The 121896-nt window shown below is 42.6% G+C and overlaps 3 protein-coding genes and 1 long non-coding RNA gene across 11 annotated transcripts in view; 2 read left to right on the forward strand and 2 right to left on the reverse strand.

The window, feature by feature from the left end:
* Nucleotides 1-17494, forward strand: part of frmd4a (FERM domain containing 4A) — a 392307-nt gene extending 374813 nt beyond the window's left edge. For all 3 annotated transcript variants that reach the window (XM_078552939.1, XM_078552938.1, XM_078552940.1), the window contains 2 exons: nucleotides 12096-12195; nucleotides 17262-17494. In XM_078552939.1, the coding sequence (XP_078409065.1) occupies nucleotides 12096-12195; nucleotides 17262-17364 (203 nt within the window). In that variant the 3' untranslated portion in view covers nucleotides 17365-17494. The remainder of the gene's footprint in view (nucleotides 1-12095; nucleotides 12196-17261) is intronic.
* Nucleotides 17495-18912: 1418 nt separating this feature from the next.
* LOC144687190 (uncharacterized) lies at nucleotides 18913-22063 on the reverse strand. The gene is made up of 2 exons (XR_013578092.1): nucleotides 21773-22063; nucleotides 18913-20557 (listed from the first exon to the last, which is right to left on the reverse strand). It is a non-coding gene; the product is annotated as an uncharacterized LOC144687190 (long non-coding RNA).
* Nucleotides 22064-42943: 20880 nt separating this feature from the next.
* On the reverse strand, nucleotides 42944-66276 carry prpf18 (PRP18 pre-mRNA processing factor 18 homolog (yeast)). Of its 3 annotated transcripts, none has more exons than XM_078552948.1 (10): nucleotides 66142-66275; nucleotides 62628-62705; nucleotides 59123-59224; nucleotides 57272-57385; nucleotides 55984-56130; nucleotides 52512-52580; nucleotides 49314-49454; nucleotides 47591-47662; nucleotides 45136-45291; nucleotides 42944-44007 (listed from the first exon to the last, which is right to left on the reverse strand). In XM_078552948.1, exons 1-10 carry the CDS (start codon nucleotides 66220-66222, stop codon nucleotides 43927-43929), a joined length of 1041 nt encoding a protein of 346 aa, XP_078409074.1. In that variant the 5' UTR covers nucleotides 66223-66275; the 3' UTR covers nucleotides 42944-43926. The 3 variants fall into 3 exon arrangements, with proteins under 3 accessions (XP_078409074.1, XP_078409076.1, XP_078409075.1); XM_078552950.1 differs by lacking the exon at nucleotides 66142-66275 and adding an exon at nucleotides 64585-64601 and having other exon boundaries at nucleotides 62628-62704; XM_078552949.1 differs by lacking the exon at nucleotides 52512-52580 and having other exon boundaries at nucleotides 66142-66276.
* A 4-nt stretch (nucleotides 66277-66280) lies between these two features.
* Nucleotides 66281-116371, forward strand: bend7 (BEN domain containing 7). Of its 4 annotated transcripts, none has more exons than XM_078552942.1 (10): nucleotides 66281-66528; nucleotides 72238-72310; nucleotides 74026-74100; nucleotides 85127-85468; nucleotides 88547-88663; nucleotides 90266-90555; nucleotides 103976-104201; nucleotides 107046-107165; nucleotides 111066-111122; nucleotides 114904-116371. In XM_078552942.1, exons 2-10 carry the CDS (start codon nucleotides 72250-72252, stop codon nucleotides 114975-114977), a joined length of 1362 nt encoding a protein of 453 aa, XP_078409068.1. In that variant the 5' UTR covers nucleotides 66281-66528; nucleotides 72238-72249; the 3' UTR covers nucleotides 114978-116371. The 4 variants fall into 4 exon arrangements, with proteins under 4 accessions (XP_078409068.1, XP_078409071.1, XP_078409069.1 ...); XM_078552944.1 differs by lacking the exon at nucleotides 66281-66528 and adding an exon at nucleotides 84742-84854 and having other exon boundaries at nucleotides 72289-72310; XM_078552945.1 differs by lacking the exons at nucleotides 72238-72310; nucleotides 74026-74100.
* Nucleotides 116372-121896: the final 5525 nt, after the last annotated feature.

A 121896-nucleotide genomic window follows, 5' to 3' on the forward strand; every position in this document is an offset into this window, starting at 1 on the left:
AGAATCTATCCAGCTCTGCCTTAAATATATTCAAAGACTCTGCTTCCACCGCCTTTTGAGGAAGAGAGTTCCAAAGGCTCACAACCCTCAGAGAAAAAAATTCTCCTCATCTCTGTCTTAAATGAGTGACCCCTTATTTTTAAACAGTGACCCCTAGTTCTAGATTCTCCCACAAGAGAAAACATCCTCTCCACATCCACCCTGTCAAGACCCCTCAGGATCTTAAAGGTTTCAATTAAGTCACCTCTTACTCTTCTAAACTCCAGTGGATACAAGCCTAACCTGTCCAGCCTTTCCTCATAAGACAACCCGCTCATTCCTGGTATTAGTCTCGTAAACCTTCTCCGAACCGCTTCTAATGCATTTACATCTTCCTATAAATAAGGCGACCAACATTGTACACAATACTCCAGATATGGTCTCACCAATGCCCTGTACAAGTGAAGCATAACCTCCCTATTTTTGTAATCAATTGCCCTCACAATGAATGATAACATTCTATTAGCTTTCCTAATTACTTGCTGTACCTGCATACTAACCTTTTGTGATTCATGCACTAGGACACCCAGATCCCTCTGAATCTCAGAGCTCTGCAACCTCTCACCATTTAGATAATATGCCTCTCTTTTTACTCTTCCTGCCAAAATGAACGATTCCACATTTGCCCACATTATACTCCATTTGCCAGATCTTTGCCCACTCACTTAACCTATCTATGTCACTTTGTAGCCTCCTTGCATCCTTTTCACAATTTACTTTCCTATCTACCTTTGTGTCATCGGCAAATTTAGCCACCATTCCTTCCGTCCCTTCATCCAAGTCATTAGTATAAATTGTAAAAAGTTGAGGCCCCAGCACTGATCCCTGTGGCACACCACTCGTCACATCCTGCCAACCAGAAAAAGACCCATTTATGCCAACTCTCAGCTTCCTGTTAGCTAGCCAATCTTCTATCCATGCCAGCATGTTACCCCCTTGTTATGGCATAACTGATGGTAAATGCTGAGCTGCTCAAATCCCAAAGGGAAACTTGAAACAACTGCCACAACTGTTTTGCAATTTGTAAATTTATTTCAAGATGCGTGCCTTGAATTCAGTAGTAATAAGTCCACCAAGTCTCAGAGGGTTTTTGGAAAGCTAAATTAAACATTTGTTAATGACAAAAATAATTTTAAGCACATAGATAGGTCTACAAATTACTACTATGATAACTCCTAGCTCCCTGATTAATCTAACTCCTAGTTATACCTCCATTAAGGCAACAGTAAAACACACAGATTTAAACCCCAGACAAAGTAACACGATACCCTGAGCAGTCAAATTCAAAGTGAGTTTTCTTAACTTCAGTTCCTTGTAGACAGCAGCTTGAGACTTAGTTGCTGGAGGCTTTTCACACTTGTGTTAGATCTTAAAATGCCTGCCCTTACACACAGCCTTCTCTCCTTTATACATATTTTTCCTTTTGAATGCAAATTCCCATTGTTTCACTATGTCTTTGGACTTTACCTCTCTAATAATAAAAATCTGTCATAGTACCAATTTTGCCAGTAATATTTGAGAAAAATAAATACACTGTTTCTTAACTTCTCCTGGCAAGGTGTAACATTTCACCCCCTTTTTTGAATTCAAGCCACTCTGGTTTATTTAAAAATGCAAATGTTCCCTTTACACCTCACATTCTAAAACTTCACCCATGTTTACCTATTTAACATTTCAAACCTAGCTTCTCTCCTTACATCAAAGCCTTCAGACAAGCTGTCTTTAATTCAGTTAAGTCCCACACACATAGATGCACACACACATACACAGACACAGACCCCACTCTTACTCTAATTAAAATAAATTCCAAATAACATTATGAAAATTATTAGATCTTCCTGACACCCTACACCATGAGCTTTTATTTTCTGCAATAACCTTTGATGTGGCACTTTATCAAATGCCATCTGGAAACCTAAGTACATCTGCAGCTCATGTGACTCCTTCAAGGAACTCCAATGAATTGGTTAAACATGAGCCATGTTGACTCTGCCTGATTGCCTTGAATTTTTCTAAGTGCCCTGTGAGAACATCTTTAATAATAACTTCTAACATTTTCCCTGTGACAGATGTTAGGCTAACTGGCCTATAGTTTGCTGCTTTCTGTCTCCCTTTTTGAATAAAGGAGTTGTATTTGCTATTTTCCAATCTAATGCAACCTTCCCCAAATCTAGGGAAGTTTGGAAAATTAAAACCAGTGCATCAACTGTCTCGCTCATCATTTCTTCTAAGGCCTTAGGGTGAAGTCCATCCGGATCTGGGGATTTGTCAGCCCGCAGCCCCAACAATTTGTTCAATCCCACTTCCCTGGTGATTGTAATTTTCCCGAGTTCCTCCCTCCCTTCCATTTCCTGATTTACAGCTATTTCCTGGAGGTTACTATAGTGAAGACCAAAGCAAAATACCTGTTTAATTCATCCGCCTTCTCCCTACTTTCCATTATCAATTCCCCAGACGCGCTCTCTATAACACCAACGCTCACTTTGTCAACTCTTTTCTTATTTAAATATCTATAGAACTCTTACTATCTTAACAGTGAAACTCAGAGGATGTAATGTAAAGTCAGATTGAGTTTACACACCGCTCCGCTCAAGGAAGTGTTTCACTAGGGGACCAGGAGGCAGTTTAAGAAGGAGGGGAAATGAAGACATTTTTAGAGGCTTTTGAAGGAATGGAGATAGAGAATAAAAAGCAACTACAAAAGAACTGCTCAGCAAATTGACATTTCCCCAGTCCACGCAATAAACCCAAAAGACCGACGGTGTCGATGCCCAGCATGAAGCAGAAATGAAAGCACAGCTTGAAAATTATAACTTCTCCTGGTTTCATTTTTAAGAAAATATCATTTGATCCACTAAACTCATTTCCTCTGCAGCCACATCCTGCAGGCTCTCATAGACTCTATTCACCAGATTTAATTTCCTGAGGGAAGTGATTTACAATAGGCAAAACTTCCTAAAAGAAGATAAAAATAAAATTTGGTGCCATTCCTTTCTGACCCCCCCCCCCCAACAAAGATAATCTAACAAACTCACAACATCTCAGTTTAATAATGTAAGTTAGACAGCTCAGGCTAGGTACATTCCACAGATGGTACTTTTGATTGAACAATCTGTGAATTATTTGTTGTTGATGTTCCTTATCCTCATTTGTCCCAAATATTTTATGTGGTAGACTGTAGTGTGGGTTGTAACAACAGCAACTTATACCTATAAAGCATCATCAATGAAATAAAACATTTACAGGCACTTTATAAATCAAAGTGTGACATCAGGACAAATAGGGAGATATTAGGGCAGATGACCAAAAGCTTGGTCAAAGAGATAGGCTTTAAGAAGTGTCTTATATGAGAATAGAGAGGTGGAGAGGTTTAGGGAGGGTATTTGAGAGCTTATAGCCTTGGCAACTGAAGGTGCAGCTACCATTAGTGGAGTAATTGAAATTGGGGATCATCAAATGGCCAGAATTAGATGAACACAGATATCTCTGAGGGTTGTGGGGTTGGAGGAGGTTACAGAGATAGAGAGGGTCGATTACATGGAAGGTTTTGAAAATATGGATGAGAAATTTAAAATCAAGGCATTGTTTAATCAGGAGCCAATGTAGGTCAACGAGCGCAAGGGTGATAGGGAAAAAGGACTTGCTGCGAGTTAAGGCATGGACAGCAGAGGTTTGGATGACCTCAAGTTTATGGAGAGTAGGATGTGGGAGACCAACCAGGAGTGCATTAGAATAGTCAGGTCTAGAGGACATGAATCAAGGGGCTGGATTTCACTGGGTGCTGTATTCCTCAGGCCCCCCACCCCCACCGACTGAAAAGTCATCTGTCAGCCCATCCACCAAAAACCCGGCTGCCCCACAATAATATACACTGAGAGCAGCCTTAATTGTTTCAGATTGGGACTTCCGCCCCCATCTGGGAGGAATTCCCACCCTAGAGAGCCGTTGACCACTCTGATTGGCTGGCAGCTCTGTAGTCTTAACAGTGCCATGGTCGTGCAGTGGCCAGTGCTGGGACTACAGGCAGTCCCTGAGGAAGAAGAGTCATGGAATCTGGACCAGAGGTAAATCTTGAATTTTGGACAGGCCTAGCTGGGAGACCCTAGCAACTAAGGCCATGGGGCTGGTCTTAAGAAGCCAAGGGTTGGGTTAAAGGTGGGGGGCATACCATCTTGGGAGGGCGTGCTTCTGATGGGCACTGGAGACCACCCAAAGAGGTATCCCCCTTCCTGCCCAACGGCCCGCACAGTGAAAGGTGTTGGGCTACCATCTTGCCTCTACCTTCCCCTGCCACATGTAAAATAGCAGCAGAGGCAGAATGAGGCCCTTAAGTGCCCATTAATTGGCCTCAGGCCTAAGGGTAGTCAGGCTGCCTGCCGTAATATGGGAGACAAGTCGGGGTTGGACACGAAGGGAGTGGAAATGTCAACTGCTTAATTTTACTAGCCCCTCCCCACCTTCAAACATGGCAGCATGGGGGCCGAAATATTAAGTCAAACGTTTCGGCAGGAGGTTTAGAGCAGTGATATTCTGTGAATTTCTGTAGTTACTGTATTTAGTGTGTCTGAAGTAGTCATTTAGCAGGATTCAGAATTGATCTAAATGATAAAATGTCACTCGCTTTAACTTAGAAACTTGTCTCAAACCCAGAATAAAGTATCATATTAGTGACACTACTGCAACTAAGCTAATGTCACAATGGAAAGTTCCAAGCAATTTGTTAGAACAATCAGTGTTGTCTTTTCAAAGCTGAAATCGAATGTTTCTCCCAGTGTTGCTGTTGCTTTGTATTTCCTTGTTGGTCGTTGGGTATATAAGTCCGATAATTACACAGGGGTTCTCTCGTTCTCCTACTGGAATTCCATGTAAACAGTCAGTGACAAAATGAAACAGTTTATGACACCTTCCCCGTGTTGATCGCATCAGTGGGATATTTGTGTCACACAAGTACCAGACAATGACCATGTCCCAACAAGAGAGAATCTAACCATCTCCCCTTTTACATTCAATTAGCAGTATCATCGCTGAATCTCCCGCCATCAACATCCTGGGGGGTTACCATTGACCAGAAACTGAACTGGACTAGCCATATGAATACTGTGGCTATCAGAGCAGGCCTGAGGCTGGGTAATAGTACAAGAGTAGGTGAAAAGCCGACACTATGGAGTCAGAGCTTCATAAAATGGAACAAAGTCTGCAGCTTCTCATCACAACTTTTGTTTAAAAAAAGTAAACCTTTGTACTTCTCGAAAGAATGAACAATTCAACAATGGAATGGATTTTTAGGCTTCCTCGGGCTAACTTTTCAACGTCACAGGTTCCTGGTGGGGAGCGTACAGATCTGAGATCTCCACCATTTGCTGCCCATATATTTTTGACTGTCATTATAATTACAAAGTTAAGCAGCACCGTAACCCAACAGTTTGGTTACATGCTCTGATTGGATGAAGTCCACTGCCAACTTGGAAAATTAGCTCTTACGTACAAAATGCTAATTTATTATAATTATCAAGTGCAGCCCGAAAGTTACCATTTTAATATAAAGTAAGATGCTAAGGATTATGTAACACAGTATATTTCAGTATTGCTGAAAAAAGAGACATGCCATTGAAGCTTTTTGCCTTGCACTCATCAGGACAGATGCAAGAATGCCAAATTTCAGAGGCAGCAACAATTTATACTGCATGAGAAAAGGGGTGCTGATTGGTTGGCAACAGCTCGACCAGTCGACTTGCAAAAGCGAATTGAATAATTAGCTGCAGAGAAAATATTTGCGGGGTTACGGGGCAAAGGTGGGGGGGGCGTGGGTGGGACTAGCTGAGTCGCTCTGGTAGAGAGCCAGTATGGACACGACGACGAATGGCCCCCTTCTCCTCTGTAACCATCCTTTGCTTCATTCTATGACTACATAAGAGTTAAATTCAACCATTGGCAGTGGGTTTGCAAATGAACTGACCATTTGATTGACGGTGGGGTCAGCACTGGAGAACATTAGTGAAACACCCCAGAGGCCGTAAATGGCCCAGTGATTGTTTGGCGCTGTTGTGTTTGCTGTGGGGAAAGAATGTAAGAAAAGGCCAGACATTCCGCAGTCCTGACAAGGTTGGAGTGATGTTTCCTGTATGAAGTATGAAGAACAATGCCTCTAACCGAGCTTTGTTAAAAAGGCAACAATCATTTTTTACAGAGTGTATCAGGCAATTAATCCCAAGGATACCAAGCCACAGAGTCCAAACTGAGCACCTGTACTGTTTGTGTCACTGCATTCGGCACTATTAGATGGGTTGTAAATGTTCCATTCAGCACTATTTTCTTTCCTGTTGAATATTGTTGGCAAAATTATCATTGTGAGAATGAAACAAGGAAACCAATGTTTTAATCAACATTAATCAACAGAATGCCCTGTTGTGTCTAGCACTAGTAGACATACTCTGCTTGCAATTATGTTTTTTTACTAATCGATCTTGCTGGTAGACATTTTATCAAAGTTGACTGGCAGCAACTTGGCAGAAAAGTCTATCCGTCTCGTCAAGTCAAAATGGCGAATGCATTACTTTCACTTTTAAAAAAATGTAACCTGTGTATTTTTTTTTTTCTGTTAGCTGTAACATAGGACAGAATGGTCCCAGATTTGCTCTAAGTGCAGCAGCGGGCGGGTAAAATGGTGTTTTTCCCGCCGGCCGCAATGGCGGCTTCTCACGCCGTATCATCCCAAACCCGCCACATTCATTATGCGTTCCTGGGAAACACGCCATTTCCATGTCAGGCCGGCTCCAATTCACCTGCCACGTCTTCACCTCGCCGCTTCATCACGCCAGGCACTATATTTACAGTCCAGCCGTGTGCACACCTCTCTGTGCTTCCAGCCCACCACTGCTGCAAAAAAGAAATGGCTCTGCAAGGCAAAAAGACTCCAGCAACCCCCCAGGTTCAATGACATGTCCCTCGAGCGCCTTTTGGACACAGTGGAGGCCGCCCGTGATGTCCTCTACCCCCACTCTGACCGCAGGATGGGCAGCAACCTCACTAATCTGGCTGGGGAGGCGATGGCAGTGGTGGCCAGTCCTACGCCCTTCAAAAGATCACTTTAATCGCTTGTACGTACTATTCACTATTGTCAATAAACTCCCAAGAATGTCTCCCTGCCAATGGCTCCTTGTTCTAATGAGCAGTATTTGTGTCACTCAGATGTGAAACCTTTTTGCACAAGATAAAGGCAGGTGTCTCAGTCCAGGGCCTCTTCCCTGTGCTCTGTGCAGCCTTCAGACCAAAGTGATGGTCCAGCCTCACACTCAATGGACACATTACTGATGCCTGCACCTCGATGGTGCTGGTCATTGCTGCCAGAATTTTGTGGGCAGGCGTTACAGAGTTCCGTCATTCTCTCTCTGTGCTCTCAGCACCTTTGAGGTGGGGCTGGTCCCCATCTCTTCAGCAACTGTGACCAGTGACACTGTGCTCCTGAAGGGGGTGGGTGCTGAAGGCGGACAAAGGATCAGATGCTTTTAAAGTTTCATGGCTACTTCTCTATGATATGACTCTGATCACAGAGTGCAAGCGAGCTGCCCTTGGCCAGACAGGAGTCAGACATTCTCAGAGGCTGTGTGAGGATATATGGAGTGTCCTCACTGCATATTGTCATCCTCCTACAATCGAGCAACTATTAGTGCTTTCACTGCGTCTCCATGACAGGAGCATTCTCACAGAGGGTATTCACACTGCCGTAAGCCAGACTGGAGTCAAACGTTCACAGATACGATGTGAGGAACTATGGGGTCACCTCTCTGCATGTCGTCATCATCCTCCACAAATCTAGCTGCTATGAGGGCTTCCCGAGCACGCCTGCGTCATCGGGCTAGTGTGAGGGCCTCATCCCATTATCATCACCTTTGACCCTCACCCTCATTCTCATCAGCGCCCTCCTCATCGGAGCAGACCTCCAGTTCCTCCATCTCCTCCTCAGCCAGCTCCTCTCCCTGCAGCACCAGGTTGTAAAGGGCACAGCAGACAACGATGATGTGTGACATCCTCTGTCGACTATATTGCAGGGCTCCACCAGACCAGTCCAGGCATCAGAACCTCATTTTCATCATCCCGATTGTCTGCTCCACCAAGTTGCGAGTTGCAGCATGAGCCTCATTATAGCGTCGTTCTGCTGCAGTCTGAGGCCGCCGCACGGGTGTCATCAGCCACGTCCTCTGTGGGTAGCCCTTGTCCCCGAGGAGCCAACCCTGCAGCTTCTGTGGACCCTGGGAGACTTCAGGGATCTGTGACCGACGAGAATGTAGGCGTCCTGGACACTCCCTGGAAACCGTGCGCACACCTGTAGGAAGCGTTTTGGAATCCCTTGCGGTTGATATAGTTGACCCTGTGGTGCGATGGAGATCTGAGCATCACATGAGTGCAGTCGATCACACCCTGCACCTGTGGGAAAGCCGAATCTGGGCAAATCTAATCACTTTTGCACCCTGGCTGTCCTGGTCCCGGGTGAAATGCACTGTGTTGTGTACCCTCGCAAAGATGGCATCTGTGACCTCATGGATGCATTTGTGGGTGGCGGATTGTGATATCTCACAGAGGTCACCTGTGGAGTCCTGAAAGGAGCCACTGGTGTAGAAATTGAGCACCGCAGTCACTTTCACAGCCACTGGCAGTGGATGCCCTCCATGTCCCCGTGGCGCCAAATCCTGCAGTAGTTGGCAGATGTGACTGCCCAGTTCCCTAGACATGCACAGTCTTCGGAAAGACTGGTTCTCAGTCATCTGCAGGAATGAAAGGCGGCGTCTATAGACTCTGGGTGTCGCTAGGCACCGGCCTGCGAAGGTTCCCTGTGGGTCTTGGGCAGCGTGTGTGGGAGCCCCAGCCGCCCCTTCTTCCTGAGGGTGCTGCTCCTGCCTCTGTGCAGCCAGGAGCCTCTGTCACTCTCTTCTCAGTCGCCTTCGCTCTCTGTAGGTCACGAGGCATACAGCTGGTTCACCAGGCTCCATGTTCCTGATGTACTCCTCCTGCAGGATGAAAGAGAGAGACGTGTGGGTTAGCATGGGTGTACTAAGAACCTGTCCTGGTTAAGTCTGAAGGCCCCTTAACGCATCCTGGAAAGCACTGGCCACCACTTGGATGGCCAGAGTTTAGTGAACTGCTTGGCTGCCCGAAAACCCACAACCGTCCGCCCACCCTACCTGACCGATTGGCAGCAGCTTTGCCCATTGGACTGCAGGCTGTGCTCTCAGCTCAGGCACAGGCATTCCCCTAACCCACACTGCAAGGCTGCACTGTTAGCTTGAACCATGGGGGAGACTGGTCCAGGCCAGGATGATGGCATTGCAAGGGGCTGTGAGCACCTCCACCGGTGACTGCCCCATGGCCAGTTTTAGCGAGGAGATTGTACAATGTGCCCAGTCGTCCAACTATTCAACAGTCTATTAAAACGCTCATTAGTTTGCTGTCTGTGCCCGAGGGGTGAAAAGCTCTGGAGCACTTGGTGACATTTTGATGCCTCTGTGTTGCTTGAGTGGGCAGAGAAGCTAGAGGCCCGACTCCAATCACATCAATGTGGCTGCACCTGAACTGTCTCAGCTGCAGTGGAATGGTCACTTTATACAGGGTTTCCCTAATGTGTGGCTGCTTCCCTCACCCACCCCCCAACAAACCACCCCCAACCCCCCTAAACCCTGCACGTGCTTATGCATTACCTTCAACCACAGGGTAGTCCTTGCCCCTACCCCCACAAGTTGCCTCAACCACAGGGCAACCCTTACCACACCCCCCCACCCCCACCCCGGCAAAGCGCCTCAACCTTGAAGTCCAACAGGCAAGGCCTCCACAATGTTACTGTGTACTCACCTCCGAATTCCCCTCAAAGTGCAGCCCGCCAAATGCACGCCTGTTGTGTGCTGTTGTGAAAGGCGTCAGCGTGAAACCACGCCGACGTGGGCAAGCGATACAGCTGGAGCGGATGGTTCCGGCAGGCTGGGCTTATAATGAAGGTGTATTACAAAGAGGTTCCCAATGTCCAATGGCGGAGTGGACAATCACAAACTGGCTTCATGATGTCATGGAAACCGATTTTTGGCCTTCTCACCATATTTTCCACTCATGCCACCGGACACACCTGACGCCAGCAGACACACCCGATGCCAGCAGACACACCCGATGTCAGTGGGCACGGACGATTCCGCCCATAGGAACAGGAGGGGGCCATTTAATCCCTAGAGCCTGATCCACAATTCAGTAGGCTCATGGTTGATTTTGGAATTCACTGTTAGTCTCATTAATAATTATCATGATCAGATCATGGTACAAAATGGCATCTGCTTCATGTCCTTCAGGCCACCCTGACCTGGTCCAGCCAATGTGTGACTCCAGACCCACAGCAATGTGGTTGACTCTTAAGTGCCCTAGGCAACAGCCCAGAAAGCCACTCAGTTGCATCAAACAACTACAGAGAAAAGCACAGTGGGACTGGAGCAGTTCAAGAAGGAGACTCACCACCACCTTCTCAAGGGCAGTAAGGGATTAGCAACAAATGCTGGCCTTGTCAGAGAGACACACATCCCACGAATGAATTTTTTAAAAAGTTGTGATCTAAATCCATATATTCACCTTCATCCCTATCCCTTAATACATTTAGATAACAAAGACCTAAGGACCTCAGACTTCAAATTAACAGATTGTGTGCGTTTTTGAAAACAGGATTGTCAAACCTATCTCAAATTGTGATGTGGGGCAGTTAAAGAACATAAGAACTTATAGGAACAGGAGTAAGTATTTCATTTGTTCTGCATGCAGGCAAAAGATTAGTAAGTGTTAGATTTGTAAAATCGCAAGATGCTGCCTACAGTACAGAACTTTACCTGTAACAATTAACAAAGTATTCTTTGTATGTCTGGCGAAGAATTACTCTCCTTGAAGATGCAAAGAAGCTCTCTGAAGTTTGATCTCAAACTGCACTGTTCTAAGATGTGGTGGATTGAGTTGCTGTTGTGTGCTTACCACCATGTCTCTAATTATCTGTGGTTTGTTTAAGAGGTAGCAGCCAGTAGGTGACCAGGCTGTGATCTGCTTGAATTTATTTGGATGATCCTCTCGCACCGTGTGTTGGAGTGCCAAATGGTTACAATGTGCAGCAGTAGGATGTGTTACTAATCTCACCTGTGCTATTGTTGGGAGTCACAGGTTAGTCACCAAGCACCTGCTGACAAGAATGGAAAGTTGCCCCAGAACCCTCTTGCACCCTTCTCCCCACCATCCACCCGTACATGGATTATACATTATCACATTACTGTTTGTGGGAGTTTGCTGTGTGCTAATTGGCTGATGTGTTTCCTACAATGCAACAGTAACAGCATTTCAGGAAAGCCTGTCATTGGCTGTAAAGCATGTTGTGATGTACTGAGGTTGTGAAAGGTGTGATAAAAATGCAAGTCTTTCTTTTTTTCTCTATAGAGGAGCCTGATTCTAGTTTCGTTGTCGGTCCTCTTAGTGAGCATGACAGGAACACAAAACCTTAAAGATGAGAAGTGGAAAATAATTCATGAAGGAAACGTGTTTGTACAAATAATATGACAGCAAGAGCCATATAAGCTAATTAATGGTTTGTGGGTGTATCCTTAATTATTTTATTAATAAGGATCACATTGTTGGACAACAATTGCAAACATTTCAGAATGTCTTCAGAATCTTTGAATAAAAATGTGCAACACAAGAGCAGGAAGCCAAAACAAAAAAAAAAGGACAGGAAGAAATTACATTTCAGTAGCAGAAATAGTTTCACATGTTCCTGAGAGGTAAGGACCAGTTTCCAGGAGATGGATGTAGGGTACTCAGTTTGACCCCAGCCTAACACCCTATGAATCTGGTCTCACTCAAAACAATGGCATTGCATTTGGAAAAGCATTACTACAGCATAGTTTGCATCTTCCTTTGTAAGGCTAATGCTGAATCTAATACTTTAATCCTAAAAATATTCCATTTACTTCATTTGCTGTCTCCAGTGAAGTTACTCTTTGCGTTGGTGTAGTCTGTCTGACCTTTATTGTCTCCTTTTTCCTTTCCAGCTGCCTCACCTCGCAGTAAAAGGAGCACAACGCAGTCTGCCGAATCAGTAGTTTCTTCTCCATCAAGCAGTCCACACCACATTGTGTCCTGGCAGAGTGGGTGAGTCATGCAGTCTGGGGGCGGGAGGTGGGGGTGGTGCGGGGACAAAGCTTATTGTCCTTGTTCATTATCAAAGCTCCCACTCTCAGACCACGAAACTGTCCACACCCGGATTCCTAAAGCACAGTTGGAAGAGCAATTTGATCGCAAAAAAAAATCGTCTTCAAAAATTATCACATCAGAGGTGTTCGGCCTGGCAAAGTTTTTTTTTACAGTTTGCTAACTTGACAGTAGCTGATAGATGAGCAGATGGGTGCATAGTAACTGCTCTCCTGCAATACATCGGTTCAGTTGTACGGTGAGCTGGTAAAACTCCCAGATTATTAGCTATTCTGTGCAAATTGGAACTGTTACATTTATGTAGGGCTAGTTGACAGAATTAAATGCTAGAAAGTGAAAGCAGAAAACATTGGAAATGCACAGCATGTCCAGCAGTCTGTGACAGAATAAAAATGCATGTCTGATACATCGAGCTTGACTCAGTCGTAACGCAAGTAAGTCTCCTAGGAAAGATGAAAAATGATGTTTTTAAAAGCCCTAAACCAACCCAAGAGGGGCAAAAGATTCAGGGATATTCCTTTCAGACTCTTAAAGGCAATTAAGATCTGGTAGATCACAGTGACCATGAGGTACAGATCTTTAACCTTTAGCAGGTTTAAAAAATGTGATGGGACCGTTCGTCAGAAAGGCTAGTCTTCATTCCTCTTTCAAATTCTGACATACCTGCTGTACATTTCCAGTATTTTCTGGTTTTACATTGCCTTCACTATATGTGTTATTCTCATCTCCAGAAGTTAAACATTTTTCCACTTCTGTCGCTCTCATTTTCTCTTTTATCCTGCAGCTCCTAAAACTTTTTAAGTTAAAAATAATCTTTTCTCTGTATGAAAGGAGTAAAATAACTTTTTAAGTAGTGCACTCCGGACCACAGAGCACGTGAATTTTGTTTTGGAACGGTTTAAGCGACCTATATTTTAAAGTTGCAAAATTCATTTTCTTAAATCCCAATGAAGAAAAACTGTCCTAATAAATTAAATATTTATTACATTTAAAGTGTTTCACCTCCTACAGCAGACCTTCAACAGGATCAGATGAACAGTGCTGTCCTTTCACAAGTTAAATTGCCACTGATTAATCCCACAGACTCTTTTCTGGGTTGTGATGTGACTGTGGAGAGACTATGTTTGGTTTGTTCTCTCTGTGCGATACAAACACCATTCCGGGCCAAGTAAATACTCGGGCAATGTGCTTCTGGTTTTTTGTCTCTGCTGTTCTGTAGTGGGTCAGTACAGAGCACACAAGAGGCGCCAGAACAATGTCTTCACTTTTCTTGGGGGAATGTGTCTGGGCTTATTTTGATTTTTGAGTAATAGTGCAAAACTGGTGGCACTATTGACTGCAGTGCAAATATGGGTTGGTGTAAAACAGGCAGCCAATTCACTATCGCCTAGTTTACACTTTCACCACCTTATTGAAATAACGCTAAATCCTGGTCTCATTGTGCCTCAGTTAAGGAAGATGTTGTATTTCAGTGACCGAGCTTTAAGTTAAATAGTGTCATTCAACTATCTCTTTCCTGTCTACATTCTGCATACAAAATGACTATTCCAGGGAAGAATTTCCACCAAACTGAGGTGGTTCTCCATAGAGAAGAGAAGATTAAAAGGAAATTTGATAGAGGTATTCAAAGTCATTAAGGGTCTAGACAGAGTAGATAAAATTGATAAAAGCAAAATACTGCGGATACTGGATGTCTGAAACGATAACAGAAAATGCTGGAAAAACTCAGCAGGTCTGGCAGCGCCTGTGAAGCGAGAGACAGAGTTAACGTTTTGAGCCCGTAGAGCTCAGAGCTCTGAAGGAGAGTCATACAGACTCGAAATGAGAACTCCGTTCCTCTCTCCACAGATGCTGCCAGAGCCGCTGAGTTTTTCCAGTATTTTCTGTACGTATGGACGGAGACTTCCATTGGGAGAAGGGTCAAGAACCGGAGAGTGCCGATTTAATGCAGCAAGCGGCTCGGATCTGCAATGCACTGCCTGAGAGGGCGGGGAATGCAATCATGGCTTTCGAAAGGGAATGGAATAAGCACCTGAAAAGAGAAAATTTGCAGGGCTACAGCGAAAGGGCACAGGAGTGGGACTAGCTGAGTCACTCTTGTAGAGAGCCAGCATGGATACTATGGGCTGAATGGCCTCCTACTGTGCCTTAACCTTTCTGCGATTTGATGGAAAAAAGGCTCGGAATTTTGATTTTAACATCAAATTGTGATAATTACCAATGAACATCAGAGTTAGGGATGAAGAGTTTGTACGAGAAATGTGGCAGCACACTGCATCTTGTGTCAAGTAATCTTCTTGTAGTCTATGTATTCACTGTTCAATGTCTTCAGAACTTGCATGGAAGTTAAAATCTAAACAGAATGTAAAAAAGTCTACCTACAGTGTAAGGCTAAAGTAGTTTCAATGTTACAATCCTAATTCTTTACCATTTTAACAATCAAAAAAAATTAAATCACCGACAATAAGTTTCTTACTAATTTTCTAACCACTAATTCTAACTAACATTTTCCTCGCTTTCTTCTTTTTACTAATATTCAGTCTTATCTGCTCCTCTTTTCACCTGCCTTTCTATAGAGGTACAACAGAAACAAGCACACCTCATGACGAACAGACCCAATCGCCAACTCACCAAAGCCCTGTAAAATAGAGGTACAGTAATAATCGGTTATAACGCCCCTCACTGTCTGTCTCTGTGCTGTTTATCTGTTTGTATTATGGTTGTGGTATTTTTAGCTTCTTTCTCATTACTAAAAACAAAGCTCGATTTAAATCGTGCCTTTTTGACAGAAGTAAAACTGAGACAGCAATCCAGTGTTTTATTTCAGGGAAAACCTATTTTCCCAGCCCCTCCAATGGCTTTAGCGAGTAAGTGCATTCTGTGGTTTAGCATTAGGTTATAGGAACCAGAAGATCCCAACTTCATTTTCTAGCCAGTGCTATATCATCTGCTGCCTTCTGTTTAGCATTTGAGGTCTTCTGGTTTGCTTAGAGTTATCATGCTCTTGATTGCTCTCCACTTATTCTATATCTGAAAGTGGGCATGTGTGGATATTGACCTGAAAGGTAATGTCCATTGTGATGCTGTCAAACCACTTGGGAAAACTGGTGACTGACCTTAAACCATACCCATACCCTGGGAGTACAGTAAAATAGTGGTTATGTTACTGGACTAGTGATCCAGAAGCCTGGACTAATAATCTGAAGATATGAGTTAAAATCACACCACAAGCAGCTGGGGAATTAAAATTTGGTTAATGAAATAAATCTGTACTAAAAAGTTAGTATCAGTGCCCGAACTCTTGTAAAAACCCATCTGGTTCCCTTTTGAGAAGGAAATGTGCCGTCCTTACCCAGTCTGGCCTACACGTGACTCTGAGTCACAGGATTGTGGTTGACTCTTGACTGCCCTCTGCAATGACCTAGCAAGTCACTCAAATTATATCAAGAACACGATGAAAATCTGTAAGGCAACACTCTCGGAGTGTCTTCACCCCAAGGACGGCAGCGGGTGAAGAAGGCTGTTCATCAGAACCTTCTCAAATTAATGAGGGATGGATAATAAAATGCCCACATCTCATGAATGAATAAAAAAATAAGAGTCCACGCCTAGAAAGCTGAAGCTTTTTTTTATTTTAAATGCACTGAAAAGAATAAAGGGTTGAACTGATTTGTTTTCCTTAAATAAAAATCAGGTGCTTTCTATTAAACTCCAGTGGATTATGAAGGGTTAGAATTAATCCTTTTGGAAAGCGTTAGTTTGTTAGTTTCACATCAATACCTTCATACTGAGCTGCTGAATTCTATAGTTTATTTTCTATCCGTCTCCTGAGGTGATTTTATAGATTGACGTTTATGTGGTTAAAATAAAGCCTTTACAGAGTATCTTCTCCCTCTCATTAACATTGAAAACCTGCTCTGCCTGCCCTCATGTGCTATACAAAAAGCCAAAAGGGTTCAGCCTTGAGGAAGTTTGAGTGGAGCGCTTGTTCTGCTGTTGAACGTTGGTTGCGAATGTTATTCTGGCAGAACACTGATGGTCAAGCTATTGAGACAAAGTGAAGGATTTTCATTGGCAACCTGTTGAAAAGTTGGCACACTTTAAATGTGCGTTTGTGCGCAAAGGCACTGCCTGAGGGTGCTCACTCACGTCGTGCCATTGGGGTTTACAGTGGAGCTGACGCCACAAGCCACACACAAGGGGAATTTTGCGAATTCTCCGCCACCCTACCGGTTAAAATTTATAACTCTTCATCTGCTCAGGGAAAGGGAAGTTTAGGTCTTGATTTCAACCTGATGTGGAAAAAAAACAATCCTGGAAAAGTTTCCCTCCTTTTTCTTGACTTCTTCAAACAAGGTGGCTTTGTGTTTGAAATTACAGAATTTCAATTGATTCCCTGGTTTTCATCAAGCTCGGTTGATAACTGATATGAGCTTAGCTGCACAGCAGAAAACTTGGCCGGACTTACAGTGTTCCAGCTGTTTTATAAGATGGAACTTATAGGATTTCAAAGCTGCCAGTCAACACAGCTTAGGGGTTAGGGTTAAGTGTTTAGGCGGCTCTGACACTTAAGCCTGCCAATCTCAGCTGTGATGGATTGTGTCAGTTCCCTACACGGGACTGAGCCATCTCACCTTGTGAGAATGAATATTTTGAAGCTCGCCCTCGGAACTGGCTTGTCCTGCCAGTAGTAGTAGCAGCAGCAGCAGTGATCTTGGAGTAATGGGACCTTTGGTTTGGGCCCACCTAGCTGTCTCAGTAGAGCATGGTTTTACGCATCAGGAATCTGCAGTAAACAATTCATGCTTTGTTTTCTTGGAACCAGAAGTAGCAAAATACGAGACTGTCCAAGCAGTGTGGTGCCATGGTTAGAGCATAGTCCTGATCTGGTTCATTCAGGTGCTTCGCAAGACGCAGACTATGTTTTAATGACTTTTCACTGAAAGTAAGAATTTACTGAATAGTAAGCCAAAGCACTGCCTGAATTTAGTCTTTTCTCTTTGTAGGCCCTACCAAGACACTTGCTACATGGACTCCCCACTCTATTCAGAATTGGCAGATGTTCAGTGGTACGGAAGTGACAATGCCAAGCCTGGAACTCTTGTCTGACACCGGACCTCAGATCAAAGTACAAACATCGACACCCTTCAGTGATCACCTCACTGTCCCTTGTCACTGCCTTACTCTACGCACGGTCATTAACCAGCAACTGCAGCTCCAAGCACTTTCACAAAAGAAATCAATCAGCAAAGCCGAAATGAAGCCTAATTAAAGTACCACAGACTGTGCTGTCACTCAGGTAACCACTGGTCAACAATAATAAGGTCTTTATGAATAAAATGCGACACTGCTTTTAAACTGTGAATCGTATACACCAGACCTCCTGTGCTTGAAGGCTGTGTGTATGGTTTTGTTTTATTCCCTTGTACAAAGTAATACTGACAGTGTAATAATGAAGTACTTCAGAATTTAACCAAGCATTATGTTTACTTGAATATTACCAAAGACCAACTTAAAGCTGAAGAGGGAAATTTGGATGTACGTTGCCCGCTGGTTACCTGATAAATAAGTTCTCAATCTCTTGTTTCATTAATGGTTCTGGCAGATAATAACGTGTGAAAGATATTAAAAAATGCATTCTTCACATTCAAAAATGCCGGAGTGCAGGCAAGATTGTTTTCCCATCTTAAAAGCAACACAATTTTGAAATATATTTGTGGATGGCTTATATGGAGGCTGGGTGAGCAGTTCTTGATGCTCAGACGTGTGGTCTAGTAGCTAATACGTTGATTATATCAGAAAAGCACACGGTTAGCATAATCCGCGTATTTCTAGACTGCACAAATATTGCATTATGTACAATGCCAGTCTTAGTTTAAGCTTTGAATCAGCTCGCTGGTCGTATATTCTCTTCAAGGACTTTAGCTGATTTATTGGACAAGACCTTGGAGAGTTGTCAACCCTTAGAAGGCCTCACAAATTTTTTTAAAATATTTTCCCATGAAGTACTCATCAGAAATAATTTAGTGGCTGGCATGGAAAGTTCGCAAAGTCTGTAGCACAGATTTCTCAGCAAGGTGACTGTTGCAGCAGGACATTGATCTTGCCAAAAAAAAAAGGGAGCATTTTTTTTTCTCTCCTTCTGAATATTTGATGGTTTCCTGTTGGAGTCGGGATTGGGGTTGGGGGTGGGGGTGGGGGGGCTGCGGTGAAAGGGGGTGGTGGGGAGGGTGGGGGGAGGTGGTTGGCGGGGGGGGGGGGGGGGGGGGAGTGTGCAGAGGGGGAGGGGAGACAGCAACAAGGATGCCTGCCTAGAAAGGCTGCTTAGTAAGCTGAAGCAGAACCATTGTGTGTGGTCCATGGACAAGAAAGGATTGCTTCAGCAAGCGGCAGAAAACCAGACAGCACTGTTTGTCTTTGTGAGAGGACCAGGAAGGATTCGTGTTGAGTTAAAAAGAGAGGCTAACATTCACAGACGCAACCATGCATTTGTTGTGAGGCAGATTTTTCTAATTACAGTTTCAGTTACCATTGTGCAAAATGTTAAAATTCCAATATGTTTTATAAATCAGTATTAGTTTTAGTTTGGACATAGCAAACCAGATTCAGGTGCTACCCAACAAACAGTTACCACTAGAATAGTTGTAGAGTTTTACATCTATAAATGTCAATAGTTTTATTACAAGTTGTGTAAATTAAAGCAATGTAGTTACAATGAATTCAGTAGATTGCTCCCTGAAAATGGCTGTTGATCTTAAAAGAGCATGTAAAATGTCTTTACTTCTCCACCCCACCTCCTCTGGTTTCTGTTCTATTTTAATCAAAGAAGACCATGTATGGTGTAGAAAATGCAGAATTGTGAAATTCTGCTATTAATTTATTCTTTTTGTATTAAGAATTTGTATAGTACCTTTACATTTTGCAGAACAGTGTTGTCAACAATTCCTAAATGAAGCGTTTTCAAGATAATGAATTTGGTTGTTCTTGAAATTAACAAAATAAATTATTACTGAATGTTACACGAATTTGACTGTGGTTATTTGTCTCGGTAAACAGACTTGTCGAACACACTTCAGCCACCTCGTAGTTAGACGCGAGTGTCAGTTTGCACTGGCAGCCCATTCACCTCTTCAGCCAGAGAAAGTTGGGGCTTCAAGCCACACTGGGTGAAACGCTGCCTTATCAGAGGCACCATCTTTCTGATGAGACACTAAAAGAAAGCTCCTGTGCTGGTGGACGAGAGAAAAATATCCCCCGGCACCATTTGAAGAAATGCAGGGAGGCTCTTCCAATGCCCTGTCCAACATTAATCCCTCAAACAAGCGCCAGCAAGACAGATTAATGGGTCATTTATCTCGTGGCTGTCTGTGGGAACTCGCTCTGGGAAAAATGGCTCTTGTGTTGAACTACGCAACTCCGAGTAAACTTCAAAAAAAATGATTCGTTGGCTGAGAAGCACTCTTGCGGGATGTGCAAGGCGTTATATAAATACAAGTTCTTTTCTTCCCCAGTCATGCTGCCATGGGGTAGATAGTCATTCTGCAGACTGAGAGACATGATCTATGTGCCTCTTAGGGCTGATTTAAAAGCATCATTCATAGCATTCTGGGGCCAGGGCAACATCTCATCTGTAAACAGTGCATACATAGTAAGAGGGGGGCAGGGGTGAGGGTGAAAGTACTTCACAAAAAATACTTGTGTGTTAATTCCTGTAAAAATAACTGATTTTGAGTAAAGATTTACCACATCTTTCTCATATTTTTATCGTTTTTGTTTGAAGGGGGGGTAGCTTTGATATACGAGTAAGAATACTGACCACAGAGAGTTAGACGGGAAGCCTCAGAGGTGATTGAAGGGCCTTAAACCTCCTGTGATATGACTGTTCCGGTTTGGAAACACTCAAACAATGAGTTAAACCATTGTCATGTGCAAGAAACACATGAAATTACATTTGAAGATCAAACATCACCTGGATCTCATTATTTCGGAAAGACAGTTGTCAAAGAATTGTCCGTAATATATATATATTTTTGGCTTTTACTTCTGCTCCTGGGAATCTAATCTGGTGCTGTCAGTAAATCAGCTTCACACAAGGTTTAACTGTACATAGAATTCAAAAATGAGAAGTTTAAAAGGTTTTTAGGCCCGCAGCTATGCTGGTTCTGGAAGTTATCTGTCATATATAATTAATAACATACCAATACCTCAGCTTCACTGTATTCGGCTGTCAACAAAACGTCACTTGATGCAATTTTCAAGGTAGATTCTTTCCCACTGGATTCTGTAAGCGTTATTTTCCAATCTAGAAAGCAACATATGTGTGGTGACAAATCAGCGATGATTAAAAAAAGTGCAAAGCTGTGATGGAAGAATATAATGAATAAGTTTTATGGTAAATGTTTCACCTTTGATCCCCGGCTAAATTCTATCAAATGTATGAAACTAGAAACATAAGGAACCCAGCACTGGTGGATAAAGCTGTCAGTAAATATCCAACCTGAAGAACAGAGCAACGTTGAATAAAAAGACTTGCATATATAGCACACATTTCGCAACCACCGGACATCTCAAAGCGCTTTATAACCACTGAAGTAATTTTTTTGAATTGGGTTGGCTATACAAAGACCAGGGTGATTGCTCTCTTTTACATAGATTAAAGTACACATAAAAATGAGACTAAAAATATGGAAATAAAGCAAAGTGCGGGAGAGAAAGAAGAAGCAATATCTTCAAACAGGAGTTTGGTCTGTGTAACATTTTTCAAGTTACAAGAGTCTCTACTGGGATCAGCATCGCCTCTTCTGATAAACACCAAAGTAAGTGGCTCTTGAGTCTAAGACTATGTTAAAATAACGTGTGCTTAAAAGCATCTCACCCACCGACAGCAGGATCGAGTCCTAAATTCATAAAGCATTCATATGCCCACACTGCTGCCAACAATGGGCTGCATTATCTACTCGCAGGTGTTCATCAGAGGAAGCCAAGTCTAACAAGGGACCAGCATTCCCAGTGAGTATTTCTCTCTCCATCTGCAATGTGCGGTGCTTTTTGACAAATGTACCTTTGTTGGACTTAGGTCTGTTATTTCACATGTTTTTACTTTTAATTTTCCTGGCTTAGCAGAAAAGGACAGGCAAAGTGGCAAGAACGATCCATCATAAAACCTCTTTCCACATATATTATGCCTCTCAAAGAAGTAAGCATTTTATTCCCTGCCCCCACTACCGTGGTTTTGGTGACATCCGTATGCTGTGCAAACTCTTTCCACATAAAAGGCTGTGCATCTCACATTAGACCCCAATAAAATATTATTAATGGGAACAGAGACCTCAACTGCAAGCGGTAATATACTCTTTATTACCAAGAATATTTTTTAAAGACTGACAATAGAATCTAAAGCGTAGTCTGAGCGAGACAATCAATACTTAGTGCACTAAGCAGCATAGACCTGCTTATCGAATGAGGAATGGTTGCTATTGTGACTCCTGTTTGTTGGTTTATCAAATTGTTTACTTACCCAGGGGTGTGCATTGTTCCTTTTTGGAGGCAAGTTTAATTTGGAACAGGCAATGCGCACTTTCCATTGGGGAAATTTATTTGCGGCAGCTGCCACTTGGCTGAAGCTCAGTCCTTTCTTTTACATGTTATGCAATTTAATCGAGGAATACAAAGTCTGAGAACCAAGACCCATTTGCTATTTTAAAATTCTCATCCTTGTTTTCAAAGTCCTCCATGGCCTCGCCCCTTCCTATCTATTCTTAGGCAGTCCCTCCGGATTGAGGATGACTTGCTTCCACTCCAGTTCAATGGGTTCCGAAATGGTTGATAAGTCCCACTGCGCGATCTGCAGACTGCCACGAGGGGAAGGGTTGGGTAGATAGGTTTTTTTGGAGGTTTATGTGCTCCCTCCGACGTCTTGACTGCTCTGCATGTTCCCACTGAAGTCTCTCGGTGTGTTTGGTGCCTTCCCCAAATGAACGTTCTCCATTTTGGTCGGTCACAAGCCAGGGTCTCCTGTGAGTCGGCGGGTGTGTTTGACCTCTTCAGGAATGCTTTGAGGACATCCCTAAAACGTTGCCACTGTCCTCCTGGGAGTCCCCTGCCATAGCTGAGTTCTGAGTGGAGCAGTTGCTCTGGGAGTCTGGTGTCAGGAATATGAGCTTACATGATATCTGCACTCCTCCAATCCTGGCCTCTTGAGCATCCGCAATCTTTATCCTCTCCACCACTGGCGGTTATGCTTTCAGCAGCTGAGGCCCTAGGCTCTGGAATTCCATCCCTCAACCCCGCTGCCATACCATCTCTCCCTCTTCTTCTAAGACACTTCTTAAAACCTACCTCTTTGACAAATCTTTCCTCACTTGTCCTAAGATCCCCATACGTAGTTCAGTCAGTGTCAAACTAAGACTCCAGTGAAGTGCCTTGGGACATTTGGTTGCATTAAAGGCACTTTATAAATGCAAATTGTTATTGTTGTGCTAGGCTACACAATACATAACTGCCTGAGTAAATTGTAAGTGTTAAGCATATACGATAAATCTAATTTTTTTTTTTGCAATGCTGAATTTACTATATTGTTAGCATTTCGAATCTACCAAGGCTTTGAGCACAGGGATTTGATGCTCACATGTTGTACTTCTGACCAAGAGCAGAACCAAAGAAACAGCCCAGGGCTGAGCGAGTGGTAAAACCCACAACAAACTTACCTGAATTTCAATGGGAAGTACACAAGTTGCCCATTAAACGTTAAATTTCTCCTCAAAGCACGACAGAGGGCATTGCTGGGCTGGTATCGAATGAATCCAATAAAGCACCAAAAATTAGACATCGTGGCAGCTTTTGTTGGTTGCAAAGAAACACTTCTCCAAACAAAGGGTGGTAAAAGTTTGGAACCCTCTCCCATCAACTGCAATTGAAGCTATATCAACTGTTAATTTTAAATCTGAGATTGATAGGTTTTTGTTAAAAAAGGTATAAAGGGATATGGGGCAACAGTGAGTGAAGTCACAGATCAGCCATGATCTCATTGGATGATGGAAGAGACTTGAAGGGCTGAATGGCCTCTTCCTGTTCCTATGTTCTAAAGTTCTATGAGAGAGAGGAACATAAGAAATAGGAGCAGTAGCCCATTCGGCCCATCAAGTCTGCTCTGCCGTTCAATACAATCATGGCTGATCTTTGGCCTTAGCCCCACTTTCCCGCCCATTTCCCAATCTCTGGATTCTCTGAGAAACCAAAAATCTATCTCAGCTTTAAATATATTCAACGATGGTGCATCCACAACCCACTGGGGTACTGAATCCCAAGGGTTTACAACCCTCCAGGTGAAGAAATTTCTCCTCATCTCAGTCCCTAATGACCAGTTCCTTATCCTGGGACTGTGCCCCCGTGTTATAGATTCACAAGCCGGGGAAAACAACCTCCCAGAGTCTACCCCGTCAACTCCCTTCAGAGTCTTGTATGTTTCAATGAGATCACCTCTCATTCTTCTAAACTCCGACGAGTATAGGTCCAAGTTACCCAGTTGCAGAACCCTGGTGAAATTGGCAGTGGCTGCAGCCTGGTCTCAGCTTCTCCAGATATTGAGTAGCCCACTGGTCCTTAAAGAGGCTGCTGGCAGTTGATCAGAGAAGTTTTGTGTTGCTTTTTGAAATTAAGGTTTTGTGCCTGCCCATTCTCACCCACCAAATCCAGCCCACCTACCCTCTCCCTCAGGAGCCACACCTCCCAATTGCTATTGGCCATCCAGAAGCCGGTGAACTTCCTGCCAGATCAAGCCAGCAAGCTGGAGAACCACGCTCGTAGGATGCCTGTATTTCACTGGTAATGAGGCTTCAACTTAAAAATGGCTCTGGTTTTCTGGCTGAGATCTTGGATGGGCTCCAAAAGATATTGCCCGTGTTCTCGAAACTATAACTGATCTACCAGATTGGCATGTGTCACGCCATATTCCTTAATGTCTCTTCTTGATGTCATGGCCAAGATTAGAAAATTGTTGAGCGATCACACATACACAATGGAGAAGCACTTCCTTCCCAGACTTCATCTGAATCAGTTACGTCTCTTTTTATGTCTCCACTTGCAGTTGACATGTTCAGTGGAGAAGGCTAGAAGAAAATAATACAATGGTGCGAAGAAATGAGAGGCACAGAAAAAGGAACAAAATTTACATGCAGTTTTAGGTCTTGGGTCTAGGAGTTCACGAGTCGAGTAAACTCGGATCGCACGCCTTCATATACAATAACGGAGAGAGACCGACATAAGAACAAACTGTGGTTGTTTCTTGCAACAGAGCACAGAGCACTAAATCCTTGCGTGCTCCCACAACCACCTCCAGCTCTCGACTTATAGTTACCCAGTAGCCCATGCTGTACATTGATTGGTCAGTACTGTCACATGGTTAGTCCGCTTGCATTCTCTTAAAGGTACATGGTACTCCACTTTACCACATGCAGGGAGATTACAGAGAATAAAACTGCTGAAAAGTGGAAAAAGCGCTCTCTGAACTTCACTACAAAACTCTCGAGTCTACGCCCGAATTGCCACTATTTCTTGTTACAATCACATGAAAGCAAATGTGTAATGGAACTAAGGAGAAAAGAACCATACGGCAAATAAGATATAGAACAAGTAGAGGACAAGACAGCCCAATCCCCTACTTTATAGAACTCACTTCCACTTGTGGAGTGTGTGCTTGTTGTCTAATACTTGGCCCCAGTTATACATAATTAAAGGAGAACAGCTTTCTGTGGTGAAAGCATTTTTAAAATCCAGAACTTCAGTGCTAAGACTTGTTAATCACGGATGTGAACAGAACAAAGATACTGGCATGACACTGACTTTGTGTAACAGAAATTGTAGGATTAGTGCCATAAATGGAAGTGATATTATTAACTGCGACAAAAGAATGAAGGTTGAGTCATTGTGCTGTGAGACAGGATCATCGGCTGTGGTAGCTCCACCACACACGCTGGAGGATTTTTCAAATTTCCTTCTTCCTTTCACAATACTGAGTCACAAATGATTATTTTATGGTAAGCAGGCTACTTAAGATCTTCACTTCTGTCAAAACTGTTCTGAAATATAACAGTATAAGAAATAGGAACAAGAGTGGTTTATACAGATCATTGAGTCTGCTGTGCCACTCAATAAGACCATAGCTGAATTGTTATATCAGTTCTACTTTCCCACACTACAGCCTTATTCCTTGATTCCTTCAGTGCCCAAAAACCCATCAATTTCAGAATCTCAGATTAGATGAATCTCTGAACACCTCTTGGGGTAGAGGACTCCAAAGATTCACAACTCTCTGAATCAAGAGATTTCTCCTTATCATGGTCCTAAATGATTGACCCCTTATCCTGAGACTATATGACCCCTAGTTCTAGACTTCCCAGCCAAGGCAAACATCCTCCCAGCAGTTGTGTTGAAGGGTCGTGAGGACTCGAAACGTCATCTCTTTTATTCTCCGCCGATGCTGCCAGACCTACTGAGTTTTTCCAGGTAATTTTGTTTTTGTTTTGGATTTCCAGCATCCGCAGTAGTTTTTTGTTTTTATCCCCCCAGCACCTACCCTGTTAATCCCTCAAAGAATTTTATAGATTTCAATGAGGTCATTTCTCATTCTTCTAAACTCCAGAGAATATAGGTCCACTCTGCTTGATCTCACCGCATGAGACAACCCTCTCATCTAAGGAATCAATCTAGTGAACCTTCCTTTCATGACACTTTCCATTATTTTATTGATGATTGAAAGTAAACTGATGGGGTGGTAACTGGGCAGATTGGCATTTTCCTCCTTTTTGTGGATAGGACATACCTGGGCAAGTTTCCACTTTGCTGGGCAGATGCATTGTTGTAACTGCACTGCTTGGATAGGGGCATGGCCAGTTCTGCAGGACAAGTCTTCAGCAATACAGCCAGGATGTTGTCAGGACTCATAATCTTTGCTGTATCTAGTGTGCTCAGCTGTTTCTTGACATCACATGGAGTGACTTCCACCTGCTGAAGGCTATTGGCTGTGATGGTGGGGACCTCAGGAGACAGTTAGAGAAAGGAAATGGAAATGGTATATAATGCAGTGTTTAAATCAGCATTGATCAGTAAGCAAGTGGAATGCTTGTTGGAATTTTGCTAACTGTGGCTTATGCAGTAGGGACACCCTCCCTCTATAATTTGTGCCAATTACACTTCCCACACTTCAGTGGAAGTGCAAGAAAACATGAGAGAAGAAACGTTTTTTTCAATAATAATCTTGAAACACAAGCTCCCTCTAGTGCTTAAATTAAATTCTGGATTGTTATGTATTCAGGCTTTCAGATATTACACAATCAGTTTCGTTGTTTCAAACCACAGGTGCCTTAGAGTGCATAAGCCCTACAATATTGTACAATATCGATTTGCACTTTGAGAAAAACAGTGCAATTTATTAACCGTTTTCCCGTCACTGTGTTATTTGTCTTTCGCCTGGCTGACAATGTGATGGACAACCTGCGTCTAGAATTTGCCCAGTGCCATTCGAAAACCAGTGAAGTCTACAAGAGCACGTCCTAGGCTGAATGACCTGTGATTCTCTTACCTTTCTTGTGGGAAAAATGCTTCAATTTTCTTTTGTGTCTCCCCAGATGGCATGATCAAAAATAGAAAAACTTGCATGTGGAGAACCAGAGGAGTAAATCTGAATTATGTTATTGCATGGCATATATTCTGCTCTGCAAGGCCACCTAAAATAGTACAATCAATAATTACCACACGCAATTTCCAATTCATTCTGCCAGCAATGTCAAATACTGAATACAAGTGTTTGATTTAAATTTGTTTCTCATCTTTATCAGGTCACGTGTTAGTTTGAATGTCTTGAGAAGTTACTTTGATTGTCGAAGCAGAAAAATTATCAGACCTGTACAACTTCTAAAGCAGCTTAGTACCATCATGGATTAATTACTTCTACACCAGCGCAATCATATCACCAATTATACAGCTGTGCCTGTTCAAGTGAAGATTATTTATAAACCTGATAAATACTTTGCTTTAATCCACAATTTAAGTCAAAATTCACAAATACTAGAATCCCACGGCTATAAGTGTCCAACTAAACCAAGGGAAATTAGCATTTTGGGATAATTATGAACATAAAATTAATGTTAAGGTATAGTTAATTGCTGACATTCATTTATTTTAACAGCAAGCCAGTAAAGGTTTGTTCAGAAGCAGTGTGGGAGGGCCTTCATTTAAATGAGACACAAAGGATAGAGATAGGCTGTAAGTGGGTATGATTATATCTATGGGGTTATATATTTAAATGAAAGATGAATGGAAAATACATCAGGTGGAGAAATAAATAGTTTGATTCACTATCGCCTGGTTTGCATTTTCACTATAAGCCAATATCATCCAAAATATTTCTATATTACAAAGCTATTAATGCAATAACATAACTATGCAAAAGACAAGAATGCCCCGTACCAAAGTAGAAACTGCAAACTAATATTGTGTGGAACTTAAGATGCATTACACAATTGCCTGCACTAACTCATTCTTTTAGAGTTCCTTAAAATGGTGGACCTCTTTACCTATACAATCGTAGATGTTTACATCATAGGATGTTACAAGTATGAGGTTTATAAGGTTGTTAAGTTTTGGGTCCAAAAATTTTAGGACAAAAATGAAGGGGATCATGTGATCTGTTCTGAAATCTGCTTGACAACAGGCCTGGGTGTTGTGGCTGTTAAAGATTAAAGGGAGGCCTGGGTTGTTTTGCTGGAAAGAAGGATTAAAGTGCTCTCACTTGGAGACAATGGCAACAGCACCTGTATTTACAGTCGTTAGACTGCTAGTCTCCAAAATCCTAGGAAGGTAATGTCAGGTTGTAAACAGTTATGCTTTAAACTATCCATTTATTTCCAAGTTAAAGAGAGCTGGGTTCTAGAGAATAGCTAATCAGCAATTCTACTTGGATACAAGGAAACAGTTAAGACTGGGATTGACAGATTTTTGGTCTTTCAAGGAATCAAAGGATATGGAGAGGGGGCGGGAAAGTGGAGTTGAAGCCCAAGATCAGCCGTGATCATATTGAATGGATGAGCAGGCTCAACAGGCCCCATGGTCTACTCCTGCTCCAATTTCTTGTGTTCATGTGATTCACTTTGCCACGGAGACAGGCTTTGAGAGGGGATGGGTTTCCCAGATATCCCTGAAACTCTCAGGCACAGGGAGCCTGCCAGGATCCAGGAGAGGGGGAGCAGCTAGAGGCTGAAGGTCTCAGTGGTTTACCATGCCGGAATGTGGGTGGGACCTCACGCTCAGGTTGAAAAGACCAAATTTGTGAGGATTTGAAATGAGGCTGGATGATTCACCAAGCTTATGCCAGAGGGAGAATCTCCAGGATAAACCCTGGTTACAAGTCACCAGGAAAAGAAAGGAACAGGCGTAAACCCTCGGGAGCTAAGAATCACTTTGGGCTGGGTCCGGGAAAATCAAATGACTATTTAACGGCCAGCGTAAGGTATACCCGTGAAATGGGTTTTTTGGTTGTGTTAAAAGTAAAAGGAGAACATTCTGTTCTGTGGTTAAAAGTATAAATTGCCTACAACGGTAATGTTTAGTCAATAGTGCTTTTAATCTATTTGTTACAGCAAAAGACGTGAAACATGAAATCTTGTTGTGTCATCCTTTCATCTATCAGCTGGAAGTTTAAATTTCCTTATTTTATAAAGTTATCAGTCTCTACAGGGATCATAACAGGAGGCCACACAATTGATTATATCTGTCAACCCTTTGATAGAACAATGCAGAAGTAATTCTACTCCCTGGCACTACAGAACTTTCAGCCTTCACCTAGCATTCTCAGTCAAACAAGATAGCTTTCCCTTAGGACAACAGTTTATATACCTAATTACAATAGCGAGACAAGACTGTTTTAAATGTGACCCAAAACTCATATCTGGAATAAAAAAATCTGTGCCTATTTGCTGTCAACCTCTCCACTATAAACTCCTATTCACATTTATAATGGAAATTGCCTATGTAAACTGCTTACTCTGGCTAGAAGGCTAGTCATAGCATGATCACCTGGAGCACTGTGCACAGTTTTGGTCTCTATACGTAAGGAAGAATGTATTTCCTTGAGAGGTGGTGCAGTGAAGGTTCACTAGATTGTTTCCTGGGATTAGAGGATTGGGGCTTATTCAGTCTCAGGATAAGGGGTCAGTCATTTTGGACTGAAATGGGGAATTTCTTCAATCACAGAATTGTGGATCTTTGCAATTCTCTGCCTCAGAGGGTTGTGGATGCTCAGCCGTTGAGTATATCGGACTCTAAGGGGATCGAGAGATATTGAGATCGAGCGGGCAATTGGAGCTGAGGTTCAAGAGCAGCCATGGTCTCATTGACTGGTGGAGCAGGCTCGAGGGTCAGTATGGTCGACTCCTGCGCCTATTTCTTATGTTCTTATGACAAGCTTACATAGAAAGTTTTCATTAAAAATGAGGACATGAGAAATTTATAATGGAAATAAGAACAAAATCTATGATTTTAAAATAGGGCTCAGCACCCTTGTGCAATTATTCCCCACCTACAAACCCCATTTCACTTGCAGCCTATATTCTGTCTTACCTGTCCGAGTGGAATGCCACATGAGATGGACTAGTATCTAATAGATTCAGTGAAATTATCAATTTGGTATTATACTACCAATTACGTTTCTTTATTTGATTCTTAATATAAAAACTCATGCGGGAACGCTTGGGTGAACAATGGTTTGAGGAAACCTGATCCGTGCGAGGGTGCGAGAATTTCTTCGCTATTTTGGCATTTGGAAAAAAAAAACTATTATCTATTTGCTTGATAATGAAGCATTTGGTGACCCACAGGTGGTATCACAATGGCCAGAGAACAATACAAGGCATTTCTAGCCTCTTATTTCAGTCTACACTGAATAAACTCTTACCTTGAGTTAGAGAAGTGACCGTAAGTATGGCAAAATAAACCTTCAACTTTGTAACAGATTCCTGATCGCTTTTTCAATCCTCTGCTTAACCTCTCAATGACAACCATAATTTGTAACTCATACAAACCACCCCATCTGAAATCACCTCGAGGCATTCAGATCATTTTAATTACCTAAACAAAAAGTATTGTTGAAAATAGACACTTTGTCGAAGCTTTTTGTCTTGCACTCATCAGGACAATTGTAAGAATACCAATGTCTTTCTCAGCAATACTTAAATTCTGTACAACCAAATGACTATTTGTAGCCAAAAAGTGAAATTAAAGTGTCCACATAAGCTTGCTAAACTTAGGTAAACATTACTTCCAACTATTTCTCTAACATATTTTTCTTCTTAACAACTCATAAGAAAATCTAGTAATTAAACCTCAGCAAGGAAGGGGAGATTGAAAACAGCGCGAGAGGAGAGACAGTCGGGAGATTGAAAACAGCGCAAGAGAGACAGTTGGGAGATTGGAAACGGCGTGAGAGGAGAGTCAGTCGGGAGATTGAAAACAGCGCGAGATTCAGTCAGGAGATTGAAAACAACGCGAGAGGAGAGGCAGTCGGGAGATTGAAAACAGCGCGAGAGGAGAGTCAGTCGGGAGATTGAAAACAGCGCGAGAGGAGAGACAGTTGGGAGATTGAAAACAGCGCGAGAGGAGAGGTGATTGGGAGATTGAAAACAGCGCGAGAGGAGAGTCAGTTGGGAGATTGAAAACAGCGCGAGAGGAGAGGTGATTGGGAGATTGAAAACAGCGCGAGAGGAGAGGCAGTTGGGAGATTGAAAACAGCGCGAGAGGAGAGGTGATTGGGAGATTGAAAACAGCGCGAGAGGAGAGACAGTCGGGAGATTGAAAACAGCGCGAGAGGAGAGACAGTCGGGAGATTGAAAACAGCACGAGAGGAGAGGTGATTGGGAGATTGAAAACAGCGCGAGTGGAGAGGCAGTCGGGAGATTGAAAACAGCGCGAGAGGAGAGGTGATTGGGAGATTGGAAACAGCGCGAGAGGAGAGGTGATTGGGAGATTGAAAACAGCGCGAGAGGAGAGGTGATTGGGAGATTGAAAATAAAAGGAGGGGAAGCTGAAGAGGAGCGGCCAGCGTGTGAGCGGCCCAGTGAAGGAGTGGAGCTTTGAGGCTTTGGCTCGAGAGGCTTCAGCGAGCAGAGGCTGAGGCCGAGCTTGCTCCCAGTGGGGTAAGGCCAGGTAAGTTCCTTTAACTAAATTAGGAGTAGGTAATGGAGGCAGCAGTTAGGGCAGTCGAGTGCTCCGAATGCAGCATGTGGGAAGTCTGGGACAGCACAATTGTCCCTGGTGACTACACCTGCAAAAGGTGCATCCAGCTGCAGCTCCTGAGAAGCCGAGTTAGGGAACTGGAGCTGGAGCTGGATGAACTTTGGATCATTCGGGAGGCAGAGGCAGTAATAGACAGGAGATTCAGGGAGACAGTCACCCCTAAAAGTCAGGAGGCAGGAAGCTGGATGACTGTCAGGAGAGGGAAGGGGAATAGACAGAAAGAGCAGAGCACCCCTGTGGCCGTTCCCATCAACAATAGGTATACCGATTTGGATACTGTTGGTGGGGACAACCTAACAGGAACAAGTTGTAGTGGCCGTGTCTCTGGCACCGAGACTGGACCCTCAGCTCAGAAAGGAGGGAGGGAAAAGAGGAGAGCAGTAGTGATAGGGGATTCGATAGTTAGGGGGACAGATAAGAGGTTCTGTGGGAGAGATCGAGAATCCCGGATGGTCTGTTGCCTCCCTGGTGCCAGGGTCCGCGATATCTCGGATCGAGTTCTCAGTATTCTCAGGAGGGAGGGTGAGCAGCCAGATGTCGTGGTCCATGTAGGGACCAATGACGTGGATAGGAAGGAGGAGGAGGTCCTGCAAAGAGAGTTTAGGGAGTTAGGTGCAAAGTTGGAGGACAGCACCTCCAGGGTTGCGATCTCAGGAGTGCTACCCGTGCCACGTGCTAGTGAGGCTAGAAATAGGAAGATAATGCAGCTAAATATGTGGCTAAGGAGATGGTGCAGGAGGGAGGGCTTCATGTTTCTGGACAATTGGGCTCTGTTCCAGGGAAGGTGGGACCTGTTCCGACGGGACGGTTTGCACCTGAACTGGAGGGGGACTAACATCCTTGCGGGTAGGTTTGCTAGTGCTGCTCCGGGGCGTTTAAACTAGATTTGCAGGGGGAGGGGAACCAGAGTGTTAGAGCAGATCGTGAGGTGGAGGAGGATAAAGGTCAAGCGAGGAATGCATGTATAGACATCAAGGGTTTGTACGTGATAGAAATGTTCTCAGATGCATCTATTTCAATGCAAGGAGTATTGTCGGAAAGGCAGATGAGCTTAGGGCGTGGATTGGCACGTGGGATTGCGACATTATTGCTATTAATGAGACTTGGTTGCAGGAGGGGCAGGACTAGCAGCTCAGTGTTCCGGGGTTCCGTTGTTTCAGACGTGATAGAGGGGGAGGGATGAAAGGGGGAGGAGTGGCATTACTAGTCAGGGAAAATATCACAGCTGTGCATAGACAGGAGGGCTCGTCTACAGAGGCCATATGGGTGGAGCTGAGGAACGGGAAAGGTTGACCACACTAATAGGGTTGTATTATAGACCGCCCAATAGTCAAAGAGAATTGGAGGACCAAATCTGTAGAGAGATAGCAGACCGATGTAAGAAACAGAAAGTTGTGATAGTAGGAGATTTTAACTTTCCATGTATTGACTGGGACTCCCGTACTGTAAAAGGGCTGGATGGCTTGGGGTTTGTCAAATGTGTTCAGGAAAGTTTTCTAAATCAATATATAGAGGTACCAACGAGAGAGGATGCAATACTTGATCTCCTATTAGGGAACCAGACAGGTCAGGTGACAGAAGTATGTGTAGGCGAACATTTTGGGTCCAGTGACCACAATGTCATTAGTTTTAAGTTAATTATGGATAAGGATAGGTCTGGTCCTCGAGTTGAGATTCTAAATTGGAGAAAGGCCAATTTTGTGGAAATGAGAAAGGATCTAGGAAGAGTGGATTGGCATAAGTTGTTTTCTGGCAAGGATGTGTTCAGTAAGTGGAAGGCATTCAAAAGGGAAATTTTGAGAGTGCAGAGTTTGCATGATCCTGTCAGGATTAAAGGCAAAGTTAACAGGCATAGGGAACCTTGGTTTTCAAGGGATATTGGCGATCTGGTTAAGAAGAAGAGGTGTATAGCAGGAATAGGCAACAAGGAGCAAATGAGGTACTTGTAGAGTATAGAAAATGTAAGAAAATACTAAAGAAGGAAATCAGGAAGGCAAAAAGAAGACATGAGGTTGCTTTGGCAGATAATGTGAAGGTAAACCCGAAGGGTTTCTACAAGTATATTAAGAGTAAAAGGATAGTAAGAGACACAATTGGTCCCCTTGAAGATCAGAGTGGTCGTCTATGTGTGGAGCCTCACGAGATGGGGAGATCTTAAACAGTTTTTTTGCATCAGTATTTACTCAGGAAACTGGCATAGTGTATAAGGAAGGAAGGGAAACAAGCAGTAGTGTCATGGAACATATAAAGATTAAAGAGGAGGAGGTGCTTGCTGCCTTACAGCGAATAAAGGTAGATAAATCCCCCGGGCCTGACATGATATTCCCTCGGACCTTGAGGGAGACTAGTGTAGAAATTGCAGGGGCCCTGGCAGAAATATTTTAAATGTCCTTAGCCATGGGTGAGGTGCAGGAGGTTTGGAGGGTAGCTCATGTTGTTCCGTTGTTTAAAAAAGGCTCCAAAAGTAAACCAGGTAATTACAGGCCAGTAAGCCTGACGTCAGTAGTAGGTAAATTATTGGAAGGTGTTCTGAGAGATCGGATATACAATTATTTGGACAACCAAGGGCTGATTAAGGATAGTCAGCATGGCTTTGTGTGTGGTAGGTCGTGTTTAATGAACCTTGTAGAGTTTTTCGAGGAGGTTACCAAGAAAGTAGATGAAGGAAAGGCTGTGGATGTCGTCTACATGGACTTTAGTAAGGCCTTTGACAAGGTCCCACATGGGAGGTTAGTTCAGAAGGTTCAAACACTTGGTATCCATGGAGAGGTTGTAAACTGGATTCGAAATTGGCTGTGTGGGAGAAGACAGAGAGTGATAGTGGATGATTGCTTCTCAGACTGGAGGCCTGTGACTAGTGGTGTGCCTCAGGGATCTGTGCTGGGACCATTGTTGTTTGTTGTCCATATCAATGATCTGGATGATAATGTGGTAAATTGGATCAGCAAGTTTGCTGATGACACTAAGATTGGAGGCGTTGTGGACAGCGAGGAAGGCTTTCAAAGCTTGCAGAGGGATCTGGACCAACTGGAAAAATGGGCCAGAAAATGGCAGATGGAATTTAATGCAGAAAAGTGTGAGGTGTTGCATTTTGGAAGGACAAACCAAGGTAGGACATATACAGTAAATGGTAGGGCACTGAGGAGTGTGGAGGAACAAAGGGATCTGGGAGTTCAGATACATAATTCCCTGAAAGTGGCATCACAGGTAGACAAGGTTGTAAAGAAAGCTTTTGGCATACTGGCCTTAATAAATCAAAGTATTGAGTATAGGAGTTGGGATGTTATGGTGAGGTTGTATAAGACATTGGTGAGGCCAACTTTGGAGTATTGTGTGCAGTTCTGGTCGCCTAACTACAGGAAGGATATCAGTAAAATTGAAAGAGTGCAGAGAAGATTTACTAGGATGTTGCCTTGTCTTCAGGAGTTGAGTTACAGGGAAAGATTAAACAGGTTAGGACTTTATTCCTTGGAGCGTAGAAGAATGAGGGGAGATTTGATAGAAGTTTACAAAATTATGAGGGGTATAGACAGAGTAAATGCGAGTAGGCTCTTTCCACTTAGATTAGGAGAGATAAACACGAGAGGACATGGCTTTAGGGTGAAAGGGGAAAGGTTTAGGGGGAACATTAGAGGGAACTTCTTCACTCAGAGAGTGGTGAGAGTGTGGAACGAGCTGCCATCTGACGTGGTAAATGCGGGCTCACTCTTAAGTTTTAAGAATAAATTGGATAGATACATGGATGGGAGAGGTCTGGAGGGTTATGGACTGGGTGCAGGTCAATGGGACTAGCAGAATAATATTTCGGCACAGAATTGAAGGGCCGAATGGCCTGTTTTTTCTGTGCTGTAGTGTTCTATGGTTCTAAGGAAGAAACTGACTGCCTTTTACTTATACCAAATTAATTCACCCTTTAAACAACGACCGTCTACATTCAGAAACAGAAAGGTGGGATGTTTATGCTGATGAGCAGAAATTAAATAGAACTTGTTCAGTGTTGTTTAGCTTTAATTGAAGTGTCAGTTCGAACAATAAATTTGTGAAGAAACTGGATTCATGATAAAAAGCAGCTATCATAATAGAGTTTACATGGAGACAATCTAGAGTCTGCTGTTGGCTTCAAATACAACAGGCAGCTGGAAATTGTTACGTAAAAATGTTGTGAGAACATTTTTTCAGCCTATACTTGTTCTTAATGTCTTCATTCCATGAATTGCTATAGTATAGTGTTATTGTCACTGGGGACAGTTTTAATGATAAATTAACTCGTTTATCAGAGGTTAATCTAGTTACACCACTTATTTTCTGCAATATCATTAAAAAAATCTTTGCATGTATTGCATTTGGAATTCTCACAGACTTCTAAATATAACATCATTAAATTAATTTATATATATAAAAAGAACATTAAAAATAAATCTTGGATTAGATTAGGATAACTGGATCTGCATTAATTTCAAATGCTGAGTTCATGATATCAACGAAGCAGTAAGGGTAAGGCACTTCTCCACCAGCTAGAGGTAGATATGATTGTGTCTGCCAAGGTAGCTTTATCCATCTCCCAGTGACTCTCAGGAATAACCTTGGATGAAATGTGGGAGCAGCTCACCTGCCCTTTTTGTCAAGAAATGAGACAAGATGAGTAAACACCTGGGTAGAAAGAAATAGGTCTACATATAGTTACTTTCCATGGCTAACACATGTAAAATAAATTGAAAAAGTTATTTTCCTCTTTGACTGAAATTACATTTTCTCTTGCATTTATATATACATATATATATTTATATGTATATATATATATTGAGTATATCGAACTCTAAGGGGATCGAGAGATATTGAGATCGAGCAGGAAAGTGGAGCTGAGGGTCAAGAGCAGCCATGGTCTTATTGACTGGTGGAGCAGGCTCGAGGGTCAGTATGGTCGACTCCTGCGCCTATTTCTTATGTTCTTATGACAAGCTTACATAGAAAGTTTTCATTAAAAATGAGGACATGAGAAATGTATAATGGAAATAAGAACAAAATCTATGATTTTAAAATAGGACTCAGCACCCTTGTGCAATTATTCCCCACCTACAAACCCCATTTCCTAAGAAGTTAGGCTTCAGTTAAATTAATCTGAAATTCAATAAAAAAAAGATAACATCAGTAATGGTGATTGTGAAGTTACTAAAACCCATCTAATTTGCCAATATTCTTTGAGAGAGGGAACCTGCCATCCTTAGTCTGGCCTATCTGTGACTCCAGACCCAAAGTAATGTGGAAGCTATTCAGTTGTATTCAAGGTGGCTCACCACTACCTTCTCAAGGGCGATTAGGGATGGCCAGCAATGCCCACATCCCATGAATGAACATTTAAAAAAAAAGCAAACCTTACTAGCCCATTTAATATACTTAACATGAAATTGTTTACTATTAGATAGGGAGTCCTTTACTTTAGGTATAATCAAAAGTGGCATTTATTTGGGAGTTCATTGTTTTCTTGTAATTTGTGAGATCCCCCCTCACTGTGAATGAAAGTTTTACAACAGGTGTCACTGCGTGATGTCAATTGGTGCTGGCATTTTTGACATGTCAGAGCACAAGGACTAATTAGATGTCTCATTATGTGTACGACTAGCCAGAATTCATATTTCTGAGCCAAAATATTTTCTTTGTAGTGCTTATTTGGCAACTACTTCTTTCAACATTCGTGGGTAGCAACGCTGTGTATCATTATTAATAAAAAACAGAAAATTCTAGAAATATTCAGCAGGTCGGGCAGGATCTGTGGAGAGAGAAACCAAGTTAACGTTTCAGGTGGATGATCTTTCATCGCCTGTATGTCATTGCTCATTCAATTAACTGCCGACAGACATCACTAGTCCCACACGCGGAGAATTTTGTTTAATAATCCTCCTGTGAAATGCTTAAAGATGTTTTGTTACATTGAAGGCGCTATATAAATACCAGTTGTTACTGTTGTGGTGGTAAAATCAGTGTAGCGTCAGTGTAAAGAAACTTTCCTTCCAAGGATATGTTTAAGCTTCCTGTTCAGTTTTTCATTCTGCATTAGCACTAATAACTAAAACAAAAAATTGTAGGAGAGATGGGAAGGCTAAAATTCTGGAAGGATGAGGTTTCAGCTGACGGATGTTATTCATCCGAGCCGATCTTCTGATCTTCGTTCCACGAGTTAGAACTGATCCTATTAACTGACACCGAATCATACAACCATCCTTTTTTCTTGGCTTGATTTTTTTTTATCATCCATTTGGCTGTTACTCTAAACGTTCACTTCCACCTCACTTTTTCATATTTGAAAGTCTTCTGCAAATAACCATTTCCAAAAGACGGAGACAATTAAATGACAAGAACAGTGTCAAAAAATGTTTGCTAAATAAAGTTATGATACAACCCTGCACCGGAAAGCGTTTGAAGCATGCTGAAACCGATGAGTGGAACGAATCAAGAATGACAGCAGTCAGCGAGTCCAGAGATATCGCTACTATTTCTGCACCAGGCAATGCAGTCAAATTTCACCTGGGGCAGCTGCTCATCTAAGCAGGCAAACACTTTAATGCAGGATATTATTGAAGCATTTTCTGTAGCCTTGAGCAATCGTAACATTTCTAGGCAAATCAGGATTCAGTTCCGATTATGCGGGAAATGCAAACTCTACTTAAATAGTGACTAATAGACTATTTTCAAACAAAAAAGTTTTAAGTGTCTGCTGGGATACAATTGTCAGGAGTGATGGACTGAACAGGCTGGGGTTCTTTTCTCTAGAAAAGGCTGAGGGGTGACCTAATAGAGGTATTTAAAATTATGAAGGGGTTTCAATAGGGCACATTTTGGAAGGAAGATGCTTACACTCGGGCAAAAGTTGGGTGCCAGTGGGAGGTAAAAGCGCCGTGCACTGAGGTTACAACATCTGTCATTGCAAACATTCCACTGTTGACTGTATATTGAATTCAGCATCCAACATGGTTTCCTATTGATTATGGAAGGAGGAGCACATCCTGATCTGGGTGCCAGACATGCACATCAACAGCGTAATTACTTATGTCCTTGTTCTTCCTTTCACCTTCACTGGAGCACACCCGGACTGGGGAGGCAGAGGGACCACCACTGATACCTGAGGGTCCTGAAGATATACGCGCACCAGCATCACACCATCTCAGCCAGGGAGCCACCAGCACCTTGGTGGGGATAAGGTCGTTGGCTAGTGTCCAGGGGCACAGTGGTGAGGGTACTTCACACTTGCTTGAGGTGCAGGCGGAGACAGAATGTGTCCAGGGCGCCGGCAGTCGGAGGAACGCTGGGGACCAGGACGTTACTCAGTCGGTGGCTGATGATGAGCCTCTGGAGTCGTCCCTGAGGCAGCAGATGCTGGAAGTCCAGCCGGGTGTGCGGGAGGATCTGGCGGGGGTACATGAGGGAATGCGTGCCATGGTCTCCGTGATGGAGGAGTCCATGTGGAGCATGAGCAATGCAATGACCCTCATGGGCGAGTGCACTGCCTGCTCCATGGAGAGAGTGGCGACTCTCGTGGAGAGACTCCTCCAGGAGAACAATCAGGGCTTTCTGGTGATGCGCTCGGACCTGCAGCCCTCACAGCAGCATTGGCCTCAGCTGGTCAGTGTCAGTGTGGGAGATGGATTGGGCACCCAGTATCCCAGCTAGGTACCCGTCCATCAATGGTGAGCAGGGAGGTCCGAAGCGACCTCACATTGGTGCACGAGCTGCCTGTTGTCTCTGCGGACTCCTCTCAGGGCGCTCCGGATGAGGGCAGCAGCTCCTCCGCGCCTCTGCCAGTGACCGTGGCATCCGATGAGACTGGGAAGTTGCTAGCCGTGCCACTGGCCGCTCTCTCCCTGTCGGAGCCAGCACAGGCTCCACAGGTCAGTGGACGCCTGCCAAGGTCATCAAGGCCAACAGGACAGCAGAGTGAGCAGGCCGTCTCCAATACCAGCGCCAGCGAGGTGGGAGCACCTAGGCGTAGCATGCAAAAACATTAACAAATCACCTTAGACACAACATGGGCTTATTACTGGTGGTTTTCTGTTGCCCCCGTATTAGTTGTTTCTCATTCGGTGTGCAGCTCAACACCTTTTAATGCACTTTCATTTCTGTTCTGTAGTATGAAATCATTAAATGTCTTAGTTCTCAACAAGCCTCTTCATTACTTCTGCAGGTGTACGGGAACCCATGATGTTGAGTGACTTATTTGTCATTGAGCTTTATTGAAATGGCACATAGTTCATGTTCCTAACCAGCCAATGTTGCTCTCAGGTATCGAGTATGGAGCCTGCAGCCCTGGCATGTATTGGAGGTCCATCTTTGGCAGGCTAGCTGAAGGATCGTTGGATCAAAGCCTCCCGGGTGTCCCTGCCTCCCTGGTGGTTGCCCGGGTCGGCATCTGTCCCCTCAGCGTTCTCCTGAGCGTGCTCGTCCTCAGACTCACTACTGGACTCGTGTGCAGCCAGAGCATCTGCGTCTACATCGTCTATCTCCACAGCATCGCCCCTTTCCAGCACCAGATTGTGTAGAGCGCAGCATGCAACCACTATCAGTGACACACGATCTGGGGGTTATTGGAGTGCGCCCCATGAATAGTCCAGGCATCGGAAGCGCATCTTGAGAAGACCGATGGTTCTCTCTACCATGGCCCTCGTGGAGGCGTGACTCCTGTTGTACTGCGGTCAGGCTCTGTTCTTCGATAGCAGAGAGGCTTCATGAGCCACCTTTTGAGGGGATAGCCCTTGTCACCCAGCAGCCATCCATCCAGCCAGGCTGGAGCACTGAAGAACCTCGGCACCTGGGAATGTCTCAGGATGTAGGCACCATGGGAGCTGCCTGGGGGTACCTTGCACAGACTTGCAGAATTTGCATCCTATGGTCACACAATTTCTGCATGCTCATGGAGTGGAATCTCTTCCTGTTGATGAAGGCACCAGGCTCACCCGCTCTGGCGCCTTGATGGCCACGTGTGCAGTCAATTGCACCCTGGGCGCAGGGGAGCCCAACAATTGCTGCGAAGCCTCTGGCTCGTTCCGCCTGGCTGGCTTCGTCCAAGAAGTAGTGAACGAAAGTCAATGCGCGCCTGAACAGCGCGTCTGTCAACAGCTTGACACAACTGTGGACAGCTGCTGGGAGACTCCACAAAGATCACCCACCAAGCCCTGGAAAGAGCCGGAGGCATAGAAGTTGAGGGCAGCCGTGACCTTCAGCACCACTGGCAAGGGGTGTCCACCCACACAGTCAGAGCTGACCTCAGGGCCAATCGTCTGACAGATGGAGGTCATTGTCTCCCTTGAGAGACGGAGCCTCCTTCGGCACTGCACCTCAGACATATTGAGGTAGCTACATCGCCACCTATAAACCCTGGCACAGGATAATGGCATCTTCTGTGGCCCTGTCCACATTGCACTTCTTGTTGGCCCTGCCCTTATTCTCCCAAAGGTAGCTCTCCTGGAGGTTGAATATGGACTCCTGGCCTCCTCCCCCTTCTGGCTCTCTCTTCCTCCTCAGAGGAGGTGCCTCCAGTGGAGAGCACAACCCCCATTCCCAGGCTATGGGACGGCTGCCTGAAACCTGCAAGGCCCCAAGAATGACGATTACACCAGAGTCCTGACCTGAAGCCTGTTATTCCTGTAAAAGCAGCTCTGAAGATATTTGAAGTTCTCCTGTTCACACAAGCAAGTAGCAGTAAGTTTCTAAAGTAAATGCCCAACAACTCGCATTCGCAAGCCCACTCAGCCCTCTTATCCTGCCTGTGGTTGAGGTTTTTAAAAATGTGGCCTACCAGCTGCCCATGTGATGCTCTGAAAATCGCACGGTCTCTGAAAAATCGCGGTGTATTACTGCCTCAAGGGCCTTAAGTGGCCTGTTAATTAATGACGGGCGCACCTCAGAACTGATAGCGCACCTGCTCACCAAAATATTACGATGGCGCGCGGTGACATCAGGATGCACGCCCAAGGTCATCGTGTACCATTTTACGCGTCGGTGTGTCAAGCCTGCCCCCGCACGCCAATATCAAAACTCTGCCCACTATTAGTGTTCCCCTCTTCAGCCCATGACAGCTGTAGTTCAAATGTCTAATTTAACTTGTTTCCCTTAGTATCCTTTTCCCTTGTTGAAATGGGCCTTGGTGTGATTCCCAAACCCCGGTTTATGAGGTCCAATGTTAAAAACAACCAAATGGGTTTTTACGACAATCGACAATAGTTTCATGGTCATCATTGGACTTTTAATTCCAGATTTTTATTGAATTCAAATCCGCCATCTGCTGTGGTGGGATTTGAACCCAGGTTCCCAGAGCCTTACCCTGGGTCTCTGGGTTACTAGTCCAGTGACAATACCACACCATCACCTCCCCCATTTCTAGGTGGAATTTGTTGTGGTGCATGGTTAGAGTTCCTGGTATACCAGTGAAATGATGGCTATGGACACAAGCCATAAAATTTCCACTCAGATTTGCTTCCATTAATGCTAGCCCAACCCTGTAAGAGTACTCTTGCTTCTGAGCCAGAAGAGGTTGGCAGTTCAATCCTCACTCCAGGGAGCGGAACACATGATCTGAGCTGATACTTCAGTAATGCATTGTTGGAGTGCTGCCTTTCAACCCATGCCTTGCCTGCAACATTGGCAGAAGAGGAAAGGAGTTGTGTTGGCCAACCTTTAGCCCTCATTCAGCACCACCACAAACAACATTAAATGGCAATTCATTTTTCTATTTGTGGAACCTTACATGTGCAAATTTGTTGCAGTGTGTACCTACAAAACAATGACTATACCTCAAAAAACAATTCATTAGCTGTGAAGGCCTTTGAGACATCCTAAGGGTGTCTACAGAAATGCTTAATGCATTGTACGAATTTATCCACCAAAATTTCACCCATACTCAGGATATTTCATGAGTCAAAAGATCTGCATACAAATTATGTTTGGTTTATTAATTTTGGTTGTAGTTAAATTTCATTGCAGAGCAGAAGCTCATCCAGTATTATCCAACAAGCAGATAATAGATAGTTGGCTGTTTTCTCCCCCTCTGTCTAAAACAGCACAAGATTCTGGGGAGGAAACTGCTTGGCCTTGTGTGATTGAGCCAGCTTGAACGAACATTTCCTCAGAGGTGGTGTGCATTATATGTTCCAACACATACTATATTAATGTGGAGCACCCACTATCAGCTGTGCTATTAGATGAGGTACTGAATAATTTACCAGACATGCCTTCCAAAAGTAAAAACGGAGGAAAGGAAGAGAAATGTGGTTATTAATAGAAATATATTAAAACTGTTGCTGAAGATTACTCTTCTACATATGTAGCAATAGGATCAGTGCAGGGCTGCTGGAGGTCAGCTGCTCACTCCTTCATGCCAGCAAGTGATGTGAAACCCAGGAGAGAAAGAGCCAAAAAATAACAAGAGCCTTTATCACAAGTCAAAAAATTTCAGCTATATACAGTGCTCACATGAGACATCAGAAGCAGATATTTTAGAGAATATTTACAGCACCAGGTTTCATTCAGATCCATTTACACCAGTATTTTTACAAAACCAAAACTGCTCTGGAACTGCCAACAAAATAGTTCAGCAACATAAAAGGGGAAGAAAAGTTTTGTAAATGGAAAGAACAAAAAGATTTACATTATAGCATCCAGGATAGACATTCAGGATAATTTGGAATACCAGCAACTTTTAAGCATTTTCAAAATGCCAATTTACACTTAGAAAGTGGGCAGTCTGCATCAAAATCTATTTCACTGTAACATGGACTAGCAGACAACACTGATGCACAGTGACTGCGGGTCGATAGTGGCTTCAACTGCCAAAGAAAATGTAACCGTTTGCTGGTCACATGAGAATGACAAGTATCTGGGCAAAACACATGATGCAATTTCCAGGGACTCGTGGCCTGAAAGCATTAGAATGAGAAATAGCTGAAACAACATTTAGCTCACATCTCGGATTTCAATAATTTACAGGTGATTCAGTCAAAACCAACAGAGCAACGATGGAAAATATTTAATAACTATATATCTTTTTCTAAAAAAAAGTGTTATGTAAATATAATCCTGAATTCAAAGTATTTTCCAAAAGACTGTGTCAGCATAGTTCTGTTCGCAAGACTTAATTCTCAAAAAATGGGTTTGAATTACCAGAAGAGTAATTAAAGGCAATTGGATGCAGATGCTTATAAGTTATTTAATACTAAACAAACACAACTGTGGGGGTCATGCAGCTTTAGTGCTTGGTGCTTTTCTGAAGAAGAAAATCTCATTGATGTGTAAAATACTTGCACAGACACACATATTCTTCTTTACAGTTCCCGATAGGTCTGATTCTTACAGTCCTGTCCAGGAATAATATAGAAAATGTTCCATTCAAAAGCTAGCTGGTTAGAGTGCATTGTATTCAACACACTTTGACGGGTCTGTTGAAAAATGCTTTTGGCAGATGGTCATCAACCTCTTCAACCCCTAGAAGAACAGCAATGAGGAAAAATAAATTGGAGCAATGGCTTTTGGTAAATGAATGTATTCTGAAGGACTAAGTGTTGTCTTGAATGAAAAGGTTTAAGTTCTTAAAGAAGAGTTTGGAGATGTTTTACAATTTTAAAAAAAGGTGGTATGTACTTCTTTATTAAATAATTCACATTCCAATTTATAACACCCAATGCTTTAAGCTTACTTAATAAATGTCTTTGCAAAGTATAGCATCGGGGAGATTCAATACTCAAATATGAATGCAGTTTGAGGTAAGTGTTCATTTCAGACATGAAAATCGTAATCTGGTGCCCCTTCAACAATCTGTAATAAGGTCTTTCAATGGACTTATTGTACTTGTAATTGCTAAGCAATTGTTCCCGACAATGTGCTTCTACTTTGCACAAGCTGTTCATAATTAAACTGAATACCCCAAAATTAAGCTAAATGTTCGATATTTCTTTCCACTTAATTCCATCATAGGCTGTCAAATGCTATGTGAAATATTAGATTTGCTGCTTATCATTGTTTTCATAGTGTATCGGTTTCTTTAAAGTAACATTAGCTGATCTCTGATGCTGTTGCTCACAAGGAGGTTAAGTTGTAAAGAGTGAAATTATTGAGCTAACCTGGCATGTCCCTCCAAAATCACTGCTAAATTCTCTCCATAGCCAAATCAAAATAATTGTGGCTGCTTATAAATTGCTGGGGCCAATCTGAAGGCAATTGAGCCAATTACCAGCTCCGGTCAAGAAATCCCCATCATGAAATATCTGCCTGCTTTTTTAAAAAAAGGGTGTTTTGCATCTATAATAAGTACGACACTTTGGAGTGCCACTGGGTGCAACACATACTACGATAGCTGATCTCCTAAATCAGCATGAATTTATAAAAAGTTGATTTTCCTCTATTGACACCCAGCAGACATTGCGCACCTTAAGTGTGTTGTGCCTACAGGCGAAACTAACCAACATTTTTCCTTCCCAAAGGCCATATACACAAGAGGAAAATAAAACGTGTGGAGGAAGCCTAAATCGCGATGGCATAATAAAAGCCTAAAGGTTACAAAGTACCTTTTACAGCTCAGTATAAAACTTTCAATTCAGGATTTAACAGACAAACCTGAATGTATTTCCGCTGTGTTTCATCGTTCAAAACATGTGCCACATGTTTAGAAAAGATCTTTTCACGACCTGTACGTGCATGGATACCAACCATGGTCACTCCAATAGGCCATGGAGCATTGCCAATGGCCATCTGAAGGTAAGCGTCATTTGCCTATGGAAAAGACAGCTACTTTATATAAAATTGATACTGAACAATCTTGCTGATTTCAGTAACGTAATGCAAGAGTTATCCAGTTAACTGTCCATTAACTTTTTCAAATAAAACAAAAGCTCTCATGTATTCAGTAAAGGTTAAATGGTCAAGCGATGCAAAGTGCTGCTGTACTAACTCTGGTTCAACAGTGACAATTAGTTCTGTGCTTCAGGGTTGTGTGTGCAAGAGACAGAATTCCAGCTCGCAGCATTGCCTGGGACAGTGTTTCTATAGAGAGTGAAACTTCATAGCTGGCATGTTAATATTTTTGGGTTGATGCAATTATGTTGTGTGGCTTGCTACATGCTCCTGTCAGTTTTCCTTAATAAACTTCACCTACAGCATAATCTATGACAGATCCCGTAGAAAGACAATAGCTCAACTGCATATCACAAAGTTTGTTGAGGACAGAAACTGCCAAATCCATTAGATTGCATGGTTTTGGATTGGACATGGGGTAAGAGATGGAGTGCTTCTCTGTAGCTTCCCAAAAAAAGTTACAATACATTATTGGGTGAACGCAACTCACCGAATGTGACAAGCAAGGTTTTCTAGAGACTTATCCCTTCCTACCAGCTTAACCAGTCATGATCACCACTGGTTTCCCCAGTGTAGGTTGTATGAGAAATTGCATCAAGGAGCTCAGTTTTTAAAACCAAGACGATTTTTATTCTTTACAGAATAGAGGTGGGTTGGCAACATCACAGCCCATTCTTCCTGATGGAATTACTGATTTGATCTTCCCAACAGCAGAGATAATACACCATTGACCTGCCTGCCACTGAATTCTTTCTAGGACCTGCTTGTGATGATGCAATTATTGCTTGAAGAATTAATCAGTTATTGATATACTTTATTTTCTTAATGAATCAGAAGTCCTGCAATTTGGCTTTTCAAGTGGTGCAGAAAAATAGTCCCTGCATATTTCCTCTTTTAAGGTTCATAGATTATCTAGACCTGCAGTGAATAAGGAGCTAAAGGGCTTTTAACGTGTTCATGAGATTGAACTTAAAGGACTACTCACATCGAAGTATCAGTATTTGACCACCTCTGATCAGTTTCAATCACATCACAATTGTGTAAATAAACTTTAGATGATTAGCGTATTAATGACAAAATAGAGATATTTTAGTACATGATATAACCATGGTTCCAATTAGCCAAAATATTCTTGTAGGAGGCAGAGGGAAAGTTATTGCAAATATCACTTGTATAATACATCATTTAGACCACTGTAAATGTCACATGTATAAGATCTGTATGTGTTTTGTACTATAAATACATAAGAAATAAGGTATTTTGACAATTTAATCTAGCTTATCCAATTATTTAGATTGATGGATTGCATTTGCATGAGCCAATTTTATTGCCCTCAGTGGAATTTTGTTTAAAAAAAGGTTCCACTGACACTCCAACTCTGGGAGCTGAAGTATTAAACTTTGCACCTAATTGTGTTTTATCTTGTGCAGTCTAGACTATTTCAAGATTGTGTACTATCTGCCTTTGCAGACAAGAATCAGAATGCCCAAGCCCTTCTGCTCTTGCCACTCCTAACAGAGTGCTGCTAGCTTAAAGTAATTCAAGCTGTTCTGTTGAAGGGTCATTGGACTCGAAACGTCAACTCTTTTCTTCTCCACCGATGCTGCCAGACCTGCTGAGTTTTTCCAGGTAATTCTGTTTTTGTTTTGGATTTCCAGCATCCGCAGTAGTTTTTTGTTTTTATCAAGTTGTTAGCCATTGTAGGTGTATATATTTGAGAAAACAGGAATTCCTGCCTACGGTATGCAGAGACCAGATTCAATTCAAGTAGCAGAGTGACTTAGAGAGGATCAACATTGGGTTGGGGAAAATAAGTGGACAAAGTTAAAATGGTAAGAGGTTGAAATGGCTGGCACAAAGAAAGGGAAATGAAGAGGAGGAGGAGGAAGAGTGAGAAATGAAGAGAAAAGAGGAGGGAAATTATTAGGGACAAGGAAGATGTGCTTTGCAGGGGATCAGAAACAACCTTGGTTTTTATCTGTAGCAGAAATTATATGTGGTATACAGTAGGGTAGCACATGAAGGTTATGGATCTCCATCCAAGCATTGCTCCCTTGGGCTCCAACTTCAGATATAAATCCACTTTAAATGTAATTTTGTTAGCAAAAGTTCAGTATATTCAATGAAGCCTACATTTTTCAGACAGCAAAAACATGACTGATTTTTAAAGTATCTTCAACACTAAATATGATGATTAGTGTTTAATATCAGTATTTACCTTAACATATTCTCTTTGTAACATGAATTTGATAATATCAGTTATGGACTCTTTGATGTCCTGAGACAAAGTCTGAGGGAAAAAAAAAATAATTTTATTTCAACTTATTTGCCAATGTATTGTATCTAGTGAAATTATAGCAAATTAATGGCAACACTAATCTAAGTCTCATACTACCAATCAAATCATACGATCATCAGTAGTCTATGGACTGTTATTACAAAACATATCAAGGACATTAATCACAGAGAATAAGTAATTATTTACAATTGTCACAATCAAAAGCCAATTTGCGCATGGAGCATTAACAATTTTACATTAAATTTAAGTTAAATACATTCACATCTCCAAAGTTGGGGGTGTTTAAATATTTATTTCCAGCAGGAAATGTACCACTTAATTCCAAATGATTTTTTTAATTCATTCATTGGATATGAATGTTGATGGCTAGGCCAGCATTTATTGTCCATCCCTAATTGCCCTTGAGAAGGTGGTGGGGAGATGCCTTCTTGAACCGCTGCAGTCCACGTGGTGTCGGTACACTCACAGTACTGTTAGGGAGGGAGTTCCAAGATTTTGACCCAGCACAGCAAAGGAACGGTGATATATTTCCAAGTCAGAATGGTGAATGACTTGGAGGGGAACTTTCAAATGGTGATGTTCCCATGTGTCTGCTGCCCTGGTCCTTCTAGGTGGTAGTGGTCATGGGTTTGGAAGGTGCTGCCTAAGGAGCCTTGGTGAGTTCCTGCAGTGCATCTTGTAGATGGTACACACTGCTGCTACTGTGCATCGGTGGTGGGGGGAGTGAATGTTTGTGGATGGGGCGCCAATCAAGCGGGCTGCTTTGTCCTGGATGGTGTAGAGCTTCTTGTGTTGTTGTTGGAGCTGCACTCATCCAGGCAAGTGGAGAGTATTCCATCAGATTCCTGGCTTGTGGACAGGCTTTGGGGAGTTAGGAAGTGAGTTACTCGTCGCAGGGTTCCTAGCCTCTGACCTGCTCTTGTAGCCACAGTATTTATAGAGCTAGTCTAATTCAGTTTCTGGTCACTGCTAACACCCAGGATGTTGATAGTGGGGGATTCAGCGATGGCAATGCAGATCAAGGGGCAATGGTTAAATTCTGTCTTGTTGGAGATGGTTATTGCCTGGCACTTATGTGGCATGAAAGTTACTTGCCACCAAACCTGGATATTGTCCAAGTCTTGCTGCACTTAGACATGGGCTGCTCTTGGTTATCGCGGCAATAAATCAATCTGCATGGACTGCTACCAAAAGTCTTTCCTTTTCTGTGTGCCAGGGGAGGGGAGGTGATGGCGTCGTGGTGTGGTAGCTGGACTAGTAATCCAGAGTTCGAATCCCACCATGGCAGATGGTGGAATTTGAATTCAATTTTTAAAAATCTGGACTTAAAAGTCTAATGATGATCATGGAGCCATTGTCAATTGTTGTAAAAACCCACCTGGTTCATTAATGTCCTTTAGGGAAGGAAATCTACTGTCCTTACCTGGTCTGGCCTACATGTGACTCCAGACCCACAGCAATGTGGCTGACTCTTAAATGCCCTCTGAACAAGGGCAGTTAGGGATGGGTAATAAATACTGGCCTAGCCAGTGACGCCCAAATCCCATCAATGAATTTTTAAAAAATCATGGTGCACAGAACCAGCAGATAACCCAAGTATAAAACAAAGTGAAAGTGACTCAGGCAGCTTCAAAACCTTTACCTTTTTCCGAAGTTTCCTGAAGAGGGGTTTTAAGTAGGATTCTGTCTGCTTGTGGGTGGCTCCAGCAAGTTTACCCTGTACACTGCACTTTAAATAATCCTCCCTGGCATTCAGGTCTTTTGCCCAAACATCAAGAAGAAACTATGGAAGGGAAATAATAAAAATATGTTACAGAGCCTTATGGAAGAAGTTAGGTTAAAATAATTTATGATTTTATCTTCAAGTATTGGAAGATTTCAAATCTATAAACCAAAGTGTGGAATATACGATGCCCAACTGAGACAAAAATACCATTTTTTCGCCAAGTATTAGGAAACCTAAACAGATAGTAGGTCAGAGGGAGGTGCAATCGCATCAGGTTTCACAAGTCAGGTTCTATGCTTGAAAAGATTAGAAGATCAAAAAACAGTATTTAAGGATTGAAGATTTATGAGAAACTCTCATATGTAAAGCAATTTTTCTTGGATTCAGCAAAAAATATTCAAAAGGCTTGCTTAAAAATCTTTGCTTCACCTCTGAATAGGGACTTGAAATATTTCAAATGCAGTTCAGGGTTTCTCTTATTATTAAAATGCAAATGGTCTCCAATTCTATTTTATTTTATAATTGCATTACTGAAAGCACACATGAAACCACAGTTACATTTATATACTGTTTATCACAATGAAATGTCTCAGGGAGCTTTACACACCAAATTATTTTCCCCTATTGGAAATCGGTGGCTAGGCTAGCCCATCAAACCTGTTCAATCTTTGTTTTAAAAACAGCATTTACTTTTTAATCCCAATTTCACATCATTTATCCAAATTCCTTAATATTGTTACAAAAATGTCTGTTGAGAGCTGTCTTGTTTCAAATCATAAAAGCTCATTAAAAAAAAATCTTCATAATATTTTAGGAATGAGTTATTATTTAAAACAAAGCAAATTTGCAGAGTGCTAGAAAAGCCACGGACTTCTGTTTCTAAAGCACAGCTTTTTGTGGGAGCTTGCTGTGCGCAAATTGGCTGATCTGTTTTCTACATGACAACAGTGACTACACTTCAAAAATATTTTACTGGTTGCAAAGCACTTTGAAATGTTAGTGGCAATGAAAAGCACTATATAAATGAACATCTCTCTTTTCCACAATGATCAGTGTAAGTCGTTAATTCATTTAAGATGGTCTGAGTAGGGGGCCAGCACGGACACGATAGGCCAAATGGCCACCTTCTGCGCTGTCACTATTCTATGATTCTAAAACTAACATCCCCACCTAGTAGAGTGGGGATGAAACAATTTACAAGAGCCCAGCATGAAATGTCTACTAAGAACATATTCTTGTGGAATGGGACAATCGGATTAATTCGAATGCTAATTGGTGAATTCCTAATGGGAAAGGAGTCAGGCGGACCATCCTTCCACTTCAAGCGAACGCACTAAAAGTAAAAGAGAAAGCTCTGGTGGTATGGCCATCGGATTTTAAAGAGGCATGCCTTAGCTAGAGGCATAAAGCTCAGATGCAGGAGGTCAGTTTTCATAGTTAGAAAGCTGTATAGAAAAGAAGGTGCTGCCAAAATCAAGTCATTGAGCTGGTTAGGTCTGAGAATGGAACTTGGTCTAGCAAGGGGAAACCCGTTCACATTCTCCTCACCTCCTGAGCCTGTTGAGATCAAATGCTAATCAAGTTAAGCAAGATTGCTGACGGAGATTATCATGGAGAATGTATTACTATTTTTCTCATTAAGGAAGGTGGTTAATTAGATCAACGTGAGATTTGACTACAACTGTTATCCCATAACTTCACTTGCTGTCAGTAAAATAAAGTAGCTTAAAGAATTGTTTCTAGCCTCATGCCACTAATGCCTTTGTTAGTCTGCCTTCTGAAAGCCGGGAAAAGAGCACATGAAAGCACAAGTGAAGGACAACATTAAAGTACAGGCAACAAAGGGGTACTGGCTCCTACATCCCTGGATTAAGCTATTGTATAATGCGATAATGCACAGTACAATCACATTCGTGAACACATGATGCTGAGACTGCTTATAGTTGTGGCCAACTTTGCTTATTTATCTGAGGCACACAGAAGATTTATCCAAAACTTGTAACAGTAGCAAAGTTCATCCAGATGTTAAAGGTGAATACTGGCTTGTGAGAAGATAGCAATGATTACTTGAGATTGCTGGAACAGTAGGAGGGGAAGGCAGCTTTCCATTGTACCAAAGAATCTAACTATTCTGCAAAGATGAACCTTTGGTCAGAAAGCTTATCAGACAATTTCAGTGCCAATTAGGCCTATTATGACTGACAACCATATCAGATGGTGAAACATACCCTCCCCAAATTACCTTTGACAATGTCAGTGGTGGGCTTTATAAAGGGGGGCAACATAGAAGATTCTCTCAGGCTGTCAATGATAGGTCCATCATATGCTAAATATAGAGGGTTTCTCTCCTGGTCACAGTGCACAAAACCTGAGCGTGGCTATTAGGTACACCTTCTCACCAACGCAGATGATATGTACCACCAGAGACAAGCTTTTGCCTTGAGCTTCACCAAAGAGGGTTACAGTGCTGTCACTGGGGGTTTTGGGGGGGGGGGGGGGAGGAGGAGAAGGAGAGAGTATAATTACACTGTGCAAATTTACATAGGTGCAAATATTTGGGGATATAGTAAACTACGTAAAATTCTTCAGAACAATAATTCTAGTTTGGGGGGTGGGGTAAGTGAACATACACTTTTTGAAAAAAAAATTTATGTTCATCAAGGCAAGGTGCTCAGGAATGGAACACACTGCATTTCAAACACCCACTGACGGCATCAAGCAGTCTAGTTCAGCATGCTAGATGCAGATTAAATTTCCCTCTATTCCCCCTTGTAACACGTGTCTAAAGAATGCCTTCAACTCCACAAGTGTGAAATGTTTGTTTTCCAACCCAGCTATTGTGTGGTCTTTGCAAGTGGGACTGTCAATTTAATTCCACAATAGCAGGCACTTGGGCAGTCTTGTGCTTTAGGCTCACATCCAATAGGAATTGGATTATGACTGTCCAAGTACATCACATAGGATGCTTACTTCCACCAGGAAGGGGTTGGTTTCATCCTAACCGATCTGGCTAGTTCACCTTCTGGACCAACTTGTTAAATGTGTGTAGTTCACTGCACCATTCTGTCACATAGAAGCATTCTTTAAAAATAATACCAATATTTGCTGCCTTACCCTTAGAACTTTGGTTATTGTATCCATGTCTTTATAGTCATCACCCTGTCCCAAGGACTCGCCCAAGGCCTGCATTAGAAGTAAACTGTTAGTTGCAATTCGTGGGAGCATTGTGAATAACCAATTAACAGCAGTTAACACAAAAGACAAAACAATTTATTTGTAGCTGCTGTGACATTATGACTGAAATTATATTGGCTATCTTTTTAAAAGTACTTTTTAGGTTGCTAGTCATGTGACATTGTACAGCTGGTGCGAGAGGCAAAAAAGACTGCAAAGCACATCGAGAAAGTTTTTGCAGGTCTGCTGCACAAATCAACATCTTTGAAGATGCCGGTGCGAGACTTAGACTGGGGAGTATTATGGAAGCTGCCAATGAGCGAACAAATCCTGACCATGGTTATTCTCACCAGGAGAGGTGAACAGCTGATCCACACTATCACAGACAAGCCATTAGCTCCGGAATTGAGGTTCTGCAGCTGTTAATACTCAAGGATTCTTTACCACAAGCAGGGTAGTGTCAAAATTAGGAAAAGTTCCATTTGCTGCTCAGCGGTTTTTAAAAACTAAAACTTTTAGTTTACAGCACTGAAAGGAACCAGGGCTTTCTCAGACCAATGATTGCCAATCTCCCTCCGCTGTGATAGCACGTTTAATATTTTTGTCCCTCTAACTGTACCAGTCACTATTGCTCACATCAGTTTTTGCAGCATATCCTGTGTTATGATCCCAGCTGATGTTATTATTAGATAAGTCAGATCCCAGGGTGGAACCTGGTTTGATAGATCCTAACCATTATTTTTTGTTTAGAAGCATGGAGGGTAGCTACTGAACAAAGTCCCAGAGTCCACTGATGAACTTTTAAGAGAATAAAACATTTATTAAACAAGAAAAAATGAACTATGTTGCACTACACCTTCACCCACAACTATACCTTTACAAATATATACAGGTTTGTAAGGATAACACAAATTACAAAATTTATCTTATACTCCAATGTTCACAGTATATGTACAGTCCATGTAGGCCAATAGGTGACTTATGATTGGACACAGCACACTCTGAAACCAAGTGACAGGTGACACCCAAAGCAGATGCCAAGGATTTCTCTTCAACTCCCCCCTGACACTTGTCACATCATGAGCCAACCAGTCTCACTGAATTCCCACTTTCAAACAAGGGTTTCCCATCTCCACTCTCGAAGAACTCGCCTTGGAATTTTCTCCCAAGCTATGCTTTCACTTGGACATCTTCAACAAGCATCCACCTCCAGGGTTTCGACTCTTGCTTCTGATGTTCCTCTCCCCTGGATCACCACATGCATTCAGGCTTTGCCTTCCACACACTCTCTCTCTGCTACTCAGCCATACCAACTGAACACCACTGCTTCACAGGCTTGTAGTAAGGAGTCACCCACCTTTGGCTGTCTCCTTGCAAGCCTATTTTGCTTTAAGTCTGCTTCCTCCAGCTTTCTCTCTTTAATTTGGAGCCTTTCCCTCAGCTCCTTGCTTTCACTTCCACTGAAAAGGACTGGTTCAGATTCTTGTTCTTTTCCCCTGACTTCACGGTCTTCCTGGGGCCATCTTCTGCCCAACTCCCTGGTTTTTGGGACTTATTTTTTTCCTTTGGGATCTGCTCCCTGCAGCTCCCTTCCTGCCTCTCCAGCAGTTTCTGTGGAATGCTCCTACCAACTAAAATCAAACTGCTTTTCTGTTTTTTCCTGTCTATGTGGGCCCCCTGTTGCTTGGCAACAGCAGTCGTTGCTACTTTGTTTTAACTTCCCTAAACCACTTCAAGCGTCATAAAACCTCATTGAAATACAGGTACACAAACAGCTCCAGACCTGCTGGCTCCATCTCACAGAGAAAACTCTAAATGAAACTCGGCCCATGTTCCCCCTTTTAATCCACAAATCGAAAAAATAGAAATTAAACAAACTTAAAGCTATGGCTTATTCCTAATACACAAATCTTAAAACTCTCTCTAGTTCCTAACACCTGATAACACGATCTCATCTGCAATTATTTAGATCTTATGAAAATGCCATGTGTTTTTTTTTGTCAATGTCTTTTAAGGTATTCTTTAAAATGTATTATTTGGTACATAAATCTACTTGCATTGTACAAAGAAAGAAAATGCTAGAAAAATACAGGTCAGACAGGTTCTGAAGACAGATGAATGTTATATATTCAACATTTCATCAGAATGTGAAGCACCTCATTCAAATACTAGCCTGTCAGATGCTACTGAGATGCTATAGATTTTCAGTGTGCTGGTTTTATTTCAGATTTTTGGTATTTCTGTTTTTGCCTTTCAGGTGCTGACTGATGTGTTTTGTATTTCCAACATGTTGTTCCCCCCATTTTGGAACCAACACTATGAAGCTCCCTCGGTTAACTCAAGGTGTCTTCTTTAATTCTTTTCTATGGCTTCAGTAACTCAGGTGATCTGTGTATCTTCCCCAAAGACAGGCTGTTTAGGCCTTTTTCAGATTAATGAATACAAGTGATAATCTCAAACCACAAAAGCATGAGATCACCATGCAGTAAAGCAAAATACTATGGGACGCTGGAAATCTGAAACAAAATCAGAAAATGCTGGAAAAACTCAGCAGGTCTGGCAGCATCTGTGGAGAGAGAAATAGAGCTAACATTTCAAGTCCAATATGGCTTCTTTGAAACCCAGAACATAATAAATTTCAACTACTTTGCAACAAAACAAAATTTCTCACCAGAAAGGACATTTTAACTTTCAATTTATCGTTACTAGTTACCAACAGCTCAAAAACAAGCAACATTGCTAAGTAACAGTTGTCTTAAAGAAAACTAAAAGAATGGCTAGAAACCCTGGATTGCCCAAAGGGAGAATGTGGTTAAAAATATCAACAAGACATCACAGAACTCAGAAATATTAACCTTCACTGTTCAAGATGACATACTGTGAAGCTTGACCAGGTCCAAAAGGTATTATTGCCATTCTTTCAGACTGTGTAGAAGGCTAACTGAGATAGCTCTTATGAACCCAAAAGTGCACTAAGATTAAAGATAAAACAGTTGCTTAGCTAGGCCTGAAAGTCTGTGAAAATCTATCGGAAACATCAGATGCAGTGTCTGTAGCATCAGCCAGTTTGAACAATGGAAAAAAGAGAGGGAGGGAAGAAAAATACCAACAGCTTTTTTTTTTACACCAAAGTATGTCAGTAATTTCAGAATGATCGAGGAGGCAGTCCACGAGACAGATCTGAAGAATGCAAAGAAGGACCTCCACAGAGAATTAACCCCAGTATCCCAAAGCAGAAGTGTTCAGCCAGGGAGCTTTAATTTTTACTTCTAATTAAGGCTGTAATTATCTCTATCTGTATAACCACTTTGTTTTAAATGGATAAAACCAATTGCTAAAATTTTTTTAAAGCCTTGGTTCACCTTACCTTTGGATTACCCTAAAGAGTAGGTTAGCAAACTTTAATTCTTACCTCCAATTCCTCGATTGTTGTGTTTTCTTCATGAACTTTCAGGTCATTCTGTCCCTCCTCTTCACCTTGCTCCTGACCAGCGACAATCTCATTTAAATACTGCTGGTCTATCTTATCCATAGCAGCTTTCAAGTCATTTCTCAAACCCTGCGGAAAGTCGCAAAGAACAAAAATGCAAGAGCTTTTCCAAAAGCTAGAATTCCTAATTTCATTCAGAATAACCATCATGCAATCACCCAAAGGGGGTGGGGGAGGTCGGACATCGGCTATTTATTCTGTGAGCCCGGCTTTGAAAATCCCAGATTAAAATACAATACTAATAAAAGAATATTTATCTCGCTTTTCATTTCTTTCCTTCCCTGTTGAATTCCCCAGGTCAAGTTCCTGGTTCAGCAAGTCATATAGTGGGTGACCTGCTTATTGGCTTCTAATGATGTAACTTGAGCTGGTCAATCAGAGGCAGAAGACAAAGATCTGGTGATATTCACTGGTCTGATATCCAGGACCCACAAGATGATTACTTTAATAGATCAAAGTCAAATTACATTCCTATAACCAGTTTTTGCTTTTGGATGGAGTGATGATGACATCAAGTCGATTTTTAAAGATTTGTGGGCCTCATATTATCTCTTCTATCTAAATTTTTCTTAAATGCAATTCCAGGAAGGCCATTTTAAAAAAGACAAATGCCAAAATGTGTACAGCGCCCCCTCTCCCCCTTGCAGTAAGTTGTGCTGTTTCACTTTTGATGTAGTTCAATGATCTGAGAAAGGAAAATTGAAGGAAATAAATATATGCTTAAAATAGACAAACAGACTGTGAAACAAGGGCAATTTGAAAAGTAGGAACTGAAAGATAAACAGGGAGTGAAAAGCTGGAAAAACACACAAGTAAAATGGAAGTAAAGTTTGTGGTTTATGCTGCTACTAGAAAATGGACATAATTTTTTAAAATAACTTAGACAGGTGTATTTCAGTACAAACATGTTGCACAACAGCAACTAAACACTTGCAGGTTGCCACTCTGCCCTTTCTTGTGATCTTTGTGCTATAACAGACACAAGGCAGCTGGGCTATCTCCTGAGCTCACTAGTTATTTAGATCATGGGCTTTTAAAAGGGGAGAGGAGTTTGTAAAACTCCATGCGGAGAATTTAATTCAGGTGAATCAATTTAACTGTCCCTCCACCACAAATGTGCAGGCTTGAATGTGTCAGCAGTTCTGCTACGTCTAAGTGACAGGAGACATCACTATATAAAATGCTTCATAAATTATTCCAAAAAGAACACCTTATTAATTTCAGGAGTTAAGATTTCTATTTTTCGAAGACGTTGAAAGGCTTCATAGTCTGTTTCAGCAAACAATCGAATCGGTTCTCCTCTTTCACGCAGCCTTCGGATAACCTTGAAAGACAACAAAAAGGTTTGATTTTATCAAAAGAATTCGACGCTGAAATACAGTCCCACTGATAACTGTTCACATATTCAGACGATGCGCAAAGAACAGTTTATGCTTGAGCAGAAAGTAAAAGATTTATGCAAACTCTATTTATCAGCCATTTGCTTGACAAAAGAAAGCCAATACCAAAAGAAAGCTGTAACTTCCAAAATAATCCTCAAAGGGCAAAGCAGCTTTCTGTTTAAAACACAAGCACGACCATTCCGGAATCTTCTCTTCCCTGTCGGGACTTCCCCTGAAATAAGTGAGGTAGTACTATTCTCCGGCAGCAGATGGTGATGCACTTGAGCCATGTTTTAAAATTATCGGTTACAGTACAACAGCACCATCTACTGTAACCCCATACCAAACACCATAGAGTGTGTGAAAATTAGACTCATCGGTGGCCCCTTAAGTTTGTTCCTGCTCCCATCAACTCAAAAACATTTTGTCCTGCAAACTGTCAGAAATGTAAAATGATAACTACATCCTGAGGGCAACAAGGCATCTGGGGCCTTACTGTGAACAATGGGATCAACAGTTTATCTCCTTGGCCAATGACATTTAAAGGATTGAGAAATAAACAGAGGCTGGACTGAGGAGGGGGAGTGAACTCGTGAGAGTGAATTTAGTGCCAAATCAGGTATAGATTAGGAGAGAAATTATGAGGGAAAAAGGGACAAAGAAAAGAAAGAATTTTTAAAGAAAATGACATTTTTAAAATCTCCAATAACAATTCACTACATGCAGGAATAAGCCTACAGGCTTTTGATCATTCACTTTCTGGGCCAGAGAGGTTGATTGGCAGTCATTAACGATTATCATGTCATCAAAAGACCATTAATTACTAGACTTAACTTTCTGTGGTGAGTTTAATGTGCAAGTGATATGCAGATTTAGAAATTTCATGGAACTCACAGGGAGGTTAAGGGCAAGATAATGCTTGCATGAAGCGAATGGCAGGGTCAGCAACTTGTAGTGGTTCATAATTCATGGGATTTCTCTTCCTTGCTACAAGTTGCTACCAATTTACACATTGGAAATGTTGTGCATTGTACATGAGTTCTATTTTTTTTAGCAAATTTTGGACCCATTTATCTGTTCTAAAGCAAAGGAATATAAAGTTTTAGATAGATTTTATAGGAGGGTAGCACAATTGGGCAGCCTCTTGAAGCACCAAAGGATGGTATTTCTCTAACTGGAGAGATACAGGTTGTTCAAGCCACTGGGCAACTAGAATTCAACTAAGTTGCTAGAGGAGGCATGGTTGGAATTAGCAGTTGTCATTGCACATTCAGTAGTAGCAAGCTTAAAAATGGTCTCTTGCAGAGGTCTGAATGAATGCAACTTTCTTTGCCAACATGGCACGTGGTCCGGGTATCAGCAGAAAACTCAGCTCTGAACAAGAAGGGTTTCATAACCCACATTCTTCTTTATAAAGCATTCTTCTTTATAAACTGATCTCTTCAGGAGTTCAACTTGACAACATGCCAAGGAGAAATCACATCTATTACCATTTGACAGTATGGATCAAAGGTATCGTGTTAAAGACCATAGATTCTGGTTCCAATTCTGATTGGATTTTTGAATTGAAGGGGTGTACATTTTGTTTAAACATTAAGGTTTTGAAAAAGTATTGTTCGTAGTGAATTATGCATTTTCACAATTTGCAAGGTTCAGTGTTAACCAAGACTAAACCTTACCTCTTGCCTGGAAAGGGTCATAGGTAATTTCTCTTCTGCAAGTTCGAGTTCAAGCACTGGGTTTGAAGAAGAAGCATCTTCTTCACTTGTTTTTGGTTGCACCTGTACATTAACATTATTCATCATTAAAGCTTTAGTGCAGGAACTAACCTGTAAACCTACACCATCATACCAGAAACTATATATCCTAAATTCCAAGTCCCCTCATTTCCTGTTTTGTGAAATGCTGGGGAAAATCAGTTTTTTCCAGCGTAAATATTTTTTTAAAAAAGCTTACATCTGCCATGTTATAGATTCCTGCAAAAAGACTAGAATTTTATCTATATAAATCAAAATAAATTGTTAACATTGCCTTTTATTTGGAATAAACACACTATTACACATCATATGCACTTTTAGCTAAACTGTGGGAAGAACAAAAAAAAATCAAGAGAATTTGTAACCAAGTAACTTAAATATGAATGGAATTTAATTAGGAGAGCAGCAGGAATACCACATTAACATACACACCCACACATTTAACAAAAATTAAGTTGGGATGTGGTGCATGACAGTTAATAACTATGGGGGAGAAAATGGGAAAGGGAGATGAAGTTTCAATTGCAAAATGAAAGGCATATTGATAAATAAGGCAAAAATAAAAATACTTGGAAAAACTCAGCAGGTCTGACAGCATCTGCGGAGAGGAACACAGTTAACGTTTCCAGTCCGTATGACTCTTCAATAGAACTATTGAAGAGTCATACGGACTCGAAATGTGAACTGTGTTCCTCTCCGCAGATGCTGTCAGACCTGCTGAGTTTTTCCGGGTATTTTTATTTTTGTTTTGGATTTCCAGCATCTGCAGTTTTTTGCTTTTATCTTGATAAATAAGGCAGTCAGAACAAAATATTTGGATGCAATAGCTGACCGCTATATAAGCTCCCAGTATAGGGCACCAATTGCAAGCGTGGATAAAATGTTAGGTATTAAGTAATTAATATTAAACACTTCATAAAATGCAAGATTGCAAATGGAATAGTGCTTAGTTGTGATCATGTAAATTAGAAATAGATAGATGCAAAAGGAAAAGAAAGACTTGCATTTATATATCACTTGTAATGACCTCAAGATGCCCCAAAACATTTTTGCAGCCAATGGACCAATGACCAGGATAATCTGTTTTAATGATGTTGATAGAGGGATAAATATTGACCAGAGTCTCACAAGGGAGTTATCAGATGACAACTGACACTGGGCCAAAGAAGGAGACATGAGAACATGTGACCAAAAGTGTAGTCAAAGTACTAGATTTTAAGGAGCACCTTAAAGGAGGAGGATAGCGATGAGGGAATTTCAAAGCCTGGAGCCGAGACAGCTGAAGGCATGGCCATCAGTGGTGGGTGAAGGAAGCGGAAGATGCACAAGGAGCCAGATTTAAACAGAGCCTCCACATCTTTGGGACATCCCAAAACATTTTACAGCCAATGGGTTACAACTAAAGCACTTTAAAAATTTTAAATGCAATTACTACACACTTTTAGATCACAGAATTATATTCTACATGTTCTTGTTTTCAACATCCAAATGTATTGTTTTCCATTCACCCAACTCTACTGTCTAGACGAACAAACACATTGCTATCATTCACAGGCAATGCAATTCAACAGTATGTTCAATCTCAACATATAATACAAATTGTAATTCATATTTCCAAGAAGAATTACAATATATCAGGTTGTAAAGTTCAAGCTGATGAGTTTTGATTTTATACTTTTATAAGAGTTATTTAGTACAGGTTTATACTTGAAATATTAGAACAGTGTGCCCTATAAATGTTTAATTACAATAGAACAGTATAAAATGAAAATTGTTTGAAGTGTTCTATTCTCAAGCCTCATCATCCTAATTCCTGAGCTAAATTTTTTGAAGAAAAAAATAAAAATAAGCATTGTACAATTCAAACATGTTATGAAAGTTAGGAATCTTCAGATTATGACCACAATATAATCTACATTATATAAAGAAATGATAATATGTAGAAACTGGCCCAGTATGATTAGAAGAACATGCTGATATAGTTAGATGACGGAGGCTCACGTGGAACACTAGCACAGACCAGTTGGGACAAATGACCTGTTTCTGTACTTTACACACACTAATTCTTTGTACCTGTCTCTAATGGTTCTGAAAACAATTTCCAAAACATTTTCCACAATACAATACGGCACAAGTGCTCATACATATTTACAATAAATATCCTTGCGTTCCATGCTTACTGACCATGCTGCTCCTCCTTCAGTCCCATGCCTTAACCAACATTACAAAATGGAGTTTGACTTGCAATAACACCATTAAAGCAGGCAAACAGCTACATCTGCCATAACCACGGTACTTGGTTTAAACAGTACTTTCTACCAACACTGCATTCCGGATGCAGGCACAGGCTTTCCAACTGATTTCATGCACATAAGAATCTCAGTGCTATTTTGCTTAATTGATCAGTATTTTACTCTTTTACAGGACTAACGTAAGAAAAAAATGCATAACATGATATACTGGTTTTATTGGTGTTAATTTAGTATTGGTTACCAGCTCTGTAGGCAGAAACTTACAACAGTGACTAATCCTCTACTTACTTTTTAAGACTAATGTAAATGTCTTGAAATTATAATATTGAAGAATATAAATTATAAAGTTATTCCATTATGAAATTAAATGCATTTATAGCCAAATTGTTCCCCCTTTAAACCCCCACTTTAAAAAATCCTACATGGTATTCGACAAATAGAAGGCTCCAACTCTGACAATACCACTTTATAACCAAACACAAACATAGGTATGAGTATAAGGGTAGCTATATTGATTTTCTTGCCAATTCTTTTTCTCCTACCCTGAGGTACATGCCTGTTCTTCTTGACACCAAGAAAACTGTGGATGTAAGCTTGTCCCCTATTACTGTGTGGGAAAGATTAACGCGCCGATGCGCCATATCATTCTTATAAGTCAGGTTTCTGTAATAAGTTTTTTTTTTACTGTAATTCAATGTAAATTATACAATATTTCTTAAATTAGCCATACTTGAAGTAAATGGGTATAACAAGTTTTCGAACTGATTACAATACTTATTTCAGTTAATGATCGAAAGAACAAATTTTGTAGTTAACATTTAACCACTTTTATTTAATTAACAGAAAACAAGAGGATATCCAGGTCTAATAAAACAATGCAAAACTTTAAAAAAAGCCAAGGCACAAGGCTCACACACTATTTGCTGTCATGCATTCAGCTACATGGCTTGTCTACAGCCCAAAACAAAAAGATAAAGTTTGTTCTTGTTACCCATACCTCTGGTGTTGACTCCTCATTTACAACCTATTGATACAAGTTTCACAGGAAAGGTTTGTTGTTAAATTCTCACAGTTAAATCTTACTGGTGAAATGCATTTGGTTGTAACAGTTTTAGGAAAGTAGGATCAGCTCATTGACCTCTAATAATCTCAAAACTAAAATGTGAAATGAGTACCTTGTAACCACATCTTTCTAAATATGCCTCTTCTTCTTTCTTGGCAAGGTCACTACGTTTGAAGAACTTTTTTGATTCCTGTCGGAATACAAAAATGAGTTATCACCACTTCTTAGTCACTGCACCCTGAAAATAATGGCAAGTGTCGTAAACAGCTGTGAATACAAATGTTACAGCAACTTTAAGTATAGTTTCTGTCAGTAGATAGACAATGGTCTGTAACTTTCTCAGAGTGGCAATCAGTGTCAGATTGCCACTCCGTGCCCACTTATCTACACCAAGTTTCTTCCATACCTGTCTCGCCCGACCTTCCAACAGGCCAGGTGAGATCCAGGCAGCGCAGCTGTCTCCAAGTCCAGCACCGTCAAATTGAAGGAAGACGTGCCCCTTTTTTTTTTAAAAACGGCACTAGCTGCAGTGTACCAGGTCAGTTTAAAGCTCCGATTGAAAATGACAGGCCAGGGAGAAGCTAAGTGCCTACGGTTAAGTGAAAAGGGTTTGGGAGGCTGAGGGTGTTTGGAGGTTGGGTGGGGATGAGGGCAGGGTCCGACATCGGGAGGTGATGGTGGGGGGCAGGATCCAACATCTTTGGGGGGGGGGGGCACAGGGTCTGACATTGGGAGGTGATGGGGGGGACAGGGTCCAATATCGGATGGGGGAGGCGGGAGATTGGACCGGAAGGGGTTGGAGTTGGGGGGGAGGGGCGATGTCGGGTGGGGAGTCTTGTGCAGGTGGGTGGAATCCCGTGGGGGGTCAGCAGGTGGGGAATAATGTTTTGGGTGGGGGGGGGGTGGCAGGGCTGTGGGGGCAGTCCCCGTGGGGGGGGAATCAATCTGAGTCTTTACAATAGTTACTTGGAAGTTAGAAGAGGTTTGAATTCTTCTAATGTTTTCTGGGTAACTATTGGAGTAACCCCGGCGGAACCATCCGGAGTTTGAGATTTAAACCGCATTTCCGGATGGTTCCCAGCATTGCACAATTGTCCAGGGGAGGAGTTCACTTCTGGCCAACTGCCGCGCAAACCCTTACCTGGGAACTTCCCAGAGGGATTCCCAGCGCATCTTTGGGGTAACCCTCCCAAATCTGACACTGGGGAGGTTCCAGCCCAATATCGCTGCGCTCAAACTTTATTCAAAAGCTTTACCCCCATGTCATCATGTGTGCAGCCAGTCAGGGGAGGGATTAGACCGTGGGTCACTTGGTCACTAACCAAACAAATTCCCACCCACGGATGAAGCTGCTCCACAGTCCAGCCCCCACTCCGAAGGTTCAACATCTGCCACTGCTCCCACATCAACGCTTCCCACATCAGGAGTTCGGCCACAGCCCATTTCGGTCCTACTCACCCCTCCCCTCGCCCAACCATCCTGCCCGTCTCCTCCTCCTCCCCTCCCAGCAGCACCCTCTCCTCCTCCCCCTCCTCACCCCCTCAGCACCCTCACCTCCTCACCCCCTCAGCACCCTCTCCTCCTCCCCCCCTCAGCACCCTCTCCTCCTCCCCCCTCAGCACCCTCTCCTCCTCCCCCCCCTCAGCACCCTCTCCTCCTCCCCTCAGCACCCTCTCCTCCTCCCCTCAGCACCCTCTCCTGCTCCCTCCTCAGCAACCCCCTCAGCACCCTCTCCTCCTCCCCTCCTCCTCCTCACCCCGCTCAGCACCCTCTCCTCCTCCCCCCCTCAGCACCCACTCCTCCTCCCCCTCCTCCCCCCCCTCAGCACTCACTCCTCCTCCCCCTCCTCACCCCCCTCAGCACTCACTCCTCCTCCCCCTCCTCACCCCCCTCAGCACCCTCTCCTCCTCCCCCTCCTCAGCACCCTCTCCTCCTCCCCCCCTCAGCACCCACTCCTCCTCCCCCTCCTCACCCCCCTCAGCACTCACTCCTCCTCACACCCCTCAGCACCCACTCTTCCTCCCCCTCCTCACCCCCTCAGCACCCTCTCCTCCTCCTCCCCCTCCTCCCCCCCGGCAGCACCCTCTCCTCCTCCCCTTCCTCCCCCCCGGCAGCACCCTCTCCTCCTCCCCGCCGGCATCACCCTCTCCTCCTCCCCTTCCTCCCCCCTGGCATCACCCCCTCCTCCTCCCCCCTGGCATCACCCCCTCCTCCTCCCCCCTGGCATCACCCCCTCCTCCTCCCCCCTGGCATCACCCCCTCCTCCTCCCCCCTGGCATCACCCCCTCCCCTCCCCTCTGGCATCATCCCCTCCCCTCACCTCTCCCCTGGCATCACCCCCTCCCCTCACCTCTCCCCTGGCATCATCACCCCCTCCCCTCCCCTCCCCCCTGGCATCATCACCCCCTCCCCTCCCCTCCCCCCTGGCATCATCACCCCCTCCCCTACCCTCCCCCATGGCATCATCACCCCCTCCCCTCCCCTCCCCCCTGGCATCATCACCCCCTCCCCTCCCCTCCCCCCTGGCATCATCACCCCCTCCCCTCCCCCCTGGCATCATCACCCCCTCCCCTCCCCTCCCCCCTGGCATCATCACCCCCTCCCCTCCCCTCCCCCCTGGCATCATCACCCCCTCCCCTCCCCTCCCCCCTGGCATCATCACCCCCTCCCCTCCCCTCCCCCCTGGCATCATCACCCCCTCCCCTCCCCCCTGGCATCATCACCCCCTCCCCTCCCCTCCCCTCCCCCCTGGCATCATCACCCCCTCCCCTCCCCTCCCCTCCCCCCTGGCATCATCACCCCCTCCCCTCCCCTCCCCTCCCCCCTGGCATCATCACCCCCTCCCCTCCCCTCCCCCCTGGCATCATCACCCCCTCCCCTCCCCTCCCCCCTGGCATCATCACCCCCTCCCCTCCCCTCCCCCCTGGCATCATCACCCCCTCCCCTCCCCTCCCCTCCCCCCTGGCATCATCACCCCCTCCCCTCCCCCCTGGCATCATCACCCCCTCCCCTCCCCTCCCCCCTGGCATCATCACCCCCTCCCCTCCCCTCCCCCCTGGCATCATCACCCCCTCCCCTCCCCCCTGGCATCATCACCCCCTCCCCTCCCCCCTGGCATCATCACCCCCTCCCCTCCCCCCTGGCATCATCACCCCCTCCCCTCCCCTCCCCCCTGGCATCATCACCCCCTCCCCTCCCCTCCCCCCTGGCATCATCACCCCCTCCCCTCCCCTCCCCTCCCCCCTGGCATCATCACCCCCTCCCCTCCCCTCCCCCCTCTCCCCTCCCCTCCCCCCTGGCATCATCACCCCCTCCCCTCCCCCCTGGCATCACCACCCCCTCCCCTCCCCTCCCCTCCCCCCCCGGCATCACCACCCCCTCCCCTCCCCTCCCCCCCTGGCATCACCACCCCCTCCCCTCCCCTCCCCCCCCCGCATCACCACCCCCTCCCCTCCCCTCCCCTCCCCTCCCCCCTGGCATCACCCCCTCCCCTCCCCCCTGGCATCACCCCCTCCCCTCCCCCCTGGCATCACCCCCTCCCCTCCCCCCTGGCATCACCCCCTCCCCTCCCCCCTGGCATCACCCCCTCCCCTCCCCCCTGGCATCACCCTCTCCCCCCTCCTCACCCCCGGCTGCACCCTCTCCTCCAGGAGTTTCCGCTTTCTCGCGATCTCGGCCTTCAGCTGCTCCATTCCGCCCGCCGCCATAACAAGCAGACGTCACCTCCGGGTCAGAGGGCACGGCCCCGGCCGGCGGGCCGGAAACCAGCCGCGTCACCGTAGCAACGGCGCGGCCTAGTCGCCTCCCCTCCGCTTTCTCCAATTCACCAACCCCAAAATCTACAACCAAGTGGGGCACTACTGATAACCCACCTCACCACGATGACGAATACATTTAAATAATATCTATTATTTTATTCATAGGATGTGACAAGGCCAGCATTTATTGCCCATTCTAATTGCCTTGAGAAGGTGGTGCTGAGCTATCAGCTTCTCAAAGTAGGTGATTGGCTGGTGAGTATTTCCAATCTAAACTAGGAAATAAACGCTTGAGTCTTATTTTTTGTTGTAAAGTAGGATTTCTCACTACTAATAATTGTGTTAAGTGTTAGTAGCAATCATAAGAATCAGTAACATTTATGTAAGGTTAATTGGTAGTAAGGTTCATTACCACTACTAAGGTGTAGGAAAATTTAGTTTATTGTTTTGACTCAAAAGAGTTACTAAGGTGTAGGAAGAGTTGGTGGGATTTATCAATATTGCTAATGTATAAGTAAGTTTTATTAGTATTGGTAAAGCTTTATTAATATTGATAAGATGTATTACCAATAGTAAGGTTTAATCTAAGTAACAAGGTTATCAGCTAATAAATAGAGAATTGGCAGGGCTGCTCCAACCTCAAGAGTGCCCATACCGTGCTATGTGGGAACTCCAGGATGCTTCCGATGGCTTGGATAATCATTTGGGCAGGAAGTGTTGTCAGTTGCAGCAGCTTGAGCTCCAGGTTGTGGAACTTGAGCAGCAGCTGGTGTCACTGGGGAGCATCAGTGAGGATAGCTTTTTTTTTACAGATGTGGTCACCCCACAGCTGAAAAGTATGCAGGGAGAGAAGGAAGGGGGGAACCACCAGACCAGTTAGAAAAGAACGGGCAGGTAGAGCAGGAGTTCCCTGAATGCATCCCACTCCAACCGTTATTCAGTTCTGAATACTGATGAGAGTGATAGTTCTGGGGAGTGCAGTCAGAGCTAAGTCCAAAGCACCACGGGTGGCTCAGCTGTATGGGGTGGGGTGGGTACAAGGAAGCTTGGAAGAACAATAGTGATAGGTCATTTGATAGTTAGGGGAATAGATAGGCATTTCTGTGGCCACAGACATGAATCCAGGGTGGTGTGTTACCTCCCTGGTGCCAGGGTCAAGGATGTCAGTAAGTGGCTGCAGAGCACCCTGAGGGAGGAGGGGCAACAGCCAGCTGTCATTGTCCACGGTGACATAAGTAGAAAGAGGGATGTAGTCCTGCAGTCTGAATTTAGGGAGTTAGGTAGACAATTAGCAAACAGTACCTCAAAAGCAGTAATCTCCAGATTAATTCCAGTACCACGCGCAAGTGAGGACAGAAATAGGAGGATGAGACAGGTGAATGCTGTGGCTGGAAAAATGGTGCAGGATGGAAGGCTTTAGATTCTTAGGACATTGGGACTGGCTCTGGGGGAGATGGGTCCTGTACAGGCCGGATGTGTCGCACCTGAACAGAGCTGGTCTGGAGTTCCTTCCTGGGGGTTTTGCTAGTGCTGTTGGGGATGTTTTAAACTAACTTGGCAGGGTTGTGGGAACCAGGAGATAATATTAGAGAGAAGTACCAAGGTGCACAGGATACTGGGAGAGATAGATAGCACTAGAGTAGGGAAAGATAAGTTAATAGGTGGGGCCAGAGTAAAGGAGAAAGTAATAGAGTCTAAATAAGAGTTACTGTGCATGTATTTCTTTTATTCGTTCATGGGGTGTGAGAATTACTGGCTAGGGCAACATTTATTGCCCATCCTTAATTGCCCTTGAGAAGGTGGTAATGAGCTGCCTTCTTGAATCCGTTATGATCCCAGCTGATGTTACAACTGGACAAGCCAGATTTCAGGATGGAACCCAGCTTGATAGACCCTATTATTTTTAGTTTAGGAAGTGGCTACTGAACAGAGTCACAGGAGTCAGCTGATGAACTTTTAACAAAACAATAAAACAATTATTAAACAAGAAAAAATGAACTATATTATAATACTCATTCACCCACAACCATACTTTTACAGATATATACAGATTTGTAAGGAAAACACAAGTTACAACAGCTGTCTTATTCTCTAATGTTCACAATATGTACAATCCATGTAAACCAATAGGGAGAGGGGGCTCCCTCTCTGCACCCCTGTTGCTCGGCATCAGCAGTTTTTTTCTTACCTTCAAGAGTCACAAAATCTTCATTAAAATGCAGGCATCTTTTAAAGTGAAACTAAAACGCAACTTCTCCTTTTCTTAACACACAAATACAGAAATCCAACTTAAACTTAAAGATATACCTTATTCTTAACACACCCAAATACACATATAACTTATTAATTATCTCTATTTTCTAACAAACCACTACAGTCCATGTGGTGTAGGTACACCCACAGTGCTGATAGGGAGGAAGTTCCAGGATTTTGACCCAGCTGTCCAGTTCCATTCCTTTTAGACTTTTTAGTGGTTTGATACAACTGAGTGGCTTGCTTGACATTTCAGAGGGCATTTAAAAGCCAAGCACATTGCTGTGAGTCTGGAGTCACATGTAGGCCAGACCAGGTAAGGACGGCAGATTTCCTTCCCTAAAGGACATTAGTGAACCAGATGGGTTTTTACAACAATCGACAATGGTTTCATGGTCATTAGACTTTTAGTTCCAGATTTTTACTGAAATATTTCACCATTGCCATGGTGGGATTCAAACTCGGGTCTCCAGAGCATTACCCCGGGTCTCTGGATTACTAGCCCAGTGACAATACCACTAGGTCACCACCTCCATGCGAATGCACAGAGTGTGGTAAATAAGATTGGGGAGTTACAGGTGCAGATTGCCATGTGGAAGTATGATGATGTGGCTGTAACAGAGACCTGGCTCAAAGAAGGGCAGGACTGGGGGGTGTTCCCTGGACACAAGGTGTTCAGGAAAGATAGGAAAGGAAGAAAAAGGGGTGTGGTGGCAGTACTGCTGAAGGAGAGCATTGCAGTACTGGAGAAAGAGGATGTCCCAGAGGGATCAAGTACAGAATCTATTTGGCTAGAGCTCAGGAACAAAAAAAAGGTGCAGTTACATTTCTCGGGGTAGTCTTTAGGCCACCAACTAGTGGGAACGATGTAGAGGAACAAAGTTGTAAAGAAATTACAGCGAGGTGCAAAAATTATAGAGTGCCTATAATGTGGGACTTTAATTATCCAAATATAGACTGGGATAGTAGTAGTATAAAGGGCAGAGAGGGTCAAGAGTTCCTAGCGTGTGTTCAGGAAAATTTTCTACAGCAGTTTGTTTCCAGCCCATTGAAAAGGAGGAACTGCTGGACCTGGTTCTTGGGAATGAGGTGGACCTCCATCAAATCTCCTCTCAGCTTCTTTTCTATAAGGAAAACAGTCCTAATTTCTTCAATCTATCTTCATAACTGAAGCTCCTCATTCCTGGAAACATTCTTGTGATTTTTTTCTCTCCAATGTCTTCACATCCTTCCTAAAGTGCAGCACCCAGAACTGGATGCAATACTCTAGCTGAGGCCGAATCAGTGTCTTATACGAGTTCAACATAACCTTCTTGCTCTTGTACTCAATGCCCCTATTAATAAATCCCAGGGTACTGTATGCTTTATTAACTGCTCCCTCAACCTGTCCTGCCGTCTTCAATGCTTTATAAACATATACGCCCAGGTCCCTTTGCTCCTGCATCACTTTTAGAGTTGTACCCTTTATTTTATACTGTTTCTCCACGTTCTTCCTACCAAAGTGAATCACTTCAGACTTCTCTGCATTGACCTTCATCTGCTACCTGTCTGCCCACTCCACCAACTTGTCTATGTCCCTTAGAAGTTCAACACTATTCTCCTCACAGTTCACAATGCTTCCAAGTTTTGTATCTTCCACAAACTTTGAAATTGTGACCCATACATCAAGGTCATTAATATAGATCAGGAAAAGCAAGGGTCCCAGCATTGACCTCTGGGGAACTCCAATACAAACCTTCCTCCATCCCAAAAAAATCCACTAAACAGTACTCCCTGTTTCCTGTCACTTATCCAATTTCGTAACCATATTGCTACTGTCCCTTTTATTCCATGAGTTATAACTTTGCTCACAGGTTAGTTGCTTAAGAAATCCATGCTGACTTTCCTTAACTAACCTGCATTTGTCCAAGTGACAATTAATTTTGTCCTGAATTACTGTTTTCAACTCTCTTTGAGCTGATTATACTCTTCAAGTGTTCATCAGTCACTCTGCTTGATGATAGGTTCATGTAGCTTCTCCACAACTGAGATTAAACTGACTAGTTATCTAGTTTCTCCCACCCTTCATTCTTAAATAATGATGTATCATTTGCAATTTCCCAGTTAAAAGGCACAATTCCTAAATCTCAAGAGCTTTGGAAAATTATGAGTAATGCATCTGCGACGTCCTCGCATATTGCTTTTAATAGCCTGCAATGGAAACCATCAGATCCTGGAGATTAGTCATTTTAAATCCCATATTTTCTTCAAGCAGCAATGAGATAAAGATGCCAGATGAACTGTTCCCTGATGGAGGATGAAATAGGAAAGAACAGGTTGGACCAGTATTGTAAATTCCTAGTTTTTACTGGTGTTCCACTTTAAGGTATACAAGACTGGATCGGACAGTATGCTAAATTCCCAGTTTTTACAGTCTTTTTCCTTCTGATTTTGAAATATATCGCCGTTCCTTCAATGTCACTGGGTCAAAATCCTGGAACTCCCTTCCAATAGCACTGTGGGTGTACCTACACCACATGGACTTCAATGGTTCAAGAAAGCAGTTCACCACCACCTTCTTAAGGGCAACTAGGGATGGACAATGAATGCTGGGCCAGCCAGCGAAGCCCATGTCCCCTGAATGAATAATTTAAAAAAATCCACCCCCCAACCTGATGGGAGGATCCCTAGTAAAGAATGGGGTGTACCCCTAGTGGAGGTCCCTCCGGTGGAGGTTGGGGTATCTTTCTAGTGGAGTGTCTCCTTGATAGAGTGCCCCTAGTGAAGGATGGAGTCCCCCATGGATGTCCCCCTGGTGGAGGTCCCCCTGATGCAGTGACCCCTTGGTGGAGGTTGGAGAAGGTGGAGAATCCCCCTGGTGGAGGATGGAGTCTCTCCCTGGTGGAGTGTCATCTTGGTGGAGGGTCTCCCTGGCGGAGTGTCCCCCTGGTGGAGGGCGGAAGGTGGAGTGTACCCCTGGCGGAGTGTCTCCCTGGTGGAGGGTGGAGTGTACCCCTGGCGGAGTGTCTCCCTGGTGGAGGGTGGAGTGTACCCCTGGCGGAGTGTCTCCCTGGTGGAGGGTGGAGTGTACCCCTGGCGGGGTGTCTCCCTGGTGGAGGGTGGAGTGTACCCCTGGCGGAGTGTCTCCCTGGTGGAGGGTGGAGTGTACCCCTGGCGGAGTGTCTCCCTGGTGGAGGGTGGAGTGTACCCCTGGCGGGGTGTCTCCCTGGTGGAGGGTGGAGTCTCTCCCTGGTGGAGTGTCATCTTGGTGGAGGGTGGGGTGTCTCCCTGGTGGAGTGTCTTCCCGGTGGAGGGTGGGGTGTCTCCCTACTGGAGGGTGGAGGGTCCCCCCGGTGCAGGGTCCCCCTGGTGGAGGGTCCCCCCGGTGCAGGGTCCCCCTGGTGGAGGGTCCCCCCGGTGCAGTGTCCCCCTGGTGGAGGGTCCCCCCGGTGGAAGGTCCCCCCGGTGCAGGGTCCCCCTGGTGGAGGGTCCCCCCGGTGCAGTGTCCCCCGGCCTCTGGGACCGCCGGTGGAGTTCCTGTCCTCCTGCCGGTGGGTGTGTGTCTCTGGCTCGGCCCCTCTCCCTCTGCCGGTGATTCTCCGCCGCTTGTCTGTCGGTACCTGAACCCGCGGCTCAGACAGGCCCCGGTGTGGGTCCCGGGCTGCGGGCGGGCGGGCGGAGGCAGCGCTGCTTTAACACTGTTTCCATTAACCTGGTGATTGCTGCCCCCAGACTGGAGGATCCATGGAATTCACCCAGAGGAAAAGAAGCAGGAAATCGCGGAGCTTCAAGAGAGTGAATGAAGGTAGGAGAGAGGCGGCCCCGATTAGCATTAAACCTGTATAACCCATTAACCAGTAACATCACAAACCAGCATTAACATTAAACCAGCATAAACCATTGACCAAAAACCTCAACAAGCAAAATTTCAATCAGCATAAACCCTTAACCAGCAACGACCATTAACCAGCAAAAGCAGGTTAAGATCCCCTATATCTGTTTGGGGGAGGGGAATCTGTCACTTTGTTCATTTATTAATTTAAAATTGTGTTTGTTGTGGATAGTAGAAAGGTTTTTTTTCCTCCAATTATAATTGGGATTCGTTTTAATCTGACTTTATAAACCTTTTCAGCAGAGTTTATTTTTGAAAGCTGCTCCTTTGCCTCTGCTGATCTTCATTGCACCTGACACAACTTCCAGTGTGGGTGTGATGGAAGCTGTGTTGTTTGTTGAAGATTGAAGTGTTGAGCCCACAGTCACAGTCTGAGCTGGATCGAAACTGTGAGACTCTACCTCGCCCCAAAAGGTTCATGTCCCACTCCTGGAAACCAAGAACTGTGATTGTACTCGAAAAGAGTTGCAATCTGTGACTGTTGATAACTCGAAAGAGTTTCATCAAAATTGAAACACTATTCCTAATTGAAGTTGTATGCTTAAACCCTATAAACCAAAGTGACACAACTATTTACTTATGCTAAACCTTTATAAAACACTAGTTCGAGCCCAGCAGGAGCTCTCAGTTCAATTCTGAGCACCAAATGTTAGGAAAGCTAAAGGTGTTAGAGAAGGTGTTGAAGAGATTTACTAGAACGGTTCCAGGGATGAAGTCACACGGAGAGACTGGAGAAGCTGAGGATGTTCTCCTTGGAGCAGAGAAGGTTAAGAGGAGATTTGATAGAGGGGTTTAAAATCATGAAGAGTGTATACAGAGTAAACAAAGAGAAACTATTTCCCAGGCTGAAGAATCGATAGCCAGAGGACACCCAATTTAAGGTGACTGGCAAAAGAACCAGAGAAAAATCCTTCCGATGCACTGATTGGTTAGGGTTTGTAATCCACTGCCTGATGGGGCGGTGGGTACAGATTCAATTGTCACCTTCAAAAGGGAATTGGATCAATACCTGTAGGAGGAAAAGTTGCAGATGTGGGGAAAGAGCAGAGAAGTGGGACTAACTGTGTTGCTCTTTGAAAGAGCTGGCTGATGGGCTGAATGCCCACCTCCTGTGCTATATTATTCCATGATTCTAATTTTCAAAATATTTATTCATAAATATTGTATGATGCTATGAGTTTATTATTACCCATTTAAAATAAGCAGCATATTTGAAAGCGCATTTATAAATATTCTAATTTTTAGGATTCATAATTGGAGAAAACATATTTACTCAGATAAATGTTTTTAATAATTGACCAAGACAAAGGCAAAATCATTGGAGCTATTTAATGTACAATCTGCTACAGTGATGGGAGAGGCAGTGTTTTCAAAGAGATGGACTTAGTGAACTTTATGACTTTGCTGTTCCCTGATTTTACTCATTAATATTTATTGCACTGTTGGATTGACCTTGCACTTTTGTCTAAGTAACCTATTAAGAAAATAGTATTCTTGTGAAGTCAGTTAGCTTCTATCAAAATCTGATTCACATTTCTTTCTTCAGCATGCCACAGGAGTATAATGATTGATTTTGGGCAGTAATACCAAGATTGTAAACGTGTACTAAGCGAAGGTATTTGTTGCAGATTATCAGGATGATAACCATTCTGACAGCAGCAATGAAAACATAGGAAGGGCACATGATGCGCTGTTTGTCACAGGTATGTCTTTGTTTCACTACTGTATACATTGTATAGTTACAACCACCAGCAAAACATTTCGATGCAAAACATCGTTAATGAGTCTAAAGGGAATGAAAAGCTGGGGAATTAACTTTCAATGCATTTCCCCATTTTACATTAGCCAAAACATAGTTTGAACAAAATATCTGTCTCTACAATTCGGAAAGTTTGGTGAACCTTTTATTTTGTTTGTTTTTAAGTACTTGGTTTAGAAGAAAATATTACACTTTGGGAAATGTTGCCAATTTTACTGGCATAGAGGCTTTTGAGGTATGCCTTCCTCCATGTGAGCACCTCATATATCTTGAAGCCGCTCTATAGTAAACAGCAAGTGTGATGGCATCAAAGCAACTTAAGAATTGCCCAACTCTGAGGAACCATGTGACAAGCTATAGCTGTTGTTCCATGTTGTTGGACAACTCTGGAGCAGCTCTTGGGTGAGTTAGAGTTGCCATGCATCTTGGCATTAACAAACCACTACATGACACCTCACATTGGTGATGTTACTGGAGTGACCACATTTCTATCTGCATTAAGTGTCATCTGCCAAGTATCTGTCCTTTTTGCTAGTCTGTTTATGTCTTCCTGAAGACACCCTTCCCACTGTTTATATTACCAAGGTTTTTGTGTCATTTGCACACTTTGAAAGTGTTTCCTGTACACCCAAGTCCAGGTTATTAATATATAATCGTAAAGAACAGTGAGCTGATTACAGAGCCATGGGGGACGCCACTGTACACTTTGCTCCTATCTGAAGAATAACTTCACCATCACTCTCTGCTTTATGTTTCTTAGCCAATTTTATATCAATGCAGTTCCCTTTAACCCTGTGGGGTTTAATTTTGGTAGCATGTATATTATGTAGCACTTTATGTCAATGTCTCTTGTTATGATACGGCAGGTAGTATTTGCCAGGCAAACCAAATCCACAAGGGAAATTTGGCCAGGCTATCACAACGGTTTTGCAATTTATATTTATTACGAGAAGATTTGTACACTGAATTCAGAAGTAATGAGCTCACTAATACCTTTAGAGATTTAAAAAATTAAACTAAAACATTTATTAACAAAAGAAAAGAATTAAAACATGCACAAGATTACAGTGACACCGTTACTTAATATTATAGCAAATCCCAAAATTCCTAATTAACCTGACTCCCAATTACACACCCCCTTTAAGGCAACAGTCCAAAAATAGATTTACATTTAGATAGGCAATCCAAGATTATCACAGGCACCCACTCGACAGTGGAATTCCAAAGGCTTTTAACACAACTTTGATTACTGGAACAGCAGACTTCTGCAAAGTGGCTTGAGACTGTTTCCCAAGTCTGTTTCACATGGTGTATCTTTTAGATCTTACACATCCACCCCTGATACAACCTTCCATCCTTCTTTAAATATATTTCTTCCTCTCTAATCTGTAAATCCCATTTTTTCCACATGTCTTTGGAATTTACTTTTCACATAAAAGTTTTCATGGTGTCAATATGGCCTTTTTTTGGGAAAAATAAATTTAATAACCTTGCTCTATTTATCTTGTTAGTTGCAAACAACCTGTCCTATCTCTTTGAAAACCAAACAACTGCTCACTTATCTTAACAGGCAAATTTCATTCACACCCTATCTGCTGAGGATACCCTAGCTCACTCATTAGCATTTCAAATACCCTTTTTACACCCAGCTCTTTTGGTCATTTCAACCTTGCAGTCTATCCAACTCTAATTCAATTAAATCAGCCACACACACACACATAAGCCTACCTTACAATACCCCACAATACTATAATGAAAATATGATAGTTTTGTGACACTTTGTAAGGACTATATGACCACTTAGAATACACCCTACAAAAGAAAGTATGTGTAACAGTTCATAACAGCACATCCATTAATTTAACCTGTTTTAGTTTGCTATTTACTACAGATTTCATGTTTCCTGTTCCGCGTTAATGCCCCCAGTCCTTTTACATTAATTAATTATTTGCAATAATACTGTCTCAACGTTTTAGGATACAGAGACAAATTTCCTATGGACTTCTTACTTCTCGCGAAACATCTTACTGCTCCACACTCTTACACCACCTGTACACAATTTTAAAATATTTTCTTATCCCACCTGCTTGCTTTGGCTAGTCTGTCTGCCCGCCATGAACAATCTTGTCAGAAAGGTGTCCATGTGATCTATCTATTTCAAAGTGTCAATCATTAGAAGCTGTGTTCAAGCAGCCTGAGGTGACTTGCTCTGCCACTGTGCATTTTACAAGTATCTTTCTTTTAAAAAAATGTTGCCCTTCCCATAGCAAAGTGTCTTGTATCCAATTTACACCCCCCCACCCCACCCCATGATGAATCAGCTGGACTAAGAAATTCACTCTGTGGGGTGCAGCCTGGTGTCCATGGCACAGGCTGTTGATATTAAAGTGTGCTGTGCAATTGTACCACCTCGTTCCTTCCTTTGATTGCAAATAGCAGGAAGTTGATAAAGAATTTTGTAATAAAAGTCAACTCCAGGCAACAGCCTGACGTAGTCATCCTCACAGAATCATATCTTATAGATAATGTCCCAGACACCACCATCATCATCCCTGGGTATGTCCTGTCCCATCGGCAGGACAGACCCAGTAGAGGTGGTGGCACAGTGGTATACAGTCGGGAGGGAGTTGCCCTGGGAATCCTCAACATCGCAGTCTCATGGTGTCAGGTCAAACATGGGCAGTGAAACCTCCTGCTGATTACCTTGTACCACCCTCCTTCAGCTGATGAATCAGTGCTCCTCCATGTTGAATACCACTTGGAGGAAGCATTGAGGGTGGCAAGGGCTCAAAATGTACCATGGAGGACTTCAATATCCATCACCAAGAGTGGCTCGGTAGCACCACTACTGACCGAGCTGGCCAAGCCCTAAAAGACATAGCTGCCAGACTGGGTCTGCAGAAGGTGGTGAAGGAACCAACAAGAGGGAAAAACATACTTAACCTTATCCTCACCAACCTGCCTGCCGCAGATGCATCTGTCCATGACAGTACCGGTAGGAGTGACCACCACACAGTCATTGTGGAAACGAAGTCCCACCTTCACATTGAGGATACCCTCCGTCGTGTTGTGTGGCATGACGACTGTGCTAAATGGGACACGTTTCAAACAGATCTAGCAGCTCAAGACTGGGCACCCATGAAGGGTTCTGGGCCATCAGCAGCAGCAGAATTCTGCACAAACACAATCTGCAACCTCATGGCCCAGCATGTCCCCCACTGTACCATTACCTTCAAGCCAGGGGATCAACCCTGGCTCAATGAAGAGTGTGGGAGGACATGCTAGGAAGTAACACCAGGCGGACCTAATAATGAGGTGTCAACCTGGTGAAGCAATAACACACGACTACTTGCATGCCAAACAGCATAAGCAGCAAGTGATAGACAGAGCTAAGTAATCCCACAACCAAAGGATCAGATCTAAGCTCTGCAGTCCTGCCACATCCAGTCGTGAATGGTGGTGGACAATTAAACAACTGACTGGAGGAGGCGGCTCCACAAATATCCCCATCCTCAATGATGGAGAAGCCCAGCACATCAGTGCAAAAGATAAGGTTGAAGCATTTGCTACAATCATCAGCCAGAAGTGCCGAGTGGATGATCCATCTCGGCCTGCTCCGGAGGTCCCCAGCATCACAGATGCTAGTCTTCAGCCAATTTGATTCACTTCTCATGAAATCAAGAAAAGGCTGAAGGCACTGGATACTGCAAAGGCTCTGGGGCCTGACAACATTCCAGCAATAGTACTGAAGACTTATACTCCATTACTTGCTGCACCCCTAGCCAAGCTGTTCCAGTACAGCTACAACACTGGCATCTACCCGGCTATGTGGAAAATTGCCCAGGTATGTCGTGTACACAAAAAGCAGGACAGATCCAATCCGGCCAATTATCGCCCCATCAGTCTACTCTTGATTATCAGTAAAGTAAGGGAAGGCGTCATCAACAGTGCTATCAAGGGGCACTTGCTTAGCAATAACCTGCTCATTGACGCCTAGTTTGGGTTCCGCCAGGGCCACTCAGTTCCTGACCTCATTACAGCCTTGGTTCAAACATGGACAAAAGAGCTGAACTGCCGAGGTGAGGTGAGAGTGACTGTCCTTGACAGCAAGGCAGCATTTGACCGAATGTGGCATCAAGGAGCTCTGGCAAAACTGGAGTCGATGGGAATCGGAGGGGGAAACTCTCCAATGGTTGGAGTCATACCTAGCACAAAGGAAGATAGTTGTGGTTGTTGGAGGTTAGTCATCTCAGCTCCAGGACATCACTGCAGGAGTTCCTCAGGATAGTGTCCAAGGCCCAGCAGTCTTCAGTTGCTTCATCAATGACTTTCCTTCTAATATAAGGCCAGAAGTGGGGATGTTCGCTGATGATTGCACAATGTTGAGCATCATTTGCGACTCCTCAGATGCTGCATTTAGACATGGACTGCTTCAGTGAGACCTGGACAATATCCAGGCTTGGGCTGACTAGTGGCAAGTAACATTTGCGCCACACAAGTGCCAGGCAATAATCATCTCCAACAAGAGAGAATCCAACCATCGCCCCATGATGTTCAATGGCATTACCATCACTGAACCCCCCACTATCAACATCCTGGGGGATACCATTGACCAGAAACTGAACTGGACTAGCCATATAAATACGATGGCTACAAGATCAGGTCAGAGGCTAGGAATCGTGTGACGAGTTACTCACCTCCTGACTCCCCAAAGCCTGTCCACCATCTACAAAGCACAAGTCAGAAGTGTGATGGAATACTCCCCACTTGCCTGGATGAGTGCAGCTTGATTGGCACCACATCCACAAACGTTCACTCCCTCCGCCACCGACGCACAGTAACAGCAGTGTGTACCATCTACAAGATGCACTGCAGGAATTCACCAAGGCTCCTTCGACAGCACCTTCCAAACCCACGACCACTATTATTTGGAAGGACAAGGGCAGCTGATAGATGGAAACACCACCACCTAGAAGTTCCCTTTCAAGTCACTCACCATCCTGACCTGGAATTATATCGCCGTTCCTTCACTGTCGCTGGGTCAAAATCCTGGAACTCCCTTCCTAACAGCACTGTGGGTTTACCTACGTCACATGGGCTGCAGTCGTTCAAGAAGGCAGCTCACCACCACCTTCTCAAGGGCAATTAGGGATGGGCAATAAATGCTGGCCCAGCCAGGGAAGCCCGCATCCCATGAATGAATTAAAAAAAAGCAAAAGGGGCATGGCTTCCTTTTCCCCAACTCGACTGTGAGGCTCCTGAACAGCTGCGCTGCACTCTTCCTACCAGCCCTGCATGGGAAGGTCGGCCAAGGAAGGTGCAGCTTCTGACTAAGGTTAGTAAGAAGGAGCGGAGTGACGATCTGACTGTGATTGCTGCTCCTCAGAAGTTCTTCTGGCCCAATAACAAGCCAGTTGTGTCTGCAGTTTCACAAGCTGTCCTGGAGACTATAGCCAGAATTTTCAGCTCGTTGGGTGGGCGTGCACCCGACCCGACCAAGTGTAAAATGACGTTGGGCGAGCGTCCTGGCGTCATGGTGCACTGGCGTGATATTTCGTTCAAGGGGCGCACGCCGGAGTCAGCAGCGTGCCCTCCAACAATTAAAAGGCCTCTTAAGGCCATTAAAAGATAATTGAAAGACATTTTTTACTGCCATTCCAACTTTCTGGCTGGCGGGCAGGCGAAAAGGCCAAGCGGGCTTTGCATTTTTTAGGAAACCACATCCACGGGCGGGATGAGGTTTCCAACAGCAAATAAAAATGAAAATTTTTAAATTAAATTTATAACACGTCCGTGCTCATGTGACAGAGTCACGTGAGGGGACATGTTTTATTATAGTTCTAAAATCTTAATTTTTAATGTTTTACATTGTTCAGCTCCCTGAGGCAGCTCTGTGCCTCAAGGAGCTTTTCCAGTGCACAACTGCGCAAAGTTCACACTCGCCCTCCTTCCCCCCCCTCACCCCGCGCACACAGACAGCACTGAACGCTACCCTTCGCGTTTCATGCTGGGCGGGCCTTAGTTGGCCCGCCAGCATGAAATCGCAGTCCGGACCCGATCCTGACTGCCCCACCCAACCCGCCCGACGAGGGAAAAATCCTCCCCTATGTGGAGCTGCAGTCTGCTCAGCCCAACCACAATGAAAATACCTGGTGCTTTTCCTGAAACGTAATTGTAGTTTTAAATATAATGAAGTGGTATATGTTATTACAGTAGAGTTTCAATAAGGGTTGTTAGGAAATAGAGAGAGCTTAAGTAAGTTATATTTGTATTTGTAGGTGTTAAGAATGGGTTTTAGCTTTAAAGTTCAAGTTTGATTTGTATTCCTGTACCTGTGTGTTAAGAGAGGTCAAATGGAGTTTTAGTTCCACTTTAAAAGGTGCCTGCATTTCTAATGAGAGCTTTACGACTATTGCAGCTAAGTTAGATAAGCGAGAGCACAGAAACTGGGCTGTTGCCTAGCAACAGGGGTCCAGAGTGGCAGGTCCCTCCCAGTTACACATAGAAAAACTAAAGCAACAGCAGTTTTGAGTTCAGTTTGAAAACAGCTGCTAAGCAGCAGCCACCTAGAAGAGACAGATAGCCAGTCCCAAGCTAAAATAGGTTGAAAGCAGTTCCCAGAGAGAGACTGGAGTAAAAGGGACAGACAGCAAGTCCAAAGCTAAGGAAAAGACTGCAAAATCCAGGGGAGTGGAACAGGAGAAAGTCCCAAGCCAATCTTCTAGTCAAAGGAAGGACAGGAACCTGGAAAAGGTCCTGTTAATGAAGTTAAGAATGAGGGGCAGAGAGTAAGGCTCCAAACTTCAGATTTAAAGAGACTAAAGCTGCAGAAAGCAGCTTTAGAGCGAGAACAGCTTGCAAGAGGCAAGAAGGTCCAAAGAAATGGCTGAAGGTCTGTAACTCTTTGCAATAGGCATGTGAAGCAGTGGTGTACTGTTGATGGCTGAGTCGGTGAGAGAGAGTGTGTGGAAGAAAGCTTAAATGCATGTGGTGACCCAGGGAAGAGGAACATCAGAGGGAAAGTTCGAAACCCTGGAGGTGAACCCTTGTGGAAGGCGCCTGGGAGAAAGCTTTGGTTTGGGAGAAGATTCCAAAGTGGGTCCTTGAAGAATGGAGATTGAAAACCCTCGTGTGAAAGAGAGAGTTCAGTGAGACGGTTGGCTCATGGTGAGACAAGTGTCTGGGGGGAATTGATGAGAGATCCATAGCATCTGTTTGGGGTGGCAGCTGTCACTTAGTTTCAGAATGTCTGACCACAGGGTGCCTGTTGGTTTATGTGGACTGTGTACTTACTGTGAACATTGGAGTATAAGATAGCTTTTGTAACATGTGTTACCCTAAGAAATCTGTATATATCTGTAAAAGGTATAGTTGTGGGTGAAGGAGTATTATAATATAGTTCACCTTTTCTTGTTTAATAAATGTTTTACGTTTTTGTTAAAAGTTCATTAGCTGACTCCAGTGACTCTGTTCAGTAGCCCCTCTCCACGTATCTAAATAAACAAAAATATAAGTTAGGATCTATCAAGCTGGGTTCCACCCTAGGATCAGGCTTGTCCAGTTGTAACATCAGATGGGATCATAACAGGATTCTACTACTAATAGTGTCGGTTAATAAGCACAGCTCTCCTAATCCCATTCAGGACATACGAATTTGAAGGAGCATTTATTTTTAAACCCACACAAAAGCTCAGCCAAACTCCATTCAGTTTTCTGTGGAGGTCAATCCATTCTGGAGCTTGAAAGTTGCAGTGACTATACCTTTCGTTTCTGGGACCAAGTTTAAAATTAAACCTGGAGGGATGGGGTCAATGTTCTCTTTTTTTCACAATATCCTTAAGACTCCAAATTAGTTCCAAGATACGACTTTGATACCAGAAACCGAAACGTTTTCACAGAAAATTCGACCCATCACAATGTCACCACCTGGAACTTTGTTCCTTGCAATGCAAATTCAAAGTTAATCATCATTTGCTTAGCTGGGCTTGTTTGCGGATGAGCTACTACAATGGTAAATTTAATTTACCCCCCAGTACTCAGCAAGCACTGTGAGCAAATTCATGAGATGTTTGCCCTTGTTGCATCCATTTCTTGTTGCGTCCTCTATGTGAGTACAAAAATGGTCTTTTTCCCAACATTCACCAAAAAACAACTAAATACAAGCAATATTAAGGCACATTAATTAATTAATCGGGAATTTTCTCCCTAAACTTCTTAACCTCTCTACTGCTCTCTCTTCCTTTAAGATGCTCCTTCACACCTACCTCTTTGATCAAGCTTTTGCTCATCTGCCTTAATATCTCTTCATGGACTTCAGCATTTTTTTAATTGACATCGCTCATGTTCCGTGCCTTGGGACGTTTCACAATGTTAAATTTAAGTTATTGCTGTTTAGAAGTTCTTGCAAAGGGCAATGGGATGAATAATCCCATTATATTTTATTAGTCATGCCAAGTGAGAGAGGAACTTCGGTCAGGATGATGGAGGAATTCCTTCAAGAAGGTATAGTGGGATCTTTAACATCTAACTGACCAGGCAAATAAACCCTTGGGACAGTAGTCTCTCAATATTGCACTGGACTGTTAATCTAGGTTATGTGCTGAAGCCCTGGAAGGGGTTTAAACCTACCATCTTCTAACTGAGGTGAGAATGGTGCCAACATGATTGACACTGACTGCAGGAGCCCTATACTTTAGCTGACCAACCTATGAATGTTCCTTAGTGTCAGTAAATCAAAGTGGAACTATGGACTTTTACAGGGTAGGAAGAGACCTTTTCGTCCATTATGTTTGAAGCGTCTGTGCCATTAGAACAATCCAAAACTAATCTCACATCTGCTGCCTCTTCAAAGCCCTTATATCTTCCTCTGCTTCAAATATGTTCTACTTTACCCTGAAAAAGATGTAAGTCTCTGCTTCAGTGCTCCACGTGGTAATGTTTTCCAGGCTCCAGCAACTCTCTGTGTAAAGAAAGTTTTCCCATACTGCTTCTCTCACTCTCCTATTAGTAATTATAAATTGATGACTCCTCATTGCTGACTCTGTAACCAGAAGAACTGGTATTTTCCTATTTGTTCCATCAAAATGCTTCCAAAATATTTTAAAAATCTTTATTAAATCTAAATTCATTCTCTGCTCCAGTAGAAACAATTCCAGTGTCAGTGTAGTTTGTCTTCCCCAGCATCATCTTGTGCGATCTACAGTGGTTTTAGTGACCTTGCAACAATGCTGATTCCGAAAACTGCATATGGTATCCAAACGGTTTTCAAATATTTTTTACATACTTAGCATCACTTAGAGGTAGGTAAAAGGGTTAAGGGATTTGAGTTCCTTGACTTCTTTCTAACCCAATATCGTAAATGCCCAACAAGGTAAGATTTGTAGTTAGATCTAGTAATGGGGAATGAACAGAGTAGATAAGAGAAGTAAAATTGGGGAACATCTGGGCAATAGTGACCATAATAAATACACTTTAAGATAATGATAGAGAAGGGCATAAGTATGATGAAAACCAAGTTACGAGTTTGGAGAAAAGTTAATTTTGAGGGACTGAGAATGGAACTTGGGCAAATAAAATAGGCAACAAATGTGGCAAACAATTATATAGAACAACACTGGAAACACTTAAAACGGTATTCAACAGAGTGCAGGAAAAATATATTCTGTGAAAAGAAAAGAACAAATTAAACACTAGTGGGACTCCATGGATGAATAAACACATGGTGGGATAGGAAAGAGGCATCCATTAAGTGGATGCAGTGGAGTGCAGGATAAGAGAGAATACAAAGAGATTAGGCGAGCAGTAAAAAAACATTAGGAAGGTAAAGAGGAACTACGAAATTAAATTGTCAAGGAACATAAAATAGTGAAATATTTTACAGCACCATCAATTAAAAAAAAGGCTGTGATAGAAGTAGGACCATTATGGGATAGACATAATAGTACCGCAGGCAATGATAGAGAAATGGCAGAAATATTATTTCTTTTGCTTTGCTATTTACAAGGGAGATAGAACATTGAATGGTGAAATGAGTCATGAGATAAATGCATTTAAAATAAAAAGGCATGCGTTGAATAAACTAAACAAACTCAAAGAGGATTGCATCCACATATCTTAGAAGAATCTAGGGAAGAGGTAGCAGAGGCATTACTACAGATATTTAATAATTCATTAGAAAATGGTGTAGTGCCAGAGGACTGGTAGATAGGGGGATGAGCATATATAGAGGCCATCAATATTAGCACTAAAATCCTTTATTTCATGTCTGTCAACCAAGTTTCCATCTATGCTATTACATTTCTTCTAATACTATAATGCTTGAATGTTTGTAAAAGTCCTTCCATAAGACTTCTCATTGAACACCTTCTGAAAATCCAGATATGTTGCACCTGCTGCATTCCCTGTAGCTATCCAATTGATATTTTTTTTCAAAACGCTCTCTTAAATTAATCAAACACAACTTGCTTTTAACAGTTATAAATATTCTGATGAAAGGTCATTGACCTGAAACATAAACTGTGTTTCTCTCTCCACAAACCCTGCCTGACCTGCTGTGTATTTACAGCATTTTCTGTTTCCATTTCAGATTTTCAGCATCCGCTGTATTTTGCCTTTGCCTTTAACTGTGCTGGCTGTTCTTGATTCACATTTCTACAATGTTCTTTAATTATGGAATCTGAGTTTACCTTCAACTGATAGGTTAGTTTGTTTGTAGTTTATCTTTCTATTTCCCTCTCGAACAGAAGTGTCACCCTGGCTTTCTCCAGACCTCTGCTGCAATTTATAAAATGGTGGTCAAAGTTTCCGCTAGCTCTTCACTGGCTTCTTTCAACAGCCTAGGGTGGGTGCCATAACAGAACAGCTTTATTCTTCAACACTTTCAATCCTGAATTGGCACAATGTTCTTTGTTACATTCATGTATAAATAAACCATGCTTTTTTTTTGAATAACTGTTTATGTTGTTTGCTAGGTGATGTATGTGAGGGGTTGAAGAAGCAAGTGTCAGGAATGAGGCGCTTATTAAATAACAAGGTTAATAGCACAAGGATCCATCAGCCATTAATGCCTGGTAGAGAAAAACTGAAGGAGGAACCAGGGGCTTCAGATTTAACATGGCTCCAACACAATACAAACCAGTCCAGTGCCCGTCATGATGAACCTCATTCATCCCAGAGTATTGTCTGGAAAGATATCCAGGTTCAAACACAGAATTCCTGTGTTTCAGGAGGATACAGTGGCGAAGGCTCCAGACCATCTAAACCAGTCATAGATGCAAATACTGAAAGACTCCAAGGCCTGCTAGAAAGCAATGGTACGTTAATTTTTTTTTTTGGTGAGGACATGTGAATTTTAATTAATCCAGTTTCTTTCAGAAGGAATAAAAGCAGCTGTGCACCAAGTGCGTTTTTTGAGGTAACAGAACATTCAACCAATATCTATCCAACAGATGTACTGAGCAGCATATTGTTATTGACTCTCATCCCGCATCAGGTTGCAAAATAGGGTCTAACTTCATATCTTTAGAGGTGTGAACTTTATGAAGGAGAAAAAATAAATATAACAAATCTTGTGGTTTCATCATGCCTTCCTATCGCTGTTCTGCCCAGTAAGAGGAAACATGTAGGACATTTCAGATATAAGTGTAGCTGGCCAATAAGAAACGTAATGTATACAAGTATAAGTGTGTAATTATTTTTAGTGTTGGGAGCTGTGCAAATGCCATGTTCTGTCTGACAGCATAGAGTAGTACTGTAATTGAGGAAATAGAGGGTCATGGAGTCAGAAGGAGGCCATTCAGCCCATCGAGTCCATGCCAGCTTTTTTCTGTAACTGAGTCCTTTCGTTTTATAGGTATGCTTAATGCAATTAGCTTAGTATGACAATATAAAAGAGTTCAAGTCTCCAGGTATCTGAAATAAAAACAGAAAATGTTGGTACATGTTAAGTTTACATGTGCAAAATTTAGAGAAAAGACAGGTTTTCTTCGGGAGCCTTTCTGAGTTCTAATGTAGGATCTTGTCTGGAGTGTTAACTTGTTTTTTGCCTTTTCACATATATCTCCTGTATTTTTTGTGTTTTCAAATTTCTAGTATTCAGACTTTTAAAAAATTTACAGCGAATATAGAGCAAGTTCTAAAATGTCCTGAGTCATAGGAAATCCCAGGCAATAATTGAATGTTCTGACTGGACAGCTGAAATCTTGGGAAGAGAGGGTTGTTCTGTGAGGGAGATTGAGTAGATGAATCTTTACTCTCTGGAATTTAGAAGAATGAGAGGTGATCTCATTGAACCATACAAGATTCTTAGAAGGCTTGAGAATAAATGCTGAGAGCTTGTTTCCCCCAGCTGGGGAAATCCAGAACACGAGGGATAAAGTCTCAGGATAAAGGGCTGAAATGAGGAGAAATTTCTTCACTCAGAGGGTTGTGAATCTTTGGAATTCTCTACCCCAGAGAACTGTGGATGCTCAGTCGTTGGAATATATTCAAGAATGTGATTTGTACATTTTAGGACAGCAAGAGAATCAAGGAATCTGGGGACAATGCAGAAAAGTGAAGTTGAGGTAGAGGATCAGACATGATCTTATTGAATGGCAGAGCAGGCTTGAGGAGCCCTATAACCTACTCCAACTCCTAGTTGCTTTATTCTTATTTCAGCCAAGTGGCTAATGAACTTGGTTTCCAAAATGGAATTGGTGAAGCTTGGATTGTTTGGATAATAAAGTTATTTTTAAGAATTTTAGATCCTTTTGATTTTATTTTTTATACTGTTTGAAATACCTGTTTGTATACTGGATATTCAAGGTTTAAAAATTGTAGAAAAGTGTCTCTGTTATCCTGGAATTCTGGGATGGTCATACTTGCCTTATACAATGAGTCATCCAGGTCAGTCAAATATTTCACCTCACCTATGTGTTGAAGAAGAGACTTTGGAATATGTTGAGCAGTTCCCAAACCTTGTAACCAACTCTCTCAAGAGGCCATTGATGAGGAGATGCAACACCTGATCAGCTGCATTAGCTGAGCCTTCTGCAAACTACGGCAGCGAGTGTTTGACAACAAGGATCTCCACAAGTCAACAAAAGTCCAAGGGTACAGAGCAATTGTCTGCATCACACTCCTGTACTGCAGTCAGACCTGGACTGTGTCTCAGTGACACATAAGAGAGTTAGAGAAATTCCATCAGCATCCTCCAGATTCAGTGGGAGGACCGTTGAACAAACTTTCGTGTCCTTCTTGAAACCAGCTCCACAAGCATTCAGGAAAATCTCCTGCAAAATCAACTACAACGGACTGTGTACAGATGACCAAAAGATGTCTCCCCCACCAAGTCCTGTTTTCTCAAATCTCAAAAGGCCAGCGTTCCAGAGGAGGACAAAGGAAACATTACAAAGACACTCTGAAGCTCTCCTTGAAATGCGGCAGTATTGACATTAATGACAAGGAGGAGCTTGCTACCAGTTGTTCAAAATGGTGGCAATATGTCCATCAAGCTGCATCACAGTTTGAATCCAGATGCAGGGCAGCGACAGAGCAGGAAAGAAAAGCAGCAAATCCTGCACTCTGGATCCCACTACCTCATGGCACATGCTGTCCCATGTGCCCAAAGATCTGCGGGTCGAGAATTAGCCTGTTCAGTCACGTGAAGACCCACGGCAGAAACTCACAACCAAGTAGACTTCATCTTTCAATCGAGGGACAGCCAACGATCCAGAAACCATATTCATGTGATGGGCAAAGTGGCAGGTGTTCTGAGGATGCAGGCTGCAAGTACCTCAACAACAATAATTTTCATTTATATGGGGCCTTAAACGTAACAAAATGTCCTAAGGTGCTTCACTGGAATGCTTTAAAGCAAGATTTGACATTGATCCACATAAGGAGATATTAGGGCATATGGCCAAAAGCTTGGTCAAGAAGGTAGGAATTAAGGAGCACCTGGCAGCTGAAGACACGGGTGTCAATGGTGAAGCAATTGGAATCGGGGATTCTAATTGCACAAAAGACAGAGATCTTGGAGGATTGTGGGGCTGCAGGAGATCACAGAGATGGGGAGGGGCATGGCTATGGGGTGATTTGAAAACAAGGATGAGGATTTTAAAATTGAGGCATTGCTTATTGGGGAGACAATGTAGGTTAGTGAGCACCTGGGTGATAGGTGCAGATGATTTGGTATGGGTAAGACCCCCAAAAGCAAATCGTAATATTGTAAATTCAGAACAATTGGCAAAGCAACCACCACATGCTTACCACTTCATTTCAAATGGTCTAAACTTTTAAGATTTTTGCTCCTTTTTACTCCTAAAGTGTTAGTCGTTTTATCAGAGATGCAGTGTTACTGCTTCTTTTGCCAACACAGAATTAATTTAGAGCATTGTGTTGTTTTACAGGAACAATGCCATATTCTACATTGGATTCTAACTGTTGTATGTGTAGTTGTCAGCCAACATTACTAGCCATACTGCAGGAACTTCGAACTCTGCGGGAGTTGATGCAAGGTCAAGCCGGTGAGATCTGATTTTATTGTATTGACTGATGTACATTTTGTTCCTGTTTATGATTTAGCAGTATGGATTACATCAATAAACTTCTGCAATGGTAACAGGTGAATCAATAGTGTGTCTGCTATTTGTGAAACTGAGCATGACTGATTTAAATCTTTAGTTGCCCCCTCTACATTTCCCATCTTTTCTCCTCCCCCATCTCTAAACCTAAACCTTTCTCTTTGTTACATTCACCAAATTCGAGTTTCCAGTGAAGCTGTGTGTCCTTTGTAGGTGTGCGTGTGCCTCCACTTCTAAAACAGCATTCTTAAACTCCCGTGGAGAGAGAAACAGAGTTAAAGTCTCTCTCTCTCTCTCTCTCTCTCTCTCTCTCTCTCTCTATCTGTCTCTGTCTTGGTCTCTCTCTCTCTTCTCTGTCTCTGTCTCTCTCCCTCTCTTTGTCTCTGTCTCTTCCCCCCCACCCACGGCTTTTTAGAACTACGAAACACTGCAATACCCTATACTTATTCTTGAATTTCTCTTAATCCACTATTTTATAATTTATACCTTAGTTCCTATTAAGGTGAACTATTTCATTTAAAGATAATGTAATCTTGTAAGGAACTATTTTCGTGATAATTGTACACTTGGAATTTTTCTCAGTTTTGTGGATAGCTACACTACTCAGTATAATACTGAACTGTACAAATCAGAAATCTCCCCCAGGTTTAATCCCCGGTTTGTTCTGCACTCCATCCACCACCTTCAACACTCCCTCCACCACCAATGCACAGTGGCAGCAGTGTGTACCACCTACAAGATGCACTGCAGCAACTCACCAAGGCTCCTTCGACAGCACCTTCCAAACCTGAGGCCTCTACCACCTAGAAGGACAAGGGCAGCAGACGCATGAGAATACCACCGCCTGCAGTTCCCCTCCAAGCCACACACCATCCTGACTTGGAACTATATCAACGTTCCTTCACTGTGACTGGGTCAAATTCCTAGGACTTTCTGTCTAATAGCATTGTGGGTGTACCTACACCACATGAACGGCAACAGTTCAAGAGAGTGGCTTACCACCACCTTCTCAAAGGCAGTTAGGGATGGGCAATAAATACTGGCCTTACTAGGGATACCATCATCCTATGAACGAATCAAAAACAAAAAATGTAGTTGATCTCAGTTGTTAAGGTGATGAACTGGTGTAAGGTGTGTGATTAACCTTAATGCCCTGGGCTAAGTAAGGAACCTGCCAGACAGGGTTCCTACCCTTAATCACTTCTATTTCGTGTGCGAGAAGGTTAGGTGAGGGCAAGGTTGGACTTGTGCGTGATGCGACACAAAATGAAATAGCCCAGTGACATTTACTGCCAAGTGTCATACGTGAAGAACAACCTCTCAAGCACATGAATATACCCAACATGAGTTGGTATCTTCAAGACAGAAACAGCAAAAAAGGGAAGAACGAAGAGACACTTTAAAAATGAGCACAGTTTTTTTTTTGCTGGAAGTATTTATTTGTTAAATAAATAGCTTTTTCCACCAAAATGAAAAGTGTTTATAACCATTGCACACATCAGAACGTTACATGGAGTTGCAATAAAACCGCTTGTTTCTTTACAGGTCCTCAGAGTATTGTGCACGTCCCATCGTCCCACATTACTACCTTTCGTTCAAGTTTATTACGGAACAAAATCATTAAAAAAAGGCTGATCCACAGGGGCAAGCCTGCTCCAGCTCAACCAAATCCAAAGATTCACAATCAGAACATCAGCCTACCACAGACTGAGAGGAACCACTCGTTATCAACAGAGAGATTGACCACAGAAATTAATCCAAGGCAGGCCCCACCAAATCGGGTAGAGGGTTATATTTCTGAACTGGATAGCCTACAAAACAATGATCTTTTAGAGGTAAGTGCGAGTATGTTATACTTGTTACAGTGTAGAAGCTCACTACCTGGGACATGGGAGACGGAGGTTTAACTTCTCAAGAGAAAGTTATTGGTTAGTCTATATCAACTGGGTATTTCTAATAAGAGGAGGTTTATCTGTTACCTTTTATTGCTTCGCATTGGCTTAGTGAGTTTAGCCAGTGAGTAGCTGAGTAAATAGGCCAATAAATATTTCTTGTTTGATCAGTGGTCTGTGCTGAGTTAGCTGATCTCAGCTGTGCTGTAGGGTTCTTATGGTCTGAGTAGCCCCCTGGATTACAGTGGAAAAATTAGCCAGGGTCCCTAATTCTCTACCCCAGAGAATGTGAAGGTTCAGTCATTGAGTGTGTTCAAAGTAGAGGTTGAAAGATTTCTAGATACCAATGACATTAAGGGATACAGCGATAGTGCAGGAAGATAGAGGATCAGCCATGTTCCAATTAAATGGTGGGGTAGGCTCGAGGGGCTGAATGGCCTACTTCTGCTCCTATGTTCCTGATAACTCTCAGTGACTCTTGCTGGAAATGAATGTGTCAAACTATGATGTTGTCTCTGTGTTAAGAAGGCTGGACAATACCCATGGCCAAGGATAATGGCTGGCTGGTAGCGGTACCAGAGGATAACTGACATATATCCAATCTGGAAGGAATCAGGAGATGAAAAATGTCATGCTGCATTGGTTTAACTTCCTTCAAGGGAAGCTGGGTCAATATCTGGTTTTGAAAGGCTTTGAAGGTTATTGAGAAAAAATATTGGTGTAGATACTTAGATATCCTGTACAGAATTGTTGGTTTATGATTTATGAAATAAGCTTATTGGGGTTGAAAAATGTTAGGTATTTTGAATGTTTTGCTTCAGTTGTCCTTGTGGTCAGACAGACATTTCAGAGTTGTCTCTATCTAGAGTTATTCACAGAAGATTAATTAACTTTATAGCAACACTCACGCTTTGCCAATAGAATTCCCTCAGTGGTCTGAATAGACTTTTCAAATGCATCTTTATTTTTCTAAGGGTATTTTTTTTATTTTTCATCCCTCCTCCCTCTTTAGTTTCTCTTTACTCTGCACCATTCCTATCATAAGGATACACTGTTAATGTGTTCCCAGCCCTCTGCCAATGACATTTTGAAACTGGCCAGTTGGAATTACCAAAGCAGACTGAAATGACTTTCTCGGTGTTTTTCCTGCTCTCCCATAGTGAAATAATTGTCCTCTGTTCTATCCTTCCTTAAGTAGCACATCTAGGACTGGTAGTCAGTGTGCAAGAATTGCAAGTGAAAACTCACATGCTACTGTTTATCTTTACTGTAAAGTGCATTCTCCTAATGTTTGGGACATCACTTTGGAGAAATGGGTCTCTGTGTCTTGACTAATTAGGCTGTAGAGTTAAACAGTGTTTGAAATATTGTAAAGCAGAGTCAGAGGTTGAAGGTTTGTGCATGTTATTATCTATGCATGTTAAGTTCTTGATCTCTACTTCCCAACCCAGAGAAAATATTTGGAGGGGATGTCCGTCCAATCACTTTAATCTGTCACTCGCTCGTCCTGCTTTCGACACTTAATGTCCCCTTAAGCACATTCCTTAGCTAATATCACCACCGTCAACACCCCTTTGTCCTTTTGTCTATGACATCTTTGGCAATCTCTTCTTTGCCTCCACCTATCACTGGCCCTCTATCCAGCTCTACCTGTCCCACCCCCTTCAACCAGCTTATATTTCACCTCATTTCTATATTTCTTAGTTCTGATGAAAAGTCATACGGACTCGAAACGTTAACTGTATTCCTCTCCGCAGATGCTGTCAGACCTGCTGAGTTTTTTCAGCTATTTTTGTTTTTGTTTCAGATTTCTAGCATCCGCAGTATTTTGCTTTTATCTTAATTTACCTACCAGACTGTCCGTATAACAGTGACCTACTACCTAACTGTGGTAATTTGCTGTTTCGAGTTTACATAACAAGTTTATTACCTATTAATTGTTTCATTAAACCTGATTTTTTTAAGACATAAAAGGAGAGAACAATAACTTCAAAATTAAAACAGAACTTTTCACTTGTCTTTAACATTATTAATGAGGCCTGACTTTTGTTTTATCTATAAAAGTATTCTGTTTTCAGTAACCTATTTTATAATATAAAACTTGGACACAATCGTTAACACAAATAGCCAATAGCAAGCTTTTCCATAAGGTAATGAATGCCATGGAATGTGTGGGGTTGAGCATTTCCATAAAATGTGTAAAAGTTGACATATTTACAAGCATTTCAGAGTGAAACTGTTCAATTACAAAGCACTCACTCACAGGGAAGTGATGTGGATTTCTGCATAGGCAGTGGGTAGAACAAGTATTCATGTCTGAGTGTAACTCAAGTAAAAACTTGGTATAGAAACAGCGATCTTTCCAAGTGATTCAGGCAACAACGAACAATGAAGGGAAATCCATGAATTAATTCTGTGATAGGAAAGGAGTGGGAGAGAAAGAAGAGGTCCATGATTTACACCTCAAGTGAGAAATGTTCCATCAATTTATGGTGAAGCAGCCACTAGACTGGCACAGATGGAGAAGAGGCAGGCAAACAGAACCTAATTTCAGTTCTGGATAATTTCATAGGTTACAGGAGAACAATGTCAATAAACTAAAGTGGTTTGTGGAAATTAACGCAGGATATCGCCTTCCCAATATCCAGTGTCTGCTAAACCCTGTGATTATGAAATGTACATTCCACTCAGCACTTTGGAACACCACACCAGAATAGATCATGTGATTGTTGCAACAAAGGAAACTGAAACAAGTAATATTTGTATGTCGAACGTTAAAGTGAATGCATGCAGAGCTTTTTGGGCTTGGAGCTTGAATTGAATTGTGTAGGAATGTATTATTACAGCTTCTTAAATTTGAGATATCGATTGAAAATGAAGCACTTTGTTTAAAATCAAGTGTCAATTTGGTTCCAAAACACATTCTTAAGAAGTTGTACCTTGTCCCTAATGAAACAAGGAAAAAATGCAAACAGGCAACCATTGCAACTAGATGTTAAAATGACAGAAATCACTTACTAAATAACTTATAGTCATAGGATTTGCCTTTTACCTTTGAGAATAAGTTTGGGGAAGAATCAAACAAATTAATGGCCTGCAGTTTTTAAATAATCTAATTGCTTGTGTGATAGAAGTTGGAGAAAGACAATGGTAGAAGACATTGGTATGGCCTTTGAAACATGATATTCACCACAAAGGTAAGAAGATATCTTCAGAGATCTAGCAATGGTTGTCATAGGTACACTAATCATTGCTGGAGAAACTAGTAGCCTCCGTTGAGGATTAGAAGGTGATTTGATGTTTGGCATCAAGGAACTTAGGAAATACCAAATGCAAACAAGAAGACAAATTTCAATTGACGCAAGGTCCACAGCCTCTTGGGAAATGAATTCCAGATTCCCACTGCCCTTTGTGTTTAAAAAAAAATCCTGATTTTATTCCTAATTTGCTCACTGGTAATTTTAAAAGTATGCACTTTGTTCTAGACTCTACCACCAGAGTTAATTGTGTCTCTGTATTTAGCCTAATGAATTGCCTTATAATTTTAAATATCTTGATTAGATCACCCCTAAACTTTCCAAATGCAAGGGAAAGCCAAGTTTCTGCTACCTATCCTCCTAATTTAGCCTTTTAAAAGTTGGTATCATTCTGGTGCATCTGTGCTGTCCCCCGCTTTAAGGTGGGTATATCTTTCCTGAAGTTTGATGCCAAGTACTGAATACACTACTCCAGATGGGGTTTTGTACAACTGAAGCATCACTTCCTCACTTTTGCACTTAAAGGCCAACGTTCCTTTTGCAATTCTGTTTACTTTTTGTAATTGTGTGCTTAGCTTTTAATGGCCTGTGTACATGAACATCTAAATCCCCTAGCACCTCCGCAGTCCCACCTTTCTCACCATTAAGAATGTATTCTGATGTGTCTTTCTCTGATCCAAAGTGGATGACCTCACATTTTTCCATGTTGAACTCTTTCTTCCATAGTTTTGCCCATTCATTGATCTGCCAATGGTCCTTTATAACTTCCTTCTCCCATCGACACAACTTACTATGCCACCTAACTTGGTGTCATCTGAAAACATACTATTCTCTCTCCTTTCATTCAAGTCATTTATTTATCGACCTATCCATTGCCCTTGAACTGATTTCGAGAGAAGTTCCATTTGTCATATCCCACCCATCAGTGAAAGAGATATCATCTCTTTGGCTCCTGTTTGTTCGCCAATTACAAACCCATGGCACAATATTACATCCAATTCTGAATGCTTTCACTTCCGCTGTAACTGTACAGAGCCTTATTAAATGCCTTTTGGAAGTGTACATAAGAGCAGAAGTAGGCTATTCGCCCCATGAGCCTGTTCCACCGTTTAATGAGATTGAGGCTGACCTGGATCTTAACTTAGTCCACCAACCTTGACTCCAAAACCCCTTAATACCCTTGGTTAGCAAAAATCTATCGATCGTGGATTTAAAATTATTGAGCTAGCATCCAGTGTTTGTGGATGGGCTGTAAAATTCGAGCTCCGGGGTATCATATTGGTGGGTTGGGGGGGGTACCCTAAAGATGCACTGGGGAACCAGGATATTCCCAGGTAAAAACAAAAAGCTAAAAGCTACTGCGGATGCTGGAAATCCAAAACAAAATAAAAACAGAATTACCTGGAAAAACTCAGCAAGTCTGGCAGCATCGGCGGAGAAGAAATCAGTCAACGTTTCGAGCCCTCATGGCCCTTCAGCAGAACTGAAGCATAGTTTCAACAAGGGAGAAATATAAATTGGTTTAAGGTGGGTGGGGGGGAAGAGACACATTGAGGGTGTGGTGTGAGCAGATAATCAAAAGATGTCAGAGACAAAAGGGTCAAAGAGGTGTTGAAGGTGGTGGTCTTTGTCTGAGAAAAGTGCTAATTAAGAATGCAAGACAGGATATTCAAAGTACAGCTCTAGTGGGGGTGGGGTGGAAAGACTAAAGGTTTTAGTTTTAGATTTAAAAATAATGGAAATAGGTGGGGAAAGAAGAATAATGGAAATAGATTCTTCTTTCCCCACCTATTTCCATTATTTTAAAATCTAAAACTAAAACCTTTAGTCTTTCCACCCCACCCCCACTAGAGCTGTACTTTGAATATCCTGTCTTGCATTCTTAATTAGCACTTTTCTCAGACAAAGACCACCACCTTCAACACCTCTTTGACCCTTTTGTCTCTGACATCTTTTGATTATCTGCTCACACCACACCCTCAATGTGTCTCTTCCCCCCCACCCACCTTAAACCAATTTATATTTCTCCCTTGTTGAAACTATGCTTCAGTTCTGCTGAAGGGCCATGAGGGCTCGAAACGTTGACTGATTTCTTCTCCGCCGATATTCCCAGGTATAGTGTGCATGGCAATTGTCCTATACTGGGGACCATCCAAAAATTGTAATTTAAATCACAAACTTTGGATGGGTCCGAATGCGTTACATCGATAGTTACCCAGAAAATGTTAGACAAATTAAAACCACTTCTAACTTCTGGATAACTATTGCACAGACCGACCCCCCAGGGCTCCCCCACACCTCTGAACCCCCAGGGGACTCCCCCTACCCCCTGACTACACCACCCCCCCGCCATGGGATTGTCCCCTCCACCAGACTTCCCACCCCCCCCAAACCACAGGACTCCCTACACCACCCCACCTCCCCCGCAGGACTCCCCCCCACCCCCCTCCAGGCCTGGCCCAATCCGACCCGAGCAGCCCCGCCCCACAATCAACATGACCACCCCACTCCCCGACTGGCCAGCAACCCCCACCCCGACTGGCTGACATCCCCCCACCCCCTGACAGGCAGACATTCCACCCCCATTGAGTGCCCAGCCCCCGCGCCCCCCACCAAAACTGGCCGAACCCCTACCCCACCCTGACTGACAGAATCCCCCAACCTACCTGACTGGTCGACCTCTCCACCCCAAATCCTCACCACTCACCCGACAAACCTACTTTCTCCCTGGCTTGAAAGTGGCTGGAGCTTTAAACTCAGCTGGTGCCGTTAAAAAAAGGGGGGCGTGGCCTCCTTCCATCCAATTCAGCAGCGCAATGTCCTGCACTGTTCTCGCCCAGCCTGTGTCAGAAGGTTGGGCAAGACAGGATTGATAAAAGTTCAAGGTAAGGAAGTAGGAGGAGATTGGCAATCCGACTCTGATTGCCACTCTTCGGAAGGTCAGGCCCAATGTTCCATGCTTTTACCATCCTTTGCATGAAGAAGGGTTACCCAACATCAACTCCTAAATAATTTGAATTACACAAATGCAGCGCCCACAGAAAGTCTTCTATTCACCATGCTGGTGATCTCAAAAAACTCAACTGGATTAGTTACAACAACCTGTATTTATATAGCACCTTTAGCAGAATAAAACATCCCACAGTGCTTCACAGGAGGATTATAAAACAAAATTTGACACTGACCATGGAAAAATTAGGGCCGATTACCAAAAGCCTGGTCAAAGAGGTGGGTAGGTTTTAAGGAACATCTTAAAGGAGGAAAGAGAACTAGAGAGTGGGACAGGTATAGGGAGGGAATTCCAGAACTTAGGGCTCAGGTAATGGAAGGCACAGCCACCAATAGTGGAGTGATTGAAATCGGGGGTACTCAAGATCCCAGAATTAGAGGAATGCAGATATCTCAGATGATTGTTAGACATGATCTACCTTACATAATAAACGATTAGATATGTACAAACTGAATAGGGATTTTTAAAACACACATCAGGTGTTTAATAAATTATTCAGGTTCTTCATAATGAGATTGCCACACTGATTAACTACAAATGAAGTGCTGGAAAGGTTCTGTTAATAATCAGTGTATGCACATAAGTACATTATCTACACAGTGTGGAATTTATATTCAATTCCGTTTGCTTTGAATTTTTTTCCATTATACTTCGCTCAAAGGCCTTTAGAAGATATCTATTTATTATGCCGCATTGTTAATTTGTAATTGTGGCTCCTGGGAACAATAATGCAAAATGTGTAGCATCACAATGTAATATAAATCCTGACAGAATTCAGTTTTTCTCGAAAGCAAAGCCAAATGTTAGGATCATTGAATGATACAGCACAGGGGGAGGCCATTCAGACTATTGTGCCTGTGCCAGCTCTTAGGTAGAGCTATCTAATTCCACCCCCTATATAAAAACAAAAAACTACTGCGGCTGCTGGAAATCCAAAACAAAAACAGAATTACCTGGAAAAATTCAGCAGGTCTGGCAGCATCGGCGGAGAAGAAAAGTGTTGATGTTTCGAGTCCTCATGACCCTTCAATAGAACTGAGTAATATTAGGAGAGGGGTGAAATATAAGCTGGTTTAAGGTGGGGGGGTGGGGGGAGAGAAGTTGGTGGCGGGGGGTGGTGGTTGTAGGGACAAGCAAGCACCAACTTCTCTCCCCCCACCCCCCCCACCTTAAACCAGCTTATATTTCACCCCTCTCCTAATATTACTCAGTTCTATTGAAGGGTCATGAGGACTCGAAACATCAACACTTTTCTTCTCCGCCGATGCTGCCAGACCTGCTGAGTTTTTCCAGGTAATTCTGTTTTTGTTTTTAATTCCACCCCCTGTTCTTTACACATAGCCCTATGAATTTTTCTCTCTACAAGTATTCATCCAATTCTCTTTAGAAAGTTACTACAGTAGTGTCTCAAATCCGGCTGTCCAAAAACTGGAGTTGTCCGAAAACTAGACATCTTTTGAATGTTCCATGCATCAATTTTACTTGAGTAAAAGTAAAAAAAACTTAACCTGGACAATGCAGCTAGGTGCTGCATTGTCTCGGTGTGGCGTCTGGCTAGTTATTCCCTTCGTCACTTGCGCGCCAGTCTATTCCCACGCTCCAGGCAAACCTTGATCCCACCCGGACCCGGCTTGATCTGAACTGCCCATGGCCCAGACCACCCGACCTGAAATCCAGCACGGCCTCGGTGCCGAGGTTGTTGGTTTTGCGACAGTGTACCTCTATTGAATCTTCTTTTGCCTCCTTTTCAGGCAGCGCATTCCAAATCACAACAACTTGCCATGTTTTTTAAAAAAAGGTTTTCTCATCTCGCCTCTGAATCTTTTGCTAGTCATCTTAAATCTGTGTCCTCGGGTTACTGAACCTTCTGCCGCTAGAAACAGTTTCTCCTTATTTACTCTATTGAAACCTTTTCATTATTTTGAGCACCTACCAAATCTCCTCTTAAGCTTCTTTGCTCTGAGGAGAACAATCCCAGCTTCTCCAATCTCTCCGCAGAACTGAAGTCCCTCATCACTGGTACCATTCTAATAAATCTCTTCTGCACCCTCTCTAAGGCCTTGACATCTTCATATAGTGTGATTTTCAGAATTGAACACAATACTCCAGCTGAGGCCTAACCAGTGTTTTATAAAAGTTTAGCATAACTTCCTTGCTACTTTATGCCTCTAATACTAAAGATTTTATTAACAGCCTTCTCAACTTGTCCTGCCACCTCCAAGATTTGAGTACATAGATCCCCAGGTTCCCACATTCTGTTTAAAATTATACAATTTAGCTTACATTGCCTCTTCTCATTCTTCCTACCAAGTATCACTTCCTACTTCTGTGTGAAATTTCATCTACTATACGTCCGCCCGTTTTACCAATCTATGTTCTCCTGAAGTCTGACACCATCCTTAATATTTACTACATTTCTGAGTTTCATTCCAACTTCAGATTTGAAATTATATCCTGTACACCCAAGTCCAGGTCTTAATATATTAAAAAGAGCAGTAGCCCTATTACCAACTGCTGGGGAACACCACGGTGTACATCCCTCCAGTATGAAAAATAATTGTTCAACTCTACTCTCTGCTTTCTGTCCCTTAACCAAGTTTGACTCCAAACCGACACTGTCCTTTTAATCCCATGTGCTTTAATTTTTGTAACTGGTCTATTATGTGGTACTTTAGAATTGTGTTTTGAAAGCCCGTGTACACAACATCAACTGCACTACCATCATCAGCCTGTTCTTCATCAGTATTACCTGGAAAAACTCAGCAGGTCTGGCAGCATCGGTGGAGAAGAAATCAGTTAACGTTTCGAGTCTTCATGACCCTTCGGCAGAACAGTTCTGCCGAAGGGTCATGAAGACTCGAAACGTTAACTGATTTCTTCTCCACCGATGCTGCCAGACCTGCTGAGTTTTTCCAGGTAATTCTGTTTTTGTTTTGGATTTCCAGCATCCGCAGTAGCTTTTAGCTTTTTGTTTTTGTTCTTCATCAGTGCTTGATCATGTTAGTCAAACATGATTTACCCCAAAGAAATCCACACTGACTTTCATTTATCAGCCGTTCTCCAAGTACTGACTTATTTTGTCCCAGCTTATTGTCTCTCAAAGTTTCCCCACCACCACCTTTAGGCTGACTGACCTGTAGTTGGAAGGTTTATCTCTCTTCCCTATTTTAAACAGGGGTGGAACATTAGCATTCCTCCAGTGCTCTGACAGCCTAAAATGAACAAAGTTTTCTATACACGCATGATGATTTTCATTGTAGACAATGTATATGCCTGACTTACAACTGCAAATGATGATGTATGCAGGTTGTTTTTTCTTTAATCAGATGGGGGATGTTTGGAGAGAAGTGTCTTTGTGCACTGTGGCTTGCCATAGGCTTGCTATGTTCATGTGATCTCTGATATTATCCTTTGTGTATAAAGGCTTGAGAGCAGAAGCCATTTCATCCACCACTTGGAACATATCTAAAGAGGATTGGGGGATTGTGGCCAAAGCCTCCACAATTTCCACTCTTACTTGTCTAAGTAACATGGGATGTATCTGAATGGCTCTTCTACTTTGAGGTCTGCCAAACTTTTAAATACCTCTTTATTTTTATTCTATCCAATATCACTTTGGTCTACTCCTTTACTGCTACATTGGCAGCACCCTCTTCTCTGGTCGTCTTCTTATCGTGTCCACGGACAGTCTATACATGGCCCAGTTAGAACTGGACACATTTTTGCGCCTTGTTGTTGAATTCGGCAAGATCTGCAACAGTGCAGGGTTCCTCTAGCGATAGGCATTGCAGGAAATGTTGCAGTCTGTGGCTCAGTTCCACATTCACATGTTGTCGGGCTGGTTGTATATCCCCATTTGCTTAGTGACACATTTGAATGACCTATACCAGTCCTAAGTCTGTTAAGGCACTTCCAGGTTGCCCAGTTGCAATTAGCTCCTGGGGGAAGGCTTTCATCCGGTAGAATTTCCATCGCTGGGGGTTGTTCGAGACTGGCGAGCTGGTCTTTCCACAAGGCGATGGGGGCTTCAGGTGGAGTTGATTGTGATGGAACAACACTGTTCATGAAGCTCTTCCTTGACTTTAGGCGGCTGGGTGTAGGTGTATGACCATGTAGAGGGTGCCTCTCATCTGATGTTTGATGGAGTCGCTTTTTCTTGCTGGCTACCGTTCTTCTTATATCAGGGGGAGTGATACCCGCCAGGATATATAGGCTGTTGGTGTTTGTTGGTTTTAAACAAACTGTGATAAGTCGGCAGCTTGCATTCAGAATGGCATCCATCTTCTTAGCATGAGTGAAGCCTGGTGTATAGCACTCGTCTATTTCCTTAGCCCCTTTTACATCCACAAGAATATCTTTTTGGTCCCTAATTGATCTTATTCTTCGTTTGGCTACCTTTTTACTGTTTGCGTTTACAAAAGACTTTTGAATTTCTTTTTAAGGTCAGCTGGTAACCTGTTTTCATACTCCCTCTTTGTCCCTCTTCGTCAAATAAAAGTGAGGATATAATACCCCGTGGAAAAAATGTAAATTTTAATTTCAGAAAAATGTTTAAATACAAAACAGCAAATGTGTTTTTTGAAATGAGTATAATACTTGAGATCCTACTGGTTTACTTAAAGGAGTTTGGTTCTAGTGTGCTTGGTTCTGGCTAGTTGGTGGGTGCGATAGCTTTTCCCAGTTGTTGCTATCGCTTGGAAACAAGAGACTGATTATAACATTTGTTACGGAAACATGATTCCTAATCAAATTGGCCCAATTTAGAATGCAAATTGGTAAAATTGTCTAGGGTGCATTTTTAAAGATTAGCAGGTTGAGCAAGGTAATAAAGGACAGTTAGCATCCATGGAACTGTGTGCACCAAGCAGAGTTAAAACCTCCACAAGAGGTAAGAAAGGATGAAATTCAACTGATAGCAGCTGCTTGTTGTGCAGTGCTAGCTGTGAATCTGTCTGCACATGGGTAGCAGGAGATCGTACATCAATGAATGGAAATGTTTCTGATCAATTTGCTTACAGGATCGGATCTGTGATGGAGCTTTCCTCTTTTAGAACATGGCTGAAATATATCCAGTTGATTATGGAAACCTTTTTTCACAATAGAATCTCATAATTTCAGTATTTCTTTGGGGTTTTGGAGTGGGGAGGTGATGAGTGGGATGGAGTAACTTTTGGATTCTGCCCTAGAGACAGTGCTGAATTTGATCCTGAGCTTCAGCTGTTTCTTAGACTTACATGTTTACAGCTTCTCATCATGGTTACTGGGTGGAATACTGAGGCAGGGCTCAAACTTGCAGGACCAGTTGATCATGAAATGTGGAACAAGATCAGGCCATTCTGCCCAATTCAAATCTGCCCCTTTCTCAGATGATCTGAAATTTGATCCAAAATAGGGAAAAGCTAATTTAATCTCGAGTGATAAATAACTATAGATAAAAGTCCACGAAATGCTTTTCAATTCTCGAAAGTAATGTGGGAAAACTCCAGGATAATGATCTAGTAATATGTGCCTTGCTATTCAGTCATTAGCAGCACAGCTGACATTCCATGGTTCAGTGGCAAAGAAGTTATTATGTTCTATAGTGTATTCAAGCTTTGTAACCCATTCTTAACCAAATATTTTGGCACTGTTTCAGTCCTCTTGAAAACAAAAAGATAGTGTTAATTGCTTTTTACTAGGGTTGTTTTCCTTAGAGCAGAGAAGGCTGAGGGGGGACCTGATAGATGTATACAAAATTATGAGGGGCATAGATAAGGTAGATAGGAAGAAACTTTTCCCCTTAGCGGAGGTGTCAATAACCAGGCGCATAGGTTTAAGGTAAGGGGCAGGAGGTTTAGAGGGGATTTGAGGAAAGATTTTTTCTCCCAGAGGGTGGTTGGAATCTGGAACGCGCTGCCTGAGGAGGTGATAGAGGCAGAAACCCTCACAACATTTAAGAATTATTTGGATGAGCATTTGAAATGCCATAGCATACAGGATAATGGGCCAAGTGCTGGAAAATGGGATAGGTGCTTGATGGCCGTCACAGACACGATGGGCCGAAGGGCCTGTTTCTGTGCTGTATGACTCTATGACTCTAACTTATTTAGCCTCCTTTGACAGTACCTTCCAAATCCACAACCTCCAACACCTAGAAGGACAAGGGCAGCCGATACATGGGAACATCACCACTTACAAGTTCCCGTCCAAGCCACACCCCATCCTGACTTGGAACTATGACACCGTTCCTTCAGTGTCGCTGGGTCAAAATCCTGGAACTCACTCCCTAACAGCACAGTGGGTGTGCCTGCACCACATGGACTTCAGTGGGTCAAGAAGACAGCTCACCACCACCTTCTCATGGGGCAACTAGGGATGGGAAATAAATGCCAGTGAGGCCCACATCCCATGATAGAACGAATAAAAAAAAATGAGAAAGGTCTATGACGATAGTGAAGGGCACGACCAAGATTGGATGGAGTTTTAAAGCCACAGAGACTGTTTCAGAAAGGGAAAACTGAGACCCTGAGAAAGAAGGAGTTAGGAGTGTGAGTGTAACGTATCTTGGATTGAACACAGTAAAGTCACAGTTACTGTTTTCAGTGACGTCTCATTCTGAGTAAGATGGAGCTTGTGTTCAGCAGAGTAAAGTGGGCAGCATGAAGGACAGAGTATTTGGAGCTTAGAAACAATAACAGAAGAAAACCTGTCTCATAAAATGACGACTCTGGTGTAATGATAGTGTGGAAGAATAGTTAATCTTTCTCCGTATTATTGGCTTATAAAAATACACCGAACAACTTGTTGTAGAGAGATCTTGCTAGTGACAATTGCCATGTTTATTTTCATTTTCAGTTGAAAGGGAAAGTTTGAAAGCAGATTTAAAATGGGTGGAAAAGAAAGATTACAAGCCTATTTGTCTTTTTAAACAAGTCTTTTGAAATTTAACTAGAAGGTTTTCTTGTAATGGCAGAATACAACAATGCTTCAAGTTTATGCAGTTTTTTAACTTGCGTTTTTTGAGGTTGTTTATGTGCTAGGGGTTTTGGGGCGATGGAGGGAGGCACAGTGAAACCAAAGGGAAACTTTCACTTTATTTCCTGTTATTTTTCTGTAGCCAGAGGTCCGGCTTGCAGAAGGATATGACGTCTTTATCCCCAAGTCTCAACTGGAGTCCATATTACTAAACTACTCCCGTTCAGGAAGCCTACTTTTTCGGAAACTTGTCTCTGCTTTCTTTGATGACCGGACGCTGGCCAACTCTCTTCCGAACGGAAAGAGAAAAAGAGGAGCCAATGACAATAGAAAGGGTCTTGATCAAAACATTGTGGGAGCAATAAAAGGTAATTTTAAAAGGATATATTTTGATCAAACGGTGCATCCTTCCTTGAATACAAATGTCCGGATTGCCTACGATAGGCATTGAAAGGAATAATTTTAATGGTCAGATCAAGCTTCAGAACTACTTCTTGTATATGCCATCATGCCTAGTCCTGCGAATATACACAGAGCACTGAATAGTGCTATATTATCATGAAGACATTGGGTATCACCAACAACTTTCTGTTTCTTAAAGTGTTGTGGGCACTAGTTGCCTTAGACTGTCCACAACAGTTCATCTGCATCCAAGATTACATTATTCATCCAGCTCACGTTAATAGAAAATAGTTTCAAATTATACTTATTTACCCTGACATTTTTCCTCGTGCAATTGCAAATTTCGAGAAATTGTACATTACATATCTGACTTGAAGGTCACTAAGCCTGCTTTGTTTTGACTCTATGCTTAGTAATAAATGTGCAAGTGTGGAGTTCAGTGGATTTCTGAGGCGATTCTCAATTAATCATTTGCTTCTCACATTTTTATGTTTGTGCTTGGAATGTGGACGTCACTGGCTAGGCCAGCATTTACCACCCAATCCTAATTGTCCTTGAGAAAATGGTGGTGAGCCATTTTCTTGAACTGCTGCAGTCCATGTGGTGTAGGTACATCCACAGTGCTTTTCTCTGTAGAGGTTTGATACAACTGAGTGGCTTTGCTAGTCCATTGGAGAGGGCAGTTAAGAGTCTGGAGTCACGTGTGGGCCAAACCGGGTAGGGATGAGAGATTTCCTCCTCTGTAGGATATTGATCAACAACAATCTAGAAGTTTCATGATCGTTGTTAATGAGACTGGCATTTTATTCCGAAATTAATTTAAATTCCCCCAGTTGCCTTGGTGCAATTTGAACTCATACCTCCAGAGCATTAGTTCCAGATCTTTGGATTACTAGTCCAGTATCATTACCATCATGTTACTGTCCCCTTAGACAGCACCTCCATCAGTGCAGCGGACTCTCACTCCTCACTGGACTGTTAGCTTTGATTATGTGCTTAAATCTCTGGAATCCACAACCTTCTGATTCAGAGGCAAGAGTTCTATCATTGAGCCGCAATTTACTTGGCACACTTATCTGTGTGAATATTGGTGTAAGAATGCTCAATAGGTTTATATACAATTTTTTTTTTTACCCCAATTCAGTCAAAGTTTTTACTCTACTCAGCTATATTATGCAGAACATGGGGCACGTTTTTCTCATTATGGGGGATAAAGTCCACCGGCTGGTGAATGTATATTTTTTATCGGCTGTGCTTCCTGCCAACGCCGTGCGTGCTTGGAGCATGTGCATTAGAGCGTGTCGCTCCATGACATCATTTGGAGCACCTGAGTAGGCAGCGGCCAGGACCAAAGATGGCGCCGCTGAAATCATCACAGCTGGGCGGCGGCGTCCTTTTAACGGACAGGCGAAAAGAAATGTGAAACTGTATGGATTTGTACTCCTCCATTGTGGGTTATTTAAATTGGAACATACATAAAGGAAAGACACAGATTTAAGGCAAGGCACTGCACACTCTCCGTCATGGGGACCAGCATGCTGGAATGAATCACAGCTGCTAGTAATCAGAACCTTGAAAAAAGTATATTTTTGTAAGGAATAATTGCAGAGTTGCCTGTGGAACAAGGAGGGATGATAAATCATTGGGTTTCGCTGTGAAAACTGTACTCTGTCTGCCATCCATAAAGCCTGGAGAAAGCGTTTGGGAGCATGCGCTTGATCACAATAGCCATTGCGTAAACAAGCATTGACATGGGATTCCCTGAGCGTGTTTGCCCAGGGAGAGGAGGGAGGGGATGGGGATGAGCAGGAGTGGATGGGGACCCCCCATAAAAACTGCCCAACACTCCCTATGGACGTCCTGTGCCTCCTGACACATTCCCCGGGAACCACCGAATTTTGAAATTCAAGCAGGTGTGATCCTTCTGACATCGCCATGCCATGCAGCTTTTAATTGCGCATGCATAGACTCATACTGGCAGTCTGGGCACCACTGAATGATGACAGTAGATTTCCATGCATGAGCAGACCACCATCTTGTGTTGGCAGGAGACACACTGTTTTTTGTCATGCCTGCTGTGGTCCAGTGGGTAGCACTCATGCCTCTGAATCAGAAGGGTTTATGACCTACTCCAGGACTTGAGCACAAAAATCTAGGCTGACATTCCAGTACAGTACTGAGGGAATGTATGTCTTTCAGTTACAAGGCATGGGATCAACTTTCAAATGTATGCCCAGGTCTACCTCTCAGCACTTTTCTTCACCCACGAGCAGCTCAGCTGTCAGGCTGTTTGACATTAGTAATCACTTCTTCCAACATCGATAAGACTGAAGCCATCACTTAGAGCAGGGATGGCTATGAGGAGATTTGACAGAGGTGTTTATAACCATGTATTTAGATAGAGTCAATCAAGCTTTATATTAAATTTCGGTCAGTACTAAGGGATTAGTCTAGCATGGATGTTCTTGAATAAACATCAAGCAGTTGTTTGTTTTCACAATACAATAATTGACAGGTTTAAATGATAATGCTGGTGTGTCTTTCAGATTAATTTCACATCCATTTACCCAGTAGAAAGAAACTACTGGAGTTGAAGATGGATGATTAAGAACAACTGGCATTATTTACCCATAGTGAGGAGACAAGCAAATGTTCTTGTTTGTTTGTGAAAGTTGTCTCTTCAGTGTGTTTTATGGCTGTATTTTTATATTTTAATAGATTTTTTACATTGCATAGATCCAACAGCACTTCCCATATTCTCACTAACATAAATTTGAAGCATTCAGTTAACCAAAATGAAATAATTTCAGTTTTCACAGAAAAATATTGCAGATTAAATCAGATTGACAGACTTCCTGGACCAAAGGATTGGATACAGATTCTCCAAGATCAAATTAAACTAGCAAGAAAACGTTTAAAAAGAGGTTCCGGTAAGCAATGATATTTTGTGATCTCATATATAACTGAAAAAGTGGGTTTAATAGAAAGACTAAAAATCTGATACATTTTAAATGAAACTATGTTTGTGTTCACTTCCAAATATTGTGAAATTCCATGCTATACATCAAAGTAGGAGTAATGTTACCTGGTTACTACAAAATTCCCCAAAATTCTACAGGGAAAAAAAAAGATTCTGCATCAGAAAAATAAGATCTATTCTTGGAGGAAGAAATAAAACTTGAGATGGTCATGCCATCACATTCATCTTACATTTCCCTTCCACTTCTAGTGCAGTAGCAGTAAAATTTTAATTGTCGGACTTGATTCTTTTAAGCTTCCATTCCATTAAATACTACGTCCGCCTTTGTTAGGTGATTTGCACGGGAGCATGATACTGAAATTTACTGTTGGCACAAAACAAGGGGCAAGAATCACTAAAATACTTCGTCAGGACTCAGACAGGTTAGCAGAAAGGCGGAGGTGCAATTTAGTGCAGAGAAGTGAGAGGTAATGCATTTACAGATGAAGCCAAGGAGTGTGAGTATAAACTCAATGGAACAATGGTGAAGGTTGTGGAGGAGCAGAGTCTGGGGTGCAGATGTGTGATTTTTTAACAAAGAGGAGGGCAGGGTGACCAGAGATGGAAATGGACAGGATTTGGATTTTAGGGAAATGCTACAAATATTGTAGAGGTCCAGATTAAAATGACGTCCAGAGGGGACGTCATTATCGGCTATTTCAGAACCAGAGTCATCCGAAATCCCAAGGGCCTGCCTAAGAAGGAAAAATAGATAGTCCTGGGCAATTCAGAGATTGCACAAAATTCCAGATCTTTCTGTTGGATATGTGCATTGTTTGTGATGATGGAGGGAAGAAGGAGCAAAAATAATGGAGATCCCACACAAGATCTCCCAAAACCTCCAAAAAAATGGCTTCACCAAACATCCACCTGAGACTGGTAGATTTCCAATAGGTTCAGGCTTTTAATATTCAGGTGGATGGGCTGCATATATGAGTCTCAGTTAAGGATGGATTGGTCCTATACTCCCTGGAGTTGAGAAGGATAAGAGGCAATCTATTTGAAATATATAGGATTCTGAGAGGCCTTGACAGAGTAGATACTGAGAGCCTGTTTCCCCGGGTTGGAGAGACTAGAAACTCGGAGTCATGGTCCCTGGATAAGGGGTCAGATATTTAGGAATGAGATAAAGAAAAATCTCTTTACTCAGAGGTTGTAAATTTTCAGAATTCTCTACCCCGGAGAGCTGTGGCTGCTCAGTTGTTGAGTACATTCAGGTCTAAAATCGATAGATGTTTCTAATCTAAGGGAATTAAGGGATATAGGAATAGTGCAGGAAGGTGTAGCTGAGGTGGAAGATCAGCCATGAACTTACTGAGCTGTGGAGTCGACTCGGGCTGTGCGACCTATTCCTCCTATTTCTTATGTTCTTATGTGGAACAAGGCTTAGTTATAATGTTGAATAACATGCTAACCATAAATTTTTGCTCGCCTTACATTGTTAACTATTCAGCCGTATAAATACTGTGGCTACAAGAGCAGGTCAGAGACTGGGAATTCTGCGGCGAATAACTCACCACCTGACTCCCAAAGCCTGTTCACCATTTATAAGGCACAAGTTTTTTTTATCATTCATTCATGGGATGTAGGCTTCGCTGGCTGGGCCTGCATTTATTGTCCATCCCTAATTGCCCTTGAGAAGGTGGTGGTGAGCTGTCTTCTTGAACTGCTGCAGTCCATGTGGTGTAGGTACACGCACAGTGCTGTTAGGGAGGGAGTTCAGGATTTTGACCCAGCGACAGTGAAGGAATAATGATATATTTCCGAGTCAGGATGGTGAGTGACTTGGAGGGGAACTTCCTGGTGGTGGTGTTCCCATCTGTCTGCTGCCCTTGTCCTTCTAGATGGTAGTGGCCGTGGGTTTGGAAGGTGTTGTCGAAGGAGCCTTGGTGAATTCCTGCAGTGCATCTTGCAGATGGTACACACTGCAGCTACTGTGCGTCGGTGGTGGAGGGACCGAATGTTTGTGGATGTGGTGCCAATCAAGTGGGCTGCTTTGTCCTGGACAGTGTCAAGCTTCTTGAGTGTTGTGGGAGCTGCACTCATCCAGGCAAGTGGGAAGTATTCCATCACACTCCTGACTTGTGCCTTGTAAATGGTGAACAGGCTTTGGGGAGTCAGGAGGTGAGTTACTCGTCACACTATTCCTAGCCTCTGACCTGCTCTTGTAGCCACAGTATTTATATGACTAGTCCAGTTCAGTTTCTGGTCAATGGTAACGCCTAGGCTGTTGATAGTAGTGAATGTCAAGGGGAGATGACTAGATTCTCTCTTGTTAGAAATGGTCATTGCCTGGTACTTGTGTGGCACAAATGTTACTTGCCATTTGTCAGTCCAAGCTTGGATATTGTCCAGGTCTTGCTGCATTTGGACATGGACTGCTTCAGTTTCTGAGGAGTCGCGAATGGTGCTGAACATTGTGCAATCATCAGCGAACATTCCCACTTCTGACCTTATGATGAAAGGAAGGCCATTGATGAAGCAGCTGAAGATGGTTGGGCCGAACACACTACCCTGAGGAGCTCCTGCAGTGATGTCCTGGAGCTAAGATGCCTGACCTCCAACAATCACAACTATCTTCCTTTCTGCTAGTATGACTCCAACCAATGGAGAGTTTTCCCTGATACCCATTGATTCCAGTTTTGCTTGGGCTCCTTGATGCCATACTAGTCATATAAATACTGTGGCTACTGATGCAGCCTTGATGCCAAGGGCAGTCACTCTCACCTCATCTCGGGAGTTTAGTTTTTTTGTCCATGTTTGAACCAAGGCTGTAATGAGGTCAAGAGCTGAGTGGCCCTGGTGGAACCCAAACTGGGCATCAGTGAGCAGGTTATTACGAAGCAAGTGCTGCATGATAGCACTGTTGGTGACCCCTTCCATTACTTTTCTGATGATTGAGAGTAGACTGATGGGGCGGTAATTGGTGGGTTGAATTTGTCCTGCTTTTTGTGTACAGGACACACCTGGGTAATTTTCCACAAAGCTGGGTAGATGCCGGGGTTGTAGCTGTACTGGAACAACTTGGCTAGGGGTGCGGCAAGTTCTGGAGCACAAGTCTTCAGTACTATTGCCAGAATATTGTTAGGGCCCATAGCTTTTGCAGTATCCAGTGCCTTCAGCTGCTTCTTGATATCATGTGGAGTGAATCGAATTGGCTGAAGACTGGTATCTGTGATGCTGGGGACCTCTGGAGGAGGCTGAGATGGAGTACTCACCACTTGCCAGGATGAGTGCAGCTCCAAAAACACTCAAGAAGCTCGACAACATCCAGGACAAAGCAGCCTGCTTGATTGACACCCTATCCACCACCTTAAACATTCACTCCTTACACCATCGATGCACAATGGCAGCAATGTGTACCATCTACAAGATACACTGCAACAACTCACTGAGCCTCCTTCGACAGCACCTTCCAAACCCGTAACCTCTGCCCCTAGAAGGACAAGGGCAGCAGATGGATGGGAACATCACCACCTGCAAGATCCCCTCCAAATCACACACCATCCCGACTTGGAACTAAATCAATGTTCCTTCAATGTCGCTGGAACTCGCTCCCGAACAGCACTGTGGGTGTACCTACACCACGTGGACTGCAGCGGTTCAAGAGGGCAGCTCACCACCACCTTCTCATGGGCAATTAGGAATGGACAATAAACGCTGACCTGGCCAGCAACGCTCACAACTCATGAAAAGAATTTTAAAGATCAAATTGCTTCCATAGGTAAACTAAGAAATCTAATTTATTTGATTACTTGCAATCTCTGAATTAGATATGTATCTAACTGATTTTGTACTGTTGTGTTTCTAGTCCTGGAACCCTTTGAATCTAGTGGAAAGATGGGAAACAATTTTCTCCTAAATACAGGTAATGCTTTGTGATATTTATCGTATTTGAACATGTTTCAGGAAGACTTGTGATTCTAAGGCAGAATGTTATATATGCAAAAGCAGCAGATATCCTGCACCAGCAATGCCCTATAAATAATATACTGATGAATGGTCATAACAGAATGGTTAATTTGTTTTTGATGGTGTTGGTTAAGGAAGGAATGTTGGCCAGGACACCTCGAGTCTGCAGCACAGAAACTGGTCCTTCGACTCACCTGGGCTGTTCGAGTGTTTATGCTCAGAAGAACTCCCTGTTTTCTCCAACTTATGCCATAGAAATCTTTACTATCCATATGAATGAATAGAACAGGGAGATGAGGCCCTGGTTTAATATCTCACCTGAAGCTCCATCAATGCAGCACTCTTTTCACATTGCCCCGGAATATTACCATAGAGTTCATGTTCAAACACCCTAGTGTGGGGGATGCAATCCAATTACTTGATGAGCAAACCTCCTCAGATAGAACTAGAATGGGTCAGTGGTTTGGTAGTTTAGAAGTGTAACAAAAGTAATCAATTGTTGGGTCGTTTTGGAGGAGTTTTTGAGAATACATTGAGAACCCATGTTCAGTTATTGTCTGTCAAGAAGGAAACATTTAAGGGTGCGGTCATTTAAATAACTTTTTTTTTGCAATACACTAGGATTGCATTCAAAATACGCCTAACAAGCATTGGAATGCTAAATTCAGGACATACTTTGAATGAGAACATGCATGCAAAATCCAGTGTGTGATGTCTCTGTGTTCATGTATATACCTGTGAGTGAGAACAGAATACAGGACATTAATTATCCCACCAACCCCTCTTCCTTTCCCTTATTAGACGTACTCAGGTCTCTCCTCTATGACTTCCTCAAACCTCTATTAGACAAAAGACATGCAAAGTGGCATGTCAGAGGGAATTAAGGCTTGAAATTTGAGTCTGCTCACTTGTAATATGTGTCATTGTATCCTGGAAGGAAAATCATCTTGAGATAAACTTTCTGAAAGCTCCTGCATATTTGGTGTTTTAAATCGAAAGATTCAGAAGGTTAGTGAGGTTCTACCTTCATCGTACTATATTTAATATTTTAAGGATTTTTTTTCAGTGTTATTTTAATGTCCCATTAATATTTTCGATTCATATCTTTATTACCCTCTATACTTGACTATTTCAATGCATTCGCTCCCGGCTGGTCTCCTAGATTCTAACCTCCGTAAACGTGAGGTCACCCAAAACTCTGCTGCTATGTCCTCACTCGCACCATGTCCTGTTCTTCTATCACCCCTGTGCTTGCTGACCTACACTGGCTCCTTGTTAAGCAGCGACTTCATTTTAAATTTCTCATCCTTATTTTCAAATTCCTCCATGACTTCATCCCTCCATATCTCTGTAATCTCCTCCAGCCCCACAACTCTCCTGCGATCTCTGCAGTCATATAATTTAGGCCTCTTGAGCATCCATGATTTTAATCACTTCATCATTGGTTCACGTGCCTTCAGCTGCCTAGACCCTAAGCTCTGGAATTCCTTCTGTAAACCTCTCTACCCGTCTCCTGTCTTTCTTTAAGACACTCCTTAAAACCTACCTCTTTGACCAAGTTTTTGGTCATCTGCCTTAATATTGCTTTATGTGGCTCAGTATCAAATTGTGATTCATGTTGCTCCTGTGAAATGCCTTGGGACATTTTATATGTACGTAAATATAAATTGTTATTGTTGTACTTCTTAAAGAATTAGGGAAGAGCTCCTTCACCTGGCTGGGCCCAGATTTCTCTAAGTCTGGTAGATGAGTGAGTCTCTTGTACCCATAGCAATACTGGAGAGGGGGAACTGACCAAGCAACCATAGAAAGTGTGTTACTGCACATAAATATTCTTCTGACAATGAATGCACAGCTAAGGAGTTTAGAAATATAGAGACTTCAGGGGATTGCCTGTGATCTATAATGTGAATTAGAGAATTTTGATCAATATAAATGTCAGTAATTAGTTTGATTTGCAGATGAGCTTTTATTTTTGCAGTTGGCCATCTTTCTGTTTGGTGTTTGCATCACAATTCCACCTTTCATGCCCTTTTACTGAATCTTGGCTCAGTTGGTCGTGTTCTCATCCCTGCACCAGAAGTATTTGGGTTCAATACCCATTGTAGGCCTCAGCAAATATTCCAAATGAACACTTCAGTCAGTTCTGTGGGACTGTTGTATTGTCACACAAGACTATAAGCCCAGCTCGACAGATAAGATTGCTTAGCGATAATTGAACAAGAAAATTATTTTCTTAGCTCTGAAGAAGAGTCATACGGACTCAAAATGTTAACTCTGTTTCTCTCTCCACAGATGGTGCTAGACCTGCTGAGTTTTTCCAGCATTTTGTTTTTATTTAAGAAAATTCTCTTGCTGTCCTGGTCAAAATTCCCCCCATAACCAATATTATTTTAAAAAAAAGGTCCTCTGATCATTCTTTTTTTTCTGAGACTTTGCTGTGCCCAATTGGCTGCTTCACACACTACTTCACGGCGGCTGCATTTTAAGAAAAATCAGTTGGGTATGAAGTGCGGATGTGATTAAAGCGCTATATGAATGCTGGTTCATTCCTTTGTGCCCATATTTGTGTAACTGTGACTGTTAAAGGAAGAAGTTGCCCTGTGAATCTACAAGAAACACATAAGATCACCTTTTCCATTTTTAACTAGTACTGCATAAGCTACAGCATTGGTTACAGCCATATTGATATGCCAATTATTCAAGAGATATTTCCTCCTTTAAGTCATAGATATTCTGGACAAGCAATTTTCCAGATCTCTGCTTGTCCATATGTAAACCTCTGGCGCACTGCTTTCAAAGGTAACTGAATTGTACTGCACAATGGTTATCTCCAAAATTGGTAGAAATCTGCAACAAAAGAAATCAACGAATTCTGCAGAATGTTTTGCAGTTAACAATATTTCCATGCTAAAGTGTGTGGATGTCGCAAGAGAAAACATATTAGACCATCAAATAGGACAGATTCCTGCTGATTACACCTGCCATGCAGAAGACTTGCTGCATCATGTGCCTCTGAGCTTTTGTTCAGATTGTTGCTGGGAATTAGTTGAGGATTGGGTGGTTGAGGGTGTCAGGGAAGTGAAGAGAACAACATAAAATTTCTTAATATTAAACACATAGAGTCGTTTTCATAGAATCAGAGAATGGTTACAGCCCAGAAGGAGACCATTTGTTCTGCACTGATACTCAGTCAAAGCTGGTCCCACCCACACTGTTTTCTCCATAGCCATGGAAATATTTTGTGTTCAGATGTTTTTCCAACTCCGCTTTGAAAATCACAATTGAATCTGCCTCCACCACACACTCAGGCAGTGCATTCCAGATCCTAACAATGCGCAATGTAAAAAAAAAGTTTTCCCTCATGTTGGCATTGATGCTTTTGCCATTCACCTTATGTTGGAGTCCTCTGTTTCTCGACCTGGAGATTTGTATGAATGGCACTTAACTGATAGGAAAACATTAGCTGAATTTATTAGCATATGAAAAAGCTCCATGACGTTTATTCATTCATTCATAATTACGTGTGGTATCCTGTATCGTACTTGCTCTTTGAGTTGCTTTTTCCTTTAACTGTCTCCCAGTTGAACAGCATTTGAAAATAATGGAAATTCATAGCGTTTTCTGGTCAGAAAAGATTTTGAAATTTTGTGTTGACTAGCTTGCTTAGTTCGCTGAGCTGACTTTTCTTTACCCAAACAGTAACTAATAACCCTGAAATGTATGTTTTGCTTTAGGAGGGAGCACTAATGCAGTCAGTTCAAGTGACATATGGGATGCTTCAGAACCAGTCTGTACAGTTCAGATGTGATGTTTGGACAGCTGTTTTTCTGATGGAACATGATCCTTGTGGTGGTTGGATCAAAGACAGTCTTTTACTCATTCATATTCATTTTCTTTCTCTCTCTCTTGCCTCTCAAGGCACCTGTGCTATCCTTTATAAATCTTTCATTCATTTAACATTCAAAGTTGACTGTAATTTTCTTATAAATCTGTGTGCTTTTTATTTGAAATAACTATTCTGTGCTGCTGTCAAGAGTACTGTAAAGAAGTGGCTTCTGGAACATTACAAAATGTGCACTGAATTTTCCTCTGATAATTCAACCAGTAACATCAAAACATTTTTAACTGGAGAATTGTACAAAATGCACCAAAGCAAATTTTCTTCCTTACATATAATTCAAATTGAGTTTGAAATTCAGTAGTTTCCCTAAATAAAAATTATGGAGCATAAATTAGCCTTGCGTGGTATTGTAAAATGGAGGCAAGAAAATTGGCAGCCTGTTTTGCACTCGGCCTGATTTTTCTTTTTTGTTGACGTGATGTAGAGTCAAAATCCTCAAACTCCCTACCTAAACAGCATTGTGGAAAGTACCTGTATACTACCAACTCCACCGGTGCAAGTGGAAAATCCATCACCACCTTCTCAAACATAACTTGGGATGGGTAGTAAATACTCGCCTTTCCAGCGACGCTCTCATCCCAAGAACACGTGTATGATTTTTTTTCAAGTCGCACAAGGCAATTTATACCTCTGTACCTTCACTAGTGATCATAATAAGATAACTAAGAAGGATGCCTCTTCCAGCATAGTTTTAATTTCTTTTACTTGTCATGTTTGTAAATTGTTCAGTAGATTTAAAGTGAGAAATCTGTGATAACTGTGAATTTTAAATAGCAGAACCAGTATGATGCAATTACTACTGATGGAAATTAGTATTTAATCCAGCTCCTCTTAATTATCAACAGCACTAAAAACAAAATGGGTACACTTCTTTGAAGATGCTGTTCAGTACCGACCACGTTCAGATGCTCTGATACTAATTGTGATGAAAAAGCAGTTAAAAGAAAGTGCTTGCTTTACACCGATTGATTTTACTGGTTAATCAGGAAAAATGTGTCTATTAATTACAATAACTTCATTCAGAAATAATTTACAATGGTATTTTGTTTTTTTTGAGGCTCATTTATTAAGCTGTATGATTTTAAAACTGAATTCTTTCAAATTAAATCTTTTTTAAAAAAAAAACCTCATTTTATAAGATCACTGAGGAATGTAAATAATTTGGATTTTTATTAGAAATTGTGAAACGTTGAAAACTGGAGCAAAAATTATTGTAATATATTGTCAGTTACAGTTTTAATATGTAATACTTGTAGCAATTTATATTATAAAGATGAATATACTGTAACTGTTAATAACTACATGTCAGCTTCTTGATGAACTGCTATTGCCTAGAAATTATTATTTACCATAACGTATTTGTAATATGCTTTGTCAGCTACTTTCACAGACATTTTAATTCATTTTAATGCCGCTATTTAAATAACAGACAGAAGAATGTCTTACAAATGCTGATGTTGGAACTTAGTGAGTATAAGTGCTGTCTCTTCCAGTGGTCTCACACCGTAAGCACAGTTGCCTACACAAAATGGTAACACCAGTAAAAATAAGTATCTCTATACATGACACTACAATTTTGCAGTAGCTTTGACCCTATTGGTTCCTGACCTTTGGGAAGGGCACTGTTTTCACTGGAACACAGCAAACCAATTGGATTTGACATCTTTTGATTATCTGCTCCTATCACTGCTTGCTTATCCCACAATCACCCCACCCTCAACTTCTCTCTCCCCCCGCCCCCCGCCTTAGACCAGCTTATATTTCACCTCTCTCCTAACTATACTCAGTTCTGCCGAAGGGTCGTGAGGACTTGAAACGTTAACTGATTTCTTCTCCACCGATGCTGCCAGACCTGCTGAGTTTTTCCAGGTAATTCTGTTTTTGTTTTGGATTTGGTACTGGTCCATTCTCAGGAAATAACTTTAGATGGCCTTTGAAGTTTTAAAAAGCTTTAATCTTTTTAATGATGTATACTTTTCCTTTCCCTCCTTTTCCTCACACTACACCTGCTCCCACTACTTGATAAACAAAATGGAGTTAGTTGCCTGGGAATACTTGCATCTTGTGACTACTGTCAGTGTTATCTATGATAGGCCAGACACTTCTGAAAGTGAAGATTGATGCCTATTTTTGTTCCCCAGCTCACCTGCAACTCAGTAGTTTAAAGAACAGGGGGAGGCCATTTGTCCCTTTGTGTCAGTGCTGGTCTTTGCTAGAGCAATCCAAAGCTAATCCCATTACCTTCTTGCCATGGTGCTCTTTCTTTCTCTGCTAAGAAATGTATTCAGTTTTCTTCAAAATGGTATCTGCTTCAAACGCTTACTGTAGAAAAGCATTCCATATTTCTACAACCCTACACATAAAGACATTTCTCATTTCTCTCCTCACTTTCTTAGCTTTGAATTGACAACAGCTTGTAACTGGCTCCCTAACAACTTGCATTTATATAGCGTTTTTGACTGTGAAACGTAGCAAGGCACTTCATAGAAGCATAATCAGATACAATACAGGCAACAGAGTTTAGGATGAGCTTAAATGTATGATGGATGGAAGAGGGGAGGGCGGCCAGTTGAGCATTGGAGTAGACGAATAACAAAGCAGGAATGAGATTCTCAGCAGCAAATCAAGAAGAAATAGTTTTTCCCTATTTGCTCTGTTAAAGCCATTCATAATTTTAAAAATTTTGATTAAATCTGCTCTGCTCCAGTGGAAATAGTGCCAGTATCTCCAATCTCTAGTCATAACTATAGTTTCTCATCCCTAGCATCATCATCATGAATCTATGTTGAGCACTTTCTATGAGTTTAATGTCCTTTGTGTAATAGGGAGCCCGAAGTTGAAAATAGCACTTGCTCTTAACAACCAAATGAAAACTAAACAGTTGATTCACTTCTTTCAAAACTAAAACGTTTAATTTTTATAAAAACGTCTCCCCGGAACATCGCTGAGCTGAGGGAGCCCTCTGAATTTATACTCACGGCGGAGTGGGTTGGATCTGGGGCAAAGGTGAAGCAAAGGCCGACCTTTAAAGCTTCCTCCACCCCACATATCTCCAAGGTGACTAGTGGCAAATAATAATAAAGACCATTCAAAAATAAGTAGAGCCCCCCCCAAATGACTCAGTAGTTGTATATGCTGCCTGGTGTGGTGCTGCACAACACTGATGGAGAAAATCCCAAGTTTAGCCCATCTGCTAAGATAGCTAAGATGTCATCCAGGACAACAGTGAGAGTACAAGAGATTGTATCGCTAAAACTAATGAGGGCAGATAAGTGAATTTCTAAGGTAAAAGCAAAAAACTGCAGATGCTGGAAATCCAAAACAAAATTAAAAATACCTGGAAAAACTCAGCAGGTCTGACAGCATCTGCGGAGAGGAACACACTCCGTTCTGTTGAAGAGTCACGCGGACTCGAAACGTTAAGTGCGTTCCTCTCCGCATATGCTGTCGGACCTGCTGAGTTTTTCCAGGTATTTTTATTTTTGAAGTGAATTCCTATCTGAGTTGGGATGTTAGGGTCAATCTTCTGAATGTGTGGTCCTGGCGTGGAGTCTCCACCGGGAATTTAGATCAGGAAGCTTCTGGCTATTTCCTACACGTAGTTTGTGTTTTATTAGTTACTTGTTTTACAGGCAGTGAAATTTGCACGCTTACATGTTCAGAGAGCAAACAAATGTGACACCTGTAGCATTACTTTCACCCAATCAGAATGCAAAAAAGCAAAGCTTTGGATATGTGGACTTCAGAAACCAAATATAGGGTCATAATTTGCTGTAGCAGGGCACCTAACATTGTCTGCTCTTGGACTTGCCCTTACACATTTAGATTTTTTTAAAATTTGCATCGTAAGTTGCTGAAAACGTGAGCTGCCAACATCACAGCAAGAGAACTAGGCACCTGCAACTTGAGTGAGACCAGTATAAACAACTTTGTGTATCTTTTGCCAATCAGTTTAAGGGATTATGAAATAAGAACAAAGAGGGAAGTGTAAATTAAAATGGGTGCATTAAATGTTAATTCAGGTACAGAAAGAGAAATAAAGGGAGAGAAAGAAAATTTGGATTGAGAGAAACCTAAAGGATAAGTAAAAAGAAAAAAATTTAATTTTAAATTTGACATTTTTAAAATCTCCACTATCAATTAAAACACGAAAGAATGGAACTCCACATTTGTAATAGTTAATTTTCAGTGCTAGAGAGGTTTATTAACAATAATTAACATTTATCATGATGTTAAAAGGGGACTTGTGCTTAAAACAAGGGGACTTGGCTTTCTGTGCTGAGTTTAGTTCATATCCACAGCGCAAGTACAGCATCTTCACACCAATCAATGCCTTTCGTTGGTGAGGCGGTCAGCGAGATGCTATTTTTGCTACCCTAATGGTGTAGTGGCACAGCTGAGACAGCAACTCTTGAATATCTGTGTTTAACTGTGTGTTTGCCCAACACCTGAAATTGTACCATTAGCCTCACTGTTGTTTTGACTACAAATTCTGGTCAATTATCTGGTTTATTTATGTAAACATTTGGTTTGTCATAATTCAGATGTGACACAATGGGCTAGAAATTTGGTGCTATCGCACTCATTTAGGCCCATTTTACGTAAAACGGACACCCAAGCTTCCAATATGGCAGAGGTTGTGCGTGCGCTCAGTCTATGCCAGAGGGGTACCTCCTGCCATTTGCAAATAAGTAGCCTAACACCTGTTTGAGACTTATCTTTGCAAAGTTTGTCAGTGACTGGCTGCAGGGTGGGGACCCCAGTGGAGCAGTGATCCAGCTAATTGTTTTGTGAGGCCGGACTTGGCTTTTCAGGCCCTGTTGGCTCAATTGAAAGTGAGTCTGGTCTGAAAGTGCATGGTGCACACTCGAACCAATTCTGTCCTAAAATGGCAATTGGGGTCAGGTCCTGTGCATGTCACGGGGTCTCGATTTATTTATTAAAAGGAGCCTTAAGCAGAAGGATGTTTCTGACATTCAGTGGTGGACCCCCACACCCCACACCTCCCCCCCCAAATTGACCCAAGTCTTTTTCCTTAGCCATCTTTTTAGCTGCCTGTCCATTGTGAACATATTTATCTTTACTATTTTTGATATAAAATACCATTTAGCATTCAGCAATTTAGTTTGTGCAGATCTCCTTTGAAAGTTACTAATTAAAGATGCATTGATTGCTTGGATTAGCAACTAGTCATTTTGATGCTCTACAATGTTATCAGTCAGTCCCTCCTCCATCCTGCTATATATTTTCACTCTGCTCCATAGTTCTAAAGCACCTGAGGAGTCACCTTTGTGCTTGCAAGTAGGTGGTATTCATGAAATGACGATCTATGTTACTTTTATGTTTTATGTTTCAAGTACAAAAAGCCAAACTAGCACCAAGTTCTAAAAGAACCTTCTCAAAAGTTGCTAAAGATGTCTAAGCTTCTGTACCAGCTATTATCTTGATCATTAAAAAAAAAACAATTTATATAGTGCTTTTCATGACCAACCGGATGTTCCAAAGCACTTTACAACTAAGAAGTACTTTCTCTGTTGAAGAGTCATACGGACTCGAAACGTTAACTGTGTTCCTCTCCGCAGATGCTGCCAGACCTGCTGAGTTTTTCCAGGTATTTTTATTTTTGTTTTGGATTTCCAGCACCCGCAGTTTTTTGCTTTTATATAAGTACTTTTAATGTACTCACTGTTGTAATGTAGGAAACAGGGCAGCAAATATGCACAAAGCAAGCTCCCACAACAGCATTGTGATAATAAACCAAACAATCTGTGTTTGTGATGTTGATTGAGGGATAAATATTGGCCAGGACATTGGGCATAACTCCTCTGCTCTTCTTCAAAATAGTGCCTCGGGATTTTTTACTTCCATCAAGCATCCCATCTGAGAGACAGTACTTCACACAGCGTAGCACTCCCTCAGTACTCAGTTGGCCTAGATACTTGCATAAAGTATTTGATTTTGAAAGGATTAGATTTTTTACAGCTTTTAACTGCACAGATAATGGTTGTCTCAGAAGGATAATTCCATTTTACATGTACGTTTTTAAATTCCAAATCAGTTTTCCATTAAGCATTTGATGATGTTTCCATCAACAATGAGTTTCTCTGAAGTTTTTTTGTATAAGTTTCAAAAAGCCAATTACTCCCACTGTTATTCCAAAGCATTGTAATTGTTCTTCACATTCATTGCCCTTCATCATGTTTCATTCGTTATCAAGAAAAGTCAATGATTTGCTGTAATGTGCATATAAAATCATAATATTTTTGTGGAGCTGGTTTAACAAAGGGAGCCAAGGATGTCAATAAACAGCACATGAAGAGAGAACAAGGGATTCAATGTTGTTCTCATTGAAAAAAGACCGAAGAAAGACAAGTATGGAATTTCTTTTGCTAAAATATAAAGGGAATTAGCGAAGTGGATGTGGAGTAGGAGGGGTAGATTTTGATTATGATAATCTAAAACATGTGATACTGAATCAGCAGTCTATTTTACATCTCTCTCCAGTTTTTATTCCCATTGTCTTCAATTTGCTTGTTGCTTTTTCTTAACTTGGCTAGGGGAATAAACCTGACCCAATCTGGAGTGGAGTCCCGTTAGGCAGTTGGTGTTTCCCTCAAGTTAGCACTTCCCAGCAACTCCTGCAACCGACTAGGCCCCATACATGTAGGCTTTCATCTTTCCTCTGGATACAAGCCAACGCAGTCGAGAGCAGGGTGCAGATGCTAGACAAGTCTGCACCTCCTAAAATCATTCCTAGACCATGCAGCATAGAAAGAAAAATAACCTTTCAGCTTGGAAGCTGAAATGTGAGGACTATGTGCCCTGG

The sequence above is a fragment of the Cetorhinus maximus genome, chromosome 12 (assembly GCF_964194155.1).
Source record: "Cetorhinus maximus chromosome 12, sCetMax3.hap1.1, whole genome shotgun sequence".
NCBI lineage: Eukaryota > Metazoa > Chordata > Chondrichthyes > Lamniformes > Cetorhinidae > Cetorhinus > Cetorhinus maximus.

What these genes read in the sequence shown, in the direction of transcription:
- prpf18 (XM_078552948.1), bottom strand. Translation starts at nt 66,222, where the DNA reads ATGGCGGCGGGCGGAATGGAGCAGCTGAAGGCCGAGATCGCGAGAAAG. An exon ending in CAACAATCGAGGAATTGGAG is followed by an intron (nt 52,581 to 55,983) that starts GTAAGAATTAAA and finishes CTTCTAATGCAG; the next exon opens with GCCTTGGGCGAGTCCTTGGG. An exon ending in TCAGGAAACTTCGGAAAAAG is followed by an intron (nt 47,663 to 49,313) that starts GTAAAGGTTTTG and finishes TTTTTCCCTCAG; the next exon opens with ACTTTGTCTCAGGACATCAA.
- bend7 (XM_078552942.1), top strand. Translation starts at nt 72,250, where the DNA reads ATGGAATTCACCCAGAGGAAAAGAAGCAGGAAATCGCGGAGCTTCAAG. An exon ending in GTTGATGCAAGGTCAAGCCG is followed by an intron (nt 88,664 to 90,265) that starts GTGAGATCTGAT and finishes GTTTCTTTACAG; the next exon opens with GTCCTCAGAGTATTGTGCAC. An exon ending in AAAACAATGATCTTTTAGAG is followed by an intron (nt 90,556 to 103,975) that starts GTAAGTGCGAGT and finishes ATTTTTCTGTAG; the next exon opens with CCAGAGGTCCGGCTTGCAGA.